The sequence below is a fragment of the Dromiciops gliroides genome, chromosome 3 (genome assembly GCF_019393635.1).
Source record: "Dromiciops gliroides isolate mDroGli1 chromosome 3, mDroGli1.pri, whole genome shotgun sequence".
In the NCBI taxonomy this organism is placed as follows: Eukaryota; Metazoa; Chordata; class Mammalia; order Microbiotheria; family Microbiotheriidae; genus Dromiciops; species Dromiciops gliroides.
This window is the reverse complement of record NC_057863.1, coordinates 418,274,276-418,418,454: the sequence shown is the minus strand read 5'-3', so window position 1 is coordinate 418,418,454 and position 144,179 is coordinate 418,274,276. Positions and strand designations below refer to the sequence as shown.

The 144,179-nt window shown below is 38.8% G+C and overlaps 1 protein-coding gene and 1 pseudogene across 4 annotated transcripts; one reads left to right on the top strand and one right to left on the bottom strand.

Annotated features, from left to right (window-relative positions):
* Positions 1-24,971: 24,971 nt before the first annotated feature.
* LOC122750088 lies at positions 24,972-25,392 on the bottom strand (annotated as a pseudogene).
* A 39,877-nt stretch (positions 25,393-65,269) lies between these two features.
* NAB1 (NGFI-A binding protein 1) lies at positions 65,270-140,709 on the top strand. 4 transcript variants are annotated; one of them, XR_006355649.1, is made up of 10 exons: positions 65,270-65,690; positions 88,030-88,864; positions 95,419-95,552; positions 99,421-99,472; positions 110,382-110,498; positions 113,897-114,059; positions 117,589-117,711; positions 121,061-122,163; positions 135,277-135,373; positions 140,459-140,709. XR_006355649.1 is itself a non-coding variant. In XM_043994871.1 (8 exons), exons 2-8 carry the CDS (start codon positions 88,046-88,048, stop codon positions 121,147-121,149), a joined length of 1,494 nt encoding a protein of 497 aa, XP_043850806.1. In that variant the 5' UTR covers positions 65,270-65,690; positions 88,030-88,045; the 3' UTR covers positions 121,150-123,669. The 4 variants fall into 4 exon arrangements, 2 of the variants coding, with proteins under 2 accessions (XP_043850806.1, XP_043850805.1); XR_006355650.1 differs by lacking the exons at positions 135,277-135,373; positions 140,459-140,709 and having other exon boundaries at positions 121,061-121,283; positions 122,036-123,669; XM_043994871.1 differs by lacking the exons at positions 135,277-135,373; positions 140,459-140,709 and having other exon boundaries at positions 113,900-114,059; positions 121,061-123,669.
* The last annotated feature ends 3,470 nt before the right edge of the window (positions 140,710-144,179 follow it).

Below are 144,179 nucleotides of genomic sequence, written 5' to 3'. Positions count from 1 at the left end.
ATCTTCCTAAAGAGATGACATGACCATTTCGCCCCCACCCTCTTGCATTCAATAAATCCCAATGTCTCCCTATCACCTTCATGATCAAATATAAAATCATCTGTTATTTAAAGTCTTTCACAACATGGTCCCCTCCTCCCTTTCTATTTCCTTAGACCTTATTCCCTGACACATACTCTGTCATGCAATGACACTGGATTCTTGCTGTTTGTCTTCACAAGACACTCCATCTCCTGACTTTGGGCATTTTTGCTTGCTGTCCCCATGCCTGAACTTTTCTCCCTCCTCATGTCTGCCCCATGGCCGCTCAGGTTTTGTTTCTTTGCTTCTTCCTCCCTCCCTCCTTTCTTCTTTCTTTCTTTCTTTCATTCTTGTTGTTTGGGTTTTGGGGGTTTTTTTGCAGGGTAATGAGGGTTAAGTGACTTGTCCAGGGTCACACAGCTAGTGTCAAGTGTCTGAGGCCAGATTTGAACTTAGGTCCTCCTGAATCCAGGGCTGGTGCTTTATCCACTGCACCACCTATCTGCCCCTCTTTCTTTTTAAAAATTTCTTTTATTTTTATTTATGGAATAAAACAAATATTTCCATAGCACAGTATAATGAAAAAGATGGTTGTACATGAAACAGGTTTCTTCTCTAAGAATTCTTTCTTAGTCTCCCTTAAGGCTAGTGGTTTTACTGTGTTTATTATCTCCAACTTACCCTATACCGTACATAGCTTGTTTGTATGTGTGTAGTTTTCTTGTTGTCTTCCCCATTTGATTGGGAGCTTTTTAAGAGCAGGGGCTGTTTTTTGCTTTTCTTTTCTTTTTTTTTTTGCGGGCAATGGGTGTTAAGTGACTTGCCCAGGGTCACACAGCTAGTAAGTGTCAAGTGTCAGAGGTCGGATTTGAACTCAGGTACTCTTGAATCCAGGGCCGGGGCTTTATCTATTGCACCACCTAGCTGCCCTTTTTGCTTTTCTTTGTATTCCCAGCACTTAGCACAGTGCCTGGGTTAGAGCAGGCCCTTAATAGCTTGTTGGCTGACCGACAGACTTTGTTTTTACATTATCCTTACTTTCAGATGAACTTGTTGTGTGTGCTGATTTTTATTTATTTGAATAGTAAATTTCATACAAGTATTCTCAGTCTTCATAGTTTGTCACTTATATAGCATGGGGATTTGCTTACCACTTAAAAAGTTAGTGGGAAGGGGGTAGCTAGGTGGCGCAGTGGATAAAGCACTGGCCCTGGATTCAGGAGGACCTGAGTTCAAATCCGACCTCAGACACTTGACATTTAACTAGCTGTGTGACCCTGGGCAAGTCACTTAATCCCCATTGCCCCGCAAAAAAAAAAAAAAAAAAAGTTAGTGGGATTGAAATTCAGCCTCTTCTTAATAGTGGTATTATTATATTGTTAGATGCCCCCCCCCTCGCCCCCATAAATCTTGCAGATTCAAAACTCTATTTTTTTTGGTAGATCCACCACATTCTAGCCAAAATGACCTACTAAGAGTTCCTCTAAGGCATTCTATCTTACTGTCTTTACACACACTTGAAAATCTCACTTCATCTCTGCCTCTTGGAATCTCTAGCTCTATTCCAGGCCAAGGAAGGCTTTCCTGACCCCATCAGTTATTAGCATTTTCCCTCCACACATTAACAAACAACCAATTAATAAACATTTTTTATTATTAAGTGCCCATTAGTAGGCTAAGTACAAAGAACAAAACAATTCCTATTTGGCATGAGCTTACATACTAAAGGGGGAGAAACAAGTACATCTAAAAATATACACAGAATTATATAAAGTTAAAAAAAGATAAATATATGTATATATACACATACATAACACACATAGTATGTATGTATACAAGTTGTCATATGTGTATGTGTGTATCTATATCTATGTCAATGTCTATGTTGATGTCGACGTCTATATCAAATCTGTATATCTATATCAACATCTATATCTATATCTATGTCTAATCTATCTCTATCTCTATCTCTACATCTAATTTTCAGCCCTGACAGCTTGTGTACTATACCTCACTCCTTCCCCAACACTTTCTACTCTTGTTCAGAGAATTGTAATCAAATCAACATGGCTTTGGAAAGGGCATCACCACACAGTTTTATGACTCCCCAAAACAAAATACCCTTCCCACGTCACCACTTCCTTTTATGTGTTATCAAATCCATTCAAATATAGGCTCCTTGAGCATAGGGACTCTCTCCTTTGCATCTGTATCCTTAGCAATTAGCACAGTGTTTGGCACATAGTCAATACATAGTAATTGCTCTTCATTCATTTTTGGCTTCATATTTTTAGCACTCAGCACAGTACCTGACACATAATTTTTTTTTAAATTAATGCTTGCTCTTGAAATGAATTTGTTTACTTTTCCATAAAGTTAGTATTTTATGCATTTAAATGTTTAATTTTGTGACATTTTCTTTGGCATATGTAATAATAATTCGAATTTATGTAGTGCTTTTAAATTTGCAAAGGGATTTAGAGAAATTATCTCATTTGATCCTAACAACTGCCTTGGAAGGCAGGATCTATGGGAATTATTATCCCCATTTTAAAGATGAAGAAACTAAGGCTTCAAAAGGTTAAATGATTTACTCGTAGTCACATTGCTAGCAGGTGTCAGAAGTGGGACATAAATCCAGATATTTTTATTCCAATTTAAATACTTTGTCCACTACATAGGACTGCCTTCATTTATTTTTGCATGTATATGTATATGTGTCTATGTATGTAGGATATTTTCTCATATCTCTTCTTTGGGGTCAAACTTAGTCATTGTAATTTCACAAAATTCAGTTAGTTTCAATTGTTTTGTTGTTGCTGTTGCTGCTACTGCTGTTCTTTCCATTTCCAATGTTGAGGTCATTGAGCATATTGTTTTCCTGATTTTGCTGACTTTTCATCATTTCATATAAGCCTTTTCAAGTTTCTTGTATTAATCAAATCATTGTTGTTGTTTTGCAGTATCATAATATTCCATTATATTCATGTATCCAAACTTATTTGGCCATTCCCCAATTAATGGACATCTGCTTTGTTTCTAGGTCTTTGCTATTACAGAAAAGTGTTTCTATAAATGATTTTTTTAATGGGGGGGAGGGAGAAGAATGTCTTTCTTTTTGTCATTGACTTCCTTGGGATATATGCCTATGAGTGCCTACAGTTCATTTTAACTGATCTCTTAGTGTCCACTGGGTACTGACTATCCCATTGAAGTTAAGATTCTGTAGGTATGGAAACTTATATTGAAATAAGTCTGGGAGCATTGCCTTTGCATCATGCTGTTTTTCACTAGTAACTAGACTTCAGGCCACATTTGGTAGAGGGAAACTAGGGGATGATCCTGTGATTTTATGATGGGTGAAAGCCAACTTTTCACATCTACCCCCTTTTCAGTACTCATAAAGCCACTCCATTAGTTTGGACCCTTAATCATTTCCTACCTGGATTTTTTCTTTTTCTTTTTCTTTTTTTTTTTAGTGAGGCAATTGGGGTTAAGTGACTTGCCCAGGGTCACACAGCTAGTAAGTGTTAAGTGTCTGAGGCCGGATTTCAACTCAGGTACTCCTGACTCCAGGGCTGGTGCTCTATCCACTGCGCCATCTAGCTGCCCCTTGGATTTTTTCAATAGCCTGTTAATAGGTCTCCCTCCTTTACCTCAAGTCTGTCTCCCCTCTAGTCCATCCTACACACGGCTAAAAAAAACCACCCCCAAAACAAAAAAACTTCCCTTCAATTCTGGTTTGACCAATGTTTCTCCCCTACATAAACTCCTGTGTTTCCCTATTGCCTCTATGGAAAAATATAAACAACTCTATATGACCTTTATATCCCTTTGTACTTTCCAGCTTTATTATACAGCTTTGGTTCTCTCATTCTAGAGTTCAGCTAAACTGATCTTCTTGCTGTTCCTCTCACAAGACACTCCATCCTCCACCTCTATAACTTTGCGAGGACTGTCCATCATGCTTCAAATGCCCTCTCTTCTCACTTCTGCTTCTGAGACACACCTGTTTCCTTTAAGACTCAGCTCAGGCACCACCTTCCACCAAATGAAGCCTTTTCAGGCAGTCAACTCCCCCAACTCCCCCAACTGCTGATACCCGCCTTTTCGATATGACCTTTAATTTATTTTATATATAATTTTCATACATACATACACACATACATATACATGTAAATACATATACACACATATATACAAATACACACATATATACAAATACACACATATATACAAATACACACACATATATACATATATGTGTGTGTAGAAAGCAGATAGATAGATAGATAGATAGATAGATAGATAGATAGATAGATAGATAGATAGATAGATAGATAGATAGATAGATAGATAGATAGATAGATAGATAATCTCCTCCAATAGGACAGGAGCTCTTTGGGCGTAGGAATTGTTTTATTTGTCTTTGTATTCCCAGTGTTTTCATACTGCCTTGCCCTTCATAAATGCTTATGCATTGACTAGTTGGTTGGTGCAGGATTTGAACTAAAAACAACTACGATTATCATAACAAACAATGGAGAGATGTGATGGCAGAGGAAACAGAGAGCCAACATTAGAGTCAGGAACTCTCAGGTTCAAGTCTTCTCTGTGGCCCATACCAGCTGAGTGACTGTGGACCCGTCACTTAATCTCTCAGCGGTCACAGGCAATTTTATGCCTTTAAATTACAGAAGAATTGCACATCTGCTATATCTGTCGAAGTTGTTTCCACATGGGGTATTCCGTATATAAATTAATCAACCAGTAGAGACTCTGTCTCTCCTTGTAAAGAATAAAGAAAATATGAGATCCAATATGCTAGATTGAAAATTATTTTGCTTAATAAAGCTCACATACATATCGAGTGTTATAGTTTGCAAAGCCCTTTAAATATATTATTAAATGTGATCCTCACAACAACCCTGTGAGGTAGGTGCTATTATTATCCCCATTTTATGGAGCAGAGGCTAAGGGATTTGCCTGGAGTCCCACAGCTGGTAAGACTAAGGCAAGACTTGAAACTAGGCTTTCTTGGGTACAGGTTGTGGGCTCTGTCCCCCTAAACTGCTTACCTTCTCTTGCATGGGTGGATGGGGAAGGGGAGCAAGCATTTATTAAGTGCTTACTATATGCCAAGTATGGTTCCAAGTACTTTAGAAATATTATCTGATGCACTTGTCTAAAATAGAATTCATTATCTTTTTCCCTAAACCCTCCCCATTTCCCATCTTCCCTTTTACTACAGAGGGTGAACTCATCCTTCAGTCCGTTAGACTCACAAGCTAGGAGTCATCTTAAATTCCTCACTATCTCTCACCCCCCTTCCCCCATATCCAATCTGTTGCCAAGGTCTACTGATTTCACCTTTACAGCATCTTCCAAATATGCACCCTTCTCTCCTCTGACACTGCCACCACCCTTGTGCAAGTTTGCATCACCTCAGGCCCCGATGACTGCAATAACTGCTGATAGTTCTCTTGCCTTTAGTCTCTCCCCATTCCAACTGATCCTTTATTCAGCCATCAGACTCATTTTCCTAAATCACAGGTCTGTCTACATCACTCCCCTACTCATTAACTCCAGTGGCTCCCAATCGCTTCCAGGATCAAATACAAAAGGCTGACATTCAGAGTCCTTTATAACCTTGTCCCCTCCTACCTTTCCAAGTCTTCTTATACCCAACTCCCCACCTGGCTCTCTGATCTAGTGACCTGGCCTCCTGGCTGTTCTATGAAGAAGACACTCTATCTCTTGGTTCCAGACATTCTCTCTGGCTGTCCCCCATGTCTGGAATGCTCTCCCCCATCAATTCCACCTACTGACTTCCCTGGCTTCCTTTAAATCCCAACCAAAAATCTTATCTTTTCTAGGAAGCTTTTTCCAACACCCTCTCCTTAACTCTAGTGCCTTCCTTCTGTTATTTATTTCCCATTTTGTATATGACTTGCATTGTATATATTTGTTTTGCATGCTGTCATCTTCATTAGAGTGTAAACTCCTTGAGGGGAGGAACCTCTTTTTGTTATTCCCAGCATTTAGCACAGTGCCTGGCACATAGTGGGAGCTTAATAAATATCAATTCATGATTAGTTAACTGAAGGTGATAGGCTATGGAGGTGAAGAACAAGGCTAATGTTGCCAGATATGACCAATAGATCAAAAAATTTTGCTTAAATGTACTTTGTTGTGGAGCAACTAAGTGGCAGAGTGGATAGAGCACTGGGCCTAAAGTCAGGAAGACTCATCTTCCTATGATTAAATCTGGCCTCCGACACTTATTAGCTGTGTGACCCTGGCAAGTCACTTAACCCTGTTTGCCTCAGTTTCCTCATTTGTAAAAATGAGCTAGAGCAGGAAGTGGTAAATCACTCCAGTATCTTTGCCAAGAAAACCCCAAATGGGGTCATGAAGAGTTGGACACTACTAAAGAATGACTGAACAACAACAACAACAAACTTTCTTATAAGAGAGGGTTCTCTTGCGTGTGGGAAATTAAATGGAAAGTAACACAAAGGTAAAAATAAAAAAAACCAATGAAATATTTATTTTTTAAAAAAGGTTTTGGCTATACATAAAATTAATTTTATCCTAGTTCCCTTTACAATCATTATACTCTAATTAATCTCTGTATCAACAGGTCAAAAGCTTATACCTTTGTCTGGGAAAATTTACTCAGACTGTACCCACAGATGCAAATCCTTGAACTATATAATAAAATTGTAACTGAAAAGAAAGAAGACACTTTCAATATTTCCTTTGTGTCATCTCTCTCAGTTCTTTTATGTCTTGCATGTGGAAATGTGGTGGTTTACATAGCTGTAATACAATTTTTTTTTCATTTTCATCAGCTCGATTCTTACTGTTAAACATTTAACCTACATTTTTTGCTTTGATTTTCAAATAGTTTTCTGCATTAAGACCATTTCCTTAATTGTTGTCAAGCCTGACTTATTTAGTATGGCTATTTCAGCTACCATCCTTTTCATTTATGTTCCCTGAGAACCTCAACATTAATTTTCTTATTGAGCATTTAAGTGAAATAGGCTGGTGTCTGGTGTGATGAGGTGACATGTTCTATCAGACTGTACATCCAGGCCACAGGACTGATATGGAGGAACATGTTTCTGACTTTGCTCAAAACTTTCCTATGTTAAAGATCTTAATCGAATCTAGGTCGATTATGGTCCTTTGCATCCCTCAATGTAACTTCTTACTCATCTCTTCTACAGAGTTCTTATGTGATTCAGGGCTAATTTATTTACCTTCATAGGATTTATAGCTGGAATTGACTTTAGAGGTCATCTAGCTGAATCTGCTCGTTTCATGCACACAGAACCTGAGATCCAGAGATGATAAATGACTTTCCCAAGGTCATAAACAAGCAGTTAGTGGCAGAGCCAGGTGTTTCAGACCATTTGTCCCCACCAGTTCTTTAACCCTAATGCTAATTACAGATACCGGAGAGCTGATAAAGTGAAAAGGAAAAAAAAATGATTTTGCCCGTGTGAAAGAAATGAAAAGTACAGCCATTTAAGTGACACACTTTCAATTTATTATCACAGAATCACAATGTTCAAGGGACCTTGGAGGCCAAGCAGTCCAACTCTTATCTGAAAAAAAGAATCCTTTCTATATCCTACCTAAGAAGTCATCCTTCAGCCTCTGCCTGCAGATCTCCAGCATGGAGGGACTTGCTCCCCCCCCAAGAAGAAGCCCAGGGGCAGCTAGGTGGTACAGTAGATAGAGTACCGGCCCTGGAGTCAGGAGGACCTGAGTTCAAATCCGACCTCAGACACTTAATGCTAGCTGTGTGACCCTGGGCAAGTCACTTAACCCCAACTGTCTCTCCAAAAAAGAAGAAGAAGAAGAAGAAGAAGCCCATTCTACTTTGGGGTGGCTCTAATTGTTAACAAGGTTTTTTCCTTAGACCAGGGCTTCTTAAACTTTTTCCACTCACGACCCCTTTTTGCTCAACAAATTTTTACATGGCCATGGGTATATAGGTATATAAAATTTTAAAAAAACATGACCTTTTACTGTTGTCAAATTTTTCTTGACCCTCACATTCAGTTATTCAACTTCACAGTTCAAGAAGCCTCGTCTTAGATCAAGCCTAAATTTGTTTCTTTGCAACTACCCTCCCATTGCTTCCAGTTCTGCCCTCTGTGGCCAAGTAGAGCAAATTTACTCCTTTTGCCATGTGACAGGTCTTCCAATGCTTGGAGACAACCCTCGTACCTACATTTCTCTTCTCTAGACAAAACATCCCTATTTCTCTCAACTAAATAATTTTTGATGTCAGTTTTCTCAGATAGATAACTTGTTACTTCTATGCAGATAGGTGGTGAAGAGGTAGAGAGGTGGGCCTAGAATCTGGAAAACCTGATCAGGTTCAAATTTGACCACAGACACCAGCTCTGTGACCCTGGACAAGTCACTTAGCCTTGTTTTCCTCAACTGTAAAATGGATATAATACTAGCACCTACCTTGTAAAGTTTGAGAGAAAGGATTATTTCTCTTTTATATTTATAACCAATTATTGAATTAGGACTAAGGTTTTTCCCCTTCTCTACTTCCTCGTTCAGAAATTAGCCCCTTCAGGTTATGCAGGCACTTTGAAGTGCAGGGCTGATAATGAAAGGGAAAACTTAGCTCTGTTCAAAAGGTAAAGAGATTTTTAGTTAAGGTGAATTGATGGATTCCAGCCCATTGTGGTTTACTCACACAGTTCTGGGAAGGTGTTCCTTGCACCCATGACATCCGAGACCAGAATTAAATTAAATTAAATTCTCCACTAATTTAGTGGAGAAATTGTATGACAGTCAAATTCACAAATACAGAATGGTGTATTTTATCAATTAGGAAGACCAGGAATGTTTAGAGGATGGTAAAACAACAATTGTTATTCAACATATTTAACAATGACATAGACATTGAAACTTTGCGGTTCAATTGAAAAAGCACTGGATATAGAATTAGATGTTCTGGATTCAAATTCTGACCCTTCCATTTACCACTTTGTATAAATTATTTTGCTTCTCTAAGACCTCAGTTTTCTCATCCAGAAAATGAAGAAATTGAACTAGATAACTTCAAAAATTCCTTTCAATTCTAAACCCCCACAAAGATCCAATTTTAATCTCACAATTGACAAAGATACTGGAGTACTTTGCCATTTCCTTCTCCAGTTCATTTTATGGATGAGGGAAATGAGTCCCACAGTGTTAAATGACTTGCCTAGGGTCACGATGCTAGTAAAGATGTCAGAGGTCAGACTCACAAAGATGAGTCTTCCTGACTGCAAGTCCAACACTCTATCCACTGTACCACCTAGCTGCCCTTCCTGATATATAGTGTTTGCCAGTTTCCAAGATATAAATGCTCATACTGAAAATTTAACAATCACCTCTCAAGAACAGGTACCAGTTGGGGGCAGCTAGGTGACACAGTGGATAAAGCACCAGCCCTGGATTCAGGAGGACCTGAGTTCAAATCTGGCCTCAGACACTTGATACTTGCTAGCTGTGTGACCCTGGGCAAGTCACTTAACCTTCATTGCCCTGCCAAAAAAAAAAAAAAAGAACAGGTACCAGCTGACTCCAGTATACCCCTGGTTGTAGCTCACATCAGGGAAACTATGGATACTTTAAGTATTCTTGATAACAATGTTATTGTTATCAAGGAGATGTAATATAATTGGGGATATTTTCATCTCCAAGCAGTGTGCCTGGTATATCACAGGCACCTAATACATACTGATTGGTTAGTTGGTTGAGCTTTGAGAATTAACCAAAGTTGCATAGAAAGTAGGTAGCAGAGCTAGGGTTCAAACCTCTCCCAGTAACAAGAAAAGCTGGAGGAGCAGCTATGTGGCACCAGGCATGGAGTCAGTAAGACCTGAGTTCAAATCTGAAGAAAGAAAGAAGTAAGTGAATAGGGAAGGGGAGAAGAGAGGGGAAAGGAGGGCAGAGGAGGAATGGTGGCACCTTGGGGGACACAGGTGCACTGGTGACAGTGGGTGCCTTGGTGACACCTGTGACTCAGGTGACAATGACACCTTGGTGACACATAGGTGACATGCCTTTCCCATCCATATTCCTCACTTCCCAAAGACAACTACTTTGCTATGTTTCTTTTACTTAATTCTGCTTCCATCCTGCCTGAGGGCAGCTTTTGGGCTATGGCTGTTGTTGCTGGTTATAACCCCTAGCTGCTAATGGCACCCTTGTCAAATGTCCTCAGTGTCTTTTATTTCATCTAGCTGCCAATGGGACCTCTGTCACCTATCTGCCAATGTCACCCATATGATCTATCTGCCAATCTCACTTATGTCAACAATCTGCCAATGCCACTTGTGACACCAATCTCCAAATGCCATTTATGACATATGCTTGCCAATGCCTCTTTTGGGACCTATCTGCTAATCTTACCCATCACCCATCTACCAATGCCACCTGTGACAGCAATCTTCACATGCCACCCATGTAATATAACTGCAAATGCCACCTCTGTCACTTATGTGTAAAAGCCACCTATGTCCTTAAAATGTAAATGTCACTTTTTGTCACCTATCTGTAGAGTCACTTATCTGCAAAGTCACCAATGTGCTAATGTCACCCATGTCATCTGTGTGCGAATGTCACCCATTGCTAAATGCTACCTATACCATCTATACCTATCAGCCAGTGCCAACCATGTCACCTAAATGCTAATGTCAATTCTTTCACCTATCTGTACATGTCACCTACTGACAAATGTCACCAATTTCACCAATATGCCAATGTTCCTTATGTCACCTATAGCCAAATACCACCTGTGTTTCCTAAACCATTGCCACTTTTGTCACCTATCTGCTTATGCCACCTCTATCACCCATCTGTCAATGTCACCTGTGATACTAATCTCTAAATGGAAGGAGGAGGAAATTTAGGACAAGTACCTCACTGGCAGGGAACCAGCCTACAGAAAGCCACAGGAAAAGCTGTTTTCTCTGGGATGATCTTAAAAGTTCAGAAGGAAATCTAATCCAAGGATTCCTTGTCCTCATCTGCTGTTCTGATTATTCCAGGTAGAGCATGGGGAATAAAGTTGGGGAGTCTGGGATAGGGAAACCAGGAACCAGCGTAGGAGGAGCTGGGGGCGGGGGTGGGGACAAACCTTTTCAGGAAAAATGACAAGAGTTCTTGGGAAAGAGCCTGCCTGCCTGTCTCCCCAGGTCCCATCTCTGCATTTCTAAGGGGGTAATAGAGACCAGGTGGATTGGGGAATCAGGCTAAAGAGAGCTGCACTGAAGGGGGTCTTCTCAGTAATGAAGGTCACAGCAGACACCTAGGTCAAGGACTCCTGTTTCCTGGCTTGCCGTTCTAAGCTGAGCACATCAGACAGGGAAGTAAACCCCAGCGTCTAAAGGAGGAAAAGCATGAAAGCAAACACAGTAGGAATGCCAGGAAAGGAGCATCACCCTGGGAAATGATAGAGCCAATTAAATTGGTGCCTTTGTATGTCTGTGCCCTGAATATGGGATGCTAACTCTGATCAATTCTAACTCTGATCAATTCTCTGATCATTTCCCTGGTGGACCCACTTAAGGCAATAATAGAAGTCACCCTGAACAGAAGTTGTGGGCAATATCCCTTTTCTCTCCCCATCTCTGGCTTTTTACTCATTTAGTTCTGGGCTTCTTCCTCATCTAGGTTCTGGCCAGAACAGAAGAGATTCCAGCATCCCAGAGGAATTTCTCTTTTTAGGTCCATTTTTATATCTCCAGTTTTAAACACAGCAAATATTATATCTGGTCCTTGGTGCTGCTTGTAGGGATTGGGAGCTACTTTATAGCTCTTGGTTTTTATTGTGAAAGATATTTTTCTTACAAAAGCACAAAACATTTTAAAACAAATAATGATGGTGATGGCATGGGATATGGGAAAGAAATGGATATGAAAAGGTTTGAATGGATATGGATGGATAATGTACTTCAGTCTGGATAATATGTTTCATCATTAGTTCTTTTGGATTGTCTAGGATCACTGTATTGCTGAAAATAGTGGTCATTCACAGTTCCTCATTTCATAATGTTGCTGTTCCTTTGTACATTGTTCTCCTGGTTATGCTCACTTCATTCTGCATCAGTTCATATAAGTCTTTTCAGGTTTTTCTGAAGTCATCCTGCTTGCCATTTCTTATAGCACAATAATATTACATCACAATCATATACCACAACTTGTTCAGCCATCCCCTCAATTTCCAATTCTTAGCCACTACAAAAAGAGCTACATCTCACTGTCAAGTCTTCACATTTCTACCTACATATTTCTGACATCCGACCCCTTCTCTTTACTCATCTAACCATCACTTTAGTTCAGGACATTATCTCTTCTCCCCTAGGTTATTGCAAGGCTTCCTAACTGAGCTCCATGCTCTCTTTCCTACATATAGCTGTCAAAGTGATTTTCCTTAAATGTTGTAGCTCTGACCATATCATCCTCATTCAATCAACTCCAGTGGTTCTCTCTTGCCTCCAGGATAAAATACAAACTCCTCTTTTTGCCTTTGGAAGTGCTTCCTAGGGGCAGCTAGGTGGTGCAGTGGGTAAAGCGCCAGCCCTGTATTCAGGAGGACCTGAGTTCAAATCTGGCCTCTGACACTTGACACTAGCTGTGTGACCCTGGGCAAGTCACTTAACCCTCATTGGCCCACAAAAAAAAAATTTTAAATACTTGGAAGTGCTTCCTAGGCATCCCCAACCTTTTCCCCACTTCATTATATGTATTGTCCTTCACATATCCTACTTTTCTCTTAAATAGATCTTTTCTTTGTTCTTCACCAATGACACTCCATCTTTTGTCTCCATACTTTTGTCTGTAATTCACTCTCTTCTTACCTCTATTTCATAAAATTCTTTTCTTCCTTAAAGACGCACCTTTTCCATGAAGTCTTTTCTGATCACAACTGCTAGTGCCCTCCTTCCCTAACTATCTTGTACTTAACTATGCTCTATTTATATGTGTGTGTGTGTACACATACATCTCTCTGTCTCTTTGTGTGCACATATGTATACATGCACATGTATATACACAAATGTGTATACACTTATATCTCCCAGGATATAATGTCAGCTCCTTTGAAAGGAGATGTTTTTTTTCATTTTTTTGTATTAGCATCCCCAAAACCTATAGGGCATAGTGCTTGTAACATAATAGGTGTTTGATAAATTACTGTTGATATTGAAAAAGTAAAATAAAAACACAGATATTTAAATGTAACCCAAGTATTGCCCTTTTACATTACTATAATAAGAACACTCAAAAATGCATAACTGTGGGTGTATAATGCTTTGGGGCAGTGACATAGCACCCTTTCATCTTTGTAATGTTCAGTATGTATTATATCTGTTGCCTCAACAATTCTCACAAAACTCTTGTGGGTGGTAGGCATTATCTTAACTATACTTTAAAATGAAGGGTCAGACAAAACCAAGAGATGCGTTGTTATCATACAGACAGTCTGTGGTATGGGTAGGCGTGGAGCACAGATGGTCCCTCTAAGGAAGACAACCAAGCCAAAGTAGTGTCTTCTTAGACTGATGGTGTCTCTCTAACCAATGGTAGTTTTGAATTCCCATCATTGTGGATTTCCCAAGTGTCTGCAATATTTCAAACAGATGGTCAGCATCACACTATGTGACTGGTATTGATAGCAATGGGAATTACATAGCTAACGCTTCTTGGAGAGAAAAAAAATTGGTAGGATATTGAAATGTGCACCTTAATCTTTCTTGATTGTTTTCTTGTTTGCCAGGAAAGCAATGAAATAAAAACCTCTAAAGACTGAATGTTTAAAATATTATTTTTAGATGGATTAGAATATAAAACTTTGTTGAATGCCATATAGTATGAACATTATTAAAGGTTAAAAACAATCCTGATGAGTAAAATTCTACTGCTTTGTTTTATTGATAATAATAGCAAAATCTAAAGCAGGGGTCAACTATTCCTATGCATACTATTTCCTTTCAAGTTATATTGTCTTTGTATTGCTACTTTATTATTTTTCCTACAATGTAATAACCTTATTTTATAGGTTAATCCTTAATTGGATGTATTTTAATTTTGTAAGCTGAGTTTCTTACCATAGTCACAATTCCTTTAGAAAACTCATCCTAATTAATGTAAACACAGAAGTTCCAGACTTCTCCATTGAGTCAATCAAAGGTATCAACTAGGTACCAAAAAAGGCCTTAATCAATTTGAGAGGAATAAAGTGTTTTGATCATTGGGTAAAGACAAATGATGCCAAAAGGGAAAAATCTTGTGACTGGCAAAAAAAAAAAAAGTGGGCAGCTAGGTGGCACAGTGGATAGAGCACTGGCTCTGGATTCAGGAGTACCTGAGTTCAAATCCAGCCTCAGACACTTAACACTTACTAGCTTTGTGACCCTGGGCAAGTCACTTAACCCCAATTGCCTCACTAAAAAAAAAAAAAAAATCAGACACTCCTCTAGGCCCGAGTGCACAGCAAATCAATTCAGCATCACAAATTTCAGCAGCAGGATTATGGTGGTGGTGCTCCAGCCAAGCTGATGAGAGGAAATCAGTTGGAGAAACACTGTTATACCCCTACTCCATTTGAGTTCAGGAGATCCATCAGAGCCATCAGAGGTCCCACCATTGACCAGAAGTCCATGGCAGTGTCCACCAGAAGCAGTAGAAGAAATATTCCCAGAAAAACAGAGGCTAACAGCAGCTCTTGCATCATAAGCTCAGAAGCACACAAAGGAAAAACTAGACACATTAAGGAAAGGCAGTTTCAGAACTCTACAAATGTATTAACCCTAGGAAATCATCAGAGAGCTACATCAAAGGGGAAATTCATAAGGGCTCCATGATGGGAAAAAAGAACTACTAACAACTAGGGGTTATGGTTTACCTTCCAGACATATATCATCTTTTAATTTGAGCCCACTCTATGCAGGCACAGTGTACGTGCAAAAGAAAAGCATGTCCCTGGTTTGGGGAAACATTTCTGTAACAACTATCCTTGATTTACAATCAGTTCTCCTATATCATGACATATTCACCCTCAAAAAGCACAGAGCTATGCAAAATAAAGCAATAAAAATAGCAGAGCTAATTGGGAAAATGGGTTTGGGGTGCATCACTCAAAACTATTTTTTTTTAGCAACAAATATTTATTTTATTTTTTCCAGTTACATGTAAGGGTAGTTTTCAACATTCATTTTCATAAGATTTAGAGTTCCAAATTTTTCTCCCTACCTCCCTTTCCTCCTCCCTGCACAAGATCGAAACCAGGTTATATACGTACAATCCACAAGTGTTCTTTTTATCAGTTCTTTCAATGGGGGTGGATAGTAAGCTTTGTCATTAGTCCCTTGGGATTGTCTTGGATCATTGCTTTGCTGAGAGTAGTTAAGTCATTCACTATGCACAATGTCCTCCCAACTCTGCTCACTTCATTATACATCAGTTCATGAGTCTTTCCAGGTTTTTTCTGGGATCATCCTGTTTGTCATTTCCTATAGCACAACACCATTCCACCACAATCATATAGCACAGCTTCTTCCATCATTCCTCAATTGATGGACATTCCCTTGATTCTCAATACTTAGCCACCACAAAGAGTTGCTATAGATATTTTTTGTACAATTTTCCCCCCTTTTCTCTTTTTCATGATTACTATTGTTAAGTTTCCCTTCCATCCTATTCCCTTCTCCATGATATTTATTCTATTATCCATCTTCTTTCATCCTATCCCTCTTCAAAAGGGATTTGCTTCTATCTGTCCCCTCCCCCAATCCGCCCTTCCTTCTTTTGCCCTTTATCCCCTTCTCCTCCTATTTTCCTGCAGGGTTAGAGAGATTACTCCACCCAATTGAGTGTGCACTATTCCCTCCTTGAGCCAATTCTAATGAGATTGAGGTCTTTGAGCCAATTGTGAAGAGTGTTAGGTTCATTTACTGCCCAGATTAAATAGATTACTCCATTCAGTTGGGTGTGTGTATTAGTCTCTCCTTGAGGCAACTCTGATGAGTTTATGGTCTTTGAACCTTTTCTGATGAATGTAAAGTTCATTTACTGCCCTGTTCCTCTCCCATCTCTTCCCCCACTCCAAAAACCTTTTCCTGTTTCTTTCAGTAGGATTTCACCTCAGCCCTTCCCCCTCCCCTTTCCCCCAGTGCATTCTCCTCACCCCTCAATTTAACCCTAAAGATGTCATCATGGAGTAGCTAGGTGACACAGTGAACAAAGCATCACCCCTGTGCCCCTCCCGACCTGGGCCACTGCTACTGGAGCCTACCTCCTAGTTCTCAGCAGGGGTGAAAAACCCAAGTTCTGCCTTAGCACCAGCATAGATCCCTGTAGTCTCCCCCCTGCCAGGGGCTCAGCCCTCTCACCAGACTGTGAGCTTAGTTCCAGACGACACTGGCACTTCAGCTGATTCAGAGGCTCTGGGGGTCACTTTCTCTGCCAAGGCCTTCCTGGGACTGGATCTGTGCCAAGGTGACTGTGGGGTTGGGCTTGACTCCTGTATCAGCACAGCAGCTCCCTCCTTCTGACCTTCCAAGCCGTTCTTGGTTAGAAGATGATTTCAGCACATTCTTCTGTGGGTTTTGCTGCTCCAGGAATTGTCCTATGGCATTATTTGGATGTTTTTTAGAGCGGTTGTGTCATAAGTTTGAGAGCTCATTCTATTTTTTTTCTTGTAATAAACATTTTTATTTATAGTTTGGGGTTCCAATTTTTATCCTTCTTTCCCTCCCTCCCCTGTCCCCTCCCTGAGGCAGCAAACAATTAGATATGGGTTATACATGTACGATTATGTAAAACATTTTTGTCATTTTGTACAAGAAAACTTGACTAAGAAAAAAAATGAAAGAAAGTGAAAAATAGCATGCTTCAGTCTGTGTTCCATCAATATCAGTTCTTTCTTTGGAGGTGGAGAGTATGTTTCATCCATAGTCCTTTGGGATTGTCTTGGATCATTGTATTGTTGAGAATAGTCAAGTCATTCACAGTTCTTCAAACAATATTGCTGAAAACGATCTAATTTTTAAAAAGTGCTTTATAAATATTAAATGATTAAGAAATTCATAAATACAAAAAAGTGGCATCCACAGCCTCAGAGTACCCATGGCTTCAGGCTGCTGGTCAGCCTATGCCCCCAGTTTCCAGTGGGCTGAATTGACAAAGTCTAATGAAAGATGGCCAAGCCACAACTTCAAGACACAGGGCCTGAAGGGTGTGGCAGAAGATGTGTGTGTGTGTGTGTGTGTGTGTGTGTGTGTGTGTGTGTGTGGTGAGAACCACAATTCCTCTGCACTAGAAGATATACAATAAATACGGCACTTTACCTTGACAAAGACCAGACTTTGCTTGTTGATATGGTTTCAACTTGTGAATTATTGTGAAGTGGTAAAGTTTTCTGTATTCTTGCTGTTTCTTGAGGGAGAATTCGTGAATAAGCCAACTCAAAATTTGCACTATGCTCAAAATGTTCCCTAATATATCAATCATGTTGGAACAAATTTGCATTTTTGAAACAAACCTTATAGCAGCACTGACTATATGTTCTTGATGAATAAATAAATACCTTTTCAAAAAGAAATTTACTTGGACTGATAATTAATGAGGAGTATACCCCATGTGGGCTCATGTACAAAAGTACTAGAAATTCTAGTCTGCTTCTCAGGGTTATTATCCTTGAGTTAAGAAATTGTTACCTACTTCCTAGGGACTGACCTAGCAATACAAATGAGAAATGAAGAAATTGTCCAGAATGGGGTCTATCTATACTTTTTTTTTTTTTTTGGTGAGGCAGTTGGGGTTAAGTGACCTGTCCAGGGTTACACAGGTATTAAGTATCAAGGGTCTGAGGCCAGATTTGAACTCAGCTACTCCTGAATCCAAGGCCAGTGTTCTTTCCACTGTACCACCTAGCTGCCCCATCTATCTATACTTTTAAAGAACCAATTAGAGTTTGATAACTACAGTCACTTTATTTGGTAATAAATGAGGACTCAAAATACTCAGATGAGTCTGTAATCCATGAATATTGCCTCCAATAATGCAGATTGCAAACTGTTCTTCCCTGACTATCAGATGGGACTCTTGCCCATGTTCTCCCATATGTATAGTCCAGTCACTATTATGCAGGTCTTTCATGCTTCAGATAAGTGTAGAATCATTTGAGAATACAAAGATCCAATCCAAATGGAAATTAGATTCTTTCCAGTCCTGATAGGAATTCCTTAAACATAATGCAAATAATTTTTCCTCATCTTATCTTCTTTATTATTCTATAGAGCTGTTTGAAAAGCAAACACATTTTTCAGGCATGATTTGTTTATAAGTCTATGTCGGATTGCTCTCTGATCTCATTATCTTCTCAATATTTTGCTTTTTCATTTTCCATGATTGTACAGTATTAAATTTGAAGTTAAATATATTGGCTAACCACTCTTGGGAATGGATTGGTTATGCTATCTTTCTGGTATGACATTTGCATTTTTCCAGTTTTCTCATTTCTACTTTGTTCTTTTTGACTCTACATAAAATGATGTAAGTGACTTTAAAACTCCCCAACACCTTAGTAAAATTACTATCTGTATGTGTTCATCTGTTTCAAACTAATTTTGCAAGGTTATTCACTTCAACTGAATTTTTGGCATCCAATAGATGTTAAATAAGAACATATTTATAATATCAACACTTTGATTTTTTTCCCTATAAATGAAGGTGTTTATTTTATTCAAATCTCAACTTCTTCACTAGTTTAATTCCCCTTAACTTCTTTTCTTTACTACCGAAGCAGCCTAGTCGTTTTTGTCACCGTTATTTTCCCATCAAAAAGCTTAGTGGGTGTTGACATATCTTGCTTCATTTTCCTTCCAAAGATCCAGAACCAAAGAGTAAGAATTCTTATAAAATGCATACGCTTTGAGGCATCTGTCCCTGTTTTCAACTTTACCACAAAAAAAAAAAAGTTATGTGTTTCTTTCACAAGAGTTTAAGCCAGAAATAGGTTTAGACGTACATTTTTATATCCAAGTGCCAACCTAATCAGTAGAGAAAAACAGACGGTAGTGAGAAGGTCCACTGCCATGTCCTCCCTCATATTGGGCTCTTCCTCCTCCTCCTCTTCCTCCTCTTCCTCCTCCTCCATTGCAGTCAGAGGAGGCAAACTGTGAAAGACAGTCAGCCAGCAGTATCTCAGGGAGCTCCGCCAGCTGCTCGGTTGGCAGCTTCAGAATCGCCTCTGGGTCTGTCATCCTGCCTCCTATTCCTGAATATCATTAGAATCAGAGAATCACAGCATTTTGGAGCTGGGTTATTTACTTTATACTTAACCACTTCTTTGATTCCAGGGAATTTCTGCAGCTATTTACCTAGCACTGACTGTATTTGAAATTCTTCACCATGTACCAGCTTGAAGAATTTGAAGGAATAGGTAGAGCAAAAAGAATGTAGACAATGTTTATTATGAGGATATATGTAGGCAGCCAGGTGTCCTGATGGGTAGAGAACTGGACCTTGAATTAGGAAGACCTGGGTTCAAATCTAGCCTTGGACACTTACTAGCTATGTGATCATGGCAAATTAATTAAACTGGTTGTTTTATTTTCCTCATCTTTAAAACGAGGATAAAAATAACACTTACCTTGCAGAGTTGTTGCAATGCTAAAATGAGATACTTAAGAACATTTTGTAAACCTAAAATTGTTGTATAAATGCTAGCTATTGTTATTATTGGGACAGGTAAGTAGCTCAATGCATAGAATGCTGGGCTAGGGAAGTTAGATGGCATAGAGGATAGAATGCTGGGCATAGAGTCAGGAAGAGTCATCTTCCAGAGTTCAAAACTGGTCTCAGACACTTACTAGCTATGTGACCCTGGGCAAATCATTTAACTCTGTTTGCCTCAGTTTCCTCATCTGTTAAATGAGCTGGAGAAGGAAATGGCAAACCACTCCAGAATCTCTGCCAAGAAAACCCCAAAATGGGGTCATGAAGAGTTGAACACAACTGAAAATGTCTCAACAACAAGAAGTGTATTAGTTGTTCCAGAAACATTGCCTCACTTTCCTCATCTGTCAAATGAGTTGGAGAAGGAAATGGCAAACCAGTATCTTTGCCAAGAAAACCCTAAATGGGGTCACAAAGAATTGGACATGACTGAACAACAACAGTTATTATTGTTGTTGTTGTTGTTATTATTATTATTATTGTTATTATTCTACTTGAGGGGGGGAGTGAAGTGGTTTAGGGGCTCCTGAGAGACTATGCTACTTTCTGGACTGTGTTGGAGGTAACACATTTGTGACAGTTTCCTTACTCCCAAGAGAAGTATTCTTGAACCTGTAGTGCACACTGCAGACCAGAGCATGCCGCAATATGAAACTCTGATATGTAATATTAGATATGAGATGAAACATCCTATTCTCAGAAAGAAGGAGAGTATAGCATCAATTCTTCTAGCATGTAGTTCAGGAGCATTTGCTAGCAAAATACTGAGTAAAGATTCCTTAGGCTTTCAGACTGTAGTACGAATGGCTCTACTTAGTACAATGGAAAGAACACTAGATTTGAAGTCAGAGGTAGTTGTTGTTCAGTAGTTTTCAGTCATATCCAGCTCTCTGTGACCCCATTTGGAGTTTTCTTGGCAAAGATACTAGAGTGGTTCGCCATTTCCTTCTCCAACTCATTTGACAAATGAGGAAACTGAGGCAAGCAGGGTTAAGTGACTTGCCCAGGGTCACCGAGCTAATAAGTATCTGAGGCCAGATTGAACTCAGGAAGAAGAGTCTTTTTGGCAAGACTCCACACTCTATCCATTGTACCACCTGCCTGCCCACCAGAGGACCTGGGTTTAAAACGCAGTTCTACCACTTACCTGACCACAATGTGACCTTACACAAGTCACTTCCCTGCAGGCTTCAGTTTTCTCATCTGTAAAATAAAGAGTTGGCCTAAATGACCTCCAAGGTCCCTCCTAGCCCTAAAGCTATAATATAATCACATATCAAGACAATTCTTATCTAGGACTCATTTACCTAGAAACTTCAGCTATCTAGAACACAGTCAGGAATCTGAAAAGAAACAAATGCAAGCTCTGGACACCATATTAAATATAACAATATAAATATAACACTCTACTAAATTAAATATAACACTCTACTAAAGCTCAGGAGAATTGACTGAGAGGAGAGTATACCTCTCAGGTCCCTTTTCAGGAGTAGGAGCAGAGGAATTGAAAGGACATTTGGAGGCAGATTTATTGATAATAGCTAGAGATGACAACTTGACAGGGGAGGAAGGTACAACTGTAGAAAACAGACACAGGAAATGAAGTACAGTAACCTGGGGCTATTTAGTATAGGGGCAAATTGCCTTATATACTTCAATACATTGAAGGCATCACTGAATCCCCTCAGAGTATAACAAGGCATATTCATAATGATTACTTTGAGTCATGAAGAGAAGTTTAAATTATATCCAGAGAGGGGCACCTAGGTGGCACAGTGGATAAAGGACCAGCCCTGGATTCAGGAGGACCTGCGTTCAAATCCGGCCTCAGACACTTGACACTTACTAGCTGTGTGACCCTGGGAAAGTCACTTAACCCTCATTGCCCCACAAAAAAAAAAAAGAAAAAGAAAAAAAATTATATCTAGAACATTATGTTTAAGAAGGAAGTATGGATGAGTTATTATTAGTAACATATTTATGAAGTTCTTGAAGAGCTTTCATACCCATTAGCACCCTTGATTCTAACAACATGGTGAAGTAGCTAGTGCAAGTAATGTTTTCCTCAGATGAAGGATGAAGAAACTGAGGCTCAGAAAGTTTAGGTGATTTGTTCAAAGTCATAGAGCTGTGTGATTTAAAATAGGATTGAAAGCAAGTCTTTTCATTCAAATTTCAACAGTTTTTCTACTATATTTCTTGCAAAAATGGTTACTTTTTTTAAAAAGTTGGATATTTACAGAAGACAGCTTTATTCATCTGGAAAATTCATCTATTATGGAACAGCAGATAGGGTCATAGTGTACCAGTTCTTGAAATCTTTTTCAAATGGCATCTTCAGGTCAGTCTCATTCTGTCTGGTTATTAATAGTAGAGCATCAATACATTCTTGTCAACTGACTTGCCCAATTGATTAGCAGTCTCAAAATGAACCTAAGAGTTGTTCCTAAAAAAACATAGATAAGCAGCATAATAGGATTCCTTGTGCGATATAGTAAAAAGTATATGAAATGCTGATCACAGAATCATTGGATTTTAGAGAAGGAAGGGACTTAAATAGGCATCTGATCTTAGTTGTTGTTGGTTGCTGTTTAGTTGTTTTCAGTCATGCCTGAATCTTTGTGACTGCATCTAGGATTTTCTTTCTTTCTTTCTTTCTTTCTTTCTTTCTTTCTTTCTTTCTTTCTTTCTTTCTTTCTTTCTTTCTTTCTTTCTTTGTTTCTTTTTTGAGGGGCAGTGAGGATTAAGTAACTTTCCCAGGGTCACACAGCTAGTAAGTGTCAAGTGTCTGAGGTTGGATTTGAACTCAGGTCCTCCTGAATCCAGGGTTGGTGCTTTATCCACTATGCCACCTAGCTGCTCCCACATTTGGGATTTTCTTGGCAAAGATGCTGGAGCAGTTTGCCATTTTCTTCTCTAGCTCATTTGACAGATGAGGAAACGGAGGCAAACAGGGTTAAGTGACTTGCCTAGGGTCACATAGCTAGTGTCTGAGACCAGTTGTACACTCAGGTCTTCTTGACTCTAGGCCTGGCACTTTATTCAGTGTGTCAACTAGCTACCCATGCAATCCTAGCCATACCCTCAAAAAAGAATCCTTCTAACAACACACCCAAGTCATCCATTCTTTGTCTGAAGACTGCCAATGAAGGAAAAGTGATTCTCTCTTGAAGTATCCCATTCCACTTTAAGATGGCTTAAATTTGTCTCTTTTCAACTTCTGCCTCTTGCTCCTATTTCTGCTCCCTGGGCCCAACAAGAGCAAGACTAATACCAGATGATAACCATTTGAATACTTGAATATGAGTATCATGACCAATTTCCTCTACCCAGACTCCCCACTTCCTTCTATTATTAATCTTCATATGCCATGGATCCGTGGTCCTTTGACATTTTTTTTTTTTTGCTCTCCTCTGGACTTTTTCCTATTGTATCCATGTCCTTTTCAAGTAGTGGTACCCAGAACTTAACCCAATAGTCCAGAAGAGGTCTGAACAGGACAGTATACAGAGGTCTATTACCATCTTATTCCAGGAAGTTATATTTCTCTGGATGTAGTCCAAAAATTTATTAGCTTTTTAGCCACTATATAACACTGTTGATTCTTATTGAACTTCTAATTTACTAAAACCCTAGATCCATTTCAGGCAAATTGTTATCTCACCATGACTTCTTTACCTTATACTTCTAAGACTTAATGTGTATAACATTTCTCTTTATTTGATTCAGCCTGATATTCCAGCTTGTCAAGATTTGGGTGGGGGGTGGGGGGTGGAAAGAGGTCTTGGCTCTGTCTTCTAATAGGTCAGCTTTCCCACCCTGCTTTTTGACCCCTGCAAATTGCTCAGGATACCATCTACACCTTTACTGATAAAAATGTTAAGGACTGCAGGTTCAAGCCTGGATTCCCTGGGACACTCCACCAGATACCTCTTTCCAAGAAGACATCAAAGCAATAAAGACTTTTAATACAATCATGCAGACCCTTTTGAATCCAGCTAACTGTACTATCATGTAGTCTACATCTCTTCATCTTTTTTTTTTTACAAGAACAGCATGAGATAATTTACCGAATTACTTACTACCATCTAGATAAACTATATCTATAGCATTCCTCTAATATATTCCTGTCAAAACCAAAAAGTAAATAATGCTCTTACTAAAATCATACTGGTTCTTTGTGATCACAAAATATAGACAGGCTGCTTTGTTCTGTCATTTCAGACTCTTTGGGACCCCGTTTAGGGTTTTCTTGGTAAAGGTTCTAGAGTGGCTTGCTCTTGTCTTCTCCGAATCATTTAACAGATGGGAAACCTGATACTGGATCAAAAAGAAGCTCCGTTTCACCCTCCTTCGGATAGGTAGATTTGAGTGCAATGAAATTTGGTCTTCATGAGGTTCTTAGGGTCATAGATTGAGAGCTGGAAGAGACCTCAGAGGTTAGGGGTAACCTTTGCTCTACAGAGATTAAGTGATTTGCTCAATGTCACACAGCTGAGGAAGAATGTCTGAGGAAGAATCTGAACTCAAATCTTCTTGACGATGAACTCACTCTGCCAGCTTTTATAGTGAAAATTGCTTAGCTAAGCCAGAGTTGTTTTAATTTTAAAAAATACGTAATACATCCACAAATACGCAATACAACATGCATACGTACACACATGCACACATACATGCATACGCATGCATATACACACAGGTTGTTTGTGGCTACAATGGCTTTTCTACCAAACAACTTTGCCCCTAAAAGTTCTTCCTGAAGAGAGAGAAAATGAAGTGTAGTTAATGGATGAAAATAGTTTCCACTCTTAGGATTATGAAGATGGTTCCTATTCCTTCTAAACTAATCATGTCTGTTTCATCTATTTAAGCATAGTTAATAGATACTATTTTAAAAACAATAATAAGTCATTCTTTTTTTTTACAAGTCCCCAAGCCCCCCCAAAAAGATACCTGGGGAAATAAACTTTAATTTATCATCCACATAAGACAAAGACAGCACAAGATCAACCAGGAGAAGGAAGAGGAAACGGAAGAAGAGGGATACATTTATGGAGCTGGGCTTTATATTTTTCAGTCTTCATTCTGTCTTAGCTTTACTCCAGGGCCCAATAAATAGCAAATACCATGAACCCTCCCCCCTTTCATTTCAGTAGTGGAATGTGGCATGTGTAGGGAAGAGTGATATGGGGTGTCCCTTAGCGAAGATCTTCAGCAGTGAACATGCCTCGGGCACGACGCAGGATGGAGTCCTTGGCTGCATCATAGGGATGTTACTTAGAAGGGATCTCCAGAACTGCAGGTATTGAGAGTGTATGGGCATCCAATGCATGCCGTACCATTTCAGCAATATACTGGTTGATAAGGATGATACCAATGTCATCCCGATTTAGAAACTGCCGGAAGGTGTCCTCGATTTCATTGATGGTCGTGTCCTTCTCCACCACCAGGAAGTTCGGGTGGCGGTGCTTGTTGAGCTCTCCGATGCCACCCAGCAGGAAACCGGTGACGGTGTCCTCGTCTCCGATCACCGCGATCAGCTTCCCTCGCCCCGCCATTGTGGACGCTGCTAGGCTGCTGTCTCACACAGCGCCGGAGAGCGACGAAAAGCATAAGTCATTCTTTATGCAAAAATCTGATATTACTGGACCCACGATTTTCTTGATTTGTGTTTGGAGTTATTTGTTGTTTTTTTAATAAAAAATGTCCAAATCCCATTTTTTTCCTTAATTGTGATCCCTCAGATCACAGAATTTAAGAGTTGGGCAGAACTTCAGCAGCCGGCCAAGCCAAATCCGATCTCAAAAAGGAATCCCCCTAAAACATATCAGACAAGCCTATTCTTGAAGATGTCTATGGAAGGAGAAACCACCACCTTTTGAGGAAGTGTCTTTCACTTTTGGCTACCTCTAATTGCTAGAAAGTTTTTTTCTTGAGGTTAAGCCTAAATTTATCCCTATGGAACATTCATTGCCCCTGGTTTTGCCCTCTGGGTTCAAATAGAATAAGTCTAATTGCTGTTTTATATGATGGGTCTTCAGATATTTGAGGGCAGCTATCATCTCCCCTTTTCATTCTCTTAGTTACATTTGCCATAGGGAACCATATTCTTCTCAAAGCAATTTCTTTCTTTAATTTCCATTATATTATATTCTGGTTTTCTCCTTTTATCTCTCATACTTTCTCTGGTTTCTTGCTTCTACCCTTTAACTACCTCCTCCACAATTTACTCCTTTCCTTCTGTTCTTTCTCCATTGTCTCACAGGAAAGAGTTTGATCCTCCAATTTTTATTTCTAGACCTGATCTGGGATGTTTTTTTCCCAGCACAATTCTTAGCACATCTTAAGTGCTTATAAATTCTTGTTGACATAACCATTTTGATTTGACTTGTCATTTTCTCTTTGTTTGAATTCTTTTATGACATTTAATGTCAAAGATCAAACTCACCAATGGAGGAATGTGAAGGACAGTTTCATAGTAGAATGAATTCAAGAAAGATGGAAAATATACAGGTTCTTCTCAACCAGTGCAGAAAGCCCTTTTGGAGAGGCTATTGACAGCTGATTCTAGAGGGGAGGAGAGGAAAGCTTCCCTGAGGTATAGCTCTGAGTATAGCATGTGGTCAATCAGCAGCTGCTCCCAGGATTCTTGTCCTCTAGAGTCCTGTCTTCAGCTGTGCAGTGGCTATGTGTTTCAGCTCCAACTCACTGTCAACTGCTGGGTAAATGTTAGCTGACAAAAAAGTTGATTGCTTGTTTTCAATGAATTATCCATAGGAGTGCAATACCTTGCTGTCGAGTGAATTTCTGAATTCTTGAATTTGTTTCCTGAAACTTCTTTCTCTGGAATATTTCAAGTAATTAAAATCTCCAATTTGAGAAACAAATCTACTTCTTTCTGCTTTTTAAAGTGGGTAGGAGTTTGCTTTCTGAATTTCTCCAGTAGAATTTAAGGTTCCTTGAGCACAAAAACGGTTTTGTTTGGTCTATGGGGAAAGTATGTTTGTGTTTGCATGTAAGTTTTGCATGTCTTCATTGGTTTGTATAGATGTGGTTTGCAGGGAGGTACAGATGGAGAACTCTACCCAACTCTGTCCACTATTCTCCAAGGAAAACTTTGATTTCTACCAGGAGATGAGAGATTGAGGCCACAAGGCTGATCACTGTTTTCCTCAGAGAGTGAGTACTAACCAGGCTAGAATTAAACCTATCTGCCCCATTAATGCCCTTTGGTTCTTGTTTTGTTTAGTCATTTTTCAATTGTATACAACTCTTCGTGACCCCATTTGGAGTCTTCTTGGCAAAGATATTGGAGTGATTTGACATATCCTTTTCCGTTCATTTTACAGATGAGGCAATAGGCAAACAGGGTTAAGTGACTTGCCCAGGATCACACAGGTATTAAGTGTCTGAGGCAGGAATTTGAACTTAGGAGGATGCCTTTCTTACTGGAGGCCCAGAGCTCTTTCCACCACACCACTTACCTGCCCTTAATATTGTTAGTCTAAAGTTCAGGCCACTCTTGATTACTATCCCTTAACACAGAAAGTATTCCCTAAGCTATATTCAAAGACAACTCTCTTCCCACCAAATGCCAGTTATATAAAGGCCATCACACATAGTGAATAGGAAATTAATTCATCCAAGCCAATGACAAACAGAAATAAGAGAAGTTATACAGATGAAAAATCCAAGACAATAAGCAAAGTGAATGAGTTCACCCCTGGGAGAAAGAGAGCTGAACCATAAGAAAGAGGGAGTAACAATTTCACCCAAGGGGAAATTCCTTGAAGTCACTAGTGTGGTGAGCTGGAAATAAGGACAGGACTCCACTACCTCTTGGCTTCTTCCTAAAATCTTTCTCTCCCTCCAAAGATCTCTTCTGAAAGAGAATTTAGAATCATGCATGTCCTTTCTCAAAGTCAAAAGCCAGAAAAGAAAAAAAAGAGGTTCTCTTCTCCCTAAGTTCCTACCAGCTCTGCCCCTTGCAAAGTCACTGAGCATCTAAGGAATCACACCAAGTAATAATTCTTTCCACCAATGAGGGGAGTTCCATACTGTAACAATTGGAATGACGCCACCTGCTGGAGACTTACTGTAGAAAAGCTCTGCCATGAGGTGAAGGTCTCTGAGGGCAAGACCATGCATCTTTTCTTTGGCGTCAGGAAGTGATGTTTGCTTGTGGGAGGAAGAAGGGGGAGCCTGGCGCTCTGACTCACTCTCTTTCCTGAGGACTCCTGTGGAGAAGGGAGCTACAAATGCCCTCTCCCTTTAATAGATAGATGAATGTAGGCCTTTCTCTCTTTACCAAATTCTTATTCTCCTTAATAAATGATTAAAAGTCTAATTCTTGCTAAAGCTTCTAATTTATTGGTGACCACTCATTAGATATTTTAGACAGTATAGCTAGAATTTTAGCCTTAACAATACAAATGCCAGTTTTGAGCCCAGGGTTATACTCCTGCATCCTTATCACTTAATATTGGTGACTCACATTTAGCAAGAGCTTACCAAATATAGTAAGGATGAATCGAATTGGTTTGCAAACATGAAAGGGGAAGTTTCAGATAAGTAAGGTGTTATCCCCTTTGAGATTCTAAGATCTCAAGGAGAAGAACCCCAGCTTCTAACATGTGAAACAGAACATGCCAGGATCCCCAAAAGGAAACTTAAGGTAGGGTACTGTGTCCATTAATGTTATTTTTCACATCCTAGTTTCCCAAAGGAATCACCAGCTTCCTTGATTTTATTTTCTATTTCTTTATCAATTAGTATATTTCCTACCTAGTAAAATTCTGTTATTTATTTTTAAATTTATTTAAATTTATATTCCCTTTCAAGTATTTATATTCATTTATTTGTTTGTTTATTTAAAATTCTGTCTTGCTGATGAGAGTTCTTTGCTGTGTATAGAATTTTCTTAAGATAGGCTGGCCCATAAACTCAATCATCTTAAATTTTATTCTCCATCTACACAACTCTATTTCTTTAACATCTCAAGGATCTACAATTTCATTCATGTGGTTTCTTCCTCTATTGGCACAAACAAATTCCTCTGTGACTTAATGAGTTACTATGGCAAAAAAAAAAAAAAATCAATACTGAAAACCAGCCTCCTGGGAATGAGTCCCTTTATATTTAGCTGGGCCAGTCCTTGAACAAAAGACAGTATTTGCTTAACCTGCCCTCAAAATCTTTCTAATTTGAAAAGATCTGCTGTGATTGTCATCTTCTAAAAACCCATTGAGAGGTCAGGTCCACCCCATTTCATGATGGAGTAGGAGTTTAGTGGAGTTACCATCTCTGAATCTCTGATTTTTTTAATGACTAGTAACCTATTTCTAGTCTTTTTTTATTTTTTTTTTCTTTTGGACCAGGAATATTTTAAGTCTCCTTAGAGGCAGCTAGGTGGTGCTGTGCATAGGGTACAGGAGTTGGAGTCATAAAGCCTTGCGTTCAAATCTAGCCTCAGACACTTACTAGCTAGGCAAGTCATTCGAACCTATTTGCCTCTGTTTCCTCAATTGTGAAATGGAAATAATAGCAGCACCCACTTCACAGGATTGTTGTAAGAATCAAATGAAATACTATTTATAAAGCATAGGGGGCACTTATAAATTTCTATTTTCTTCACCTTTCTTGCCAGTACGCTGCTGTTTCATCCACTCTTTGGGTCCCCAGTTTGATGCTGATGACGCATGGAGCACAGAGATATTAAAGGTGGGACGATGCTCTGATGATTTTGAAAGGGAACAGGAACATGGTGGTCTAGAGAGAGCCCACCTACACCTTCCCTTAGGCTATTTACCTGTGCAAGGTCTTTAGTAGTTCACATGGTCTTTAGCTTTTGGACCATTCTGATTTCCCTTTTTCCATCCTCCTACTTTCCATCCCTCCTACTTTCCCTGAGTCCTGCCATTCCAATGCTGGCATTACATGGATAGATCAAGCAGAACAAAGTTCTAGACGTAGGATGGTATTGTTCCTTGGATTCCAGAACTGGCATACTGTTTTCTTGTTCCAAACTGCTGGGACCATGAGAATCTCTGAAGCCTCCATATCCTTCTCAGAGTTTGGTATAGACAGTGGTATAGACACGTGAGCTGTCTTTGCCCAGCTCCAGTTTTACTGACAGTTTCAGTGTTTATAACTAGATAGATTCCTAAAGTCCAGGGGCCCAGATCTTAGGAGAGGAAACTGCAGCTTGTGGGTGAACGTATGCTAACTTGCACAAGATTGCATTTCTTCTTTTCTTTTCCTTTGGAATATACAGGTTATGTGATATGCAAACAATACTCTCAAAATGTATTAAATTAGTCTAATTAATGCATTATTATTAACATAATGATGTTGATAATGGGGCAGTTAATTAACAACCATGAAGGAAGGGAAGGAATTTGGGGGCATGAATCCAGAGATTTGATTGGTGGTTATATACACACCCCTAGATTGATGTCAAGCCTTGCATTCCTTAAAGTGGGGAGAGGGGACAGCTAGGTGGCTAAGTGGATAAAGCACCAGCCCTGGATTCAGGAGGACCTGAGTTCAAATCCTGTCTCAGACACTTGACACTTACTAGCTGTGTGACCCTGGGCAAGTCAATTAACCCTCATTTGCCCTGCCAAAAAAACCCCAAAAACATAAAGTGGGGAGAGTCAATGAATGAATGACAACTACCTTCCTTTTAGGGTTCTGACTGAGAGGAAGATGTGCTGTGAGTATTAATACCCACAACACCATGGGTGGCTACACTTTGATATATTAAGAGGTAAACAAGAGCCTAAAGTAACTACAAAAGCTTCCAAATTTTAAAGATATAACTTATTCAAGGACATTTGTGTGAGGGCATTACACTGTATTGTTTTAGTGTGACTGTTGGTCACTATGTTAGACATGTCTAATGGGACAGATTTTAAAATGGGTTGAGTCCATAGTAACTCTGCATTTGGAAGTCTAGTTCTGAAGTGGTTTATGTTTATGCCCCTATTTAGAAAGCAGTGGGCTGGGGGGGTTGAGATCCCACCCTGTGCTAGGAAAGATCATTTTCTACTCTGTTGTTCCCAGAGCTATCTCAGCCCTCATGCCAAAAACAGAGAGCCCCCAGGCAACTTTAAAACAGGGTCAGTTATAATATGAAAAATCATATTAAATCAGCCAAATGCAGTCTTTGACAGAAAAAAAAAGTACAATTAAGTAGAAATAAGTCAGTGGACAAGGTAAGAAACTGCCAGTTCCTTACGTCTGTTTTCCCCCATTCTAGTTATTGGAGCAAGAGCCTAGTATGGAAACAAAAGAAAATAAAAACAAATATAGTCATGTATTTTTCTGTTTGTGTGTTTAGAAGTCACCCCTAATGGTCTTGAAGAAGAGAAATGCAGATATTATGGATATCAGTGGCCATAGCCCTGCTGCTGTCTTGGCACATCTGCCAACTCCCTCTTCTCTTCTCCTTGTTGTTCAAGAGCCCTTCAAACTGATTACTGTCCCATGCACCTGAAAAACCTGCTCCTTCCTGTCTTGATCTCACATTAGCTTCCTTTCTTCCCAAGATAGGAAGAACTACAACTTCCAGAGACTTTTTGGCAAGTCAAAACCTTTCCAGAGGTGGTTATCCTAGGCACAAAGGCCAATGAATAGATTTTTTAAAGTAAAGATCTAGATGTTATTTAATTGACTCTGACACTAGATGAAAATTGTCTTTCATTTCTCAAATTTCTTATCTTACTGTACTTTTTATGATAATTATTTACGTACTTATTCTTCCCTATGTTAGATTGCTGTTCTTGTTAGCAAGGGAAGTGTCATTTTGTAGTTTCCTTTAGCTACAAATAGAAATGACCTAGAAAGTAGAGCTTACACACAGAAAGGACTTAGAAAATATTTGTTGAATTAAGTATATTACCAAGGTGTGTCTCTTTCATGTTAGTATACAAGATGTCTCAAGGTCTTAGTGCTATGATACCTTTTTAGGACACTGTAAAATAGCATCTGGTCATATGGTTCCTTATGTGAGAACTGATACTGTAATTCTCTGACTCATTCTCTATCATAAATGGAATAAAGTTGAATTACATAAAAGGCAGTACTATTTAATCTCTTTTAGCTGAAGATGTAAGAGTCTGGAATATACTGTGGTACTTGTCTTGTGCTGCAGAAGTAGAGATAAAAAGACTGGTGGGCAACTCCATAGCATTAGAATTTATTGAGGCCCCACACAGAGACCATGGATCCATTCATAGCTGTCTTGGCAATATATTGTCATAATCCCTATAAAATTCAGCATCAGATACCTTTGGTAACAAGGTTTTGTTTGTTTGGTTTTTTGGTGAGTCAATTGGGATTAAATGACTTGCCCAGGGTCACACAGCTAGTGTCAAGTGCCTGAGGCTGGATTTGAACTCAGGTCCTCCTGAATCCAGGGCCGGTGCTCTATCTACTATGCCACCTAGCTGCCCCTGGTAACAAGTTTTTTGATACCTAGCCCTATCTCTCCTCTTCCTTGAGGAGGGTTATTATTGCAGTTGCCTCTCTGAGTGCTCAATCTGTAGTGAAGTTTGTATTTGAACCAATTCACTGCAGAGCTCCACCCTAAATTTGCTGGTGACTGGGCCCAATTCCCCCTCGTCCTACAGGTTCTTGTCTGTGGGTTAAGGGTCTTTAGGAGAAGAGAACTTTTTGCATATTTTTGTTTGCTGCATGTATTTGTGTGGATCTGGGTGAAACCAAAAATGAGTTCTGTGTTAGCCCATTTACCAGGAGTTGGTGACTGCTTGGAGAGCTTGCGCCTTAATGTGCATGAAATAGGTTTGGAGACTCCCTAGATGTCTGAGAAGAATCTCAGGAGGAGGCACCAATTTTTACTTGGGCTTTGAAGGAAGGAAAGGATTTGAACAGATAAATGTGGGGGAAAGGAACTCTATTCTCAGCATGAGGTATGGCATGCACATAGGCAAAGAGATAGACAAGAACAGGGGACAGTCTAGCTGGGACAAGGAATTGGAGTCAGACTGCAGTGGGTCTTAAATGTCAAATTAAGACTTTTGGCTTTGGTTGCTGGGTAATAGGGAGCTATAGAAGACTTTTAGTAGAGGAGTGACATAATCATAGTGTATGTTTGGAAGATCACTCTGGAAGCAATGTGGCAGAGGGGTTGGAGAGGGGATCTAAAGGAAACAGGAACACCAATTAGGAAGCCATAACAACAATGGCATGAGAAGATGAGAAGAAATGAGAGACTGAACTATGGCTAATCACGGATTAGTGAACTCCTCAAAAGCAGCCCAACTTGCTTGGCAATTGGCAGAGACTAGTTCTACTCAAGAGTTTAAGAGGCTCTTTATGAGTTCAATAAAAAGCAGAAGTCTGGGTGTTGCTTCCTTCACTCATTCTATATTGATTGGGCAAGATCATGCCTATGTCATGACCTAAAGCTCGGGCAGTTCTAGTCCAGAAGAACTCCAGCTGATATTTTTTTTTTAAGCCTGGTTCTCCTTATATGGTGGGAGGAGAGGAAGCGATCAATACAGAAACTTTAACTTGCTTTGTTTTTCCAAACTGGGCCTATTTACCTATCCCTAGGCAGCCTAGTAGCCCTCTGTTTCACATAGTCCGCTATGTTGGTGCTGGACTTAGTGTAAACATCCAATTGGCTTTAGACCTGCAGCATTTCACAATGCCTGAACTCCAGCCGTCCACTAGCCTCAGCTTCCCCCAGGATCAAGGATTACAACTATGTGGCTCAGTAGATAGAGTACCAGGCCGGAAATCAGGAAGATTCATCTCCCTGAATTCAAATCTGGATTCTGACTTTTACGGGCTGTGTGACCCTGGGCAAGTGACTTAGCCTTGTCTTCTTCAGTTTCCTCGTCTGTCAAATGAGCTGGAGAAGGAGATAGCAAACCACTCTATCATCTCTGACAAGAAAACCCCAAATGGGATCACAAAGAGTTGGACACAAGTGAAACAACTCAACACCACCACCACTACTACCCCAGGCCCTAGCTGACAGCTTACCAGCTACAGAGTGCTGAAGAGAAGCTCCCTATTTATTGTTTTCTAGACATTTCAGTCATGTCTAAATCGGACGTCATTTGGGATTTTCTTGGCAGAGATACTGGTGTGGTTTGCCATTTCTTTCTCCAGCTCATTTGACAGATGAGGAAATTGAGGCAGAGTTAAGTGACCTGAGCAGGGTTACACAGCTAGTAAGTGTCTGAGGCCAGATTTGAACTCTGGAAGATGACTCTTCCTGACTCTATCCACTGTGCCACCTAGCTGTCCCTACCCCCACCTCACTAGGGAGCAACAACAAGCTCCCTATTACCAACCAACTAAGGACACTAAGACACTACTAGTGATAGCAATCGTTCTTCTTTTTAGTTTAAATTAAATCAACAACTATTTTAAGTGCCTGCTATGTCTAGGGCACTAGGCATTTTATTCTCAAAGAATGTAATTTCTTCATCATTCCAAATATAAAGAAAAAATGCTTTTTTGAAACTCTTCCATTCCTGCTTAAAAATTTCCACCCCATTAGGTTCCAATGCTCAGCACAGTGAATGCACGTGGTAGATGCTAAATATGTGCTTCTTGACTTCAGGGTCTTTCTAGTTTGTCTTTTCAAGCCATGAAAAGCATACCTTCTTTTTCTCCCCAAATGATCTGGGCTAAAGGAGTTAAACCAGTTTTATAATCCAATTTGTCATTAGCACGGATGAACGCCAGGACAGTTGTTTCATGTTTCAAAACTGTGTCATTGATCACAAAGGGGGCTGGGAAGAAAAAAGAGTGTGTTTGTATCAGTTCAACTATTACCAGATCTTACATGTCTTCTTGATGTTGGATTAGCAACAGAGATGGTAGGATTAGTAACAGACTGATTAGGCTTATACAAAGCCAAAATTATATTAGAGATTTATTTCTTTGGGTTATCTGCATCTTTAAGAAACCTCATTAAATTTCTAACATTTGTGACATACAAAAAGCTCAAGAAACATAGTTTCTGGGTAATTAATCATTTTATTAATGATTGCTATCAGATAATTAATAAAAGGTGTCAGTGGCACTCTCAAATGCCAAAGACAGATCATGGAGGCTTCTTTATACTTTTATGCAGTTGGAAGAGAGGCAAGCAATTCTGATTGGTTAACAATTAATGAGAATAATGAATATTATAATTAGAGGTGATCCTATTCCAATGGGCTGGGGACCTTTGATTACTCTTGCTCCTAGACTACCCTCATCCTCAGGTAATCTAGAGAAAGGATCTACCCCTCTACAGGAGCCTGCCTGAGTGGAACAGAAGGGACCAGAATTCACCTTAGATTAAATTCTTTGTAAGGTTTTCTAGTTGGGTAGGGTCTCCCACCCAGGATAGAAAAGCATGAACCCCTGAGATTTGGGCAATCTCATCCATCAACAATGTCCTTCAGAGACTGAACAACCTACAGGTTTCTGAAATAAGAAGGGAAAACCTTAATCCTAATTTAATATTTGATTATTAATAGGAGAGAAATGATCATTTCTCTCACATTCCTGAAGAGATAATTTTATTAATTATTAACAATAATGAATAAATTTTGCACACCTGATCTTTTCAGCTCTCCCTACCAGCTCTACTACTCATGTGACCTTGGGTCAATCATTTAGCCTCTCTGACTCTCAGTTTCTTCATCTGTAAAATGAAGCAGTTCAAATGAATTCAGAGATTCCTTTTACTCTACATCCTATGATATTTTGAACTTCATAGACAGCGGGTCACAGGTAATTTTGTTCGGGAAGCAGGAGAAAGGAAATGCTGAAAAGCCTTCAAATAAAGGCAACTAAGATGGCGATGGGTCTGAAGTTTATGCTATCCAAGAATCAGCAGAAGGAACTGGTCATTTTTAGCCTGGAGAAGAAAAATCTAAGGGAAGTGATAGTTTAATTCAATTTCTATAAAGGGTTATCCCTGAGAAGAGGGATTAGACTTTTGCTTAGCACCAAGGAACCAAACTGGGAGCAATAGGTGGGAGCTGCAGAGATGTCAATTTTGGCCCAATATAAGAAAAATCTCTTTAACAATTAGATCTGTACAAAAATGAAATGAGATGCCTGGAGAGCTGGTGAGTTCTCCCTCACTAAAAGGTCTTCAAGCAACAGTTGACAGCAAGTGTGGGGTTATTTTAAAGAATAATTTTGATAGGATACTGGTTGAATGAGAGTTCCAACCTGTATATTCTACGATTCTGAGATGCTGAGATTCTGTTGAATCATGGAGCTTCTGCTCTGTCTCTTATTAGCCTGCTGGCCTTGGACAAGTTATATAACCTCTCACAAGCTCACTTTTGTCTTCTGGAAAATGGAGATAATAATGTTTGAACTGCCAACTTCACAAGAAGTTGATTTGAGGCTCAAATGAGATGAAATCAATTTATAAAGTGTAGAATACTGCAAATGACTTGATGTTTATTATATTATGAAATTATATATTGTATAATTATAACATTGTGTAATGTGTTATACTGTAATATACCATTGTTATTGTTGTTGGCAATGAGGGTTAAGTGACTTGCCCAGGGTCACACAGCTAGTAAGCGTCATGTGTCTGAGGCCAGATTTGAACTCAGGTCCTCCTGAATCCAGGGTCAGTGCTTTATCCACTATACCACCTAGCTGCTCCCTGTAATATACTGTTAAATTATGTTCTTATGTATCACACATTATGTATTTTATATTATAATGCAAATGTATTATTAATAATCAATTACTATTAGTACATTGTTGTTGTTTAGTTGTTTCGGTTGTATCTAACTCTTTATGACCCTATTTGAAGTTTTCTTGGCAGAGATACTGGAGTGGTTTGCCATTTCCTTCTCTAATTCATTTTACTGAGGAGGCAAACAGGGTTAGGTTAAGTGACTTGCCCAGCATCTCGCAGCTATAAGTGTCTGAGCCCAAATTTGAACTCTGGAAGATGAGTCTTCCTGACTCCAGGCCCAGCACTCTATTCCTCTATCCACTGGGTCACCTAGTTGCCCCTAACTATTGTCATGGGGCGCAGAGCACCCCAGAATTTCTCTGGGGCACACCGAGGAATCTTCTCCTTGAGAAACTAAACCAGAGGACAGATAACGCCTAGAGGAACCAAATCGGACTGAGCTAGCTTGGGATTCCTACCCTTCATTCTGGTCTCCCTTATCCTGGGGAGATAAGTTTGGGTGTGGCTTCGGCCTTTGTGTCCTGAAGAGGGATCCATAGCCATCCCTCACCCAATTCCTTTAGTCACTACCAGTGGGGGATGGTCCTCCACTGCTCACCCAATTCCCCCAGCTACCACCAGTAGGGGATGGTCCTTTCTCACTAAAGGAATTTTTCACGGGCAGATGGTCCACCCCCATCAGTCATCTATAAAAGTACCTTCCGGTCTCCTGTTCGAGGAGATTTGGTACCTCTGAGCCATGTGCTTTATGCCAAATCTCCCCATGAAAAGTCTAAGGATTTCTTTCATGGTTTCCCTCCCCCCACCCTTCCCTTCCCTTGCTCCTAAATAAACTATCACCTTGTTCTAACTAAGTTTTGTGTGCAAGAGGGTGTAATTCTTTAAAGAGGAATTCCCAAGAACCCCAACCCCAACCCGTACCCCATTTTCCCACTATATCATCTGGCGCCCGAACGTTGTAGGGACGTGGGATTTTCCTCTTTCCTCTTAACAGACTTAAACTGGGGGGTGGGAACCTCCCTTCTGGGTTTCCTTTCTCCCTCTCCCTCCTGACTCAACCTCCCGTTTGAGTCACAGAGAGGTAGAGAGAGGGTCAGCTTTCGCATGCGACAGTGGAGGGCAGCCTGAGTCTCCCTCCCTCGCTGAAAGCTCAAACAGACGTCTGGACCACGCTTGGCACACAACCTGGAGGTAAGACCCTACCTTCTGGGTTTCTCTTCTCCCTCTCCCACTGGACTCAACCTCCCGTTTGAGTCACAGAGAGGTAGAGACGGTCGGCGTCTGCACGACAGCAGAGAGCAGCCTGGGACTCCTAGATGTCCGAACCACGCTAGGACCCTCAGACTACACGTTTCTGGGTAAGAACATTTATGCTTATGTGTCTATCCCTTACCAGCTCTCTGCTCTTGGTTCAGACTATTCTCCTTAGACAGTAGTTATGGGACAGAAAGGGAGTGTTCCGAAAAATTCACCTCTGGGGTGCATCCTAAGAGATTGGACTAGACTGGAACTTAAAAACCTAAGAAAGAGATGTATGATACATTTTTGTAACAATTTATGGCCACATTATCCTCTAGGAAGTGAAGGAAATTGGCCTGTACACGGCACCCTTAATTATAATACCATCTTGCAATTGGACAAGTTTTGCAAGCGTGAAGGGAGATGGACAGAGATTCCATACATATCGGCTTTTATGAGTTTGAGCCAGAAGTCAAAGGGAAAGGATGAGGTCCCCTTGCCGGTTGAGAATCACCAAAAGCCCAAGCAATTAGCTAACCCTTCAGGCACCTACTCTGAGACCTCAGCCTCCCCTCCTCCTCAAACTCATCTCCTACCTGTTTCTCGTTCCACTCCTTCTCCGCCTGCTTCCGTACCTATGGGTCAACCACAGTCATATCACTCTATGACTGAGACCTCTCCTTGCCCACCGGCTGATCTCAGAACCAATTCCCTGTGCCACACGGGGAGTGGATATCAGTCTCCTTCTATCCTGCTCTACCCCATTTACAATCGGGGGGAACTCCAATATGTTCCCATTTCTCCTGTTTTTTCCATTCAGCCGACCCCATCTGCTTTACTTAATCTGCAGTCACCTACGGCTATCTCCCTTTCCCCATCTCCACCCATGCTGCAGCCAAAGATTGTTTCCCCTCCCCCACCTACTCCACAGCCAAAGGCTGTCACCCCTCCCCCACTAGGCCCTGCGCCCAATCCTCTGTCTCCACCTGAGCTATCTCCCCAACCCAGGTCCTTACCAGCCTCTCCCACTACTTCCCTGCTTCCATTAAGGGAATTTCCCATTGGGAAGGGCACAACAGTAAGGCATGCCCCTTTTTCTATAAGCAGGTTATCTCAGATTAAAGAGAAATTGGGGAGCTACTCAGAGAACCCCACAAAGTTCATAGATGGCTTTAAGTCTGTGACACTGGAGTTTGACCTTTCCTGGACTGATTTGCAAATTATTCTTGCCAGCTGTTGTACCCCTGATGAGAAAAAACAGATTTGGGACCTGGCTGTACAAGTTGGGGATGAACACTCGCAGGTTGGAAATTGGGTTGGGGTCCCTGGTTTTACAGCTGTCCCGGTCATAGAACCGAGATGGAACTATGATAACAGGGAAGATAGGGCTCGTAGAAATCACATGGTCACCTGCCTAGTTGAGGGAATGAGAAGGGGGGTTAAGAAACAAGTCAATTATGAAAAGGTGAGGGAGATAACACAGGGGTCTGATGAAAATCCTGCTGTCTTCATGAGCCGCTTAGCAGACTCTCTGAAGAAATATACTAACCTAGACCCCCAAAGAGATGTAGGAATTACTGTTCTCAATATTCATTTTATCAGCCAGTCTGCTCCTGACATTAGGAGAGAGCTCCAGAAGTTAGACTGGAGTCCCCAGATCCCATCCTCACAACTCCTTGACATTGCTTTTAAGATTTTTAATAACAGGGACCTTGCAGTAGCCAAAGAGAGAGAAAAGATGGCTCGTGCCCGCTCCATAGACCAAGCTCATATAATAGCAGCAGCCATCACCACATCTGCTACCAGCAGAACTCTGGCTGGCCGAGATTCTGGCAGCTGCAGTAAACCGGAACACAGAAGTGGGGGACGCCGCACGAAGGTGAGGTCAGCTCTCCTACCTCTTTGTCCCCAGGGCAGCACCCGAGAGATCGGCTTAGCAAAAATCCAGGGCTCTGCAGCTTGCTCTCCTGACCAGCATCGTGTCAGGCCTATGGCCAAGCTGGATATAGGAGGCAAGCCTAGGAATGGTTTTGGGGCGACCTCTGTCTTACTCTCTGGTTCAGGTCCTAGCATACAATCAAGGCACAAAGTGGGGATGGGATAAAAGGACCCTTAATGTAGACAGACACTGCCTATCACAGAATTAGGCTTGAACTCCCTCCTGTAAAGCAGGCCACACCCTGTCCTGCAAAAAAAAAAGGTCCCACTTGACTCCTGATCTGATAAAGTCCCTTTTCCCTTTTGCTCTGGTCAGTTTTAATTTTTTTGTTTAAGTCTGTTCCATCTAGGCTCAAGGATTCATGACACTGTGCCTACGTGTTGCCTCTGGACTCTCTGGGCCCCTCACAACTCCGAGCATTCCAGGCCTTCTCCACTTCTCTCCCCTCCCCCTCCCTTGCGCCGTGATTTCTTCGACCCCCGGTCAGCATGAAGCAGTTTCAGAAGAATCTTCGTCCCCTTTCCTTATATATAGAGAAGTGGGGAATGTCATGGGGCGCAGAGCACCCCAGAATTTCTCTGGGGCACACCGAGGAATCTTCTCCTTGAGAAACTAAACCAGAGGACAGATAACGCCTAGAGGAACCAAATCGGACTGAGCTAGCTTGGGATTCCTACCCTTCATTCTGGTCTCCCTTATCCTGGGGAGATAAGTTTGGGTGTGGCTTCGGCCTTTGTGTCCTGAAGAGGGATCCATAGCCATCCCTCACCCAATTCCTTTAGTCACTACCAGTGGGGGATGGTCCTCCACTGCTCACCCAATTCCCCCAGCTACCACCAGTAGGGGATGGTCCTTTCTCACTAAAGGAATTTTTCACGGGCAGATGGTCCACCCCCATCAGTCATCTATAAAAGTACCTTCCGGTCTCCTGTTCGAGGAGATTTGGTACCTCTGAGCCATGTGCTTTATGCCAAATCTCCCCATGAAAAGTCTAAGGATTTCTTTCATGGTTTCCCTCCCCCCACCCTTCCCTTCCCTTGCTCCTAAATAAACTATCACCTTGTTCTAACTAAGTTTTGTGTGCAAGAGGGTGTAATTCTTTAAAGAGGAATTCCCAAGAACCCCAACCCCAACCCGTACCCCATTTCCCACTATATCACTATTAACATTATAATGATTAATTTATCTCTCTCTTCTCATCTTTTTTGATGGAGTTCAGATAGAGGGGGACCTAGGAGAAATACCTGTCATGTTATCATTGTTTTGTTGGGGTTTTTTTGGGGGGGAGGGAAGGTATATTTTCTATTTTATTATAAATTTCACAAACATAAAAAAATGAATTATTTCCATATATAAATATAGCTCATCCCTGTCAGCTTGCTTGGCTGATGCAACTTCTATGTGGAGGATGTTCTAAGAGGTTGTTTGGCTGCTGGGCTCTTCTCAGGGGTATAGTATCTCTGCTGGACTCATTCCCTGGTATTGTTCTTCAATAGCTCTTTTCAATAGCTGCCTTCCTGTGCTCTAGGTTTGGCAAGAGCTTCTTGATATCCCCATATTCTTCAGTCTGAGTTGTGTCAGACAATCCTTCCAGGTGCAAAATAAATTCCCTCAGGAGGTACCCTCTACCTTAATGTATCAGAGATCTGTCCTATTAACAAAGATAGGAATGCAGCCAGTGCCCTAGAAGCAAGTTTGTTTGTTGACATTTTCATATGCAATTGAACTTATTCAAGTCTCTGATCCTTCTTAAGGTTTAGAATTGTCTGTTTTTCTACTGAAGATCTTATTTTATAGATTACCAAAAAAAAAAGTCTATCTTTTCTGGAATTTCAGGCCTTTCAGCTTTATGTTAGTCTCTCAAATAGTGAAATTGCTTTTCATTATCTGAAGAGTTCTAGCCTTCTACCTCACTGAGGGTTACCTTAGGCAAAATTGTGAAGTTTGTCTGAACAATTCCCTTTTGTTTTTCCTTATTGGAAGGACTTCTTTCCTACTCCCACTTACTATTATTATTATCTGACCTATGTCTACTTACCTCAAGGGCCCTTCCTGTGACTAGGAGCTTCTATTTTGAATTGTGTCCAAAATGGATCTGTGATTTTACATGAATATTCCCATGCACACCACAACCCATTCATGCCTTCTAGTCCAGTTATGTGTTGTTGTTTTTTTCTTTTTACCGGATCTATGATTCATTAAGAGAGTACTTACTCCAGTGGGACAGTTCACCAAGGTGATGTTTCTGGCCATATTACCCTCTCCTAATAAATCTCTTTTTATTTTACAAGATTTGTGATGCACCACCAGTTCTTTGGGTGAGCTACCCCCCTGATATGGTGGGAAATGGGGTACAGGTTGAGGTAGGAGTTGGGGTTCTTAGGAATTCCTCTTTAAAGAATTACACCCTCTTGCACACAAAAAGTAGCTAGAATAAGGTGATAGTTTATTTAGGAGCAAGGGAAGGGAAGGGTGGAGGGGAGGGAAACCATGAAAGAAATCCTTGGACTTTTCATGGGAAGACAGGCACAAAGCACATGGCTCAGAGGTACCAAATCTCCCCGGAACAGGAGACTGGAAGGTACTTTTATAGAGTGGTAGCTGGGGGAATTGGGTGAGGGGTGGCTACGGATCCCTCTTCAGAACACAAAGGCCAAAGCCACACCCAAATTTATCTCCCCAGGGTAAGGGAGACCAGAATGAAGGGTAGGAATCCCAAGCTAGCTCAGTTCAATTTGGTTCAGCTTATCTCTCTAGGCGTTATCGGTCCTCTGGTTTAGTTTCTCAAGGAGAAGCTTCCTTGATGTGCCCCCAGAGAACTTCTGGGGTGCTCTGCACCCCATGACACCCCCATCCAGGTTGCAAGTCCCCCCCCCCAAAAAAAACCTTTTCAAGCAGTCTCTGATAAAAGAATGGCTTGGTCATTACAATATTACAATAGTTCCTGGGAGAGAAAAGAAGCTATAAGTAAAACCAATTCCAACTTTGGAGAGTGGATTGTGAAGGACAGATTAAAAATAGAAAATAAAGGTAAAGCCATATGATTGGGGTCCGGGTGAGGGGGATAAGAGAGGGACAGTAGAGTGAAAACAATGTTTCAAATATAGATCACTGGTATTTAACACTCATTTTCTTATACTGACTTCTTTATAGAGAATGCAGCACAGGGGGAAAGAAAGGAAAAGGCATAAAAAGATAGGATGGAGGCAAATGCCTAAATAACAATTATCACTATGAATATGAATAGGGTGACTTTACTCATAAAGTAAAAGAGGAAAGCAAAATAGATTAAAAAGTATAACCCAACAATATATCATTTATATTAGAAATTCACTTGAAACGTAAGATTTGCAGTTAAAATAAGGGAGCAAAATCTATTTTGCTTCCTGTAAACTTTAAAAAGCTGGGGTAGTAATAATATTTAAACAACTGATATGGGGGGAAAATAGACATGATTAAAAGAGAAAAACTGGGAAATCATACTTAAAGAAACCACAGACAAGGAATCAATATCAATACTTAATATATAGGCACTGTATACTATAGCATCTAAATATTTAAAGGAAAATTTAATCAAATTGTCATGGGGCGCAGAGCACCCCAGAAGTTCTCTGGGGCACATCAAGGAACCTTCTCCTAGAGAAACTAAACTAGAGGACATAACGCCTAGAGAGATAAGCTGAACCAAATGGGACTGAGCTAGGGGATGGGGTTCTTAGGAATTCCTCTTTTAAAGAATTACACCCTCTTGCACACAAAAGTAGTTAGAATAAGGTGGTAGTTTATTTAGGAGCAAGGGAAGGGAAGGGGGGGGGAGGGAAACCATGAAAGAAATCCTTGGACTTTTCATGGGGAGATTGGCACAAAGCACATGGCTCAGAGGTACCAAATCTCCTCAAACAGGAGACTGGAAGGTACTTTTATAGAGGACTGATGGGGGTGGACCATCTGCCCGTGAAAAGTTCCTTTAGTGAGAGAGGACCATCCCCCACTGGTAGATCCCTCTTCAGAACACAAAGGCCGCAGCCACACCCAAATTTATCTCCCCAGGGTAAGGGAGACCAGAATGAAGGGTAGGATTCCCAAGCTAGCTCAATTCGTTTTGGTTCAGCTTATCTCTAGGCGTTATCTGTCCACTGGTTTAGTTTCTCAAGGAGAAGCTTCCTTGATGTGCCCCCAGAGAACTTCTGGGGTGCTCTGCACCCCATGACAATGGGACTATTAAAGTTTAGATTGACCAACTACATATCTAGACAGACATACTTAAGAAGGAAGAGGAGATAAAATTCTATAGCAGGAAAGTCAATTAGACATGGCTACTATCTGACCAGAGCTAGGATACAGAGATAACCCCAAAGGTCAGGACCATCATTTAAAAAAGATCCCCCTCAACTCTCAGGAATTATGATAAGCATTCAGGCTTTGTCTACCCCACCCCAGAAAGAAACTTTCCATTTTCTAGTGGACACTCCATCTATCTTCTATAAAAGCTTTTGCCTTCCTTCTGTCTTTGGGAGAAGGATGTTTCTAAGCCACCTTCTCCCTGGTGGGGGGTGGGGGGGGGTGAAGTCTGACTTCGCACTTGGTAAATTTTCTTTAGTGCCAAATAAAAGACCACTTTAATTCTAATTGGACTGTGTATAAGAGTGTAATTATTTATTGAGGAATACCTGAGGACTCCCACCTTCTCCCACACACACAATATGAAATTAGATAGGTAACCCATGAAGCTTCTAGTGCAGATATCTTGAACAGACATTATAAATAAGCAATGAACTTAGTCCTTAATTAAACAGGAAGAAGAGAGTGAGTGGGTTGGATTGTCGTTGGGAAATTGTCAATGTGTTAAGGGTGCTATGGTCTTCAGGAACAGGAAACACATAAGTCCCTAGTCCTTTCCCTGGAAAGTAACTATTGTTTGTTATTTAATCGTTTCAGTATTGTTTGACTCTTCCTGACCCAATCTAGGGTTTTCTTGGCAAAGATACTGGAGTAGTTTTCCATTTCCTTCTCCACCTCATTTCATAGATGTGGAAACTGAGGTAACAGGGTTAAGTGACTTGCCCAGGGGAATACAAGTATACAGGGAAGTATAATAAGTATTGTAGCCTTCTATAGACAGACAATGTCCCCTACTTTTCACCTAACCTATTCATATGGGAATTTCTGTCCCAGCCTTGGTGGGCTGGTGAAAAAGATCGGCAAGTAACTTGCTCAAGGTCCTCATCCACTAGCCTACCCTGACCTCCCTTACACTTGCTAGCTATGTGACCCTGAGTCATTAATTTGTCTGTCTCAGTTTCCTCATCTATAAAATAGGTATTATAATCCCCCCTCCCCCAGGGTTGTTGTGAAAATAAAACAAGATATTTGTAAAGCATTTTGCAAACCTTAAAGCTTGATATAAGTCCTTGCTGTCGTTACTATTATTATAATATGCTGTTAGAGAACAATACAAGACAGACTAGAATTACATGCTTAAATGTATGTTGCTGATGAGAAGTGCTATGAGAAAGGGAGAAATCAATGTGTATTAAGGGTGGAGGCTTCATCTAGGAAGAGGGGTTTGTTATATATCTTCAAGAACTAATAAAATTTGGATAGATTTGAGAGATATGGAGACAATCCCCCCTCCCCCAACATATTTCCTCAGCTCAGATGCTTTCAATTTCACCAACAGAGAATAGAGCTTTTATTTAAGTATTGCCCTCTCTAGAACATCGTCCCCTTCAGGAGGAATGATATGCTAACACCTTAGTGTAAATTAATTTATCAAGTCACTTTCCTCTTTGACCTAAGGAACTCGCAGAAGCAAGGGGATAGGACACTCAAATAGGGGTAATGGGAAAGAAGGACAGGAGAAATGATGATGGGGATACCAAAGCCAAACTTCTTTTATGCCCTGAGTTTGCCCATGGCCAATTCGGGCAGGGGAGGTGATCAGAGCACATCTGACTGCACTATTGGGATCTTCACAGTACTACCCCTCCTTGGATGCTGTCACTAATCTACCTCTTATACCTTGGAGAATATCTAGCTGTCAGATGAATTCTTCCCTTTAAGTGGCTTGGATTTTTTGTTGCACTTGATATGACATCTTTTGACCCTGCATTTCCTATCCACTTCTTGCAGTGTGCATCCCCGATATCTGGAGAAATATTTCCTTAAGAATAACCTGCTCATTGTTTGACCTTGGAAAAACAGAAGGAAAGTGGACTTTAAGTACTTGCAAACTCCTACTCATTCATAGTATGTACATGTAGGAGTGCAGAGAGACAATGAGGAAAACAGAGGAGTCTTGTGTAACTAACTACTCTGGCCCCCAGAGGATATATATCCGAAGCACTAGGGCAGCCTGTCACCAGAACCTTTGCAGCAATGTGAACAGTCATGCAAATCAAGGCAGACAACAAAGCAAACTGAGAAGTTAGGAGAGCTGGGATGAGAAGAATAGAACAGTGGAAGGAAAAGCAAAGAAAGCCATTATAAAATAAAACTTAAATTGATTGGATTTAGGTGGTTTTATCTTCTTCTAACATATTTCATGTCCCTGAATGGATATAGATATATGCAACATGGATTTGTTATCATAATAATTTTTTTTTTGTTAAGTAGCAAATATTTTTGCCTTTTGGGACCAAAGCTGAGATTTCACTGTTGCAGAGGAAATCCCACTATGAGCAGATCAACAACCAACTGTTTTGCAAATTACAATCTTAGAGAGTTGCCTGGGAGCATAGAGAAAAATGACTTTGACCAGGATAACCAACCAGCAAAAGTCAGAGTCATGGCTTGGAACCCAAATCTTCCTGACTCCGAGCCAGCTCTCTATTGGCTTCATCATTGGTTCTCAAGTTAAGGTAAAGAATGATTAAACTAAATCACATCCCTTCCCTACAATACCCTCCCCTCCAGCAAAGAAAGGGGAAGGAAAAAAAAAGAACCTAAAATGGCAAGAATGCTTAATTTAGGGTTAGAACCTTGATCAGAATCCTAGCCTTATTGTTTACTACCTGTGTGGCTCTGGTGAGTTTTTCAATGTCTTTGGGACTCAGTATCCTTATGTATAAAAAATCAAGGGGGAGGGGGTTGGAACAGATGACCTTTGAAAGCCCTTAACAGCTCAAAATCTAAAACCCAGAATCCCCTTGGACTCCATTTCTAATGCCTCCTATTTTAACCGAATACCCTCTGTTATTTTATGCACAACTTTCAGAACAAAACTATATCTAGTTATTTACATGTTCTCTTCCTAGTTAAAATGTATATTCCTTGAGGGCAGGAATTATTTTTTGGTTTGTTTTGCCTTTCTTTGTATCCTCTAGCTCTTAGAAGGAAGCTTGGTGCATAGATTAACCCCTCTTCATTCTAGTGCCTTCCCTCTCTTATTTATTTCCTATTTATCCTGTATGTAGCTCATTTGTTTGTATTTGTTTGCTTGTTGTCTCCCCATTAGATTGTGGGCCCCTTGAGGGCAGCGATTGTCTTTTGCCTCTTTTCACACTACCTGACATATACTAGGCACTTAATAAATGTTTATTGACTGACTCAGGCATTTTAAAATTCTCGTTACAGTAGAGGGAAAGGAAAAAAAAGTGTGTATATACATACACACATATGTGTAGGTATCTACATAAATAGATACACATATATACACATACACACATACATGTATGTGTGTATGTATATCACACTAAAGTTAAGAAATAAGTTTTTTTAACTTTTTCCTTAGCATACATTATTATTGATCCTGGGTAAGTTGATGAGTCATTCTTTTTAACTATGGAATGGATACTTTGATCTATCCAGTAGCCATCCAGATTTAAAAGATATGACTCATCGAGTTATTCAGGACTTATAATAATGCAGCTCATGAAACAAAATCTTGATAAAAATAAAAATAGAATCCAAATTGTAAAGCATATAACTATAATGAAAGATATGCTGTATTAGGTTTTATTTCAATTGTTTAAAATGTACTCATGCAATGTATGTATCTATCATATCCTTTTTAAAAAAAATCTACCCTTTAGGATTCAGGAATAATATTTTATCAGTTATCTGGTATAACACTTAACACGACTCCTTTTTTTGCTATTGGCATAGCTGAGACAAACCAGGATTTTATTTATAACCAGTTTGCTGGTGGAGTAGCAAAAGCATTGTGAAGGGATGGAAATTCCTTGCATCTGTTCACTATAATGGGAACACTCTACAAGTTATGAATTAGCCTAATATGTAAGTGGCTTATGAACATTCTGAATTAAGCAGAAGCTGGTTTTATACCTTTCTGCTCTCTCTATTCCTCCTGCTTATTCCCCATACCCTATTCCCTACCTTTTTGCTCTTGGTACCTATTAAGCTGTCCTGGGCTTGGGGCACTGTTTGATTGGTTATTCCTTCACTACCTCCTGCTCACTTTTCTCCCAGAAGGATTGTACACATGCCAGGGTTTTCCTTTTCTACTCTCTCACTATTCACAGTGCAGGAGTTTTTTGGTTCTTTCTTTCTTTCTTGATCAAGACAAATTGCTTTCCCTTTTTGTTTTCTGACTCTTAGTTACTCAAAAAAAGTCTCTCTTCTTTTGCTTTCTCTCTCTTTGTTATATTTGGTGAACTTCTCTTCTCAGTAAAGATCTAAGTAATGACTGATTAACTACTGATATACCTGTATTAAGGGACATAGCCTGAAAGTGTGATTTCACTGGGATAAGGAAATCCTGGATGAGGCAATTCCCTCTAACAGTGCAGATTAGTCCTTCCTCTGCAACTAAGAGTCTTAGTGACTTAGAGCACTGAGGTTTTGACTTGCCAGGGTCATGCAGCCATCATGGGTAAGAGGGAGGACTTGAACTTGGATTTTCTTGTCTTTGAAACCACTATATCATGCTACCTTTAGACCTGTGATAAGAAAAGAAAATCCATACATTTCTTTCCTTTTTGAGATATTTAGGTTTAAGTGATTTGCCCAGGGTCACACAGCTAATAGATATCTAAGGCTGGATTTGAACTCAGGTCCTCCTGACTCTAAGGCTGATGCTCTATATCCACTTTGCCACCTAGCTGCCCCCATAAATTTCAAAGTAAAATCATATATCATAACACTAGTTCGATTTAGCAAGTATTTATTAAGTGCTTGCTATGTGCAAGGCACAGTACTTTTAATTGGAGATATAAAGACAAAAAATCAAAAACATCTCCTGCCTTCAAGGAGCATACAATGCAATCATTCAATAATAACTGAAATTTACATAGCATTTTAACATTTGCAAAGAGTTTTACAGAAGTTATCTCATTTGAGCCTGACAACACCACAATGATAAGAAAATACTATCACCTACAGCTTTTTAACAAACAGGCTCAGAGAGAGAAAGCGATTTGTCTAAGGTAATACAACTAAAATTTAGGCAGACATTGAAGATGTCATCATCATCTACTACATCCTGAGCCATCACCAGTTGTCCTAACTTTTGTCTTTGCCACTGGACTTGATAACTTTGGAAGAAAGAGTGAGGCTCATGATTTTGTGTCACTGCCTCACTTAAATCCAATTCATGGGCAAGTCAAGAAATCACCTGTGATGTCATTGGTCTTCTTTAGAAATGAAGGATGGGGGCAGCTAGGTGGCACAGTGGATAAAGCACTGGCCCTGGAGTCAGGAGGACCTGAGTTCAAATCCGGCCTCAGACACTTGACATTTACTAGCTGTGTGACCCTGGGCAAGTCACTTAACCCCAACTGCCTCACTAAAAAAAAAAAAAAAAAAAAAGAAATGAAGGACGGGGGCAGCTAGGTGGCGCAGTGGATAAAGCACTGGCCCTGGATTCAGGAGGACCTGAGTTCAAATCTGGCCTCAGACACTTGACATTTACTAGCTGTGTGACCCTGGGCAAGTCACTTAACCCTCATTGTCTCCCCCCCCCAAAAAAAAAGAAATTAAGGACAAACAACAACAACAACTAGTACACATCAGAGGCAGCATTTGAAGCCAGGTCTTCTACCTCTACCAGATATTTCCCTTTGAATCTTCATACATGTTTCCATTTCCCTTATCTTATTCAGTAATTATTTATTAAACACCTATTATTTGTTAAACATTTATTAAACACCTACTATGTGCCAAGTACTGTACTAAGCTAAGGATACAAAAAAAATGGCAAAAAAACAGTCCCTGCTCTCAAGGAGCTCGCAGTCTAATGGAGAAGACAACAGGCAAACATGTTTGTACAAACGCGGGATAAATTAGAGATAGACTCATAGGGAAGATTAAAGAGGACCAGGAAAGGTTTCTTGCAGAAGGTGGGATTTTGGCTGAGACTTGAATGAATGGAGGGAAGCTTATGTTCAGTAATCCATAGAAAAATTCATTTGACCCAATCCTTAAGTGGAAAATTTTAGCAGCTATGACACCATATACTACAAGAAAGGAAGGAATTTGGCAGTTAGCTATGCTCCAATCAGAAGTGAACTTGGTAGGAGCTCCTCAAAGGGAGAAAAGGACTCTCCAAAAGTCCGAAATTATTCCACCGCTAGATTGGGTATGTGGGGAGGCTTTTTTCCCTGAACAACCACTTTATGTTTAAGTCTATTCTCCCTAGGGACCAAGGTGTGTGTGTGTGTGTGTGTGTGTGTGTGTGTGTGTGTGTATTGGAGTGTGTGTGTGTGTGGGGGGTTGCTCTTAGTTTAGGATGTTGCACTTCAGTACTTGCTATACTTTCTCAGTAAAAGTTAATTGATATTGGGGCAGCTAGGTGGCGCAGTGGATAGAGCACCGGCCCTGGAGTCAGGAGTACCTGAGTTCAAATCCGGCCTCAGACACTTAACACTTACTAGCTGTGTGACCCTGGGCAAGTCACTTAACCCCAATTGCCTCACTAAAAAAAAAAAAAAGTTAATTGATATTAATTGGTTGTAACTGATATTAGGGAGATATAACCTGGCAATTTATATTGGTAGAAGAAACACATCAAATGTTCCAGCATCTCAGGGTTATCCTTAGAATCCTAAGTAGAATAGCTAGCAGGGTTCTGGGGAATCCAACCTACTAATCCAAGTTCAGATAGTAGTAGTAGATTTAGAACCTGTGCTACATTTAGTAATTGCTATTATAATAGTATTATTTTCTACTGTTTTTCTAATCTATGTTTATCTGGGGCTAGGCCTAGCTCAGTCCATTCTAATGATTCAGTTTTAGGATTAGAATGCAATGAGGCCCTGTGAACTATGAAATGCAATTAAAACAACTTTACTTGTGACAAGATTAAAAAGGATAAAATCCCTAATTAAAATCAAATAAAGGCTACTTCTCTATGCTCCTTCCTTTACTATAGTACTGTGAAGCTGACCTTCCAGTGGGGCAATAGGACATCTGCTAGATCTTCCAGAGAATCAATTAATCTAGGCAGAACCTTTTATGTTGCAGGGAGCAAGGTAGCCAAACCAACAATTCAAGCTCTGGTCCCTTTGGCCAACCAACAACCCAGGACAGCCTCTCCTTAAAGAGAAATTTAGTTCAATAGACATAAAATTGATGCTATCTTTATCCTCAGGAAACTTACATTCTAATAGGATGATACAACACACATAAGGAAGTGTTCATATGTCCTTTGTTCTTGAAGAGAAGCAATGATATCAAGTCTTGACTTGCAAGTGAATCAGATTTAAGTGAGGCAGGGCTGTGCAAAGTCATCAACCTCACTCTTTCCTCTAGAGTTATCCAAGTCCAGTGGCAAGATATGGGTCAGAACGACTAGTGATGGCCCTGGATACAATGGGAGACCTTGGCCTTTTCAAGATAAGGTCTTTCATCTTCCAGAGTGCCCCAAGAAAAGTGGTTCCAGAGACCAGACCTTTATAGGGGACATCTGAGATCCAAGATGAAATTGCTAACTGAATGGACACTGGGAGTATGTTACTAAAATTACAAAGAGACTTGATATTAGCTAATGCTTTTAACCATGTTTGATGTTGTAGTCTTCATAGTCATTAAGATTTGTTCCTTGTGTTATACCTGGGGGTTGTTACCAAAAATACGATAAGGTTAGAATTTTCCAAAGTAACAAAACCAGTCTTGAAGGGATGCTGTACATGGTATTTTTGAACAACTGGCTTTAACTAGCAAAATGACTTGGGGAAACAGGATGGCCCTTGATATGATGTTAGCAGAAAAAGGGGGAGTGTGTGTCATGCTGGGCACCCAATGTTGCACCTTTATCCCAAATAATACTGTCCCTGATGGTTCAATAACTAGAGCCCTGAAGGGCTTAAGTACACTAGCTGAGGAATTAGCAGAAAACTCAGGGGTTGATACTACCTGGATGGGATGGATGGAATCCTGGTTTGGGAAATGGAAAGGTTTTGTTGCCTCTATCCTTATCGCTCTCATCATAGTGGCAGGGGTTTTGACAGTGATAGGACACTGTATTATCCCCTTCCTTCCAAGGCTAATTCAGAGGCTAATAGAGAATTCCCTCACAAAGATTACTCCATTTGGGAAGGTAGAAGCAAACACTCAAATGCTAATATTCACGGATTTAGACCAAGAGGCAGAGGATGTATTCAATAAATGGAATGAGAAGAGCCCAATAGTTCGAAATAAAGAAGAGGGATTCTGAGGAAATGGGAATGGTCTCCTCTCAATAAGAATATAATAGTCACCATTCAAATTACACTCCTCTAGACCTGTTTGAAGAAAAAGGTCTCAGTCCCCCTTCTTCCCCTCCATCAAACAAAATCACATGGTTCAAGGAGCCCTGAGTTGGTCTCAATTAGGTCCTCTCCTGGGCTGTGTCCATATAAGGGAAGATTGAAGAAATGTCTCTGTGTCACCTCCCCCATTGGCTAAGAACCCAAAGAATAATTATGGAAATTATGGTTAGGAATACTATGTTCTGGTTGAGTAGTTTTTGCACATAGATTGTAACCCTTGAGTAATTGGACCAATGATGAAAAAGGGGAGGGTCCATTCCCATCAGTGGCTAGGGTTTAAAATGGGGCTTGTGAGCCCCCATTCTTTGCACCCACCAGCTGCACACTGGGTTGCCCATTCTCCCAAGAATGACAATAAATGAGCTTTTGACACATCACTGCAACTGAGTTCCAGAGAATTATTGAGCAGGAGTCGTTTTCCTCACATTGTGGAATATTGTTGTGCTGTTAAGAAAAAATATGAAAGAGATGATTTCAGAGAAACCTGGAAAGATTGTATGAACTGATTCAGAATGAAATGAACACAACCAGGAAAACAATTTATAGTATAATAACAACAGTGTATAAATGAACAATTTTTAAAGACTTTGGAAAACAAGAACTCTGAGTGATGCCATGTTCAGCCATGACTCCAAAGGACTGATGATGAAGAATGCTACTTATCCCCTGACTGACAGACAAGTGAGGAACTAACTATGCATAATGAGACACATGTTTGGACATGGCCAGTATAAGAATTTGTTCTGCTTAACTATGTAAGGGCCAAATTTATTATGGGGAGAGTTAATTGGGTGGCTTGCCATAATATTGGGGTTTAGAAAATAATGAGGGACCTCTAGGTCCAAAATTTCCTCTCTTCCAAATTACCTTTTTTAGTTATTCCTCCCAGGCTAATAAGAAAGGAGATTAACAGCCTCTTTTCCACCAACAAACCAGATTTTATTAATGGGGATAAAATATACAACAAAGGTGAAGTTAATAAAGCCAGTGACAAGGGAATAGGGGAAGAGAAAAATGGATAAGCTCCCTGGCGCCAACAAAGACTGACTCAATCCCCAAACTTGCTTCCAGCTCAGCTAATTCGAAGATCTGGCCTCATTTCTATTAACTTACCACCTGGGGTCCATAGTTTCTAAGGGAGTCAGTTGTATAGTCCCTCTCCAGTCCACTCTTGGAAGCTCACCAACAGGAAAGAGAGCTCCTCTCATCGAGTATTCCCTTTTTCTACTTTTTCTCTCCCTCCTCCAAAGGGGAGGTCCTTCAAGTTGCATGGCTGAGAGTGGTCCCCTAGTGATGTCAGTAGTATACTAACATGTCAGTCAGGGCAGGCCAGGTGTGGCCTATATCTAATCATCCCCCAAGTAGGTACTTAGTCGGTTTCTCATTCTCACCCAATTCAAATAATACTAAATCAATCAGGTGGGGCCCCTGGGCATCTGCCAAATTCCATTATTTTACCACAACTATTTATATTTATAGCAAGAATTTTGGTTTTTTGCTTTATTGTGGAGATGAGCAGGTAGAAAGGAGAAAAATAAATGCTTGATAATTTAAAAAAAGAACAAAACAACAAGAACAAGCTAAGGTCTTTCCCAGGTCCCAGTTTATCTGAAGCACCGTCCATTCAGCCATTAAAGGCTAGATTAGAATAGAGGCAAAACATGGCCTAGTTTACCTTCACAAAAGAATCAGTCTGGCAAGGGAAGACCCCCCCAGAGTTTCTGGCCAGAACAGAAACAGCTGCCATCTACATTCATCTACACATCAAAACACAATGACCAAGTGAGGCTTGGGCTGGGCCCTATTATTGGCCAATAAGTGAGAGCCAGAGTGATTTGGGTACAAAGGCATAGGCATAATACAGGAAGTTCTAGCCAGGGAAAGGACTTTTGTTTTAGATAGTCCCAGGGATTGTGAGAAGATTGCCATGCCCTTTTTAGTTGCAATGATAGTACTGATATTAATTATTGTCCCCGGAGCAAAAGCAAGAGGAGGGAAAGGTGGGGCAGTACACCCACAGAGGGCAAATAGCACAATACTTACATCAGGTAGGCCCCCATGCTGACATAGGGATGTTTAATCTGAGGAGAGAAGATTTAGCAAGACTATGACAACTATCTTTAAAAATATTTGCAGGATTGTTGTGGGGAAGCCAGAAGTGCCTATCAGGTAACAGGTAATATTCTAGGACCTGGAATTACAAATTCAAAACTAAGATAATCTCTGTCCTCAGGGAGTATACATTCTCCTGGAGAGATGAATATGACATGTTCACAGATGAGTAAACACAAGATACCAATGTGAATACAGTATCATGACTGGAGGTGGGGAGGTGCATTAGCAACTTGGAGGATCAGGAAAGTTTTCTTAATGGGCAGTGGTACCTGAGCTGAGCCTTGAAGAGAACTGGGGCTTCCAGGAGGAGGATGTGAGAAGGGAGGAATTTCCAGGCATGGAGAACAGCTTGGCAAAGTCAGGGATTTGAGAAGAATGTCATGAACAGGGACACAACTGCAAACAGGTCAGTTTGACTGGAACACAGAGTGCTAGAGAGGGAGTAATGTGTACTCAGCCTGGAAAGAAAGGCTTTAAATGCCAAAGAGAGCAGTTCATGTCCTGTTGGAAATAGGGAACCATCAAAGCTCTTTGAGTACGGTATTGACAAGGTCACATCTATACTTTAAGAATAGTCAGTTTGGCTGATGGGTTAGAGAAGGAAGACATTGAATGGCAGAAAAACCAATGAGGTAGTTGTGAGTAGAGAGATGGAGACCAACAGGGAAGGTGTGGAGGTGGGGAAAGGCTGACATCTGATTGGAAACAGAGGGATGAATGTGATGGAAGAATCCTTCTGAAGGACTCTTCTGTTGCACCCACGAGTAACTCAAAAAATAGTACAATCCTAGACAAAAGTAGTTGGGAGGAGGGGTGGGAGAACTGGGTAGAAATTGAAGAGAAGTAGATTTGGGCAGGCAGGGAGGAAGGAAGGAAACACATACATACATACATACATACATACATACATACATACATACATACACATGCATATGAACATTTCTGTTATATATATACCACACATACACAGAGGACAGATATATGTGTAGAGAAGTAAAATATATGACATCTAATGATTGTCTAGGATTTTAAAATACGACTATATTATGACTTAGATTTCATATATGATGTCATATATAATACATTACATATTGTGTAATATATGGCTACCTAAAGATGAAATAGAGTACTTTAAGAGACTGTGAGTTCCTTTTCACTGAAACTCATGTAGGAGAGGATAGATGAAGATTTTCACTGAATGTTAGAGGAGATTCCTGTTCAGATATGGGTTGGATTAGATGACCTCTGAAATCTCTTCCAACTTTGAGATTCTGTGAACTTTTGAAACATACCCTTTTAACAGTTGATTACTTCTCCTAATGTGTGTATATCTGCATTTATATATATAAACACATATGTGAGTGTTTTAGACATATATATATAAAACTATGTATAGCTGTGTTATACATAAATAGACATGCATTAGATAGATACATTATATGTATTATATACACAATTACATTAATATACATAAAGTATATACTCAGGCACATTATATACACATATATTTTGTATTATATATACATATATTATACAGACATTATATATCTCTCTCTATATAATTATAATGTAATACAGTATAAATGTATTTATAATATATAATATATCTGTATATATTTGTGTATATATATTAAAATGGAAGACAGTCAATTAGCATCATATATTTTATTTCTCCACACAGATATCTGTCCTCTGTGTATATGCGTGGTATATATATATATATATATATATATATACACACACACAAGTTTATGTATGTATATGCATATATATTTATATGTGTTATTATATAGATAAATAGTATATATAATGTAACTGTTTATATATAACACAGATCTGTTATATATTTATATAAAAAGCAGACATATACACATACATTTATATATATATAACATACATACTCACATATGTACATACATATAAACACATAGATATATACCACATAGATATACACAGAGGACAAATATCTGTGTGAAGAAATAAATTTTAATATATGTGAATGCATTATTGCTTATATTTTATATATTATATATAACATTATATATTGAATGTAATATAGTATGAATATACTATGTTTTAAAGAAGAATCAGATTTTTTTTTAATGTAATGAAGGACCAGTCAGTTGGAGGCAATCCTTTGTTACATTTAAACCAAAGCTTTTGAAATCCTAAATTTGCCCATGAACACAGATTTATAGAAGTATCATCTTTTATGTCCTGATAAGACATTTTAATCCTCCCTCCAATTGTCCTAAATGCTATAATCTTCTGATCCTGTGTTTTCCAAAAGTTTGTTTGGAGATCCAGACTTGAAAAATATGATGAGAAAAATATAGTGCTATTCAGACCAGTAGAGACAGTGTAATAGTTCAGAGTAGCAAGGGCTGCAGTTAGAGCAGCCAAGACTGTCTTCTTAGAGTAGGATAAGAGTGGAAACAGGTTAACTAGATGCTTATGGACTTTTTCCTCAGCTGGGGTTTTAGAAATATACAAAGGATTTCTCTAGCATTGCCTTTTGGAGGCGGGTGGCATTGTTTGTTTATTATTGATTAGCCTTTTCCTACAAAAATAAAATTTCATATGAATGGATTTCATATTAAAAATATAAATGTAGCCAGTAGAGAGATTGTTTCTTTTTCTGACCCAAGGAATTATGTGCCCTGATGGAATACACACCCTGCTTCTTCCACCTATGCTCTCTACCTTAGGCATGGCTGGTCACAGTATTGGCTGATTTGAATAATCCTACTAAGTTGACTCAGTTAAATTCTTTGGAATTTAAGGGAAATAATTAGGGGAAAATCAGATTGCTTTGTCAAATCCTGAAAAAATACACAAAATACATGAATAAGAATATACATAAAATACACACAAAATATATAATTCATGTGTATATGAGGGGGAAAGGGTCAATTAGATTTTGGTTAGTACATATGATCTTTATCAACATGTATTTATTGTTATGGTTTGCTCTTTGTCTTTGAAGAGGACCAGTGACATCACTGTGTGATGTCTTGCATTTCCTGTGAATTGGATTTAAGTAAGGCAGAGTTTTACAGTCTTCAGCCTCTCTCTCTTATGGAGTCATCAAAGTCTAGTGACAAGACAAAAGTCAGGATGATTGTCAATGGCTTGGGATGCAGTGGATGACCTTGGCATCTTTGATGTCTGACCAAGCTCTAAGTGCTTAAAAGAACCTGTTTGAGCCACCTTCTCATCTAGCCATTCTGCTGGGGAAAATCTTCACATTCTTAAGGTAGACATCCCCCTAACTTACCAATATTTGAGGCCTGTCATCTACCCTCAGTTTGGTTTTGTCATCTGTCAAGATGACTTACTGGGGTCTGGTCACTGCCCATGCTACATCTTCTCAGAGCCACAGGTGAGAGTTAGATGGCAGGTAGACACCAAAAGTAGATGAGCAGCCCTGAAAAGAGATTTGCAAGTCTTCACACCTGAGGTCCTGGTCCTCCCTGAATACCCCATATACCCCCAAAATTTATTAAGTGCTTACTGAGTGACAGGCACTGTGTTAAGTGTTGCAAGTAGAAATATGAGCATAATTAAAGGCAGTCCCTGTCCTTAAGGAGTTTATATAACCAATGGTGGAAAATAATACAGAAAGGGAAGCAAAAAGGGGGATGATAGTAAAAGTTACCTGCTCTGCCTAGAGCAGGTAGAGAATGTCCTGTGGAGGTCAATTAGCAGTATAGACTGGAGAGGAATGAAGGCAGACATGATTGAGCTGAGCCTCTTCTTTGAAATGGAGGTTTTAGGAAGGCCAAATTATGGTGGGCTCCATGTTTTCTGGGTAGGTTTTTGTGCCATCGGAGGTTGGCAGGAAATGTAGAAATGAAAAATAGATTGAGAGGAGGTTCCTTGCACTGTATTCATAAAGCTATCATACAGGAGGGAATGTATCCTTTGTCAGATGGGGACATCCTTGAAGTCTTCCCTTTGAAAATGGGTGAATTGCACTCATCACATAAAGACAGATTGCACCTGTGAGTTTGTTAATGAGCTCCCAGTGAAGAATTTTCTTTATCAATGAAGATCATTACTTAAAAAAAAAACAAAACCCAACAATTTGGGGGCAGCTAGGTGGCACAGTGGATAAAACACCGGCTCTGGATTCAGGAGGACCTGAGTTCAAATCTGGCCTCAGACACTTAACACCTACTGACCTGTGTGACCTTGGGCAAGTCACTTAACTCTCATGGCCCCACCAAAAACAAACGAACAAACAACAACAAAAACAACAAAAATTTATAGTCTTAGGGTGTTCCCTGGAGAGGTCAAATGATTATCCAGACACAAACACAGCCAGTGAGTTAGGTCTACCCGACTTAGGCCAGCCAGCTTTCTATTGGACATTCTATGCCTTGTAGCAGAGAACAATATTATTCACAGTTTATTCCCAAAGAGGTTTTGAATTTTTGTTTTTGTGAAGCCTGATGAGGATGCAGATACCATCTAGAACTATCAGAGGAGTCATGATGGAGAAACATTTGACTGTTGGAATGAGACCTGCATCTGTTATAGCAGTTGAGGAACTCCAGGAAATAGTGTTTCTTGCCTGAAAGTGACTCAAACCTTATCTAGATCTTTGGTAGAGGACTGCTGAACGGAGAGTATCTTTATTTTCCAAGAGCTCATTCAAAGATTTGTGTTCCTGAAGTTAATAACATTTTATTTTATGATGTGGATCGTTTACTTCAAGTGTGGACTTGGTTTCAGTATTTACTAGTGGTGAACAGATGGGGCTTGTACTTTGGCTATTTCCCCTTGGTTTTCTGGGTAGGCAAAGAGAGTGTTAAACTCCTAAAGTGTTGCTAGTTATGTTCTTTGGTCACAAGAATCTTTGGTACAAGGGTGAAATGCATTTTATCCCTTATTCTGTGTAGATTCTGAAACAAAACAATTCTATTTTGTATCTAGGACTTGCTACAGAATAGAGAGGGGATACAGTTTCTTATGGCAATACAAAAGGGAACTGTCAAGATCCACATCAGACTTGGTAACATACTTTTCATGAAGTCATCCAGAGGACCACTTACAAATATGACTATAAATACAAAACGGAGTTTGTGGGCTTATGTGTGTCTCTGTGTATATTTATGTGAACACTTACCAGCTGTGAGTTGCCTCTCCCACACACACCAAGGGAAGAAGAAACAAATTCCACCCCTAAATCCTAAAAATTAGTTTGCCAATTAGGCTGAGACACAGTAAGTCAAGTAAACTAGGGTAATTTTTCATAGGAAAATCAAATCTTGTTGGTTCCACTTCTTAGCTTTTTTCTGGTCGTCAGTTGGGATAGTTTGCATAGGATAGCCCAGATTTCTTGTCTTTTTGTCTTTTTAACACCCCTTCATTCCCTATCAAGAATTCTGTCTAAAACCTCAGGTAGACATGTGTTAGAAACTTTAACTTGGAAGCCTTTTGGAAGTAATGAGGCTTAGGTGACTGAAAAACATAGCTAATTCTGTTCCTCATCAACAACTAATTTTTATGTGTGGTTTTTAAATTTTTTTTTTTTTTTAGTGAGGCAATTGGGGTTAAGTGACTTGCCCAGGGTCACACAGCTAGTAAGTGTTAAGTGTCTGAGGCCGGATTTGAACCCAGGTACTCCAGACTCTAGGGCTGGTGCTCTATCCACTGAGCCACCTAGCTGCCCCTTTTATGTTCTTAAGACCATCACTTACAAATATCATTTATTAGTCTAGGATCATAGGTTGAGGTTGGAAAGGGGCTACAGAGGACCAATATTACATATGTGGAAACAGCCTTAGAGAGGTTGAGATTTGTCCAAAAATGTATGAGTGTCTGAAGCAGTATCTAAACTCAGGTCTTCCTGCCTCCAAATTTAGTTCTCTAACTATCTGGGAAAACAAGGGCAATACAGATCCATGGCTTTACAAATTAAATAAATTTGCAGTTTCTTCAGAATACAAAATGATTCTTTCAGTCCAGTTCAACAGATATTTATTTAGGAAGCAACCAGGAGTAGCAAAGAGGTGGTCTTATATGCAAGAAGATCTGGGTCTAAATTACATTTTTGAAACATACTGTGTGATCCTCATCAAATCACTTAACTTATTGGTATATCAAGCAACTCTCTAAGACAATGTAAGTTGTAGAGGTGGGGCTGACCTGCATTGGTTCAGTTTCCTTATTGGGAATTCCATATAACAATGAACTCACAGATCATGTCCCAAAGGAATTAATCACCTGCTGTATACACAGTATTGTATTAGGTGCTAGGAGAGAGAAAAATATGAGTCTGTCATTGAGCATTCAGTCTAGTAGGTAGATATGCAGGCTAAACACATAATTATGATGTAAAAAATCACATTAAGTTTATTTAGAGACATGCAAAATAATGTTCAGTGTGAGGTATAAGGCAGAGAAAGGTCATGGGAAAATGTCAAGCAGGGAATTAGCAAACTTGAAGCATTCTTATCTGCCATTGACTTCCCATGGTTATTATTTCATTCACACAGAAAGATATTTACCAATAAATTCTTATTCTTCTAATGTCTGGAAGCAGTTAGATAGATAGTGGATAGCATGCTAGGCCTGGTGTCAGGAGGACCTGAATTCAAATACCACCTCAGAAACTTATTGGTTCTGTGAACTTGGGTAAGTCACCTAATCTCTATTTGCCTCAGTTTCTTCAACTGTAAAATGGTAGTAATAATAGCACCTATCTCCCAGGGTTGTCATGAGGATGAAATGAGATATATAATGCTTAGCACACTGCCTGGCATATAGCAGGCACTTAATAAATAATTATTCCTCTCCATCATTTGATTTCCTTTGTGTAAGTAGTAAGGTTGAAATCTTTAAAGCGATTATGATGGGTGTTATTTAGGACACTGAGATATTCTGTGATGCAATCAGCACAAAGTCATCTACAAACAAGTATTAGGAAGTCTTCACTATAAAATGGGTCAAGAAAAACGGAAAAGGTTTCCATCAGTGATGTTGGAGCTACCATGTTTGGACTTTAATTTCATAGACCTTAAGGTGCTGTACAAGAAAATAGAAATGGCACTATAGAAGATCCACAGGACTAGAATAAATGTTTACAGGATGTTTGTGCTGGAATTAAAGCAATTTTGAATGTGTTGAGGGATTCAAGATATTTGTAAAAGGGAAGGATACTAAATGCTTAGGGGAAAAAATAGGTCCTATTACTATTTTTAAAAAGAGGCAATCCCTTCCTTCATTCTTTGCAAAGCTGTCAGGGGTTATGAGTGTAGAACACTTTGTAAAATGTCAAACTTGATTCATGTGTTGCTTAGCTTTGTTAAACAGCTTTATTCTCCTTTTTGGTTTTTTATTCTATTATAAGGATGGCTCTCTGTGAAAAAGAGAAGAAAAGATGTATAGGAAATAAAAGTGATGAGAAACAAAAGAAATAAAAACTTTTCAAACAAGGAAAATCAATAACTGCCAACACATATGTCTACTTTCTCATTGCTGTAAAATCCTTACAAGAATAATCCACACTCTTGTTGAGGACATTCTTGAGGAAGGTATGACAAGAGGAGGCAGGCTTTTGCTAATGGTATTCTATAGCAAATTGCATATTTACTATCATACAACTTACTGAAAGGTGTAGAGAATAGAAGATCCCATTGCACACACTGTTTGTTGACTAGAAAAAAAGCAAAATACTACCTTAAAAGCTCTTCTCTGACAAGGAGTTTCCTTTCCATGTTAATATTATCTGAAATTGCTTGAAAGATGTAACCATGGAAATAAATTTGTTCAGGGAGTCTTTGATTATTAATATCAAGTTAGCCATTATACAATAATGATAGCTCATATTTATATAGCACTTTAAAGTGTATAACATATCTTATATATTATATATGAAACATAATTATAGGTATAATAATTATATATAACATGTATAAGTATGTATTATACATGTTATCTTATTTGATGATCACCAAAATTGCGTGCCACCATCATGGAGGGAGTTCAGCATAAAATCCCAAAGGAAAAGGCATTCTTTACAAATGGTGAGGTCTTCCAAATGCTTCATGAATAAGAGGAAATAAAGATTCTTTATCTAAGCAACAGCCTCACTCTCTGGTTGAGAGACCACATTGGCCACTGAATACTAGATGCCATATCAATATGTTCTTATTCTCTAGAGTTTACATTTTAAAATTCTTTGACTTTAGGAGAAAACCTTTTTTTTTCTTGGAAGATATATTTTAAGGGAAGTAGGATTGATAAATAGAACTTTAAGGTTTATCATCATTCCTTCAAAACAATGTTACTTCCATTTGTGTCCATTAATGTATGAATCCCAAGGAGGAACTACTACAGATTATACCATTTACCTTTAGAAGCAAATTATAACACATCATTAAAAAACAAAAAGAAGAGAAAGAACCTGCCCAGACACATTTGTGCTCAAGGATAATGTATACAGTGCTGACCAGGCATATTCATACCTAGAAAGAAAAATTCATGTAGCTTCCTCCAAATCTGGCAAGTAATCCTTCAACGTGGAAGACTAGAACAGTCTAGGTAAAACTATTAAGGTTTTGATTCATGAATCCTTGGTTGAACATTCTTGATAGAAAAGAAAGTTATTTTTTCCTTAGTGATCTGAACTAACCATCAGACTTCCAGGGACCTGGAAGAATGAAACCACATATCCATTTCTTTGTAATTCTTCTGGTAAGAGAGATGTTAACCTATAACTTTCCAATCCATCCAAGAAATTGTCGGTCTTCTTTATTTTAAAATAAACCTGAACAGTAGAGTATACCGAATGAAAAGGTGACAAAAATAGATTTCCTTCTTAGCAAGAAGATGACCATAGCTGTAATTAAGTACCTAATTAGGGAAGTCAAAGGAAACCAAGGAGATTGGGTCCTAGAGTCTGGCTTGCTCTTAAACTCTAGGAGGGGTTTCTGGAGCTGAAGAGTGTCAGGAAATAAGCAATCTTGTCCTCTGTGCAGTACCAACCCAGTTACTCCAGACAAAAGATTCCATTCCTGGAACCTCCCACAAACATTGGAAAAAGAAGCTAAAATCTAGTTATGGTTACTCCATTGTTGCATTATCCAATCCTACAGTCAGCTTTTCCCCCCCCAGAAAAACAGTTTTTAATGATGGCTTTTTCTTACAACGGTATCAAGGCAATCACTTCAACATTAAGATTTCTTATGCAGAATTTCTCTTTCAAAAGAATTCCTTTTATCCACATCAACAAAGCAGGTTTAGTATGGGCTGTCAGCCAGGATGTGGAAATGGCCTCATATAAAAATGGATGTTTTAATGGTATTTGTTAAAACAGGATTCTACCTGCAAGTACAGTGGTTTCATATTCAAACAATGCTTTTTTAGCTTAAGGAGCACTTATAACCATGGAGTTCAGAAACTTATTTCATTTTCCTATTTTGTCAGAGGAGGAAAATATCATAGACATTGTCTTCAATCTTTTTTTTTTTTTAAGAACCAGAAATATGCAGTCAGTGGTATTTTAATCTTGTCTTTGGTTAGAAAGTTTACAAAAATCAAATCAAAACAAAAAATTCTGCGGAGGGGCATAGGAAATTCTATCTTTAACACTTCCCACATACCTTGCTGGTGCCATCAGATTCTAAACTATGAATGCAGAAACATTAACAAGTAAAGTGAAAGGCAGGATTTTCATTAAGGTTAAGAACGCTGAAATTCTATACAGAGTTAGCTTCGGCTCCAAACAAGATTTTGTCTTTCTCCTAAAGGGTGTATGTCACTTTTGGAGTCAAAGGGCGATTCGGACTTCTAACAGGAGGATCAGATGGGCTGTTTGCTCTTTCTCCAGCACTGATTCCCAACCTTCACCAACCTCACTGCCCTCCACCTGCCACTCCATTCCATCCACTCCTTCTCCCCCTCCTTTATCATCAAAGCTTATTTCCTGGCCGGAAGGGTTCACTCTGACAGCTTGCAAAGAGAGCGCGGTTTTGTCCAAGAACTTGGCACAGCTCCCTTTGTAAAAGCTCACCTCTCGACTTGGAAGGAAGGGAGATTCCATCCCAGAGGATTAGTGATGTGTGTGGGTTTTTGTGTTTCTATGTATGGGGGTGGTGGTGGTTAAATACACCCCTCCCTTCACCTCTGGGAAGGAGGATTTGACAGGGCGTGCTCTTTGAAATGTCATTGCAAACCTCAAGAGTTTAAGACAATTAAAAAAATGCAGTGTAAATTTTCCCTCTTAATCTCAGCAGCTGCAGATCCAGGCCTGAGGCAACAACTCTTTCTCTCTACTCCTTGTTTCTTTCTTTCTCCTTTTTCCCCTCTTTTCCCTTTTCAGCAGCAGCGGGAGTCAGATCGGGAGTGGGTGTGGGAGTGGGAGCGGGAGCCCTTCCCTTCCCAGGGCGTCTCACTTGGTCCTTCCCTTCTGTGGTGCGAATAGGTGGTACTCTGTATTCCGGGGAGGGGAGGGGAGGGGAGAAGGCAAGGGAGAGATGATGGGGGGGTGGGGGGGGGGGAGAGAAGAAAGTGGTGGGAAGAGGGCAGCAGCTTCAGCCTCAGCGGCAGCCACCCCCGCCCCTGCGGCTGCCCACGCCAGGATCTGCGTCACACGGGCCGTGTGTGGGAGGAAGACGGAGCAGCAGCAAATGTAGCAAGAGCGGAATCTCCCAATGTGACAGCTAGAGAGGGGGGTGGAGGAGGAGGAGGCGGAGGGGAGCGAGAGAGCGGGAGGGAGGGAGCGGGGTGGGGGAGGGGGGTAGCGGGGCGTGGGGGAGGGGGTGGGTTGTGGCTGGCAGGCTGGGAGGGAGGCGCTGCTGCCTCTGCTGCCGCTGCTGCCGCCGCTGCCGCTGCTGCCGCCCGCCCCGCTCCGCTCCTCCGTGCTCTCCGCCGCCAGCCCAGCGCCAGCGGTCCCCCAGAGCCGTCGGGGCGCGCGCGGAGAGCCGGGGAGCTTCTGCGCTCAGGGCACGGAGAAGAGAGCGCGCGCCCCGGGCCAGAGGGAGAGGCGGAGGAGGAGGAGGAGGAGATTATGGGGGTGCATTAAAGAGGGGGGGAGGAGAGAGGCTCCCACCACCTTCCCCCCCTCGATGGGAGAGGAGGAGTCTCCGTTGCTGCCGCTGCCCGGAGAGCGCTCGGGGGAAAGCGATTGGCACTAACTTCGGAGTTGGGGCAAGCTCGGGGAGAGAGAAAAGAGACAGCTGCATCCTCTTGCAAAGTATGTATCTAACCCTCCTCTGCAGAGCATGTGTGTGCAAGCCATGGCTCCCCCCCCCCCCATCCTTCTCCAAGAGAAAAGATTCCCTAACACGCCCCCCCCCCCCCCAGGTTCTAAGCTACTTGGTTGCAAAGTGTCTGCAGTATGAGCCACTTGTTTGGCCTGGGAGGGGTTGCGGAGGGGGTGGGGGTGGGGGGACTGACTTGACCTGCGCCGGAGTTGAGTTCGGGGCTGCTCTGGGAAGAGAGTGGTTGTGGGGATCGGAAGGGAAGGAGGAGAAAGTGGACTTTTGAGGAAAGATGGTCTCCCCAAACTCCCCCCCCCTCCCCAAGTTTGCTGCCTGGGCTGAGTTGATTTGTGCTGCTGCTGCAGATTGCCGGAAGGAGAGGGCGGAATCCTGCCTGTGTGGGTGATTCCCAGAGAAAATCCAGTGCAAAAAGGGACTGGGGAAGAGGCGGCAAGTACCGAGAGGTCCCCGCATTGTCTCTTTCTGCTCTCCGAGAGCCGGGAATGTGGAGCTCTGAACTCCTTACGCGGTTTCTAGTCATGGAGAATCCCGTGTAAATGTGTATGTCTCTGTGTGTATCTGCCCCAGAGCGCTGCATTGTTAATGATTAGCAATTCTAGCAATATCCTGACAGTGCTTTTTAAAACCCCTAAACTTTGTTCAAGTGCGATAAAGCCTTACCTTTTTTTAAAATTAAATTTCCAAAACTTGTTTTGGATTTTTTCCCCTCTACTTACTCTTTGAGAAAAATTATAGTTTTGGTTGAAAGTGCCATTAAGAAAATCCTAAACTCATCTGCACTTGCTAAAGCCAGGCATATACAGGCAAACGCAAGTAGGACTTTAAGGACACGAAATCAAGTGTATGTATGATTTTATGTATCTTTAGAAACATACATGCAATGTCCTGTTGCACTCTTATCATGCAAGTCTTTAGATGTGAGGCACATTAGGTTGCATTTTAATGAACCAGTTTGGAAAAAAAGGCACAGACTGCCTAACTTTTAGCTATTTTAAAACGCTAACATAGAGGAGGTTTTGAAGCAGGTGATGACAATGTAGTGTTGACTCGGGGACCCTCCTATCACCCCACGAAATAGGAGGGTCTTAGAAAAATTTTGGATAGCTGCCAATTTAAATTTCAATACCTCAAAACTCATTTTAGGGTAGCCTGTCACTGTCAACATTCTTGCCCAGTTTACAGTCTGCAAACTTATGAAAGACAAAGATCAGATACGTTGTTAGGACCTTGTTCTGAAATATTTTGGCAGCCCCTCAAGAGATAGTATTAGATTACATAGGAACTGAGGAGTGAATTACAAATGGTTCACTGGTAGTAAATGGTTAATTGCTTTGTTGGTTAGAGAAGTGTACATATACCAAATTACTCCATTAGATCTTAAGTCTCTTGACAATTTATAGATTTTTTTTCCTCCTGCAGCATACTGATTTTTAAAATCTGCTGATTTACCTACCTGTCAACTTTCCCCTTTGTGCCTATGCATTTTTAAATAGATGTATTTGAAGAAAGGGATTCGATTCTACTATTTTTGGGTGGAGGCTATTGTCTTCACCGAGACTAAGGGAACTGCCTCTGATACAATATAAGGGCTAGTAGAAGTAGATTTTGTATTCCAGGTCATCTCTTTTTCTGTACTTTAGAAACAGAATTGTGCCTCAACTCCTAGGTGTTTTGTGTGTTAAGTGTAAGAGTATATTGTTACTTTGTTCCTTCAGGTTCTTTACCATGTAAAATAAATAGATTTCTTCTATGCATTTACAGTTTGCTATCAAGGTCAGCATTCTTTCCTTTTGTATTTGTAGTTAAAGTACAGGATTCTAAAAGGAAATAATTTCAAAGAACTTTTGGAAGATTTCCTGTTTGATTTTTTTTATTCTACCACCTTCCAGGTAAAGATAACAGTTATCTTTGTTAAATGTCATCATTCAGACTTGGTGACCTTTTGTTGTATGTGAATGTATCAAAAACAATAAATTAAATTCAAAACCAATATATTTGAAGCATTATTGATTTCTCCAGACCTCTTATTATGTCTACTAACTGCAGAAGAGATTCAGATACCAAAAATCCTTTGCAATGCTACTACTGGGGTGAATGAAAAAATGAGTATTGCAATCTAAACATATTTGTTTTTAGTTTTATTTCAGAATGCTGAAAATTATTAGAATAATTGAGCAATCGCCTGCTAAATTAGTTTTTAAATTCTCCTCTTCTATATGAAGTAAATAAAAGCCATTACCCTTTAGATAAGCCTTGTATTTTTTTTAAAGAATGAAACCCTCACTAAATGTTATTCTATGCTATTTAAAGAATACTAGTGGAGCATTTTTTAAAACTATGCTTTAGCCATGAACACATTGGTTTATTATTAGAGACTTTCTGGGTTTATACTGTGAATGTTTTAGAGGAAGAAGTTATTTATCTGTACTAAGGAAAAGAACAGCTTGAAGAATTTGTTGCATGAACTCTAAATATGTAAAGAGAGAATATGGAGGGAGGGAAAGAGAAAGTAGGTCGGATTTTTCTGCCTGCTGACCCAGACAGTGTCCTAAGGCATAGGCCTTTTATCTTCTATTTAAGTGATCCTTATGGCTACTGCATTCATATATTTAAAATGAAGACTTTTTAAAGACATTTAAATGTAAAGAATTACTATATATACTCTAGTAGTGTGACATACTTTGGATCGCTTATTTTTATGAAAATTAACATACTGAATAAATCTTAGAAAGATTTTAGGCCTTTCTTATGTACCTTGAACTTGTATATTTTCTGGGCCAAGTTTATATATACATGTATATGTTATATAATAAATACTCAATCAGCACCCACTCAAGCATATAAGGAATGCTAGTCTATTTGCTTTGGATTTATTTTTATCTTAACTACTTCTTTCATTCTCTTGAGTAGTAGAGTTAGGAATAGTACAAGTATTGTATTAAATGCAAATTCCCTTCTTGATCTGACTTATTAAGTTCCTCCTACCCTTAGTGAAGTACTAGAATTTAATATGAATATAATAACAGAGCAAATAGGAAAGTTGAAAAATTGGTGTGTGTAAAAAAAGGGAGTAGAAATCCTTATTCTTCAGTTCATTTTCACTTAATACTATTTTGTGGCTGTCGAATTTTTGTAGTTAATCAGAAACCCCTAAATTGCTTGCTATCTTTTCGGTGCGTTTTCTCGTTCTTTATTTGGACAAAATTTGCATAGTGCCTTTGCAGAGTGATTTGGATTTTCTTTAAGTATTTAATTGCATAGGACTCATAAACTTGAAATCTGAAGTAGATAAAACATACTTTTAAAGAGGATGTCAGTGTTCAGTACAGTAGAAGCGTTTTTAGCCATGCCATAAGAAAATGGCCATATATAGATGTGTATGTGTATAAAATCAGACCTGTTATTTCATTGGTATGAAGTGTTTGCATTGAGGGGATTTCCTCTATTAATGGAGGTTGGCACCTGTTCTTCAATTTATACTCTGAGAGAATTGCATATGAACATTGATAGGTTAAATGACTTGCCCAAGGACACACCAGCAGTTTTTAGAGGTGGGACTTAAACCTAGCCCTTTCTTACTACTAGGAGGCTGGATCTCCATCCACTTTGCAATGCTGCCTCTGAGTATATTATTATGGAAATAATAATTAGTCTGTGCAAATTAATTGTGTTAATCTAGTTAAACTGTGTTATTTTCCCTGTTTTAGGTAACAATTTAACATCTCATTGTACACATGAATGTTTTTTAAAGGGGTCTGTAAGAAGTAATTTTAAAATTTGACCCTTTATTTTAAAACCATCAGAAAATAAGAGTTTCTTCTACAGAATGTTACCACTTATTTCATGAGAGATGCATGTTTAATTTTTCCTGGAATGTTAAACATTATACTTACTTCTATAATGAATATTAACAGTACCTGAACCCCTCCCTTTATCAGTCTTTTCCTGATAACTATTTATTTCTTGAATAGTTAAAATAATAATGAACCTTGAAAATTTGAGGGCTACTTTTCTATTTCATAGATACCTGTCAAATAATAAATACAGCTAGCCTCCAGGGAATAACAAGTTCAGTTTGTAAATAGGCTGCTTGAACCATGGAACCAGTTATAGAAACAATGCTATAAAGTAGGTGGTTTGGTCGTCTTACTCATCCACAAAAATTTATTTTACCCATAATGTAGTAGAAGGAATAGTACTCACCTAGACCTGGGAATACAGGATGTAGAGTAAAGGAAGGACCTTTTAGGCCAAATTTCAAATTAGATGATGCTTATCTTTATACTTCCAAGTCTCTTTTTGCACCCATTTCTTTAGTCTTTCTAGGTGCCCACTGATCTTATGCTTCCCTCTGAAAAAGTCCATTCACATCTGCCTTACTCCCTCCTCTCACTTCCCCAGTGTGATTTTCTTGACCTGCTCTGAAATTGCTCCTTTGATCTTTGAAGAAGTCCAGAGAAGCTATAAGTAAACTAGGGATTAGCAAAATTTGATCAAATTTATACTAGCATGTAATTGAGTCCCTGTTTATATACTCTAGTTACATTTAAAACAAAAGATGCTCATTAACCCAAATTAATCTATAATTGGTAGAATTTTGAATAGTGTTACTAGGGGAGTTATTTTTGGTAACTGGAGAGTTCAGTTAGCTCCACTTGTAAGTCTGTCTTCAGGGTCAGCTCCTGATATTGTTTTTGAGTTTTTACAATTTCTCCCCTTCCCCCACTTTTAGAAAATTCCATCTATTCAGCAAAACCTCCAATTGTATTGTGTTTGTTTTTCCAGTCACTAAAGAAGCAGCAGCCACAGGGGCTCTGACCACAGGGTCTGGTTTGTATATATGGGCCATTTTTAAACTGGGTATTTGTAAATTGTGAATGCCTGTACTGGATGTCAAATCTATAGCTACAAAATGAAGAAGAACCAGGATCACTTGTGATTACTTTAGCTCTCTTTTATAATTTGTATTCTGAGACATTATTACCACCTTAATTTGAGGGTAACATTTTTTATCAGATTTTAACTATATGAAATTGTTATATTTAGAGGAGCATGATTTGATCATGCTTGTGGTATACCATATTATGAGGGCTTATGGAATATTCTTTTGGAGGAGAGGATGTGTTGAATGTAGAAGGATGCAAAGGGTACAAAGAAGAAAAAAATCTTCGTCTACTGTAAGCTAATGATTTATTGAAACTCCAACAAAAGACAACACCTTCCTAGAACTTTATTGATTTCTGTCCCAGTCATGATGGGGAGAGGGGGTGGGGTCATTCAACCATCTTTCACTCAATAAATATTTTTATCTCCTACTGTGTCGAAGGTACATTGGGAATACAAACATGAGTAAGGTTCATTGGCCCTATGCAACTTATAAACTAATAAGGGAGCTAGGATATGTATCCAAATAACTGTAGTGCAAGAGCATGGTAAGTGCCTTAAGAAGAGTACCAAGTGAAATGGAAGTTAAGAAAAGGGAGAAATCCTTTTTTCTTGGATGGGAGGATCTGAGAAGGCATTATGAAAGAAGTAGAATTTAAGTTGGACCTTGAAAGATAGGTGAATTTGACAGGTAGAAGTTGACAGGGAGGTGAATGGCATAGTAGATACAGTACCAGACTTGGAGTTAGGAAGATCTGGATTCAGATCTTGCCTTGGTCACTTACTAGCTCTGTCACCCTGGACAAGTCACTTAGAGTCTTAAAGAACTCATCTGTAAAATTAGAATAATAGCACCTGAAAGCTCCTACTTTGGATCATAGATTTAGAGCTAGAAGGAGCCTAATACTCCATAAGATTTGAGCCAAACCCCACCCCCACCCCCATTTTGTAGATGGTAATACTGAGACAAAGTAAGGTCAAGTGACTCATCCAGGGTCATACAGTTAGTTCAAATTCTGCAGGAGAATTTAAACCCAGATCTGCTGTACAGGGCAGTTATTTCTTTTTAGATTTTTTTTTTTTTTAGTGAGGCAATTGGGGTTAAGTGACTTGCCTGGGGTCACACAGCTAGTAACTGTCAAGTGTCTGAGGTCGTATTTGAACTCAGGTACTCCTGACTCCAGGGTGCTCTATCCACTGTGCCATCTAGCTGTCCCAAGGGCAGTTATTTCTGAAGCTCAAGTGAGAGAAGGGATGTAGAATACTTGGCCAACTTTAAAGTATACATTTCAGCTATTTTTATTTTAGACCGAGGGAGCACTGTGAGCAAAAGTGAACTGAAAGGAAGGCACATAACATATTTGGGGAATGGCAGGCCATTTAGTTTGATTGGAACTTAAGATACCTCTAAGGTATTGGGAGATAAGGTAGGTTGTGGTCAGATCACAGAAGATCTCCAATGCCACGATACAGAATTTGGATTGTATATGGTAGACCACATATGTGGGAAGGGCACTATTGAAGATGTTTTGTTGTTTTCCAGTAGTAGAATTGTATGATTAGAGCTTTGCTTTCAGAGGATTCATCTGACAGGTGTGTAGGGGTAGATTAGAGGCTACAAGTGGGGAGACTAGTTAGGAGATTTTTACACAGTAGTCCAGGTAAGTAGAAGTAATTATGATCTGAACAAGAGTGGTAGCCTATGGGATTGGAGAGGATAGACCTGATTTAAATGGCATTTCAGGAATAGAATTGACAAAACTTAATGATTGTTTGGATGTTGGCGAGAAGAATGAAGAAGTCAAAAATAACTCCCAAGACTTTGTATCTCATTGAGAGAATAGTGGTGCCATTAACAGAAAAAGGGGGGAGCAGCTAGGTGGCACAGTGGATAGAGCACTGGCCCTGGATTCAGGAGTACCTGAGTTCAAATTCGGCCTCGGACACTTGGCACTTACTAGCTGTGTGACCCTGGGCAAGTCACTTAACCCCCATTGCCCCGCAAAAAAAAACAAAAAAAAAAACAGAAAAAGGGAAGCCAGGAGTCCTATTCTGAGAGTTTGGTGGTGGGATAAGGTGGAGTGAGTGGCTGGGAGGGAAGGGAGATGCTAGGTTTGTTCTTGTGTACAAAGAGTTTGAAAGGTTGACAAGGTGTCCAGGTTGAGATTACCATCAGGAAGGTTTGAAATGAGAGACTGTAGCTCAGGTAAGTTGAGCAGAGATGATGGATGAAAGGATGTGAACAGGTTAGAATGTAGAGAGAGAAGATAGCTAGGTGGAGAGGGTGGTAGAGCAAGGAGCCAGAGAACCAAGCAATGAGGAAGAGAGAAAGAGAAAGAGAAAGAGAGGAAGGAACAAAGCTGTATTTATTATTTAATATTTATTACAGAGGTCAAGATAAGAGTGTTTCAAGGAGGATGAGGGTAACTGACAAGGAAGAAGACAGAAAGGATTTGGTAAATAAGAGGTCATTGGTGACTTCTTTTTTTTTTTATTTTAAGTGAGGCAATTGGGGTTAAGTGACTTGCCCAGGGCCACACAGCTAGTAAGTGGTAACTTTCTGAGGTTGAATTTGAACTCAGGTACTCCTGACTCCAGGGCCGGTGCTCTATCCACTGCGCCATCTAGCTGCCCGCATTGGTGACTTCTTAAAGAACTGTTTTAATAGAATAGTAGGGACAGAAAGCCAGATTGCAAGGAATTTCATACCTATTGAGAATGGATTGGAAGAACCTTTTGAAGTAGATAGGCTTCTCCAGTCCAGTCCCTTATCACCTCAAGTCTGAAGAAGTTTCGGAAGTTTGCTTGATCCTGGGCTATATTTATCATGGCCCTAGGATCAAGCCAGGATTGGCCCCTGGGGGGTTTTGTGGACTAAAATGGACTTTTCCTTCCTCTGGGATTTGGCAAATGTCTTATGGTCCCTCGGGTTTCTTAATCCAAATAACCAAAGTATAATTCATTAGCATTTAAGAGTTATTCATTAGCATTTTGAGGAGAGAAAGAATAGGTTTTAACCAGTTCTTAGTGGGTAGGGCTTTTTTATTTGAGCCAACAATATTCTTTCTCCAGGAAAGACCAAATTGGAGAGTAATAATAAATAGAAGGTAACAAAAGGTTTTGGTGTATAGTTGCTCCAATAAGGGTCTGGTTTAGCTTTTGAATACAACTTATCTTGGTGAATGGTTTCTCTTAAACTCATGGAATTCATGAAAAGGTTGCACAGCATGCTTGTTCTTGGATACCCTTAAAAAGCAAAGTACAAGGTAGCAGTTAGCAGTCAGTTACAGTAGAAGCATAAACTTCAGAGGTGATGAAAAGGACCTTTTGATGCTGGCTTTATTCAGGAGGAAGGCCAAATCTATGCTTTCTCTCGGCCTAATTGGCTCCTCATTAGAAAATGATTGTACCATAGTCTTCTTGAATATGGGAAATATTGGGGCAGCTAGATGGCGCAGTGGATAGAGCACCGGCCCTGGAGTCAGGAGTACCTGAGTTCAAATCCGGCCTCGGACACTTAATACTTAACTAGCTGTGTGACCCTGGGCAAGTCACTTAACCCCAATTGCCTCACTAAAAAAAAAAAAGAATATGGGAAATATTGTCCCAAAGAATTTTGTTTTAAATGATCTATAAATCAATATATGTGGTGGGTATATATAAGTGGTCACAATGGTCTTTGTGGAACTGAAGTATTCCTACAAGCTCAAGAGAGGAGAGAGCTGGAGAGGTGGTTTAGGGAAGTAAGAGGAGCATGTATACAAATGGTGTTGAGTCATTCTACTTTCTTCTGTATGAAATCCATTAACCTTTACTTCTTTATCTTTCTGTTACTATATTTACTTTGAAATTGAAAGCCAGGTTCTGATAGTATGAGAGTAGTATATTCACTTCCTTTTTCCAAGTCATAAATGTTTTCTCCTAGGTGAATGCTCTTCTCTTTGAGTAAATATTCCTTACTGTAGGAAGGAAGGAAGTCTTTTGAATAGCAAAAATAAGAAAATTTTGAAGCTGTAGAAACTGAGATCTTTAGTGGGGTTTTTTGCCTTCCTGATTATATTAGTATTAATTTTATTCACTATTTTCTCTCAAAGGAAGATTTAGAAGCTGTATTCTGATAGGCAATCCAGCATCATCATTCTCTTAGTTGTTTATCAGAATCTGCATAGGAGACATGCTACAATTTCCCTACATAATCTAATTTTTTTAAAATAGCATTTTATTTTTTCCAATTACATGTAAAGACAATTTTCAACATTGATTTTTTAAATAAGATTTTGAATGACAAATTTTTCTCTGTCCCTTCCCTCCTCCCTCCCCAGGATGGCAAGCAATTTGATATAGGTTATACATGTGTAATCATATAAAACATACTTCCACATTAATCTAATTTTATAAATCAAATTTCATTTTTAGTAATATAGCAAAGGTGATCATTAAGGTAGAATTTTTTTCTTTATAGATTTAAATAGAAGGTTCAGAAAGCATTTAATAATTTCCATGTTACTTAATGATATTTAGTTTGTTAGTCTTAAATTGTTTTTATCCAATTGGGCATTTTATTCTCTTGTTCTGAAAAACATCTACCCTAGGGTTTTGTTTTGTTTTTAACTTTTGACTATTCTTTTTTCTAGGCCTACACTGTGAAACATCTTTATAAGTAGCAATAGGACTAGGAATACAGTTAACCAGGTAGACCTACCTGGAAGATGTGGAATAGGAAGTCAAATGCCAGCTCCTAGCCCATAACTATCTGTTTGTGCTGCCATGGGCTAATCATCTGCTTTGTAGAGATGCTAATACCTGTACTATCTATGTCACAGGTTTCAGAGGAAAGCGTTGTTATAATTGGCTTCTGTGAGTATAGGCAGGACAAGAATTCAAGGGAATGGAAGTCATCTGGGGTAGGTACTAAAGGTTTATCCAGGAGAGATCCAGAATCTAGGTGACTAGAGAGAGTTGATAAGTCAACACCACACTCTGACTTCCAGATTCTCCCTCTACCACCATCATTCAGTCATTTTCTTCTCCTTTAAAGTTCAGGATATTCAAGGTTATCATCCTATAACTAGGACAGGATCTGTCCTGGTGGTTATTATCTCTTGACCCTCCACAGGGCATTCTCTTTCTCTCTTGTTCAGTGCCTGGCTCATAAGATTCCCCTCCCGCTCAGCTTCTGCCCTCATACTAGGGGACTTTAACATACATATTGATACTCCAAAAATATCCTGATTTCCCAGTTTCTTTACATCGGTTTCTGTGACCTACTCTTTACTGTAGCTACACACAGAAATGGTCATACTCTTGATCTTGTGATCACCTACAAGTGTTCCATTTCCATGTTAATGAATTATGAAATTTCTTTATCTGATCATAGTATTTTCATTCTGTCTTTTCCCAATGCCTTATGACTTCCAAACCACATTCTCCATTTTAACTTTGATCTTTAGTCCCCTCACCTCCCAGTTCTTTCATAGGCCATCACCCCCTGTACTGGATACACTCTCTGCTCTAACCACATCTTGACCCCTGGGTGGACCAATTCAACATTCTCCTCTACATCTGAATCCCTTGCCTCCTTGTCCTATTACTTATCATCCCATAACAAATCCCAACTCTGGTTACCATCTACCTCCTTTATTCCTATTCACTTGCACCTGAGTAGAGCTGGAGAAAGGCCCATAACTATGTTGACTAGGTGTACTACAAACTGATGTTACATAATCTCAACTGGGCCCTCCCTGCAACAAGGGAATCCTTTTATACCTCTATAATTCTTTCACAACCACATTCACCACAGCAGCTATTCCCAACCCTTTCATCCCTCCTTAAACATCTCACACTCTTCCACCCTCTCTTCTGAGGACCTCACTTCATACTTTCCTGAAAAATTTGAGGCTATTCATTGAGAGTGTCCTTGTCTTCCCATTTCTTATCTTACTATCACTCAGATGTCTTCTGCCACCATGTCCTCCTTCTCCCTTGTCTCTCATGAAGAGGTAACCCTCCTTAACAAGGCAAACCCCTCTACTAGGCAATGAGGTGGCCAAGTGCTTAGAGATTCAAGTTTAGAATTGGGAAGACCTGAGTTCAAATCCAGTCTTAGATACTTACTAGCTGTGTGACCTTGAGCAAGTCACTCAACCTTTGTTTACCTCCATTTTCTCTTCTATAAAACAGGGATCAGAGTAGCACCTAGTTTCCAAGGTTATTCTGAAGATCAAATGAGATAATAGTTGTAAAGGGCACAGCACAATGCCTGGCATAGTGAGTGCGATATAGATCTTAGCAATTGTTATTTTTTATTATTGTTATTACATTCATCTGTGATTCTATTATATTCTGTCTTCTTTTGCAGATTGACCCTCTGCAATCCCCATTGATATTTCCCTATCTATGGTCTCCTTCTTTGCTGGTCACAAATACCCATGTATCCCCCATCCTTAAAAAAAAAGAAAACAAAAACAAACCACTCTTGATCTTCTCATCCTATTATCTCTCTTCCCATTTGTGCTAGATTCCTTCAAAAGGATGTCAAAGTCAAGAGCCTCTATCTCTGCTCCTTTCATTTGTTTCAAAGCCCTGGTTTTCAATCCACTATTTAACAAAAACTGCTCCCTCTGAAATTACCAGCAGTGTGGCTTCCAACATTGCTATTTAAATGAAATGGCCCTCTCCCAAATTTATCTATTTAGTCATCTATCTATCTATCTATCTATCTATCTATCTATCTATCTATCTATCTATCTATCTATCTATCTATCTATCTAGATTTGTGGGGCAATAAGGGTTAAGCAACTTGCCCAGGGTAATACAGCTAGTACGTGTCAAGTATCTGAGGTTAGATTTGAACTCAGGTTCTCCTGAATCCAGGGCTAGTGCTTTATCCACTGAGCCACCTAGCTGCCCCCTAGATTTACAGCCTATTTTTCTTTTTCTTTCTTTCTTTCTTTCTTTCTTTCTTTCTTTCTTTCTTTCTTTCTTTCTTTCTTTCTTTCTTTCTTTCTTTCTTTTTTCTTTCTTTCCTTCTTTCTTTCCTTCTTTCTTTCCTTCTTTCTTTCTTTTTTCTTTCTTTTCCTTCCTTCCTTCCTTCCTTCCTTCCTTCCTTCCTTCCTTCCTTCCTTCCTTCCTTCCTTCCTTCCTTCTTTCTTTTGCAGGGCAATGAGGGTTAAGTGACTTGCCCAGGGTCACACAGCTAGTAAGTGTCAAGTGTCTGAGGATGGATTTGAACTCAGGTTCTCCTGAATCCAGGGCCCGTGCTTTATCCACTGCACCACCTAGCTGCCCTCTGACCCTCTCCCAAATTACCAATGATTCATTGCCAAATCTAACGGCCTTCTTTCCTTTTTTACCTCTCTGTATAGCCTTTGTTGCTATTGATGACACAGTCATCCTGAATAGCCTCTTTACTTTAGGCTTTTGTTATGCTTCTCTCTCCTAGATCTCCTTGTTTGACAGCTCCTCAGTCACCTTTGCACATTCTTCATCCATGTCATGCCCACTAACTGTGGGTGCCCCCCCAGGCCCTCTTTTTTTCCCTCTGCTACTCCATCTCATTTGGTGATCTTGTCAACTTCCATGGATTCAATGATCGTCTCTCTACAGAGGATTTCCAGATTTATATATCCAATCCCCATCTTTTCCCTGCCCTCCCGCCCCACATCACCATCTGACTTTTAGATATGTTGAATTGGATGTCGTCTTGTAGGCATGTCACACTCAGCATGTCTCAGACAGAACTTACTCTCTTTCCCCACAAACCCCTCTCTCTTCTGAGCACTGTTACAAGTTACTGTTGTGGGCATTACTGTCCTTCCAGTGATCCCGGCTTGCAACCTTGTTTCCATCCTCAACTCCTCACTAGAACTCATCTCTCGTAACCAACCTGTTGACAAGTTATATTGTTTGTACCTTCACAGCATCTTCATTATATAGCTCTTTTGAAGTCTCTCCCCTTACAAATCCACCATCTTGGTAAAGGCTCTCATCACTCTTATGCCTGGGCTATTGCAACAGCCTGTGGTCAGGTCAGCCAGCTCCAGGCCTCTTCCTCAGTCCAGTCTATCCTCCGCTCTGCTGCCAAAGTGATTTTCCTAAATCTCTGGTCTGACTATGTCATTCTCCCACTCAATAACTGTTCCCCATGTTCTCCAGAATCAAATATAAATCTAAGTAAACTTGGCATTTAAAACCTTTCCGTTCCAATCATCTTATACTGGTACTTCCATCCATGTAGCGGCTAGGGGGCGCAATACATAAAGCCTGGAGTCAGGAAGACCTTAGTTCAAAGAGGGCTTCAAACAATTCTTTTTTTTTTTTTTTTTTTAGTGAGGCAATTGGGGTTAAGTGACTTGCCCAGGGTCACACAGCTAGTAAGTGTTAAGTGTCTGAGGCCGGATTTGAACTCAGGTACTCCTGACTCCAGGGCCGGTGCTCTATTCACTGCACCATCTAGCTGCCCCGCTTCAAACAATTCTTAGCTGTGTGACCTTGAACAAGTCACTTAACCTCTATTTGCCTCAGCTTTCTCATCTGCAAAATGGGGTTAACAATAATATCTACGTTCCAGGGTTGTCATGAAGATCAAATGAAATAATTATTGTAAAGTGCTTAGCAGAGTACATGGCATGTACATCCATCTATCCATCCATACATCTACTGTATATCTATCTATAGATATGTTCACATACGTGCATATGCATGTGTGAATATATGGGCACGTGTGTAATGTATTATGTATGTATACTATACACACACACACACACAGAGTCTACAGTAAAACTATACAGATCCACTTGCTGTTTCTTACACACAATGCTACATCTCTGAATCCCATGCCTTTTTACTGGCTGCCCCTCCATGCCTGAAATGTTCTCCTGCCTCACTTTGGCTTCCTTCAAGACTCAGCTTATGGGGCAGCTAGGTGGCACAGTGGATAGAGCACCAGCCCTGGATTCAGAAGGACCCGAGTTCAAATCTGGCCTCAGACACTTGATACTAGCTGTGTGACCCTGGGCAAGTCACTTAACCCCATTTGCCTCACCAAAAAGAAAAAAAGAAAGAAAAGAAAAGACTCAGCTTATATCCCACCTTCTGCAGGACGGTTTTCCTAGTCTCTGCCACTACTAGTTCCTTCCTTCTGCCATTTCCACATGAGATTGTGAGCTTCCTGAGAGCAGGAGCTGTTTTTGCCTGTCTTTGTCTCCACAGCCACTTAGCACAGTGTTTAGTGCATTGTTAATTGCTTGTTGACTGACTGACTTGACTGATTGTCTGGCAGGTAATGTGCTAGATACCGGAGATGCAAATACAAAATTGGAAAAAACAAAACAAAAAAACCCAATCCCTGCCCTGAAAGTACTTACAGTCTAATAATGTAGCTCAGATTTGTATAGCCCTCTATAGAACAGCTGGCTGCCCTGTGACACGGTGCTGCTCTCGCCCTTATTTTGTGGATGAAGTGACAGTCTTAAAAAGATGCTCACTCATGCCTTCCTCATCCAATCCTGATGCTCTTTCCAGTACTCAGTGCTAGGTTTTAGGACCCGAGCTGATGAGCAGGCAACACAAAAGGCATATTTTCACAGAAGTTCACATTGGCCAAGCAAGTTCATGGTTTTCTCAGTCACGGCCAGAGTAAGGACCTTAAAATCATGTTGCTACATAGTCAGCCAGTGGGACCCATCTGCTCCCTTCCTCCAAATCTTTGTACAGGAGTCCAGCTAGACAGGAAGTTGGCAGGTATACTATAGGCCCAGTCTGGCAAAAAGAGGTCAGGTTTTTGGAAGTTAGCTAAGGCAGGGAAGAAGAGTGTATCAATTGTTGATTTATTGGTGGAAAAGTAGGTCAGATCCAGAGTCCAGAAATTCCTTGGAGTTCCTAGCTTTTCAGCTGATACCAGAAATAAGATAATTACGGCAAGATACCAGATACCTTCTGTCCTGTTTTATATTACCTGAAGATATTGGTGTACTTTGACTCACAGGCACTGTTTTATATTACCTGGAAATACTGGTGTACTTTGGAACACAGGCATTATTTGCAACTGAAAGGGTGTGGGATGACTGATAGTGAGATGCCTGGGAGATATTAAATATATGTGTGTGTGTGTGTGTGTGTGTGTGTGTATGCATGCATGCATGCATGTGTGTATGTATATAAAATATGTGACATATAATATATATTCTACATATTGACAAGTTTTGGAAGATATCATTCAAATTGTCCTACTGTCTTTGGGTAAAGTTAGAAAAAAAAGTTCAGAATAAAAATTTTAAAATCCTAAAATATAATGAAAAGTTCTAGATTACTCCTCTACATATTGGAAGTTTCTGGTGATTTGTATACTTAATTTCTGATGACCCTTTGTCAGCCACTCTTCAACAAGCTTTAATTTTTTAAAAAATAATTTATTTAGTATTTTATTTTACTCAATTACATATAAAAACAATTTTTAACATTTGTTTAAAATTTTTTTTAGTTCCAACACATGTATAACATATTCAATTGCTTGAGTTCTTAAGGGGGGGTGGGGAGGGAAGGAGGAAGAGAATTTGGAATACAAAGTTTTAAAAATTGATGTTAAAATTTGTTTTTGCATGTAATTTGGGAAAAAATAAAATTCTAAATAAAGCTAAAATTTTGAGTTCTAAATTCTCTCCCTTCCTCACTTCCCACTTCCCTCATTGAGAAAGCAAGCAATTTGATATGTTATACATGTGTAGTCATGCAAAACATTTCCGTATTAATCATGTTGTAAAAGAAAACATAGACTCAAAAAAATCCCAAGAAAAATAAAGAAAGTTTTAAAAATATGCTTCAAACTGTATTCAGCCAGCATCATTTCTTTCTCTGGGAATGGATAGCATTTTTCATCATAATCTACAAGCTTTTATTAAGTTCCTTCCTCATTCATGCCAAACACTGTGTTAAATACTTGGGATACAAAGAAAAGTAAAAATATTCCCTACCTTCAAGGAGCTCAAATTCTAATAGGGGTGACAGCAGTGTTTTGACTAATATTAGTATTGTCAAAGTCTGTAAATTGTGGTTTTGATGTTTAAGGCTGTCTTCTGTTGGCATTCAGACCTTCTAGAATCTAGATACATATTTTAATTTTTTTCTCTTCTAAGCTTTGTTTGTAGAATATAGAATCAAGCTTTTATAGAATTAAGATTTTATAGAATTTATTTCCTAAAATAATGTTTCTCAACTTCCAGTCCACGGATAGTTTTCAGTGAGCCATAAATTTTTTAAAAATTAAAGATTTTATTAAATATTTGACACTGAATATCAATGCAGCTAACTAAATTTATTTAGTAATGATTTGTTAACTTAATTTTGATACATAAAATATAACAATTTTTTCAGTCACTCTATCCATTAGGAATCTTTGTCCATTTGTTCATGTTCATTTTTTCCCCTCTTTCCTGGTTTTAATGTATATTCCATTCTTCTGGCTCTACCTTTTATTTTATGTTATTTTTTGCTTTGGACTATTTCATGCAAATCTTTTTTTTTAGTGAGGCAAATGGGGTTAAGTGACTTGCCCAGGGTCACATAGCTAGTATCAAGTGTCTGAGGCCAGATTTGAACTCAGGTACCCCTGACTCCAGGGCCGGTGCTCTATCCACTGTGCCACCTAGCTGCCCCGTTATGCAAATCTTAAAATCTCAAATTTTTTTGCTATGATTTCATTGTAGTATTCTATTACATTAAAAAATTACACTGTTAGATATTTATGTTGTTTCTAATTTTTGGTACATGAGTCTGTCATGGAAATCCTTGAAAAAATAGTATTTTCAGGGCAGCTAGGTGGCACAGTGGATAAAGCACTAGCCCTGGATTCAGGAGGACCCGAGTTCAAATCCAACCTCAGGCACTTGACACTTATTATCTGTGTAACTGTGGGCAAGTCACTTAACCTTCATTGCCCCCCCCCAAAAAAAAGGAGTACAAAAAAGGAGTGAAAAATAGTATTTTCAAGTTATATTCCAGCAATGGAATTTTTGGGTAAAAGGGTATGATTATTTTTATAACTTTTACTGAATAATGCCAGATTGCTCTACAAAGAGATTTTGCAAATTTTTAATTCTATGGGCAATATGTACTTGTTTCTCCACAACCTTGTTATTTGCGTTTCATTGTTTTTTATTATTTTTGCCAGTTTCATGGGTGTGAGGTAGGACTTCAAAATTGTTTTAAATGTCTTCTCTTTGATTATTATTGAGACCATTCATTTTTTCCAAATGATTATTAGTTATTTGTGCTTCCTTTTCAAATAATTTTTATACTCATATCCTTTAGCCATTATCCACTGTAGTTAGGAGTTGCCCTTTTAATTATTAATTTATTTTATTTTATTTTATATTTTTGCAGGGCAATGAGGGTTAAGTGACTTGCCAAGGGTCACACAGCTAGTAAGTGTCAAAAGTGTCTGAGGTCACATTTGAACTCAGGTACTCCTGAATCCAGAACCAGTGCTTTATCCACTGAGCCACTTAGCTTCCCCTGCCCATATGATTTTTTTTTTAAAGTTTCTTGCATATTTTAAGTAGCAAGTTTTTATCTCATCTTTGCCGTAAAGATTTTTTCATAACATGTGGTTCATAAAACTTTGACTAGCAAATGTCTTTATTGCTTCAATCACATACTCTTCCTTTTCCCTGTTTTCTGCTCTTCCCAACTTGGATTTCTTTTCCCTGGTTCCAGTGGGTCCCTCTCAGCATTGGGTGGACAGGTGTTAGATGGACCAGTGGACAGGTGTTCGGTGGACCAGTGGACAGGTGTTCGGTGTACTGGTGGACAGTTAGAGAATTAGTTATGTTAGTGGTCTGTTGTACAGTTTGGGATGAGAAACTTCATTCTTAGCATTTTGACTACAAATTTTCATAGAGATGTTGAAAATTTTTTTAATGGTTTTTATTCTATTAAATTATAAGAGTCACAAATAACAGCATTTTTTAGCAACACAAACCCCTGGAATTTATCTAGGCCTGTTCAGTAGAATGTAAACTTTAAAGCAGGGAATCTTTTTCAGTTTTGCCTTTATATCCCCAGTATGTAGAACAGTTCCTTGCATGTAGCCGATGCTTAATAAATGTTTGTTGACTTGCCTTGTGCCTCTTATTTTATAGATGATAGAAAATGAAATGCAAAGATCAGGATAGTATTTGCTGGTCTTTTAATATGAGCTCTCTATTCCGACTCAGCCTTTAACGAATTCTTATCTCAATTATAGGATATAGTTAAGGGCAACTAATTTTGACTAAAGTTTGGCATAACCCCAAAACGTATCAAGATCTGACTTGTGTTCCTACCATTCTATTAAAACAGCTCCTTTGAAAAGTTACCAGTAGCCCTTTCTCTGTCCTTATGTTCCTAGACCAGTCTATAACTTTTGACCTAGGCCACCCACATCTTGAGACTAAAGTTTTTTTCTCTCACCTATCCTGGGTGACTGATCTTTGTCATTTTGCTCCTTAATTAAGCTGCTTCTCTCATACTTCTAGTCTCAACCCCCTACTCTTTTCTCTGTACTCTCATGACTTCACCTCTCACTTCTGTTCAGATGACATCTGAATGTGTGACTCCAGCTCCAGTATTTCCAATTATCTATCTGACGTTTCCACTTTAGATGCCCCACTGTTTTCTAAAATTGAGGGTGTGTTTGAAACAGAAATCTGACTGCATTAAATCTAGCATTCATTTGCATATCATTTACATGTGGTTGATTTAACATGAATGACATGGCAGAGAGTTCCTCTTTCTTCCCCTTCCCCTTCCCCTCATGATCCTCTGAGGTTCATTCCAACTCTTAACATTCTGACTTCTAAGATTCCTTTCAGCTTTTATGTTCTACGTATTTCCTATGTTCTAGGAATGTCTCAGCTTTAACTGCTATGATTAATATTATTTGAATTTGTATGCATTCTAAAGCTAGCAGAGTGCTTTACTTATTGGAAGAGACTTTGAGAGAAATGAAGTTGGGGTGTCCTAGTAAATGCTTAATAAAGGACTGGAAAAAATGTTCACAGGACCCACTTAAAAGTTTAATTAGCTTTATTAACATTTTCTCCATTGCTTTCTTAAGTCCAGACAATCAACAGAACAATAAATCAATCCCAGATTTGTAGTGTTTGCCACTTTCTGAGGTGTAACTGCTCTTGGCGGGAGCTAACTCTAGCACACCCCTGAATGAAAGGAAGTGGGGGAAGGAGGAGAAGGTGGAGAATAGGAATGGAAGGGAAAAGTGACTAAAGGATACCGAAAGAGCTGGAAGGGAACTTGGAGGTCATCTGCTTATTCTGGTCCAATCTATTCAAGTCCACTTCCCTCATTTTACAAATGAGGAAACTTAGGGTCAGACAGTGAGTTGACTAAGGTTACACGCTAAAGTGACACAGAACCAGCACTCAAACACCGACTTTCTGTCTTTTTGGCCAGGACTTGCACTAAAACCATTATGTCTTTCACATGTGTGTGTTTGTGTGTAAGTGTGTGTTGGGGAACTTGGGTATGTATGTGTTTATGGAGAGGACTATAACACTGTTTCCCTTGGCCTGATATAATCTTTTTACTTTTTTTTTTTTTTTTGGTGAGGCAATTGGGGTTAAGTGACTTGCCCAGCTAGTAAGTGTCAAGTGTCTGAGGTCGGATTTGAACTCAGGTCCTCCTGAATCCAGGGCCGGTGCTCTATCCACTGGGCCACCTAGCTGCCCCGGCCTGATATAATCTTAAAAGGCAGAGGGAAGGGGTGCACATTAGGCTAGACTTGTCTGTCCCCTTCTGTCCTTCCCTTTCCCCAGCTCCTGAACTGTTCCTGAGATGTCAACGGAGGCCAGGTAGGTGGGGCTAAAGAAGAAAGGAGTTTCTGCTAATCCAAAAGGCAGGGGAGGCTAGGATACATGGGAACCAATCTCAGTGACCACTCTTGGCTCATGTACCTTGTCAGGGTCTTACCCTGCAGCATGAACTATCCCCAAGATAGAGCCCCAGGGAAAAGAGAGGTAGAGGAAAACTGGGCTCCCTTTTATATTCCTGATACCTAAGGGCAGAAAAACCTTGCAAGGGCTGGAGCCAGCTTATCTTCTTTCTCACTAGGACAGGTTCTGGTCCTCCCTGTATTTCACTGACTCCTGAGTTCAAATTCAGCCTCAGAAACTTGACACTTACTAGCTGTGTGACCCTGGGCAAGTCACTTAACTTCCATTGCCTCACCAAAAAAAAGTAAGCTCTTTTGGGGCAAGAAGTGTTTTATTTTTCTCTTCTTACCCCAGAACATAATTCCTTGCTTCTTAAATACTTATTGGATGGCTCTTACTGCATCAAGGACAAAATTCCTTTGCCTAGATTTCAAGGTCCCTCCTAATGTGATCATATCTTACTCAGAACTGCTTTCTAACATAAACACTTTTTAGTCTCATGTTCTCATTGCCCACAAAAAAGCATGCTTAACTTTTATTCCAGGTCTATGCTAATAGTGTCTACACATAAGACACTAACTGGGTGGCCTTGACAAATCACTTTACTATCTGCCTCAGTTTCCTCATCTGTAAAATGGAGATAATAATTAGCACCTACCTCTCAGGGTTGTTGTGTGAATCATATGAAATAATCATCATAAAGCACTTAGCACAGTATCTGACACATCAATAAGTGCTGAATAAATGTTAGTTATTATTATCTGGAATGAAAGTCACTTTATTTCTCTGGGATTCATTTTCCTCACTTATAAAATAAGGAGATTGGACTAGTTGAGCCCCTGAGGTCCTTTCCAGTTCCAGGTCTTATGATCTTAAGCTGAAGAGCAAAAAAAAAATAATAATAATAGTCATATTTTCTACAGCATTTAATGGAATTCAGTGAATTTTGGCATGTGCCTAGATAGATGAATGTCTTAGGAGGAAAAAATGGCTTACTCCACATAAAAATTACCATCTGGACATATCTGCCTTAACATTCATTAGGAAAAAATAATTCCCTTTTCTGTTCTGATGGATAGTGTGCATCACTTTGTGATTTTACTGAGGGAGGTCTACAGATCCCAGAAGCACTGGTTGAGTGATTTTTGAAGGCAGGTTTTTTAAAAATTAAATTTTAAAATATTTTAAAATTTTATTTTTAGGTTTGTATTCTCTCCCTTCTACTTTCTCCTAACCCTGTTACCCTTAACATTTAGAAAGCAAGAAAAACAAAATCAACTACAAATGTGTAGTCAGGCAAAACAAATTCCCACATTGGTCATTTCAAATATAGAATCCCTTATCTTTCTGTGATTTGGGTAGCGTGTTTCATTTAAGAGTTCTTTGGAATTGTGATTGGTCATTGTGCAGGTGAGAGTACCTGAGTTTTTCAAAGTTGTTTCTCTTTACAGTATTTTGTTATTGTATAAACTGTTCTCCTGATCCTGTTCACTTCACTCTGCATTAATTCATACAGTTTTTTCCCCCAGGTTTCTACAATCCCCTTCATAATTTTTTACAGCACAAGAGTATTCCATCTCATTCACATACCATAACTTGTTAAACCATTCCCCAAATGATGGGCATCCCCTTAGTTTCTAAATCTTTGCCACCACAAAAATAACTAATATAAATATTTTTGTACATATGTGTCCTTTTTTTCTTCTTTGATCTCTTGGAGCTATAAACCTAATAGCAATATTGCTGGGGCAAAGGGCATGCAAAGTTTAATAGCTTTTGGAGCATAGTTTCAAATTACTTTCAAGAATGCCTAGACCAGTTCACAGTTCCACCCATAGTGCATTAATGTACAAGTTTTTACACAACCCCTCCACCATTTGTCATTTTCCTTTTTTTTTCTTTTGCCAATTTGATTGGTATGAGGTTGATCCTCAGAGTTGCTTTAATTTCAATTTCTTTAATAATTAGTGATTTGGAGCATATTTTCATATATATGACTGTTGATAGCTTAAATTTCTTCCTCTGATTTATTCATATCCTTTGACCATTTATCATTTGGGGAATGGCTTTTGTTCTTATACATTTGAAACAGTTCTCTGTGTATCTTAGAAATAATAATCTTATCAAAGAATTTCACTGCAAAGATTTTTTTCCCTATTTCTTGTGAAGGAGGCTTTTAAAAGAGGACTTTTGGGCATGTTGCATTTTTGTCAACTTAGTTCAGATTTAATTTTACATTTAAAAACTTTAATTTAAAACTTTTTATATGATGTTTTTGTACCAGGGCTTATAAAAACATAATGATGTCTATCATAAAATCTTCTTTCCAAATTTAGATTACTCCCTTCTTTGTTAGTACTATATTTGATTTTTAAAACCTTTGAGGTCTAGTTTGTTGAAGGAACAAATGGCAGATGGGCCTAAAGTGCTATATAATAAAATAGTTCTTTTTGAATAGTAATGAATAATCTGATGAATTATTCCTCTGCTTTGCTCTTTGCAGGTTGGACTTCTCAGTAATGGCATCAGCTCTACCTAGGACCCTGGGGGAATTGCAGTTGTACCGAATATTACAAAAAGCCAACCTTCTTTCTTATTTTGATGCCTTCATCCAACAAGGTGGTGATGATGTCCAGCAGCTCTGTGAAGCCGGTGAAGAGGAGTTTTTGGAAATCATGGCCCTAGTCGGCATGGCTAGCAAGCCCCTTCATGTCAGAAGGTTACAGAAGGCTTTAAGGGACTGGGTTACAAACCCTGGCCTTTTTAATCAGCCTCTGACTTCCTTGCCAGTCAGTAGCATCCCCATTTATAAATTACCAGAAGGTTCTCCTACGTGGTTGGGAATGTCCTGCAGTTCTTACGAGAGGAGCAGCAATGCTCGGGAGCCTCATTTAAAGATTCCAAAATGTGCTGCTACCACCTGTGTGCAGAGCCTGGGGCCAGGTAAGTCGGATGTTGTGGGGACCTTAGCGCTGCAGAGTGCCAGCGACTCCAGACTTTGGCAAGGTCACCACACGACAGAAAGTGAACACAGCCTCTCCCCAGCAGATCTTGGCTCCCCAGCCTCACCAAAGGAAAGCACAGAGACTCTAGATGCCGCTGCTGCTCTGTCCGTGGCTGAGTGTGTGGAACGAATGGTCCCCACGCTCCCCAAAAGTGACTTGAATGAAGTGAAAGAATTGCTGAAAACCAACAAGAAGCTGGCTAAAATGATTGGCCACATCTTTGAGATGAATGATGATGATCCACATAAAGAGGAAGAGATTCGGAAATACAGTGCAATATATGGGAGATTCGACTCAAAAAGAAAAGATGGCAAACATCTCACGCTTCATGAGGTAAAAACAGAACAGAAGTGAATTAGGTGCTTTTCCTTCCTTTTTTACTCTTTTCCCCTTTCTCTTCCATATTTAAGAAATGCTACCTTTCCTAGGCAATAAGTTTAGAAACATTTTAGAGCAAAATATATTTATGACATTTAAAATGCACACTGGAAATGCCCTCAAAGGATATGCTCTTTTAAGGGTTTAGACTTTTAATAATAGGGGCAACTAGGTGGTACCATGGACAGAGTGCCAGGCCTGAAGTCAGTAAATTGTTGTATAGTGATTTTTTTAGTTGTGTCTGAATCTTCATGATCAATTTGGGCTTTTCTTGGCAGAAATACTGGAGTGGTTTGCTATTTCCTTCTCCTGCTTATTTTATAGAAGAGGAAACTGAGGCAAACATGATTAAGTGACTTGCCCAGGGCCACATAGCTAGTAAATGTCTGAATCTGGATTTGAACTCAGGAAGATGAGTCTTCCTGACACCAGCCTCAGACACTACCTTCAAAGGTTGTTGTGAGGATCAAATGAAATAATAATTGTAAATCACTTAAACAGTGCCTAGCACATAGTAAGTAGTATGTAAATGTTACCTATTTTTATTGACATTAATTATCATCTTTGGGGGAAGGGCTGGCAGAATATAAAAGATTTATAGTATGTTAAAGTACTTAACACTTTAATTATTTTTGTATTGAACTCAGATGACAGCTTTTGAGGTATAATGTTAAGTTACTTTTATAAGAAATCTTAGAGCTTAAGGGCTTATGAAAACATAAAACTATTATATTTATAATGTAGTTTATACCTGATTATTTTGGATAGATAGAAAATTCTTTTTTTTTTTTAAGATATAAATGGGGCGGGGGCAGCTAGATGGCACAGTGGATGGAGCACCGGCCCTGGAGTCAGGAGTGCCTGAGTTTAGATCCGGCCTCAGACACTTAACACTTAACTAGCTGTGTGACCCTGGGCAAGTCACTTAACCCCAATTGCCTCACTAAAAAAAAAAAAAAAAAAGATATAAATGGGGCAATGAGGGTTAAGTGACTTGCCCAGGGTCACAGAGCTAGTAAATGTCAAGTGTCTGAGGCTGGATTTGAACTCAGGTCCTCTTGAATCCAGGGCTGGTGCTTTATCTACTGTGCCACCTAGCTGCCCCCAGATATAAAATTTTTAATGACTTTTGTAACTTTTTTTTTATAACATTAAAAAAAAATTATGGGAAAATAAACAGAAGATAAAGCAGTTTCAGATTGTACTGATAAAAATTCATGTGAGATCACTGTTCCAAGGATTTTAATGGCTTTTTTAAAAAAATGGTTTTAGATTGACTTTGGCATAAAAATTCTTAGCTTTATACCCCTGCGGCTCTATATATCCAAAATTATTCTGATCAAGTAGAAAGAGTGCCAGTAAAATTTTTCTGGCTTGCATTTATATGGTTTTTTTTTCCAGAAGTTAAATTAAATGCTTCATTCTTTAAAAAAAATTACAGGTGATTAAGCTATTTCTCCATTTAGGAGTAGGAAACACGTTTGAATTCACTCTATATGAACTGACAGCTCACTATGTGTCTTTGAATTGATTTTTAAATTTGTAACAAAATTTGGTGCATAACAATTTAAAGTATAGTATTCTGAACTTTAAAATTTGTATAGGTTCTGTCAAGTCCTCACATATGTATGTGCTTTTCTCTCATAATAAATCCAGCCGCAACACATGTCTCATGGACTTGTGATGGTGTTTTTGGTTACCAGTTCTTAGAGACCAGCAGAGAGTTGGTTCCGTTGTAATGGCAGACAACTTCCTTTAGGGAAATGAAAGCATCTATCCACACTGTGAACTTCTTTAGCTGCTATCTTATGTATTCACAGCCTAGGGATGGGAAAGAGCTCTTAGCGATTCTGGAAAGCATATTCTGCAGTATAATCATATAACCCTTTAATACTTTTAAATATTGTATAAGAATCTTAAGAACAAGTATAATTTTTAACAAAAGACAACTGTGTTTTCAATAAGATCTAAAGTCTGCCATGTTTTAGCCCCATTTAAATCTATTTTTAAAATGTAAATAGAACACAAAGTCAAGACTGAAAGGCCTGTATTTTGGGAAATGTCAGAGGTGGGAATGAATTCCTTTCATTAACCCACTCTGCCTCTCAGTTTAAAAATCAAGAAAGCTCGGACAGGTGCCTTGATTGCAGAAAGGGGGATTTTCCTAACTGCTTGATTAGATCCTTTGCGAAACTGATGCCCAATCTCCTCCTACCTTTCTCACAGCATAAAAGAATATTCACAAGCTACAGGACTAAAAGACTGTAACAGGGTTCTTGAAAAAAAAAATTATAGAATCCTCTAAATTCAAACTCATACAATTGGTAGTTTTGACTTGAGTTCATGTGTCTCACTGTAATACTCAAGCCATGAAATTGAAGAGCTATTATTAATCTACTAGTTCTGGCTTCAAATCTATTGCCAGTAAAATTTCTTTAGTTCTTCATCGACAGAACTACTTGAAATTAGGGAATTATCACATCCTGGGCAGATTAAAGGGGGGGAAAGTAATTTACAATTTTCTTAGTACTCTATTTTTTTTTGGCTATGGCAGTATTTTGGGCCTTATTTCAAAATAATTGAATTTGTTGTAGGTTTACCTTTTAAATAAGGAAAACCTGAATTAGCCATAGCTGCCAGATGGAAGTACTTGAGTGACTTCTTAATGAGAACCCTTCAGAATGCCATTTTTGTCTTTCAAGACAGAGATATTGCAAGCTGGATTAAAACCCCTATTCTTTCTACACCTATCATTTTTCAGGTCTTGAAAGCTTGGAAAAAACTTTTGCCCCGTATATTTATTCTTGTGTATGTACACAGGAAACCAGATTTTATGGCACATAGGAAACCAGGTAAATGATTAAAGAACTAATCATGATTATAAACCCTTTTAGCTAAAGTACCAGTGATAGTTTTTAATTTTTTTTATCTCATCAATTAGCAGAGACATGTTATTTTGAGTTTTCTGCTGGAGCCAAGGAGCATTTTCAAAGCCCAGCAACTTAGAAGAGACATTGGATGGTAACAATTACTACCGATGACTACCTTACCTTTTTTTCCCCCTCCTTCCCATGATTTCAAATGATATTCTTGTATCAAATATTTAATAAAAAGCTGGAAAGGTAAACAAACCAGACTTCATTAGTTCAGATCAGCTTTTATTATTCATTTAACGAAAATTTATTGAGGTTTGCTATGTGCAAAGCAATATGAGGTACTAAAATAAATATTAAGACATGCTCTCTTCCCTGAAGGAGCTTCTAATCTAATAGAGAAGAAAAAACATTAGCATGTAAAATATTAATATAGCTTTCAAATGCTCTAAAGCCTCAGTTCTCATATTTGTGGTTATTGTTATTATCATTTCAGAATTCAAATGGGGATCTATCTACATGGCAGGAGTGTGTGAGTATAGATGCATACCAAATGATCATTGATGGTCCAAATCTTAAATATGATTTTCACTTCCCATCATGGAATCTTCCTAGTAGAATCAGTATCCATGCTAATTGATGCTAAAGAAGTTTCATTAGTTCAGCTTTAAGATTGCTGAGGAAGGAGAAAAAGCTGAATACTGACATTTTGGTCAATAAAGACCCAAAAAAGACTACAGTAAAGATGAGTAAAGAGAAGAAAGGAAATGGGGTTGAAGATGGAATAGTAAAATTTGTTTCCTTAATTATAAAGGTAAAATATGAGTATTTTGGAAATTAGGAAGAAAGGACTAGGGACTAGACTCATGAATTCATTTGTATAGAGAAAATGGTGAATAATGGAGAATACTCTCTCTGCCAATGACTGCAGTATTGTCTCTGCAATTTATTGTCTTTGAGGGTTGTCTAGAGAACTACTCAGCACAAGTTATGTGATTTGCCCAGGGTCCCACAGCCAATATGTATGTGTCAGAGGTAGGACTTTAATTTGGGTCTCCCTACACTCCAAAGTTATCTCTTTCCACTGTACCATATTGCTTCTACTTGTAGAAGTTAACAATTAGAAATTCTGCTTTCAGTGACGGAAGTGTTTGCTTTAGAGGATCTGTTTATTCATTTAGTGTATTTTAATTGAGGATAACTAGGGGGAGCACGGCCCTCAGTCAGAAAGACTCATCTTTCTGAGTTTGAGGATCTGACCTCAGATACTTATGAACTGTGTGACCCTGGACAAGTCACTTAACCCTGTTTGCATCAGTTTCCTCATCTGTGAAATAAGTTAGAGAAGGAAATGGCAAACCACTCCAGTATCTTTGCCAAGAAAATCCCAAATGGGGTCGCACAAAGAATCAGACATGACTTAAAAAAAAAAAACCTGCACAAAAAACAACAAGATTCTAAATGAATGTGTTTCTGTTGGTATTTATTGCATTAATTTCATTTTGGTGAATTGGGGCATAGGCATGGGTTTCAAATAATACTCATTGGTGTCAGAAGACCTGAGTTCAAATTCCAGTTTTGCTACTTAGCAATCTATGTGACCATAACCTCTCAGGAACTTAATTTCCTCATGTATGAAATGAGGAGTTTGACCTACGGGATGACTTTCCTAGCTCTACATCTAAAATAGAATATTTTAGTTTTTCTTATTTAGATTTTACCCATTAAAAGCCTTCAGAGTCATATTCAGGGCACCAGCAACAGATGATCCTGGAGAACCTTTAGAATTCAATAAAATTTTTTGGTCTTTTAGAGTCTAAATCTAGAATCAGAATCTGTGGCATGTTTTGTTTGTCTGTTTGTTTTGATTTTGTTTTTTGGCTTGTGGTGTGATGATAGAAACCCATTGTTTTCAGTTCATGTATGAGTTATTTTTCCATGGCTCCATAGCAAACTAATTTCTTCTCAATTCTTTAATTTTTTTTCCTTCTCAATTCTTTAAAATTTTAATTGATCAATCAGATTTCATTATAGTAATTTAGACTTGTGAGCTCACATAAAGAATAACTAAATAAAATATAAAAGGGGATCTTGGAAAGGTTAGTGGTTAATGCAGTAGCCCAATTGAAGTTGAAAATAGTTTTAAAAATTAGTCTTTTGCTTCAGATCCACAGGGTATAGTTGTATACCCAACAAAAACACTTAAGAGAAAATGCTTTTTACTGGTTTTCTTTTAGGGCGAGATGAGTTTGAAGCCAAATTTTCCCACCTCCTTTTTTTTTTTTCTTTTTTTTTGGCGGGGCAATGAGGATTAAGTGACTTACCCAAGGTCACACAGCTAGTAAGTATCAAGTGTCTGAGACCATATTTGAACTCAAGTCCTCCTGAATTCAGGGCCAGTGCTTTTTCCACTGCGCCACCTAGCTGCACCCCCCCCCACTACCTTTATGGTATCTAGCTTTTGGCCCCAAGATAGCAGAATTAGGCTCTTTATAATTGCAAGAGTCAATAGCTGATTACTTGGCTCAAAACAAAATTGTTTAACAATTAGGAGGTCTCCATGGTATTCTGAATAAAAGGCTTACCAACTTGCCTAATGGGCTGTTGCCTATTGAGCATATGCTGAAGGCTTTTCAAATACTATAAAGTATCAAGCCCAATTTCTATTGACTCTGTTATCTAGCAACAACAACAACAAAAATGTATCTTGGTTCAATAAGCAACCTGTATGTTTCTGGCTTGGAATGTCATTTTGACACATTGCATTTCATAATGAAGTGTTTCAGCCAAACTGCCACGCTTTTGAGATGGCAAAAACAATTCAGCAAATAATTCATAGGATCTGTGAAATTTAGAACCAGAAAGCCTCTCAGGAGAGCATTTGATTTAACCCTTTCCTTTTAGAAACGAGGAAAACAAAGTCCATTTACTTCTTGCCCACATACTTGCTGTTCTTATGATTCTCCCCCAAAATAAAGTAATAAAATTGTGATTCTGATTTTGCTTGGTTCATCTGAGAAAGATTCCAAGAATATAAATTGGAGAGGATGTTAGGACTACGGGCAGCTAGGTGGTACAGTGGATAGAGTGCTGGGCCTGAACTCAGGAAGGTGGATCTTCCTGAGTTCAAATGTGGACTCAGATACTTAATAGCAGTGTGACCATGGGCAATCACTTAACTTTGTTTGCTTCAGTTAAGTATAATGAACTGGAGAAGAAAATGGCAAACCACTCCAGTTTCTTTGCCAAGAACACCCCAAATGGGGTCACAAAGAGTCGGACACAGTTGAATAACGACAACACTGTAGGACTGGTGACATCATGGTACAGTGAAAAGAGAACCAGATCTGCAATCAGAAGACCTGAGTTCAAATTCTAGCTCCCACTTATTTCAAGTGTGACCTTAATCTGCATGCATGCTATATATCCCTTGGGCCTCTGCTAAGGTAAGGTCTCTTTCAGCTCCCAATCTGTGACCTGACTGTGTTTTCTTGTTAATTAGGACATTAGGAATACATAAAGACCATAGGAAGATAAGACCTCTTTGTTTTTAAGTGAAATGCTATTTAAATTTATTGACCATTTGATGTGATGGAGTGGAAAAGTCTGAAAATCATTTCTGTGTTTAATTTTTAGCTGACTGTTAATGAAGCAGCCGCTCAGCTCTGTGTAAAAGATAATGCCCTTTTGACAAGAAGAGATGAACTCTTTGCCCTTTCTCGGCAGATTTCTCGGGAGGTCACCTACAAGTACACTTACCGAACAACCAAGTAAGCTTTGAAGGGACTTCAGTAACCGAGTGGTGAAATTAGGATGTTTAGGGACAATCCCTAGATGCTGCGCGCCTTCCTTCCCCTTTTTAATTCAGTGATCATGATGGAGTAAATGGATGACTATGTGGTAAACACAGGAAATAAAACTTAGCTTTGAGTTTTCAAAGCATTACTAACATGATTTCTGCTCTTGAATGCTGCTCTTCAAAATATTATGACTATCCAATATAAATAATATCGGGAGCATCTCAAAGGATTCCTCTCCTTTTTCAGAAGCTTTTGTTGCATGTGGGATCATTGAATTGAACAGATATTCTTAAAGCATCTAAGAGGGAGCATGGCTTAATGGAGAGAGCTGGCCTCAGGACCAGGGTTCAGATCCTGTCTCTCTGACACATATTGTGAGTTGCATTTGTAAGAAAATGCAGCTTAGTCCCTGTCTCTGTCCTATTCTGGCATGCCTACCATAGACAGTGATAAGACTTAATTAACATTTATTAAACACTCATTGACTGTAAGAAACTGTGCTAAGTACCTCTGGGGTCTCAAAAGAAGAACAGGTATTGCCTATTGACAAGGAGCTTATAAGCAGATATGTTTAGGTATTTACAAAGACCTTGCTGCCTGGTATTTGAGGGGAAAGATGGCTCTACTATCAAGAAGTATATGACAGGGGCAGCTAGGTGGCACAGTGGATGGAGCACCGGCCCTGGAGTCAGGAGTACCTGAGTTCGGGTCTGGCCTCAGACACTTAACACTTACTGGCTGTGTGACCCTGGGCAAGTCACTTAACCCCACTTGCCTCACTAAAAAAAAAAAAAAAAAAAAAAAAAAGAAGTATATGACAAGGGGGGCGGCTAGGTGGCGCAGTAGATAAAGCACCAGCCCTGGATTCAGGAGTACCTGAGTTCAAATGCGGCCTCAGACACTTGACACTTACTAGCTGTGTGACCCTGGGCAAGTCACTTAACCCCCATTGCCCCACAAAAAAAACAAAAAAAAAGAAGTATATGACAAGGGGCAGCTAGGTGGCACAGTGGATAGAGCACCGGCCTTGGATTCAGGAGGACCTGAGTTCAAATCCAGCCTCAGACACATAACATTTACTAGCTGTGTGACCCTAGGCAAGTCACTTAAACCCAATTGCCTCACCAAAAAAAAAAAAAAAAAAAGAAGTATATGATAGTTCTTTTAAGAAGCCAGAGAAGCTTGTAATACTGAAAGCCTCAGTGATGGTGGTTCATTTCATAGTTTTACCTGTAAATATTTCACACTTTAAAATATGTGTACCAGCTATGTGATGTAATGAGAACAGTCCTAGGTTGGCAGGCAGGGGACACCTGGGTTTGAGTCCCAGCTCTGACACTCACTTAGTAGCTGTGTGACTTGGAGCAAATCACTTCAGCTTCTTCCTCATTTTTAAAGTGGAGACAATAATATTTGTACTAATAATCTCAGGCTTGTGAAGAAAATGCTGTTTCAATCTCTTTATAAATATAAAGTCTTGTTATTTTTCATCCACAGCTCATCCCCATTAGATCCCTAATCTGGTTCCAAAGGTCTAGGTTCACTTTGCTTTTATTCTTTTATTCACCAGTAGCCCTAACTAGACCCTCATTTCTTTTTTAAAAAAATTTTTTTAATTTTTAAATTAAAAAAAAATTTTTTTTATGGGGGCAATGAGGGTTAAGTGACTTGCCCAAGGTCACACAGCTAGTAAGTGTCAAGTGTCTGAGGTCGGATTTGAACTCAGGTCCTCTTGAATCCAGGGCCGGTGCTCTATCTACTGCACCACCTAGCTGCCCCCCAAATTTAAAATTTTAATTCAAACCCCCCCCCAGGGGGAATAAGGGTTAAGTGACTTGCCCAGGGTTACCCAGCTTGTAAGTGTCTGAGGTAAGATTTGAACTCAGGGCTTCCTGAATCCAGGGTCAGTGCTTTATCCATTGCGCCACCTAGCTGCCCCTCAACCCTCATTTCTTAACCCCCTCCCCTCACCTGCAAGACTCCTCACACTGGTTGCTACAAGGTGGGCCAAAAGACACGATATTTTAATAACTTTTTGAAAATTATTTTTTCTTTATTTTTTACCATTTAAGAGATTTGATCTTCCACATGTAATATAAATTCGTTATATATACTCTGTATGAAGGTAGGGTATTGGATTATTAAGTATTGAACCCCTTTGTGACTTTTGACCCACCCTGTACCTAGTGCTACCTCTCTTGCTCTTACTGTTTCAGTGTTGTTGTTGTTTGTTTTTTTTAAAGTACCTACCATTCAGTAGCCAAGGTATTTAAAAGGTCGCTGCAGGGGAAAGGACCTTGGATTAAATGGGCAGGAACCTAGGCTTATCTAGGTTATTTTGCATTTGGGATTGTACAAACTGTCCCTTCTGAGCATGGATAATCAGAAGGCACTGTATCTACTGAGACTCTATTTTCTCTACATTAAGTTTAACCTAAAGTAGTCTGTATTACTTTATATTATATTTCTGTAGAGCTCCTAGAACTCATGTAAAAAATGCTAATTTTATCATCCCATCACAAATTATTCTTGATCTGCTACTTATTTTTTTAAGTTTTAGTATTTTATTTTCCCCCAATTATAAATAAAAACCATTTCCAACATTCGTTTTTCAAATTGAGTTCCAAATTCACTCCTTCCCTCCCCACCAACCTCATTGAGAATTTGATATAGGTTATACATATGTGGTCATGCAAAAAATTTTTCCAAATTCGTCATGTTGTAGAAGAATACATAGACCAAAATAAAAAACCCAAGAAAAATAGGGTTGTTGTTTTTTTTTAAGTGCTTCCATCTGTATTCTGACTACATCAATTTTCTCTGGGGATGGATAGCATTTTTCATTATAAGTCCTTCAGGGTGATCTTGGATCATTGTATTGCTGAGAGTAGCTAAGTCTTTCACAGTTGATAATCTTATAATATTGCTGTTCCTGTGCACAATTTTCTCCCGGTTCTACTTGTTTCACTTTGCATCAGTTCATGTTTTCCCAGGTTTTTCTGAGAGCATCTAGATCATTTCTTATAGCATAATAGTATTCCGTCACAATCATATAACACAATTTGTTTAGCCTTTCCCCAGTTGATGAGCTTCCCCTCAGTTTCCAATTCTTTGCCGCCATTAATCTGCTACTTATAAAGGGAAGAATTGCAGCTCTGTTTAATTTCTTATTATTTTCATGTTAAGATGTAAAGCAGCCAATCAACAAGTATTATTGAATGCTTTCTATTTGGGGGCTACAAATAGGTAGTCATCATCTCCTCTCTATATAAGTAAATGGTTGGGGGGGCAGCTAGGTGGTGCAGTATATAAAGCACTGGCCCTGAATTCAGGAAGACCTGAGTTCAAATCCAGCCTCAGACACTTGACACTTACTAGGTGTGACCCTGGGCAAGTCACTTAACCCTCATTGCCACAGGGGGGAAAAATTAAATGGTGGCTACTATTTACCCATTTCTTGATCTAATTAACCTCCTTGTATGTAAACTTGAAAATAGCAATGTTATGCTTTTCATTATCCTAATGTTTATCATTTGTGCACTTTAAAGAACTCTCAGAAAGCTAAATTTCAACTGTGCAATCTGTTTTCATTTCTTTTTTTTTTTTTTAAGTGAGGCAATTGGGGTTAAGTGACTTGCCCAGGGTCACACAGCTAGTAAGTGTTAAGTGTCTGAGGTCACATTTGAACTCAAGTCCTCCTGAATCCAGGGCAGGTGCTTTATCCACTGAGCCACCTAGCTGCCCCTGTGCAATCTGTTTTAATGAAATATTATAGAGTGAGATGAATTTAAAAAGAAAAAATTATAACCTTAATTTATTGTTTATTGTTTTTTTCTAGGTCCAAATGTGGAGAAAGAGATGAATTATCCCCCAAGAGAATTAAAATAGAGGTATTATATTTTTTATATATTTCTTAAGCCAAAAATCAGTTATTTTTTGGTATCAGTAAGGAAATATGAGAGAAGTTATGGAATTATCTTTGTTTATAAAATAGATTGTAGATATTTCATCCTAAAAAAAGGTACAGTAAAAAAAAAAGGTACAGTAAGGCTTAACTAGACTATAAGAATTTTAGAACTAAAAGTGTCTTTTGTAGTGCCTTTTGCCCAACTTTCTTCTTAGAGATGAAACTAAAGGTCAAGAGATATGAAATGGTCAATACTATTTTTTGGTAGCTATGTGGTACAGTGGATAGAGCACCAAGAAAGACTGTTCTTCCCGAATTCAAATCTGGGCTCAGACCTACTAGTTGTGTGACTCTGGGCAAGTCATTTAACCCTGTTTACCTCAGTTTCTTCATCTGTAAAATGAGTTGGAGAAGGAAATGGCAAACCACTCCAATATCTTTGCCAAGAAAACCCAAAGTGGGGTCATGAAGAGTCAGACATGGCTAAAAAAAATGACTAAATAACAAATTGTTACAGATTTTGTTACAGTCTAAATTAGTGAGTCTGAATTGTAGACTACTTAAAAAAAATAAAATTACTTTGAGCACGTAGGGTAACCGACAAGGGCTAATAAAATATCACCTACCAGAAGTCCATAAAGAAGAATGACTTATAGTCAGCAGATAAATGACCAGATGCTTCTTAGTTTTACTTTTCCCCCTAAATTTTATCTAAATAGTTAGTTGGTTTAGCACATATTTAATAGGCAATACAGGGGGCAGCTAGATGACGCAGTCGATAGAGCACTGGCCTTGGAGTCAGGAGTACCTGAGTTCAAATCCGGCCTTAGACACTTAACACTTACTAGCTGTGTGACCCTGGGCAAGTCACTTAACCCCAATTGCCTCACTAAAAAAACAAAACAAAACAAAAATAGGTAATACAAAAATAAATAACTGTAGCCCTTGTTTAAGTGCGCAAATTCCAATTCTTAGACCCAAATATGTGAGACTAAGACCTGCATTGGGGGTGAGTGTAACTGAAATAACAGAGTATACTTCTGGTTTTTGTCTTGCAGGTGGTCAGGTGGGGGATTAGAAAGAGGAATGTATTTCCCTCTCTTAGGGGCCCTCAGAACTAAAGAATGGTTTCAAGATCACTCTTTTTTAAAATTAAGTATTGAGTAAGCTGCCTGTTTTAAGGCTAACGCAACCTGCTGTACAAAGAAGTTAGTGTCAGCACCTGGCCAGGGGTGCTATTTTTTGAGGTCTTTTCTATGTTGTCCCTTGTAGGAGAAAAGATGCTTAGATATGATAGAATACTAGATCTGGAGGTCAAATCAACATAATCACCTTTAGGATGCAGAGATCTGTGGCAGCTGCTGGGTTAGATACAAGTTTTAGATAAGGCTTTACTAAAGTATGAAAAGATCTTTTTATGAGGTTGGTCCTGCTGCATGGGACAACAGTGTTGTGAGTCTCTTTGTTGTACTACTTGTATGAAGAGCTTTTTTTTTTTTTTTTTGCAGGGCAGTGAGAGTTAAGTCACTTGCCCAGGGTCACACAGCTAGTAAGTGTCAAGTGTCTGAGGCCGGATTTGAACTCAGGTCCTCCTGAATCCAGGGCCGGTGCTTTATCCACTGTGCCAACCAGGTGCCCCTGTGTACTACTTGTATTAAGTTGGATTCTTATAGTACAGAGAGGGGACTGATGAGGCAGAGAGAGGACTGATGAGGCAGAAAGGGGAGACTAAACAGAGGAGGAGCTAAGGAACAGAATAATATATGTGACCCTACCAGTGTCTTTGCCATGCTGATGTCAATTGGACTTAGTCATTCTGTAGCCAGAACTATAGGTGCAGGATGAGGACAGCTCTCTGGGAGTCAGAGAGAACTTGATGGCTCCCTGTAGAACGCTCTCTGATTTTGGAGTGTGCATGACAGTGTAGAAAGAGCATTTGATTAGCAACACTGGACTAGGACTGGTGCTGGTACTGGTCACAGTTGCCCTTAACTGCTATGTGTAAAAGTAAAGGGTTGCAAACAGAAATTCCTTGTGAGGTCCGGACAGGGGATGGGGGAATGTCCTTTGCTGATGAGGAGTCGGGAAACGGAAGGCCTCCTTAAGTTGGTTGCATTTGAGTGATGGGTGGGAATTACATAGTCTCTGAGTGCAAGGAAAGGCATTCTAGGTATTCCAGTAGGTTATAAGCTTCTGACTGTGTTTTGTGCATAGTAATTGCATAATAAATATTAGTTGAATTGAATTGAATAGAATTTAAAAGTAGCTGGAACAACACCATGGAGACAGGAAAGTTACATTTTTGTGCTGTAAGAAAATTAGATCAGTTGGTCTAGAGTGTGGAATGAGATTAAGGGTAGAAAGGCAAATTGACCCTAAATTATGGGGAGTTTGAATGCCAGGCTAAGAAGTTTGAACTTTGCTAGTTGAGTAGTAGGTGACTATTGAAAGGTTTTGAGTGGAGAGGTGACCAGAGGAGTTTATGGGAATCAAAGGTTTAGGGAGAAGGATGGAGGAGGGTAGGTGATTAAGCAATGAAGTATGGGGGAATTATTGTTTGACCTTCATCTTTTCATTGATTTTATGAGGTTAAATTATCTCATATAAGTTCAGGAGGGTAGGATTGCTGTTGAAAGTTCCAGAGGAGAAAAATAGGTTTGGAACACTTTGTATAGGCAGTAATAGAAGGATGTAATAAGGGTAGAGTAGGAATATTATCAAGCTACAATGAGAACTCAGCTGAAGTTATGGAAGGGACCTTAGAATACATCTCTTTAGTCCAAATCCTTCATTTTACATGTGAAGAAACTGAGATTCAGAAAGGTGGATTGACGTTGTAATTTACTCGGTTAGTTATAAATCAGTAAGCAGAACTGGGATTAGAACCTAGTTCTATCTTCATTCCTGGTCCAGTGTTCTTTGTACCATGCAACTTGTCTGCTGATTTGTTATTAAATGCTTGATTATTTCTCTAAGGACTAATGGACATTAAAAACCAAACACTTAAGGGAATATTTTGAGTCAAGAAGACTTAAATATTGAATATATAGACTGTATCAAAAGATATCACTGTGACTAGATCTTTTCTCCATCTCTTTCTTGCTCTGTCTGACCCTCTGTCTCTCTCTTGACCTCTCTGTCTCTATCTCTTTCATTTCATTGGTGTAAGGAACTCCTAGTTAGGAACTTCCTATATCAGTGCAGACTGGCACCTTCTTGGAAATGTATAGTCTTAGAGAATGTTGCCGGGGGCATTGAGAGATTAAGTGATACACGGTTGCTTTGTGTCAGAGCTGTGTGACTTGGACCCAGGTCTTTTTTTATGCCAAGCCCTGCTCTCTTTGAACTGTACCAGTCTGACTCCCATCTTCTCATTAATTGTTGCTAGAAATTCATATATATGGCTATGTATTTTGCACTCATTTCCTACTAAAGATTTGCTTTAAAGTGTACAGACAAAATTTTAGGGAAATGATTGACACAGACACAGGGTGTGGAAAGTTTTATTTGTGTATTTTTAATTTGTTTGATGTTCTCAGTTCTATCTTGGGATTTTTACACACTTAGTTCTGCAGTGTAATTGGGTCAACTCTTAGGTGCCATCCAAGGATATACTTAGTGGTTACTCTGACCAAAAGGGCCTTTTTTAGAGAGATTTCTCACTAGAAAGTCCACTAAAGGATATATTTTCCTAATTCTTGAGGCTGAATCATGAGATTCCATGTTTATTAGTTGTAATTAATTGATTTCTTATAGTAAAAACTTGGAATTGGTGGTATATATAGAAAGGAAGGTCAATGAATAAAAGAAAAACTAGGAAAGTTTTGTCCCATTTGGTGAATTTAAAGAAGAAAGGGAACACTATGAGGCTCAAGTGATCAAAAATATGTCAGGTAATAAGAAAACAGAGTTCTAACCTTACTCATCATTAGCTCTACCATTGGCACAGCCATTACCATTCAGATTGGTTTCTGATTCTGCACAAGACCCATGTCATTTTTCATTATTGGTATTGCTTTAGTGCTCATTCTCTCTCTTTTTTCTTTTTTTGGCAGGGCAATGAGGGTTAAGTGATTTGTCCAGGGTCACATAGCTAGTAAATGTCAAGTGTCTGAGGCTGGATTTGAACTTAGGTACTCCTGAATCCAGGGCTGGTGCTTTATCCACTGCGCCACCTAGCTGCCCCGAGGTGGCTTCTAAGAGTAGGGTTTTCCTTTCTATTTAGCTTTGAGGGATTAAGGCAGAGAGAGAGAGAGAGAGAGAGAGAGAGAGAGAGAGAGAGAGAGAGAGAGAGAGAGAGAGAGAGAGAGAACAGAGAGAAGTGGGCTCCATAGGTCCCCTTCCCCAAGGAGTCTATATCAATTTCATTGGGTCCCTAAACTGGGATGGAGAAAAAAAATTACATATTTGTTTTACTAGTCTCTAATTGAAATTGAACATTTCCTTCAATTAATTATTCTGAGAATGTGTCCATAGGAATTGTCAGACTGCCAAAAAGGTTCATGACACAGGTTGATGATGAATGTGTTTCTTCTTATTGATGTTAAATTTTCATTTCTGAATAGACTTGGTAGCTGACATTGACAATTTACAGAGTTTATTCATCTTTAGTATTTTTTACAAATAAACATAAATAGAAATTTTCATGAATAAAATGGCAAAATAGAATGTCAGTATAGAATGGAAGTAATAAATGTGGAGAGGGAGAAGTATTTTAAATGATTAAAACATGCCTGGTAGTAATGTTTCCTGGTGAATGAATGATATGTTCCTAATTCTTGAGGCTGAATTAAAAGTACCTGTTGAGCTAGGGTAGACTTGAGTTACAAGTATTGGATCCACTTTTCTCTGTAAATGTAACCTTTCCTCTTTCTTTATAGCTAGGCATGTTTTTTCGTTGCTACTGTTTAGCTGTTTTTGCACATATTTGCATATTGACCTCAGTATAATAACAGAATGATTATAACCTACTGTAGTTGTATTCAGATCCATTGTGCAGTCATTAAAATTCACCAAAAAATTGTAAACTTCTGTCTCTAATCAAGGCCAAGAATTAGGGGAGGTTGCCATAGAAATATATAATCAACAGGCTGGGGGTGAGAAGTAACCATGATATTCTTTCTTCCCTTTCCTTACAACCTATTATGTAGACTTTTGAGTAAAGTCTCAAATCAGGTTAGTCATGTTTCTGACTTCAGTTCCTTTCCAACAATGTACTTTAGTAAGGCATGACTGTCCTGTCCTGTCTGGAAGAATAACCAACATAGGCACCACCCCTGGTATATTTGGCTGCCACTGAAAACCCAGACTTAAGTAAAGATGGTTATACCAGTTTCAAGAATTATGCTCTTTGTCCTTTTTTATTGGAGACTCAGAATCCATTTCTGTGGTAACTGAAAATAAGTGTGATAACTTGCTATTTAATAAGGATGTATTAAGGACTAATGTATGCAGAGCATCACCATCCTTGGCCCATATATTTCTTTTTTTTTCCCCCTCCACTGGCACACTTTGTCAAAACATACATACATATAGAATTTTGATGATGTCCATCCAACAGGGCTGGTGGGTTTAGAGGAAAAGAAAAAAAAAAGTCAGATGGTAGTTTATTATCTAGGGAAGCTTATCTCTTAGCTGACTGGAAGCCCCTTTATTTATGAGCACAAGTGAAAATAAATTACAAAATGTTGCTAAGTTTAGCAGGTTACCTTTTGAAATTCAAATATCTATTGTACCCCTTTGTCTAGAATAAGTAAGTAGGCAGTCTGAGAGGAAAATATATGTGAAACAAATCCAGAAAATAAGTTAAAGGAGAAGAAAAATCCAGAGGTAAGGCATTCAGATCTCTTTTTTGTTTGTTTGTTGGTTTGTTTTTCTTGTTTTTCTTTTCTTTTTAAAGGTAGTAGGTAGAAACAAATGACATCTGTCTGGTCTTTTCACTCAGAAGATACCTTGTTCCATTGAAAAACCTTGCTATTAGCTCCATTAGTAGTTGCTTAGACTAGAAAAAGATATGCATCAATAAATAGAATATGACTACTAATCCCAGGGTTGGAAAAAGTTCATGTTTAAATTTCATATTTTAAATTGTCTTCTTTCACGTAAATTACTGGTAGCTGGGATGAGAGAGGCAGGAGGTGCTAACACCCTTGCTTCCATGTGGGCTAGTAATGGAAAGCAGTTGGAGATAATTGGATAAAAAGAAGTAATGTTAGTTAATAGAGACCAGGGAGCCAGAGATTCAAAGACAAAGAAGTTTTAAAAGAACTTCAGTGGGTGCAGGGAGTGGTGATGGGGGGCACCCCCTGGGGAAATTGGGGCCTGAAGAAGAAAGACTCAGAGGAAACATCTGCAAGCAGTTCCAGTTGTGTGGGGGGAGGGAAGAGGGTGCAATGCATCCACCTACGCCGTTACTAAGCTGGTTGAAAAAGAAAGCCAGTATAATTTGATGTGGATCTTTCCCCCTCTGGATCAGAAGAACAGAAGCACTACAATCTGCTATTCATATAGAAAGTGTGAGTAGAAAAAAGGATAGAGCACATGTGGGACTGAGAACATCTGTTCTGAGAAGTCATTTTAGAGGCAACCAAGCAGCAGCCTAGAAGTAATGTAGGCTTTCTGGTAGTGTTTTGGGAAAAGACAGGAGGAGGAATGGGGTTGGAAACCAGTGGGATAAGAGTAATTAGGTCATGAACAGGCATCCCACCCCATAGCTTTTATTTTCCCAGGACTTAGGCCTAAAGTCTTTTTAGCAAGGGAACAGTATGATTAATTGCAGGAGCCAGGAATATGGCACCAAAACAAACTGCCTGCAGCTTGATATAGATGATTATTGGGGCCTAGCGCAAGGCGGGGGGAGGGAGGGTAGAGGGTATGGGGGAGTAGGGGGGATGGGGAGAAGCATGAAAAAAACAACTGATAAAATTAAAGAAATGCTCAACATTGGAGATGCAAACTGGAAAAGAGTCTAGATTCTTGTGGCATCTCCATCCCTTCATTTCTAAAGCCATATAGTTTTGGATATTTTAAAACTTTTATATTCCAGAGTGGCAGCTGCCCAACCCACGTAGCTCTTCTACCGATGTAGTCTTGAATAATATAGAAAGCTGGAGAAAACACGGTGACAGAAATATATGTGATAGTGGCCTTGGCAAACAGACCCATTACTATGTGTATATCATTTAACAAATAGTTGTTTTTTTTTTCTTTTGAGGCAGTAGTATGAGGCGATGTACTATTCATAAACTCTCTTTCCTAAAACATTTCACATGTGGATGCTGTAGTGGCATTTCCATTCCTCTGAAGTGGTTCTAGCTTCTAACAATAATACATTAAAAATATCAATTGCTCACTATGTAGTAGGTACTGTGATGGGTATCGGAAATACAAAAACAAATACAGAATAGTCCCTACCCTCAAGAAGCTTACATTCCATCAGGGAAAATAACACGTACACATATGTAAGTAAATATAAAATATATACAAGGTACTTCTGACATTCACCTTTGAAAGCATGTGGTGTGATGTGATGTGTAGAACATTGGACCGAGAGTCAGGAAGACCTGATTTCAAATCCTACTTTAGATACTTAATAACTACATGACCCTACACAAGTCATTTAACCTCTGTGGGCCTCCATTTCCTCATTTGTGAAAATTTGCTGTGGTTAGGGTGGGGGCGGGGAAGCGTTAACAAAAGGTAGCACTTAGGCTGAATTTTGAATGAGGAGACAGAATGCCTTGTATGTGGAACAGCAAGACATCCAGTTTAGCTAGAATATAGAGTGTGTGGCAGAAATTTAGAAAGGTAGACTAGAGGGGCAGCTAGGTGGCGCAGTGGATAGAGCACCGGCCCTGGAGTCAGGAGTACCTGAGTTCAAATCCGGCCTCAGACACTTAACACTTATTAGCTGTGTGACCCTGGGCAAGTCACTTAACCCCAATTGCCTCACTAAAAAAAAAAAAAAAAAAAAAAAAGGTAGACTAGAGCCAGATAATGAAGGACTTTGAATGCTGAAGAGAGGAGTTTGTATTTTATTCAAGTGGTAATAGAGATCCATTGGACCCTCTTTGCTGAAAAGAGTGATTAGATTTGTGCTTTGGAAATAGCACTTTGGCAGCAGAGTGGAGGAAAACTTAGAGAGGAGAAAAACTGGATGAAAGGAGACCACTTAAGAAGCTAGTGCAATAATCTAGGTAAGAAGGGATGAGGGCTGAACTAGGATGGTGACCACCTGAGTGGAGAGAAGGAGATAGATAAAAGAAATGTTGTAGAGACAGAATCTAGAATACTTGACAACCTATTGGATATAGGAGAAAGAATAAGGAGTTAAGAGTAACTGCTGCAAACTGGACTCATTGGATGGATGGTGCTATCTCCAAGAAGAACAGGGAATCTCGGGAAAGGGATGGTTCTGGGGACAGATTCTGAACTCTGTTTTGGACATGTTGAATTTGAAATACCTATTGGACATCCAGATGGAGCTGTCCATTAGGCAGCTAGAGAAGTGAGACCAGAAGTCATAAGAGATAGTAAGTCTGGACATAGAAGTTTTAGAGTCTTCTGCATAGAGATGATAGTTAAATCCATGGAAGCTGATGAGATCAATAAATGAAAGACTATAGAGAGAAGGGGCCTCAGAAAACATTGGGGCACACCCATAATTAAGAGGTGGGATATGGAGGATGATCCAGTAAAAAGGGGACTGAGGAGTGGGCAGATAGGTAGGAAGAGAACCATGAGACCATAGTCAGCACTATGAAATGTACAGAGAAGTCAAGAAAGATGTGAACTAAGAAAAGGACATTGGATTTGTCAGTTAAAAGAAATTGGTGTTGGGGGCAGCTAGATGGCTCAGTGGATAAAGTACTGGCCTTGGATTCAGGAGTACCTGAGTTCAAATCCAGCCTCAGACACTTGACACTAGCTGTGTGACCCTGGGCAAGTCACTTAACCCTCATTGCCCCACAAAAAAAAAAAAAAGAAATTGGTGATTTTGGAGAGAGTGGTCTCTAGCTGCCCCTAAGTGGGTTATTTTAGAGTCAGTCAGTTGATTAGTATTTATTAAGCACTTATTGTAGAGCAGCGAGGTGGCACAGTTTATAGAGTGCCAGGCCTAGAATCAGGAAGACCTGAGTTCAAATTTGACCTCAGACACTTACTAACTGTGTGACCCTAGGCAAGTCACTTAACCCCATTTGCCTCAGTTTCCTCATCTGTAAAATGAACTGGAGAAGGGAATGGCAAACCACTCCAGTATCTTTGCCAAGAAAACCCAGAGTCACAAAGAGTTAGACATTACTGAAAAGATATGCCAGCCTCTGGGGATAAAAAAGGAATGGGAAAGGCAACATGCAAACAATTGCATACATGCAATGCAAATGAGGATGATTTCAGAAGGCAGTGAAGTTGGGCATGGAAGGTATACCAGTAAAGGCCTTTTGCAGAAGGTGAGGTTTGACTTGAATCTTGAAAAAAGCTGGGGAAGCCAGGAGGTAGCAGTGAAGAGGGAGAGAATTCCAAACATGGAGGATAGCTAGTGAAAAGGCACTGACTAGGTGGTGCAGGGGATAGATAAAGCACCAGCCCTGGATTCAGGAGGACCTGAGTTCAAATCTAGCCTCAAATACTTGACACTTACTAGCTGTGTGACCCTGAGCAAGTCATTTAACCCTCATTGCCCTGCAAAAAAAAAAAAAAGAAAAAGGAAAGACAAGAAAAGAAAAGAAAGGCGCGGAGATGGGAAATAGTGTCATATCTGAAGAGCAGCAAGAAGGCTAGTATCATTGGATCTTACAGTTGTGAAAACCCAAATAGATTAAGTGTTTTACACATTTAATGTAATCATTAGTGATAGAGTTTGGACTAGAAACCAAGTGTCTAACCTCCTGGTGTTTTCATTTACAGTGTTGTTGTCATTGACCCATCTAATCTTGATATGTTTATATTAGTTCTTTCTCCATTGCTAATTCCTACTCATCCTGACTTGTCCATTCTTAGGGTGCCAGTATGTTTAGGAAATTTTCTTTATTGCTTCTTTTTTCTTAGCATTCTTAGTAATGATTGGTTCACTTGGGAACTTATTTTTCACCTAGAAGGGACCACAGAGGTCATCTAGGCCAGCCTCTTTTTGAAGATAATGAAATTTAGGATTTGAGAGGTTAACTGAGTTCTCCAGATACTGAGTGATAGAAGTGAGATTTGAACCCAAGTCCTCTCTACTGTTCATTTATTTACCACGATTATCTCAAGTAAATTCTTTCTTTGGCATCAATCACATTATATATTATTCTTACATTATAACCAAACTCCACTGTAACACCAAGAAGGCCAAGATAAATTAATTCATTATTCTTAAGTGGATTCTTTTTTTTTTTTTTTTGGTGGGGTAATGAGGGTTAAGTGACTCGCCTAGGGTCACAGAGCTAGTAAGTGTCATGTGTCTAAGGCTGGATTTGAACTCAGGTCCTCCTGAATCCAGGGCTGGTGCTTTATCCACTGCACCACCTAACTGCCCCCAATTCATTGTTCTTGTAGAACTATCCCGGATGGTGCTGTTTTACTTTACATGGAGTTACCACATTAATTATGGCTAATGTCTCACACCATTAGATAGAATATACCTAGGATGAAAGCTGAACACTAAATGAACTAAAATACCTTATTGATGCTTAAACTCTATTGTTATCTTACTTTGTTTTATTTCTTTACCACTGGATCTTTAAAACCTTAAGAAATCCACTTAAGCTCTGTACCCCATATATAGTACAATCTGTGAGCTAAGATGCAAAAACAGAAACAAGTTAATGAATGAATTCCTGTGAACAGCCCTTAGATATTTTCAGGGAAAAGTTGAAGCATGCTGTTAACTTTGTTTATTTTTTGCTTAATAGGATGGGTTCCCAGATTTCCAAGACACCGTGCAGACCCTTTTCCAGCAGGATGCTGTAAAAGTTCAGTTAGCACTGGCCAAAGCTAAAGGTGAAGAATTTGCAGCACTTAATTCACAGGTAATGGAAACCTCTAGTTTGGTAGCTAATCAACTTTTCATTCCCCAGAAATGATGATTAGTAAAAATTAATAATAATAGTAAGCAATGGCATCAGTTAATTTTTATCTTAAAGTTTTGATGACCGAAATGATTTCTGGTTGCTTCTACAGTTTACCCCGATCCACAGCTGTATAAACAAGATAGCAATCACATCCTTTTTAGTTTAGTCAGACTTCTGAGCTGAATCTAATCTAGTCCCACTTAAACATTCCTTGTAGTTTTGAAGACTCGAGCCTGAAGGAAGACTTCAGAGTCAAGCGACAGTTAGCTGCATCAAGGCAAAATAGTCACTTGCTTTCAATGACTGCATGTGCTAAAACAGTATTATTTAAAATATTGTAAACTATACAGTAAATACTATGACCATACTATTACATTTTAAACTGCTGTTCATTGATGAGCAGGTATAATAACACATGCACATATATGTACTGTGCTGGGTTTTTGTAGGCTGTGTGGCAAAGTAGATGGAGTATTGGGCTTGGAGTCAGGAGGACCTGGGTTCAAATTTTTACTCTGACTCTTGTTTGTTGTTTTTTTTTGTTTTTTGAGGAAATTGGGGTTAAGTGATTTGCCCAGGGTCACACAGCCAGTAAGTGTTAAGTGTCTGAGGCCGGATTTGAACTCAGGTACTCCTGACTCCAGGGCCAGTGCTCTATCCACTGCGCCACCTAGCTGCCCCTTTACTCTGACTCTTACAAGCTATGTGACCTAGGCAAAGTATTTAACTGCTTGTGCCTCAAACCATTTCCTAGGATCATAGAATAATGGATTTCGAACTGGAAGAAATCTTAGAAGAAATCTAATCTATCCTGCTCATTTTACAGATGAGGAAACTGAGGCCCAAAGAGGCAAAGTCACTTGCCCAGGGTCACCTAGGCGGTGAATGACAGGAGTAGGATTTGAACCCAGGGCCTCTAACTCTTTTTTTTTTTTGTGGGCCAATGAGGGTTAAGTGACTTGCCCAGAGTCACTCAGCTAGTAAGTGTCAAGTGTCTGAGGCCGGATTTGAACTCATGTACTCCTGAATCCAGGGCCAGTGCTTTAACCACTCCACCACCTAGCTGCCCCTTTCTTGGTTACATTGTAAGGAGGATTCTTTTTCAGGTTTGAGTTGAATTAGATGGCCTCTGCCCTCCCTTCCAGTTCTGAGATTCTGTGATTCTGATCAAAGGTTATGGGAAAATAAATGTATGAATAGGATGAGGAAAGGAACTTGAACCTGTAATTACAATGGTTAAAGGGAACTACCAGATGTGGAAATACCCTCTGCCAGTGCAGAAAGGTTCCTGCATAGCAATTTAGAGTCTTAGAAAGTTGTCTAGAATGAACAAGTTGTGGTGTATGATTGTGAGAAATACTATTAATAGTGAGAAATATTCACAAATACTATTAATTGTGAGAAATACTCACAAATAGTGAGTTCAAATCTGGTCTCAGACACTTGACACTTACTAGCTGTCTGACCCTGGGCAGGTCACTTAGCCCTCATTGCCTCACCAGAAAGGAAGGAAGGAAAGAAGGAAGGGAGGAAGGAAGGAGATGACAAATAGGATGATTTAAGAAAAACCTGGGAAGACTTATATGAACTGATGCAAAGTGAACAGACCCAGGAGAATGTTGTGCACAGTAACAGCAATATTGTAACAACGATCAACTGTGAATGACTTGGTTATTTTCAGTAATAGAATGATCCAAGAAAATCCTAAGGATTCATGATAAAAATGACTAACCACCTCCAAAAACAGAACTTATGGTACCTGAATACAGACTGAAGCATACTGTTTTCTTTCTTTCTTTCTTTCCTTCCTTTCTTCCTTCTTTCTTTCTTCCTTCCTTCCTTTTTTCCTTCCTCCTTTCTTTTTTGAGTTTTCTTCCACAAAATGACTAATATGGAAATGTTTTATATGGTTGTACATGTATAACCTATATCATATTGTTTACCATCTCAAGGAAGAGAGAGGGAAGGGTGGGAGGGATAGAATTCAGAAGTTTAAAAAAAAAGAATGTTAAAAATTGTTTTTATGTAACTTGGGGAAAAATATTACTTAAAAAAAAAAAGAAGTTGCCTAAAGCATTGAGAGGTAATTGATTTGCCCAGGGTCACACAGCCACCATATATCAGAGGAAGAACTTGACCCCCGGTCTTCTTGGCTCAAAGGACAGCTTTCTATCTATTGTGCTATACTATCTCCAGGTATATGGATACATATGTATTTGGAGAGTATGTTTTTCCCTTTGAATTACTCATTAGTTTCATATTTTTATACTTGTGGTCTTACACAATTAGAAGGTAATAAAGGCATGAAAATAAGTTATTACTTTCCATTTTTTGAAGGTTTCTTAGTACTTTGTATAAAGGCATTCAGTAATTTCCAAAGGAAAACTGCAAAACTGCAAGACTTTCAATTGTGTATTTTTCATTGAAAATTAAGACGTTTACTTCATGTTTTACCTTAATATAGGAAGCAGGGTGTTTTGGTAAGATTTGAAATCAAGGGTTTTAGGTTTGGGCCCCAGCTCTGTCATCTCAGGCTGTTTGACTTTGTGCAAATAATTTAACCTCTCTGAAAAATTCAATCCAATCAACATTCATTGAGTGCCTACTATGTGCCAGGGACTGTGCTAAACACTCACCCTTTTCATCTGCAGAAATTATATGCTGCCTACTTAACAGGGTTGTTGTGAGGATCCAACGAGATAGATATCAAGCACTTTGTAAATTGCAAAGTGCTCTTTAGATCAGAACTATTATTAGTTTTTAGGGAAATGTTTCAGTCCTGCTTTGCTCCATAAAGAAAGTTGAATATCCTCTTGGAGTGTGGAAGTAGTTCAGTGTCATTCTGTATTGTTTAATTTCTGTGAGAGGTAAATTGGGCTGATTTTCGTAGATGGAAGTTTTACACCTTTTCTCTCTATAGCCATAATGTCCTCCTCTATTTTCAGAATCCGTGTAGTATCCCAAAATAAAGATGCCAGGATATCGCCCTCTGTCTTGGAAGAAGCTTCTAACAGATGCTGCTGTTTCATTTAGATTTCTTAGGAAAAGAATCTTTAAAGGGGGCTAAATAGCTCATACCACAATCCCCAAGACCTTTTGCTTTTCAGTTGAAAGAGGAATCCTTTTTATAGACCTTAGAAGACAGCTTGATTTGCCAAAAATCCATTTGGTGTTGTAGCATGATAATATAGGCTTGCATGCATATTTATGGAGTGTGTGTATGATATATGAAAGTGTGAACTTATTTTAATGAATGCAAAATATATTTGCTTTGGAGTCTTAAATTGGCACCCTCAAACCTTTCAAGAGTCTGATCTAGACAGTTTTAGTCACTGATTTTATTTTTGCTTTATTAGCAGCCTGAAAAGGTGATGGCAAAACAGATGGAGTTCCTTTGCACCCAAGCTGGTTATGAGAGACTACAGCATGCGGAAAGGCGGTTGTCTGCAGGGCTTTACCGGCAGGGCTCCGAAGAGCACAGTCCAAATGGCTTAATAGCAGATAATTCCGACGGACAAGGTAGAGGTGCTACTCTGCCATGATAATACAGCCAGGAATAATTATGAATGTCAAAGACAAGCAGACAAGAATATTATTATGTTTGTCTTATTTTCCAAATGGTCTTTTAGAGGTTTTACTTAAAATTATTTTTCATAAATTGTTGCATTTTTACAAAGACAAAGAAAAAGCTGTTTTATAGAGGCTTGACATTTAGGTTTTTAGGATTCACTTATCTATTGATATGAACATTTTCTTTGTTTCCTTTGATATTCTCCAACTATATCTGACACATATGATTGACACAGATCTCCTAAAAGTGTGGATGGAAAAGGGAGACTTAATTAATGGAAGAAGAATAAATAAGAAGGCTTATTTTTCCCAAAGATCTGTTGACCAGAGTGAATGCCTATTCTTCTAAGAAGGACCAAAGGACAGTATATTACTTAGTCTTCTTTTAGAAAGTCAGCAGTGAAACTTGTACGGAGTTAGTATTTAGTTTCTTAGGAAATACGGTGGCTGTTGCCAAAGCAGCATGATCTGTTCATTAGAATGGACAAATGTAAAGGACAAATTAGGTTTTATTCAGTGGCACACATAAATTTACCAATCCTTTGGAAATATGATCTGGGTAGTTTATTACTGGTTTATTACTTCATATTTTAAAGATTCATGATTTCATCTGTGTGGACAGCTCTTCCAGTGATAGGATCATAATCCCATTAGACCTGGTAAATGGTCATCAGCAGTGGCTGTGTTTAGAAAAAATTATCACCCCCTGCCTAACCTGACCTTTAAGAATCTACAGTCTCTACACACTACCCTGAGGCATCAGAAGAGAAACTGGAAATGTTTTTCTTTTTCTCCAAAAGAACTAAAGTGTGGAATTTGGGGGGGACGGTGATGTAAAGTACAGGAGTTGGGAGAGGATTCCTAAGGGAGACGTGTCTCATGTCTATATTCATGTTTTTGTATTATATCCTTCTGTCCTTTCCCCCCAAAGATCTGGAGCCATTGTCATCTTTCTATGGGTCTATCAGTGCTCTACTTTCATCTACCATAGTTTAATCCAATAAGAAGCTTCTTCCAGGATAAGACCATCCTTCCTTCCTTCCTTCCTTCCTTCCTTCCTTCCTTCCTTCCTTCCTTCCGTCCGTCCGTCTGAGGCTGGATTTGAACCGAGGTCCTCCTGAATCCAGGGCCAGTGCTCTATCCACTGTGCCACCTAGCTGCCCCAAGACCATGCTTTCTTAACTACATTTCCAAACTAAGAAACAAAACACTACATATTATAGGAAGAGAGTTTGAGCATTAGAGGTGGAGGGAAAGAAATCCTTTTCTCTTTCTTGTATATTATAAAATAATTTTCATTGAAGTCTCACTGTACCTCTCTTCTGTCATGGATTTAATATTAACAAATACATAATTAAGTAGATTTATGAAGAATTCTAAATTTAGAAATTGGTATGAAGCCAGAGACCTGAATATCATAAATTTTTTTCCTGGGGAACTGTTAATTTTAGACATAACAGGTTTGCTTTTAAAATAAATGAGTAGACTTAAATCAACTACACTTACATATCTTCCAACAGTATATCCGTAGAGAGAATCCCAGAAGAAAGGGTAGCAACATGTGAAGGTCATGTGTAGCTAAATGAAAAGAATCCCTTTAGTAATGAGGTTAAGGAATAGTGTGGGAAAGAACTTTCATTGCTGATGTAAAGCATCTATTCAGAGGCTTTAAAAAAGCTTCAGTTTTCCTGGGTTAAACTGTTGGCACCTCTGGAAGAAGAAAAAATGTAGTATTATGAATTACAAATGTGTTTTTATTTATGGGATTGTATCATTTGGAATGTACCATTTTCCAATCATATCTCTGGACTCTCTTTCTCTTACACATATTCTTGTGGTCTCTCTCTATAACAAACTGGTATTTTTAAAAACTGCATTTGGCTTGAAGCCACTCACAGTACTTTGCAGTACGCTGTAAATTAGGACACCTTTCTAAGAAGAGCTGTAGCAAGAAAATGCCTTATGTAGGCAATCTATTTTTTTCTTTTAAGATGAACTGGGAAAAAGGATTGGGAATCACTATTTTTATCTCATTTGTTGTGAACTTTGTTAAAAATCTAATAATTTTTTAATCTAATAATTTATAGCACATGCAACAGAATCATATTTCTCAAAATTTAGTAAAATCATGCACAGGAGGCAGTTTGGTCAAGCAAAAAAAATCAGAGGACATGAGATTGAATTCTGGTTCTATTACTTACAGAGAAAATCAAGTCACTTAATTTCTGTGGGCCTGTTTCCTTACTTTTACATGGTGGTGGTGGTGGTGATGGTGATAATGTTGGACTATTGTTGTTCAGTCATTTAAGTTTCATCTGACTCTCTCTGACCCCATTTGTGTTCTTCTTGAGGAAGATAATGGAAAATTTTGTCATTTCCTTCTCCAACTCATTTTATAGAGGAGAAAACCGAGGCAAACAAGGTTAAGTGACTTGCCCAGGGTGACACAGCTAGTAGGTATCTGAGGTCAAATTTGAACTCTCATCCTCCTGACTCCAGGGTCAGTTCTCTATCCATTATGCCACCTATCTGCCCACATTGGACTAGAGGCCTCTAAATTTCCTTCTAGCTCTTAAGTTATCTGTGCTCTATGAACATGATTTTTTTCTCCTTTTTAAACAATTATACTTTTTTTCCCCCTCAACCATCATCAAAAAGTTCCTGGTGATATTTTTGTCCTTAAAAAAAAAAAATCTCTGAAGCTCTAAGCATTTTTTTTCCGCATACTCAAAACTTTTTTGTTTAATGTAAAGAACCCTGGTTTTTGCCTAATATATACAGATATGTATATGTATATGTATATATATATATATATATATATGTTTTACAGGACAATGAGGGTTAAGTGACTTGCCCAGGGTCACACAGCTAGTAAGTGTCCGGTGTCTAAAGCCGGATTTGAACTCAGGGACTCCTGAATCCATGGCCAGTGCTTTATCTACTGTGCCACCTAGCTGCCTAATATATTTTTTAACTTTTTTTTAAACTTCCTCTGCCCTAGAGGTGACTGTCATTAGACACGAATAGGTATATGTAAAATTATTCTCTACATACTTCTGTTTATCAGTTCTTTCTCTGGATGCAGATAGCATCTTTCTTCATATGTCCTTTATAGTTAATTTGGGGATTTATAATAGTCAAAATAATTTATTTGCTCAAAGTCATTCTTGAAACAATATTGTTATTACTATATATAGTATTCTCTTGGTTCTGCTCATTTTGCTCTTCATTATTTAGTGCAGGTCTTTCCATGTTTTTCTAAAATCTTTGAGCTCATCATTTCTTATAGCACAGTAGGATTCCATCACAATTATATACCACAACTTGTGAAGTCATTCTCCATTTGATGGCCATGCCTACAATTTCCAGTTCTTCACCAACCAGAAAGAGGGCTGCTATAAACATTCTCAAACATAGAGGTTCTTTTCCTTTTCCCCTAATCATCTTTTTAAAATATATTTTGTTTTCTTTTTTTCAGTAGGAGAAAGACCCTTGAATCTCCGTATGACCAGTTTACAAAATAGACAGCCTCCACATTTTGTGATGGATGGGGAACTGAGCAGACTTTATTCCAGTAATGAGGCCAAGTCTCAGTCGTCAGGTAAGAATACAGTGTATTATGAGAAAGAACTTCACTCATTTCTAAGTTCTTGCTTTAAAAAAAAAACCTAAAATGTAACCAGAATTGTGCCTCAAAATATCACTTGATTTTTTTGCTATTTTTTTTCCTGGAAGTCTGTCAAGTATAATAAAACATATCATTGCAAATTGGCATTTCCAAATTAAGGGCATATATATAGCAGAGACAGGATTTTGGACGTGACGGTTTATAATTTTTATGTGTCGGTGCAGCTGCTCTCTGGTGATGATTATACACATAGATAAGCTAACCGTTGATTTCATTATTTTTAATGTTACATCCTTAGAGGCAATAGAAGATAGAGAGCTGGTCTTAGAGTCTAGAAGCCTAGGGTTAAAGGCTTCTCTCGAAGGGCTGTTGGCTGTGTGACTCTGGGCAAATTATTTAAACTCTAAGAGCTCCTAGTGACTTTCTCTAATATGCTGAATTGCTGAAATGGTGCTGACTTGTATTGAGAAAAGGAATTTCTTTTTTCTTTTTTCTTTCATTTCTTTTCTTTTCTTTTTTTTTGTGGGGCAATGAGGGTTAAGTGACCTGCCATGGGTCACACGGCTAGTAAGTGTCAAGTGTCTAAAGCCAGATTTGAACTCAGGTCCTCCTGAATCCAGGACCGGTGGTGCTTTATCCACTGGGCCATCTAGCTGCCCCCGGGGGAAGGAATTTCTAACCTGGAGTTCCCTGTATTGATGAAATCCCAGAGGCAGTCAAAAATAAATTATTCTGGTTATATGGTTCATAACTTTTAAGTGATATGGAATTGGCTACACTTACATATGTGTCCCTGTGTTAAGAGCACTCACCATACAAGAATTTAAACTTCCCAAGCAGATTAATGAAAAGGGGATATTCATAATAACAAAATTATTTAATTAGCAACTGCTAATTAATGCTAGTACACTTCAGTGTTTGTTTACATATCAAAGTTTATTGACTATTTAGTGAGGGGAAACAGATACTTAAAATAGCTATTGAAACCACTGCTAACTGAAGATACATCAAAAAAAGAGAAAGTATCTAGTTAAATTGCAAACTGAATTTTAGGTTGACTATCTGACTCTAGCCCTGTAATATCACAGATGAGGAAACTGAGGACCAGAAAAGTCATGACATGCCAACTATAAAGTGACTTAATGAAGGGATGGGAATAGGCTTAAGATGATAAAAATTAAGAATTATGCCTAACTTATCAGGAAGATATGTATTCCTTAAAGTAAGTATACCTGTATAGTGTGCTGTTGATGGCCATTATTGAGGTTAGTCATTTACTTTCAGGTGTTGATAAGGCAAAAAGCCCTAATGAATTCTATATACTATGATTTTTGGTCATTTAAAAAAAATTGGGGGGGGGAGCAGGAAGCAAGCCACTTAATAAGAGTCTGGGGGCAGGGTAGCTAAGTGGCACAGTGGATAAAGCACCAGCCCTGGATTCAGGAGGACCTGAGTTCAAATCTGACCTCAGACACTTGACACTTACTAGCTGTGTGATCCTGGGCAAGTCACTTAACCCTCACTGCCCCACAAAAAAAAAAAAAAAGAAAAAAAAAAGAGTCTGGGAATGCCATAAGGAAGTTGGGGAGATTAAAACTCTGTCCTGGTTACCCTCATGGATTCTACCACATTTTTCTTTAACAAAATTAAAAAAAATATTTTGCCCTAATTCCCATTCTGTGAAAAGCTTTTTAAATAGAAACAGTTCACATATCTTTGGTTAGACATGTCTTGTATATGGATACATATTTTTTTTTTTTTTTGGTGAGGCAATTGGGGTTAAGTGACTTGCCTAGGGTCACACAGCTAGTAAGTGTCAAGTGTCTGAGGTCGAATTTGAACTCAGGTCCTCCTGACTCCAGGGCTGGTGCTCTATCCACTGCGCCACCTAGCTGCCCCTGGCTACATACTTCTGGATTTGTTGCATAGACATAATTGTACTAAGGGATTGATAGAGAACAAGGAAGGGGAATTACTGACTGGTCAGGGAGCAATTCTGTATTCCAAGAAACTATAAAGTGAGTTCTATGATTTTTGGATGACTACTAGTTCCTGCTAGGATTTCTAGGATACTTGCTAAGTCAAAACAAAAATAGCATCAAGTACTAAATTAAAGATTTAATTTTGTGTAGAATATGAAGTATATTATGCATATATTATTCCATGGGATGTTTCATTGTTGGGTTTACTTTTTAATTAGTAAAGGAATTAGGAAGTAGATGGGGCATCTAGGTGGCACAGTGGATAAAGCATTGACCCTGAATTCAGTAGGACCTGAGTTCAAATCCAGTCTCAGACACTTGACACATACTAGCTGTGTGACCCTGGGCAAGTCACTTAACCCTCATTGCCCTGCCCGCCCCCCAAAAAAACCCAAATAAATAAATAAAGGAAGGAAGCAGAGGTCTTCTTCTTTTGTACTAGTGCCCTCATCTTCATGTTATAGATTTAGGAAAATCTTTTAAATATCCTTTTATTTCATTGTGCAAAAGGTATCCTTCTCACATTATTCCCAACCTTTCCCATACATTTTTTTTACCAGAAACTTTTTGAAATTTTATATTACCATTCAGTTTTATTATATCTTGTATTTTATTTTATTTTTTTTTTGAGGGGCAACTGGGGTTAAGTGACTTGCCCAGGGTCACACAGCTAGTAAGTGTTAAGTGTCTGAGGCTGGATTTGAACTCAGGTACTCCTGAATCCAGGGCTGGTGCTCTATCCACTGAGCCATCTAGCTGCCCCTCTTGTATTTTATTTTAAGAAAATGTCCTGTTAGTGAAAGAGGTTATGGGTTAGAGAGACAGCATGATGGATTGTGTAGAATGTTGGAGTCAGGCTGACCTATATTCAAATGTCATCTCTCACACTTACCTTTGTCTCCTTAGACAAATTATTTAATTTTCTGAGCCTCAGTTTCTTCATCTGTAAAGTGAGGATACCTACCCCTACAGGGTAATGGTATAATGTGTATAAAATACAAGAGATCATATGGGAAGAGTGAGGCTGAATTTGAGATCAGAGGACTTTTAGTGAAATTCCACTTCTGTTCCTTTTTACCTTGATGCCCTTGGGCAAAGTCACTTATTCTTTTCTGGTCCTTATTTTCCACATCTGTTTCATGAGGGTGTTAGGCTTGACCTAAAACAACAATTCATTGAACTTTAAAGTGTCATATAAACAAGTGTTATTAAACTCTATTTTTTGTGATAATCATACTGTAAGCATTTGTATTCTTTCTTAAAATGTGTGTATATAGTTTTTATATAATTCACTGATCCCAATTCTTGTAACATTTTTCTTTGTTTCCATTTTGATGCAGAAAGCCTTGGGATTTTAAAAGATTTTCCTCACTCAGCTTTTAACTTGGAAAGGAAAGTCATAAAAACAGAGCCTGAAGATACAAGATAGCCATGATACTCCCACTGTACCTTGGAAAAATGGCGTCAGATCTGAGGATAAAGCTACAATACAAAAACAAGCCTTAATAACCAATGTTGCCTCATTCAAGTCAAACAGATTTCATAGCCAAAGCTTAAGGACTGGTATATTAGTCTGTGGAAACTGAGTGGGGAGGGTGGGGGGAGAAGGGATAAGAAAAACATCACAATCTAGAACAGTAATATCGGTAAATACACATTCCTGTATAAGTTGTTTCATTATGTGGGGAAGCTTACAAGTTAATATTGTAGGCATCCATTATTTAAGAATGTAAAATGTATTTGTATAACTTATAAAGTAAAATCTAGGTGTTGAGACATGTATTCAGTCCAGTAGATGTGGATACAGTTTATTTTACTTGAAATTTCAATGTCTACTTTAAATGTATCTAGCATAAATATGATTGGTATACATCAGAATTTAGAAATCTATGGGAGTACTGGAAAGAAAGCTAATTAAAGTGACAGGTAAACAACAAGTTTACTTTATTTGGGAACATAGAAAACAAGTACTTCATATTTTAACGAAGGATGTTTGAGTGGCTATTACCTTTGATAAAACTGAGGTTGTTTTAGAGGAGTTATATCTGTATATATATATATGACATTTATTAATGTAATGTCATTTTACTGGTTTCATCAGTGTACTTTTAAATATTAACCAAGTACTAGGGAAAAGCCAGAAACATCAATATGGTGGCTGTCATATGGACATGAGCTACAACATTGGCCTTTGCATAGCATAACCATTAAGGCTTTTAAAAAACAAAACACGATAGGATTATCTTCCTTGGACAGAAAACTTGAGACAAGTAGACTGACGTACAAATGACCTGGTTTTGATATGGATGTTTCAGAGGACTAATGTGGATCCCAGGAGGAGTTCATCCAGAAGGTGATAAAGGTGTGATGGATAATGGCCAGATCCATATACCATTTGTGAAACAACTTTTCTCTGCCTGCAGAGGTGGACGTGAGAGACCAGGTACCGATAGGAGGTACCCTCCTACCCAAATGATGCTATGTTTTTACCAATCACTGGAGACACTGTGCAGACATTCTTTTCTACATGTGCTTTTAGTTGATATTTGTTATTTATTTTGCAATTTATTTTTTGGTACATCTTTCATCTCTTCAAATGCTTTTCCCGCCCTGAAAGTAATAACAGCTTGAAGGCATTTCTGTTTTCAATTTCCACTGTTTAATGTGGGACTTTTGGTATATATATGTATATGTGGTAGACATGTTAAGAACTTATATCTGCCTATCTACTTATGAATAAAATTTCACATTTGAATCTCCCCATGATAAAATACAAATGGGGCTTTTATTAAAACATACCTTCCCTATTGGTTTAAGAGGCAGTAACAAGGATATGACTAGTAGACAGATCTCTATACCTGTTACAAAGTAACTCGACCCTTGGTTGAGAACATGACATGTGCCATAAAATGCACCTTTTCTGTCTCTATCTAGTTCAGTTCTGCATTGTAGATATGTAACAATATGTAACTCAGTCATCACGTATGTCATACTAAAATTTGTCAGCCCTGTGTTAAATGAGGTGTCTGCACTGTAGTCCCTGATCACTGTAAATGTGTATAATTGTTTTATCACTTTTGATTTGCAGAACAGCTTTTCATTGGAAACACCAGACAACAACTTTTCTATTATTAAAAGGTGGTTTTTCCTCTCTAAATGGTTCATTGTACTGTATGTAGTGTTTTGACTATTGGCCAAGCTTTTTATGTATGCTTCAACTTTGTTCCTAATGTGAGGCTGAAGATGTGGTTGTCTTTGTTCACCATTTGTGGAAATAATATGAGTAGGATTTAAATAGAATTTTTCTTCAGTTTTTTAATATTAGCCATAGCACTGGTTAGTATCTGAGTAGTTTCATGAAACGTTTCATGTATTCTAATATGTTTTGAGAGATTTTGTGAGGTTGCAAAAAAAAAAAACACCTGAATATTAATGTTCAAGTTTATAGACAGTAATCATCAGGTTTTTTTTAAAGATGCAGTAATCTTCCTTTTAATATCTGTCACAGTGCTTGTGACCAAAATATGTGCATGGACCAAAAGACTTCATTTTTGAATACATAAATATGTATGATTGATTAGCATCGTTTGCTGATCTTTCAAGTAATGATGAGGGGAACACCTCACAAAAACAATTTCAGTAAAATATAATTTTTATTTTGTAAACACTAATGTATTAAATTTGCTATACATTAAAGCATATAATATATATTTTTATTTGAATGTAAATATGATTCAGTTGTCTTAGCAAGTTCACTATGTTTTAGAATGTTTCCTCCAAACAAATTCCATTGGTTACTTTGGTATCACAACTCAAGAGAGTTAGTAGCCCAATATATGAAGCTTTACCATATGAAGTTTGTAGCTCTGTGATGTATTGAGCCTGTCCACTGACGAAAAAAACAAGGATGCTCGGGAGCACATTTGCTTCCTGTGGTCATTTTTTAAAAGTTTGGCATTTCATTTATTTCTGTCTTTTAAGACAAACTGAATACTTTTCACCAAATGGCCTTTTCAACTTCTGGTTATCTATTTAATATTTATTATTCCAAGCAGTAAGTTTCCTAGTATCTAGAGATTGATTCATTAAAAAAAAAATTCAGTAGACTATATTTCCTAGTATACACCCTTGCTGACTATGGGTATTCAGTAAATTCTGTTGAGTATTATTGCTGCTAGACTGATTTTGGTCATGATTTCATTTAAACACTGCACCTAGGTCTTCAGAAGTGAATCATTAAGGCATTCCTGGAACAAACTAGCATCCCTGTTCTCTAAAGGATACAGATTCATTAAGTAGAAAATAGCTAAAGTTAGCAAGAATTTGGCAAACATTTGGTATTTACAACAGCTTGAAGCATATGACCAAAGATGGTAGCTGCTGCTTAACTAAAGATCAGGCTATGTCCCACCTGTGCATGTGAGAAATTTAGGAAATATGTTTCATTTAAACTTTATCAACTTATGGGCATCTGATTAAAACTATCTTTATTATTACTGAAATTTTTCAAAGTGTCAAAAAGTAAAATAGTGTATTCCAAATTTTTTTTTAATGTATTAATTTTTAAATCAAACCTTTTACCATTTCCTTATTTAGTGCATTTCTAAGATTGCCACCATTTCACAAGGGGGAAGGGGCAAAGCTAAGAACTTTTAAGGCCTTGCCTCTGCCAGAGGCTTTTCTTGGATGTACAAAACATTTAAACCCTCTCATCTTCCCTTAATCTTTTTGCTCACTAGCAAAAAGTGAATAAGTATTAATTAGTGTAGATGATTTACATTCAAAATGTTCACCCCAAAATGTTGAAGGTTGAACCTTCTAACATGCCAAATAAATACTTTCTTTAATCAAAAATTAAGACATTTTGTTGCATTTACATAAAAATTTTTCCCCTCTAGTTCAATTCATATGAATAATGCACATATTGAAGAGACTAGTGTGGTGCAGTGGAGAGAGTGCTGAATGTTAGAGGCCCTCTGTTTGAACTCTCATTCCTTGGACAGTTATTTCATCACCCTGGGCCTGTTTACTTATCTGTAAAGTAAAGTGGTTACACCTTCTGAAAAGTGAAGTTGGTTGCACCAGTGTGATTCTTAAGGCCCCTTCCAACTTACAGACGATGGTCCTATGAACCCTTCACTTTAATTTCATTATCCACTCATGAAGAATTTCTTGTTGCCATCCTGCTTATTTTTCCCCTAGGTATTGTTCTGTCAGGGAATACCTCTCCTAGCCTTTGCTGCCTTTGGACTTGATAAGTTTTCATGCTTCGGTAAGCATCTACAAGAAGTTTATTGCATGGTAGAGCAGATGATTTGTTTCTTTAAATTGGTACAATCTACCCAGAATAGGACATTCTGAAGTTCTGACTCATTCTTAAATGATCAAATAGTTTTTACTTCAAAACACAGTTGGCCCTTCAAGTTTTCTAATGATGCAGCTTTCTCATAAAAGCAACTGGAAACCCTGCATTGGGGAAATGATATTGGTTGTCCTAATGACAAAAATATTATAAAATTCCTCCCCAGGCCCATAAAACTGACATGCTAGTGCCATATTCACCAGTCTTTAAAATATGAACCCAGGAATTTTTCTCATCAGCAACTTAATTGTATTTCCTGGTAACCCAAACAATCTGATCATCTACCTAAGCTAATTTGATTGTGGGTGAACATCCAGTGACGTGGTGAGTTAGATTGTGCAGCGTATTTACACATTCTGAAACTTCTGAGTCATCTTTGCACCACTTAAAGTTTGCACTTCATAGATTTGTGTTTAAAGTGTCATGTTCAACACCCACACACAATCCTAAACAAGGTAGACCGTTCGTTGATTCTGTCATATGCACCCAATGTCGACAGGTCATTTAGGCATGAGTATGTAGGAAGATACTTAGCAGTACATGCGTAGGTGGAATCTTACTTTTAGCTGCCATGGATCAAATAAGCATCATGATGATACACACAAAACGTCTCTTGAACAAGCCTGTCAATGGTTAAATAAAACATTCACAGAATAGCCCTTGTGACCGATTGCTTTTTCTCATTACCAGAAGACTACTTGATTACTCTCCCGTTATGTTTGGTTATTACACTCTCCCAAGGACAACATAATCTCATCTCTTACCAGTTTGTCAGCTTCTCAGAAAATCGTTCCTTTCCCCCTCTGTTTTTCCATAAAAAGTGTTGAAGAATATTTTCTTGCCTGTTGAAAATTAAAATGGCCCATTTTCTACTTTCCCTTTTTTAAACTGAGTCTAATCTGTGTAGGCACTTTAGCTTACAGGTAAGGCAACATGCATTTATTAAGCATCTACTATGTACCAGGCACTGCGTATATTCATAAACTCATGAATTTCTTTTACATTCATATGCCAACTTACAAATTAGAGCCAAAGCTCTCTCCAAGGTTTTCTAATTTTTTGTAGATTATATGAAGAAGGTTACATGGCAGCTTCTACTGTATTTTGATTGCACCAGATCCCTACACTGGGATGTGGGAGGCATAGTCAGAATATTCTAGTAACCAAGATGTAACTTTTTTTTTTGGTGGTGGGAAGATGGAGATGTTTAACCTTCAACTTTCTTTTATCACTTTAAATAAAAGGAAAAAAATGAGTGGCCTAATTTCTTCTTAAGAAAGAAGTATGAAATGTTTTTTAAAAGTAATTTCTAAATAGAAAGTGATGCAAATTCTATTCTGAATATTTCAAAACCTTTTCAGATTTATACTTGATAGAGTATAATCAGGAAGATGATAGAAATCCTACTTATTAGAGCTTATCACTTGGGACTGAGGCAAAACTACCTTCTGTACTGTATTACTATTAGTATAAGTTCTTGTAAATCAGATGGCACATCAAATCTATTATTATGTTGTTATTGTATGTAGAATATTATAAATTCCAGCATGAGCATTTACTCAGAAATTGGCAATTGCTACAAATCAGGGCTTGATTTTAAAACAGAGGATTAGGGAGGCAGCTAGGTAGCACAGTGGATAGAGCACTGACCCTGGATTCAGGAGGACCTGAGTTCAAATCCGGCCTCAGACACTTGACACCTACTAGCTGTGTGACCCTGGGCAAGTCACTTAACCCTCATTGCCCCTCAAAAAAAAAAAAACCAGAACAAAAAAAAAAAAAAAACAACCCAGAGGATTTTATATTTGATCCTGGAGTTGATAGGAAGCCACTGGAGGTTAATTAAATGTGAGGGTAACATGATCAGACCCATGCTTCAGAAAGTTCACTTTGATAGCTAAGCATAGTATGGACTGGAGCAGGGAAAGACTTCAGGTAGGGAGAGAGCCACCAGAAGTCCCTAATAAATTAGGGATGAGGTGGTGAGGGTCTGCACTGGGCTGGTGGCAGTGTCAAAGGAAAGAGAGGGTGTATATGAAGGATGTTAAGGTAAAATGGACAGGACTTGGCAACATATTGGATATGGGGAAGGGGAGTGAAAGAATGATGCCATGGCCCCTTCCCAAGTAATAGGGAACTTAAAAAGAGAGGAGGTGGGGGCAGCTAGGTGGCACAGTGGATAAAGCACTGGCCCTGGATTCAGGAGGACCTGAGTTCAAATCCAGCCTCAGGTACTTGACATTAGCTGTGTGACTCTGGACAAGTCGTGCCCCCTCCCCATACACACACAAAGGAGTTCAGTTTTGGCCTTTCTCTCTCTCATCCTGAGTTTCTTACCCTACCAAATGAGGGGGTTGGATTATGTGGCTTCTGAAGTATTTTCCAACTTTAGATCTATGAACATGGGTACTCTCATTTGGTATTTATTAGTATGTCCATGTTAAGATGAAAAAAAACAGCGATGAGCAGTAATGGAGTAATGGAACTTATCCATTACTTGCCAGTCTAAATTTCAGCCCAGGATTTGAATCACTGGCTACCATCTTCTTCATCCCCACCCCCATCATTTGCATACCCTTCCAAGACCATCTCTTTAATATTTTCTCTGGCCAACAGCTTGCCTTCTGAATCCCAATAAATCCCTCAGTTTAAAGTTTGTTCTTGTAGTCATAATGTTATGCTTCACTAAAGGGCCCACAGGTGGTGCTTTGATTGCAGTTTTGACTGTGGGGTGTTTATCATGGCTCCAATTTAGCAAACTCCCAGGTAATTTCTTTGACCGGATAAAGATTTCATGCTAACTTCCACAATTTCTATGGAATGCCTTGTTGGGCAATATTCCCACTTACTACTTCACTCTAGTTTGTACTTGTCTGAAGCTGTTCTGACAAGATGTTTGAAAGGGTTCTCCTGAAGGTAGGTCCCATAGACAGTGCTGAAGAAACTGTAAGATGACTATTTATTTGAGGGTGTAGTTCCACCTTAAATTCAAAAGGCCCATGGTGCCACCTAGAACTAGAGTTCCTGATGCCTAACAAGCCACCCTTATTTCTACAGCAGCATCATACTTCTTTGACAATAACTTTCCTTGAGCCTTTTTCTTGGACTTCTCAAGAGAATGGTTAAAGGGTACCCTTACTTCTCTCAGGAAGCAGACACTGTTCTAGAAATGTTCTAGTCAACAAGCATTATTATAGAATACCAAGGGGCCTGGAATCTGAAAACCACTCAGCTCACTCTATCCTGAAGGTCAGGCTGACTTCACTAACCCAAAGTGGTGGAGTTCCAGGAGTGATGAGCTTAAATGGAGGTGCCAGACCTAAAAACCTTCAAGGTCTACCACTGCCAGCAGAGGGCACTAATGAAGTACCCACAGGTTTTTTTTCTTTTTTAAAAAAAGTTTTATGAATGTCTTTTGGTTTTACATTACATACATTTACGGATTTTTCCCACTTAGTGAGAGGTCTCTTCTAAGAAAGTAAAACATAAAACTAAGAACACAGTGACTTCATCTGAAAGTACATGTTTAATATTAGGTTCATATCTGTAGCTCTCTCCACCCTCAACTCTCTATTAAAAAAAATTAACAGAAATCTATTTTCTCTCCCTCCTTCCCCAACTACACTGGATAATAAAAACAAATTTCTTGTAATAAATATGCATAGTTAAACAAAATAAAGGGACAACTAAATGGTGCAGTGGATAGAGCACTGGGCTTGGAGTCAGAAGATTCATCTTGCTGATTTCAAATTTGGCTTCAGACACTTATTAGCTGTGTGACCCTGTGCAAGTCACTTAACTCTATTTGCTTCAGTTCCTCATCTGTCAAATGAGCTAGAGAAGAAAATGGCAAACCCAGTCTAGTATCTTTGCCAAGAAAATCCCAAGTGCGGTCATCAAGAGTTATACACAACTGAAATGACTTAACAACAAACAAAATAAATTTCCTCTGTGATCTTATAAAAAATATAGTTGTTTATTTCCCTCTGTTGTCTTTTCTTCTCCTTTTTCTTCTTTATCCTCCTCTATTCCTCTTTATTTCAAATTGTTGCCCACTTTTTTTTTTTTTTGTTCCTTTCAACATTTTGTTCACAGTCATTGAGAAAGGCTCAATAAAAAGGAAGAGAACATACAGTTCAGTGGTAGGATACAGAGCTGACCTGAGGCAGGCAGGAAAACAGGTGTCCAAAGTGACAAAACAAGCAAGGGATGAGAGAGCAAATTGGAGACATGAGTCACAGGAATCCAAGATCTGGGCTAAGGAGCAGAGTATGAGATCAAACCAAACTGAGCTGGCATATGCAAAAGAGGAGAAATGCAGAGATAGCCAGGATCCAGAGCCCCATATAGAAGTGACAAAGAAATAAGCAAACAAATGTAGAAATGATGCCTAAGAGGCTGATAGCTCTTGTGGGAATGAATGCCTTTTGTGTTTGGTGTTCCTTCCCCTTTGGGTTCTTAATGGGCCAGTGATCTTGTGGCCATTGGATTTTCTATCATAAAAGCGATTCTGGAATTTCCTGCACAGGCTAGCACTTAAGAGTTAGGCCAGGGGGCAGCTAGGTGGCGCAGTGGATAAAGCACTGACCCTGGATTCAGGAGAACCTGAGTTCAAATCTGGCCTCAGACCCTGGGCAGGTCACTTAACCCTCATTCCCTTGCCAAAAAAAAAAAAAAAAAAAAAAAAGAGGCCAGTTAGCTCTAACATCCCTTCATATACCCCTTAAAATATACTTAATCAAATAAGCACAGGATTATGGTTACCAAAATGTCTTCCATGCATATGTCAAAATAACAACAACAACAACAACAATAATAATGACTAGTATTTGTTTAGTGCCTTAATGTTTGTAAAGGACTTTACATCTATTATCTCAGTCTATCCTCATGATAATACTGGAAGGTAGGCACTACTATTTTTTTCATTTTACAAATTATGAAACTGAGGCATAGAGGTTAAGTGACTTGCTCAGGGTCAATAGTCAAACATTTATTAAATGCCTACTATGTGCCAGATAATGTGTTAAAAGCTGGAGATACAAATACATTGGGATAATCCTTGCCTTCAAGGGACTTAAAGTCTAATGGGGGAGTGCATAGCTAGCAAGTATCTGAGGCAAAATTTGATTTCAGGTTTTCCCATCTCTAAGTTCAGAACTCTATCTACTACATACCACTTAGCCATTCCTTCAGGCATAACTGATAACTCTATGGTTTTTAATATCAAACATGGGATAAAACTGGGAGAGATTGGCTCACCAAAGGTGTTTGCTACTCTAACAAAGGTTTGCTGTACTAACAAAGGGTACCCAACACACAGTATCCATATGAAAGAGGGATTCCCTGAAGATGGAGAGGTCTTCCATATGATTCTGTGTGCATATGAGAGTATGATTACATTTTAAGCTCTGAAATACTACAAAACCTCCTAAATGATATTCATAATCAGTCAAATTGATTGCCTTAACTGGCCACATTGAAAAAACCAAGTGGATGAAGAATGCCTAAAATCTAGACTATCATATAAAGCTTGGTAGGCAACAAAATAGAACAGGGGCATTGATACAATTATCTTGGGTGGACATTACAGATCAATTATGACCTGGGCACAGAGCTGAGGAGTAGAAAAACATATTAGATTGCCTTTGGAAAATTGTGCAATGTTCCTAATTTCCTCAAGTTTCTTCCTTAAACAGAGGCATATCTTTGCTTGTTTAAACAATGTTCTTCGGGTGATGCCGTATGACTAGAAGTCATGTGAAAACCACAATTTCTGAAGAATCAAAGTTATAGGTTGTCCAAAGGCAATGGAGAACTCATATTAGTACTAAGTAGGCAGCAATTCATTAGCAATCGAGAATTGCACAAGAGAAGTCAAATAAAGGATATCAGCAGAGACATATGATCAGACAAAATGGAGGTTCAGAAATGTGAGACTGAAAGATAAGCAGTAGATAACTCTCTTGCTCCAATGATATTTCACCAATGTCAAGAGAACTGGAAAAATACCCAGCCCCACCCCCAGAATTTGGGTAGATCTCTTGTGAAGGATTCACAAAAGGAAGTGGACAAGAGTCCTAGATGATGTGAACATGAATGAGATGAGATTTGTATGAATGGAAGGAGTAATCTCATCGATGGGGTCTCAGAACCATCTAATTGGATCCATGGTTATCAAAGCATTTTGCAAGGATATTTCTTCTTTGTTTCTGCTTTTTTAAAATAAGTTTAAAATTTTCTCTCTTTTTTTTGTTTTTAGGTGGGGCAATGAGGGTTAAGTGACTTGCCCAGGGTCACACAACTAGTAAGTGTCAAGTATCTGAGGCTGGATTTGAACTCAGGTCCTCCTGAATCCAGGGCCGGTGCTTTATCCACTGTGCTACCTAGCTGCCCCCTAAAAATTTTAAAGTAATAATAATCTATATTGTTAACCAACCCCATGGTTATTAATTGAGGTTCATCAGAAACAGAGTAGTGCTCAGTGAAACAACTAGCAGAATTTGAATTTTAGAAAATGAAAACCCCAAAGCAAGACAATCCCTCAAAACACAAGCCGATACAGAGAGTAGATATGATAGTGTGAATCATAATGCTAATGATACCCAGGAGCAAACCTGAGAGTCCTTTTTCTTTTTATATTAATTTAATTTTTAAAAATTAATTTAATTTATTAATTTTTTTTCTAATTACATGTAAATTTTTTTTAAGTTCCAAATTTTTCTCCCTCCTTCCCTTCCCTCCCCACTCCCAATGCCAGCAAGCAATCTGATATAGATTGTACATTACAATCATGTTAAACATATTTCCACATTAGTCATGTTGTAAGAGAAGAATCAGAACAAAAGGGGAAAAAATACAAGAAAGAATAAACAACCACCACCAAAAAAAAAAAAGCAACAACAAAAGTGAAAATAGTATGCTTCAATCTGCATTCAGATTTCATAGTTCTTTTTCTGAATGTGGAAAGCATTTTCCATCATGAGTCTTTTGGCATTGTCTTGGATCATTGTATTGCTGAGAAGAGTTAAATCTATCACAGTTGATCACTGAGAGTCTTTCTAAGATCATTTCTTAATTTAGCAGTTCTAGTACATAGTATGGTAGAAGGAATTCTAGACTTGAATTCAAATACCTGCTTGGGTACTTAGCGTGTTATATGAGGATCAAGCTTTGGCCTGAAAATGTCAAGTCTCTTCACTGCAATCCCCACAACACTCAGAAACCACTGACTATCCACAATTCTTGTTAAAAATTTCAAATCTCTTGTAAAAACTTTCCAAACACCACAGTTTTATTTGTTGTTGTTGTTGAGTCATTTCAGTTGTACACTGCTCTTCAAGATCCCATTTGGGGTTTTCTTGGCAAAGATACTGGAGTGATTTGCCATTTTCTTGTTTAGCTCCTTTTATAGATGAGGAACTGAGGCAAACAAGATTAAGTGACTTATCCAGGGTCACATAGCTAGTAAGTGTTTGAGGCCAGATTTGAACTTAGGAAGAGGATTCTTTCTGACTTCAGTTTTAGCCTCTTAGCTGCCCACTTATCAGAGACTCTCAATAAGTTGAGTCCACTTTCAGGGGTTTTCTCACTGTTCTTGGTTAGTGGCCCCTACCCAAGAAACCTGATAAAATGCATATATTGGTACTCCTCCTTATACTGAGACTGATTATATCCCAACTAATAAACAGACATTTTATAATATTGAATGTGAGATACAGTAACAACCTGTTAAAGTAGGGGACTCTTCTCAGTTAGGGAAAGGCATGCCCATATAAGGAACAGCAAGGCAATATTATCTAGTGAACTACATTAACTCAAGAATGTGAGAAAAGTAAGTTTTTCAGGGTTAGAGGGAAAACTGGTAAAAACCAGCTTGAGCTGACTCTCCATACCGTCTAGTAAAGGTAGGTAAAAGTTCAACCCTAGTCACTAATTTGCTTGCTTAATAGATTTATTAATATTAACTTCTCCTCCCATGCCTAAAATCTCCACCCCATTTTCAATCATGGGTTGCATGAAGGTGTATGTCGATGGGAGGGATGACCATATCAAAGGGAATTTAGTTAGAACTCTTCCAGGAAGATTGTAAACCTGAGCCTACCTACCAACCTATAGTGACTCGGGGAGGGACTTACCGAGTCAGGGCTTAGGATAAATATGGGCTGCATACTCTCAGCACTTGCACTCACTGATTGTTTTTACTGTGGGTGCCCATTCTCATGAGAATGCAGTAAAAATCTTTTATCATATCAAAGTTCCCTCTGAAAAAACTAATTTGGGAAGGTGGTCTGCACCTGTTTCTCACATTAAAGATGTATGTAGGGGGCAGCTAGGTGGCACAGTGGATAAAGCACCGGCCCTGGATTCAGGAGGACCTGAGTTCAAATCCGGCCTCAGACACTTGACACTTACTAGCTGTGTGACCCTGGGCAACCCTCATTGCTCCACCAAAAAAAAAAAAAAGATATATGTAAATTTCCTGAGTCACATGCAGTCTGAATAGGCTATCTACAAGAGATTTTTAAAACTTCTGCTCTTTTTTCTCCATTCTTTCAAGTAATATCTACCCCTTCTTTCTGATATACCACCCTCCCACACTTTGTCAGTTTAACTCAGAGTTCTTCTAGAAAGTTCTGACCCCACTGGCAGTGCTCCCCAGAAACTGAGTACTGCAGACTCTTTCGAGAGAGGACTTGGTTTTGTTTTTGTTTTTTAAACAGAAACAGATTCTTGTTCAGCTAAGATCACAGTGAGCAATCCTTACTCTCAACAAGCACTCAGATGGGCTCTACTAAAGACCTCTTTGCCCCAGGACCCAGGCATTACCCAGAACTTGTCTGCAGGTTTTGGGGGAAACACCATCTGGAAAAACATCTAAGATGAAGACTTGAGGCAGATACATCCTAGCTCAAACCCAGTGGCTTTTGGCTACAGTATATCAAATTGGAAACCATCTTAGGCAGTACATTTATCTGTATGTCAGAGCACTACTATACCTTTGCCAGTACAGATAGGACCCGAAGTTCTGAACTCAAATGCAAACATCACATGCAGACCATTTCTTCTCTGACCTTTCGGCAGTTGGCTTGTGATTTAATTATGTCCATTGGAAGAGGAAATGTATTAAGTGGACCTTAGGATTATAGAAATAATAATTTATTCTAATAGAGATCAAAACAATTAGAGGGGGGGAAGAGACAAATTATAAATTTTCTGAGATCCTTTGAGTACCAAAACATAATGGAGGCACAGGGGCATATAGAGTATGGGTCAAGTACACCCAGGTATGGCAGCATACACTAAAGGAAGCATTAAAATCAATCCCTCCCCTTTCTGCTTGGAAAGTCAGATCAAGGCTACCTCTTGGAGGACTCAGAGTATTTAAAAAATCAAAATAACAAGTAAGAGTGTTTAAAAATAAACTTTCTCTGACTCCCTTCTTCATGCATTTGGGGAAATGACCTGTGTAGCTTCTGCTATTAGTCATATTTTACTAGTGGGTCATGATTATGTATAGAGCTTTATTTATGTGACATCAAGCATATAGGTTGGACTAGAAAAATTCTAGATTGGGATAGAAAAATACTTAAGAGGGAAACCTGGGTCAGACAATTCCTAAATCAAACTCAAGGGCTTTAGGCTGCTGTATATCAGATTAGAAATCATCCTACTCGGTACATTTATCTTGGTGTCGATCACAACATAACTCTTCCTTCTCCAGCATGAGTTATAATTATGGCTCTCAACTCTAATTTAGACTTTACATCCAGTACATTTCTCACCTAATCCTACTTCATCATTTGGCTTGGGACTCTGAATTATACGATTTGGAAGATTATACTTCTCCTTCCTGGGAAAGGGAAGGGTCAGTAGTAATGATCACCTCAGGGCATTCTGGCACACCGGACCAGTTCCACTGTAGGCTTATGAAGAGACTTGAGTGATTCCTTTCTTACATCATAGGAGCAGCTGCTGCCCAAACAGCTCCAGGTTCAGGCATGCTTTAAGTTAGTACCCATTCAAAATTAGTTTATGAGCCCCCACCAATAATTCTTTTACCATATTAACCAAAGGACCAGTTGCTCCAAAGGAAAAGGTATTTACTTGAAATACAAGTCAAATTAAATAACAAAGTGTTAAATCAAGCAGAACATTCCTAGTATCCATTACCAAAATAGTTGCTTCTTCTCCCAGGTCTCTTGGAGCTGAGTGGAGGACAAAATAAAATTATATTGGCTGCCCATCTTAACATTTCAGCAAGAACAGATACTACAAGGGACAGCTGTGTTATGTAAGTATCTGTCTCTGCAACATTGGGTATGCTTTATTTCAGCTTTTCCCACCACCTATACACACATATAGTAGGAGAGAGATATAGGTAATTAATTTTTAGAGTAGTACTACAGCTTGGAGACTGTGCCGCTCTGTCTAGTCTCGTCTCCCTTCACCCTTGGCCAAAAAGAGTGAAGAGCACTGGTTGTTGAGGACTATGTGTCCTCAACTGCTTTCTTCTCTGCAGGCCCCAAGCCTCCATCACTAGTATCAGGGCTGGGCATAGCCAGGGGGTTCTAGTTTAACAACAGTTTAAAAAAAATAATAAAAAAAAACAACCAACAGTTTAAAACAAGCCAGGTTATCCAGGTTTAACAAACCAGTTTGTCTAACAGCAAAGATTTAACAACCAGCTCCCTGGGGGAAAAAATGGTACACACGACTTTTAAGTTTAATACGCATTAATAATACTTTCTCCATAGTGTTCTCATTTCCACACAATGAACCAAACAATAAATCAAGCCTTGGTTTGTAGTATTTGCCAGTTTCTGAGACATAAATACTTACACTGAAGATGTAACAACTGGCTATGTTGTTGAAGCTGGTGTCAGCATGCCCCTTGGCATAGCTCCGAGGGCTTGTGGAGTCTAGGGCTTCCCAGTACTGCTGCATGCCGGGAAATGCCAGATGCCTCTTCCTGCTGCTGTTATGTTACTGTCCCTTTTTCCTTCAGCCCTCTTGCTCTTGTGCTTGTTCTCTTTCTTCTTCTCCTTCTCCTTCTCCTTCTCTTCCTCCTCCTTCTTTGGTGAGGCAATTAGGGTCAAGTGACTTGCCCAGGGTCACACAGCTAGTAAGCGGCAAGTGTCTGAATCCGGATTTGAACTCAGGTACTCCTGACTCCAGGGCCGGTGCTCTATCCACTGTGCCACCTAGCTGCCTCGCTCTCTTTCTTCTTGTAGGAAATTTGTATGATTGGGGGAAAGGTTGTTACATTACCACAGACTTATTGAAAGTAGTTTCCAAAGGGATTATCTTCATCCTTCTTTTATATATAAAGATTTTGTAGCCCAAAAGGCTAGATAAAAATCACAGATCATTGAGGAAGCTAGGTGGCACAGTGGGTGGATAGAACTCTGGGTCTGAAGTCAGTAAGATCTGAGTACAAATTCAAACTTAAACACTGATTAGCTGTTAAACCCTGGGCAGGTCATTTTATTTTTATCTGCCTTAACTGTAAAGTTTTCTTAACTATAAAATGAAGACAAGAATAGCACCTACCTCCCAGAGCTATAGTGAGGATCAAATAAGATAATATTTTTAGGGGCAGCTAGGTGGTACAATAGATAAAGCACCAGTCCTGGATTCAGGAGGACCTGAGTTCAAATCCAGCTTCAGACACTTGACACTTACTAGCTGTGTGACCCTGGGCAAATCACTTAATCCTCATTGCCCCACTTTAAAAAAAAAAAAGATAATATTTTTAAAGCACTTAGCACAGTTCCTGGCACATTGTATGCCCTTAATAAATGCTTATTTCCTTCCTTCTAAATATCTGACTGTTGGACTTGCCTTATTTCAGCCTATATATTTGATATTACATATCTAAAGCTTGAAAATGGAACTTTGTCCTTTAGTAAAATATGAAATTAATATAAGAAACAGAAGGTTATCCCTTCAAATGTAAGTAAGAAATGTAAGAAATGTAAGTAAGAGAATAGAGAGGGTTAATTTTTTTCTCATTTTTTTTATCTTTGATTTATTTTTTAGTTTGGTTCCCTATCAGAGATAGCCTTAATTTAGTTTTCTAAGTATCCTGGGTAGCTTATTTAATTGTGCTGAGGACTAAATGAAAGTCATTTAATTTCTCTAAGAATAATATTTGATGGTTTTAGTAAAGCAGTGATGGAAACTATAGAAGAAATAAGGGATCAGGGCTCTGGTCAGGTCAAATCAAATGTCTTTATATTCCCCTTCATGTATCATGTTTATCTCCTACCTTTGTTCATACTGTTCTGCTTTGATTTATTATAAGAACATAGATTTAGAGCTTGAAGGGGCCTTTTGAAAGCATTTAGTCCAACCCCTTCACTTAATGGATGAAGAAAATGAGGCCCAGGGTGGTTAAGTGATTTGTCCAGGGTCATACGGGTAGTAAATGACAGAAGCAATGTTTGAACCCAGAAGTCAGAACTTGAAAGCCAGTGTTTTTCCTGCCCTATAATGCTGCAGTGTTTCTTCTTCCTTCATCAAAATCCTAGACACTCTTCTCTACCCAACTTAAATCACTCTATCTGCCTATAGCTTTGATGCATGGTTGTATGAAGTGGGGTAAAACCTTTTTATTATACCCAGATAAGCTAATGTTTATGTCCCAGGTGGAAAGAAATGACAATAACCATAAGTTTCAGAGGGGTTTCTGTCCTCTATTATTATCTTCTTGGTCTATGGCTAATCAATATCCATATCCTTGTAGAAGCTATTACTTGTTTTATGAACCAGTCAATGTTTCCAGAGCTCAGGTATATGAGTAACTCTGTTGCTTTATCTTGGTTCACCTTAAATAAAATTATAATCAGTGTCATAGAATGTTAGACCTGAAAGAGACCTAAGAGACTACATTACTCAACCTACTCATTTTAAAAGTGAGCCAACTGAGACTTTTCAAGTTAATGTGATTACTAAATAGTAAATGTGTCTATTAAATAGTAAAGGTGTGGCAAGAATATAGCTCTTTTGATCACAAAAAAAGGGAAAAGACCCACATGTACAAAAATATTTATAGCTGCTTTTTTTGTGGTGACAAAGAATTGGAAATTGAGGGGATGCCCATCAATTGGGGAATGGCTGAACAAATTGTGGTATGTGAATGTAATGGAATACTGTTGTTCTATAAGAAATGATGAGCAGGCAGATTTTTTAAAAAATTGGAAAGACTTACATAAACTGATGCTGAGTGAAGTGAGCAGAACCAGGAGAGGATTGTACACAGTAACAGCAACATTATTGTGAGAGTCAAAATTGGATATACAGAGCATTAATCTTCCCCTTTAAACTTTCCCCTTTATATATACCTCCCAGGCCAATAAGAAAAGGAGCCTCTGAGCTTTAATCTGTGAGGGATCAGGTTTTATTGCTTGGGAATTAATTAGGCGACAAAGGTGAAACCAATTAGGGAAATAAGGAAGTAGAAATACAGATGGACAGTCTTAGATCTAAACTTAGTCTATGTGATCCCAGAGATTAAGCTAGTTTAAAGGAATTTAGGATTTTCCTTTACAAAACTCGAACCAGCATACCCAAGACCAAATACCAAACACATGCTTCCGAACTCCTCTCACCAGGGTGCCGCACAGCTAAGTCAACAGTCAGAGATAGCAAACTTCCGTTCCCGCCATCACTTAAGAGCTGGCATCCCGGAAGTTCCTTGTGTTTTCCTCCTCAAAAGGGGAGGTTCTTCAAAAGCCACTTCAGTAGCATGCACAATCTCAAGGTGGCCCCTCTCAAATGATTCAGCTAAAACTTTCAATATTAATCTTTGCCACAAATAATTTTTTTAGTCCAATGCCCTTTATTTTTTTTAATTAATAAAGTATTTTATTTTTTTCCATTACATGTAAAGATAGTTCTCAACTTTTGTTTATACAAGCTTTACAATTTCAGATTTTTCTCCCTCCCTCCTCCCCTCCCTCCCCCCTCTCCTAGACAGCAGGTAATCTGATATAGGTTATATATATATATATATATATATATATATATATATATATATACACACACACACATATATGTATGTATGTATTATATATGCACATAATAACATTAATCCTATTTCTGCATTAGTCATGTTATAAGAGAAAAAATCAGAGCAATGATGAAAAACCTCAAAATAGAAAAAAACAACAGCACCAAAAACAAAAGAAATAGTATGGTTCATTCAGCATCTATACTCCACAGTTCTTTTTTTTTTTCTTGGATTTGGAGATCCTCTTCTATCATGAGTTCCCTGTAACTCTTCTGTACCATTGCATTGGTGAGAAAAATATAGTCCATCACAGTAGATCAACACTCAATGTTGATGATACTGTGTACAATGTTCTTCTGGTTCTGCTCATCTCATTCATCATCAGCCCATGCAAGACCCTCCAGGTTTCTCTGAACTCCTCCTGCTCATTGTTTCTTACAGCACAATAGTATTCCACACAAATAATTTTTACCACATTATATAGATGGAATAGATTTAGCTCTTCTCAACAATACAATGATCCAAGACAATTCTAAGACTTATGATTAAAAATGATCTCCACATCCAGAAAAAGAACTGTGGAAATTGAATGTATATTGAAGCATACTATTTTCACTTTTCTGTTGTTTTTTCTCTCTTGAGGTTTTTCCCTTTTGATGCTATTCTTCTTTCACAACATGACTACTGTGGAAGTATGTTTAACATTATTGTACATATATAACCTATCAGATTGGTTGCTGTCTTGGGGAGGGGGGAGGAAAGGGAGAAAGGGAGAAAAATTTGGAACTCAAAACCTTATGAAAACAAATGTTGAAAACTATCTTTACATGCAATTAGAAAAAAATAAAATACTATTAAGATTGGGGGAAAAATAATATAGCTCTTTTGACTTGAGATACACTCAGAGGTATTCGGCCCCAAAGAATATCTCCCTAAGCTCTTGAGACCCTTGACACAGTCTACTTGTCAAATGAAAATGTCACTGCAGAAAAAAGGAAGTCAAAAGCAAGAATGCTATAGAAGAATGGGCTGGACTAGAGTCGCCAGTTGGCCTAAAAACAAATAATTGCAAAGTGCTTTTTGTATGTGTTTCAGACAAATGGCATTTTGACTACAAGACTGGATTGCTTTCTCTTGATGGTGCCAGGCTTCTGGGGCAAGCAGATGGTGGCATTGTTAGGATGACTTTCTTGAGTGACTAGGTCACTTTATTTTAAAACATGTATATGTGATTGTTAGTTATTTATTATTATTCATCTGTAATATGTAGAGGTAAATTCAATTTACTTTTTAAAATGGGCAGAAGACAAGGAACAAAATGCTCTTATAAGAAAGCAGTATTCTTTATTTTCTTCTTGGTTTCAGATCCCTCATCTGTAAAGGAAGAGAGTTGGAATAAAACATTGCTGTCATCTCTAGCTGAAACATTTCTAGGATCTGAGGAATTGCTTGGAAGGCTGATGTCAGGAACTCAATTTTAAGGAAGAACAGAGAAAAAATTGAGTCATATTTCAGTTTTAACCTCTAAAATTCATTTTTTCCATTAAGTGAAGAGTGAAATTCTAAAAGCTGGAATAGTGACTGGCAAAAATAAATGAAGTTTAAAAGGCATCCTAACATAATTCAAATGCATGTTCATTAATTTCACACAAATGATTAATATGTTTATGAAATGATATGTCTGATGCTTGCCTCTGTTGTCACACTCCAACTTAACCCTATTTAAAACACTCAGGAGAATGGAAGTGACTTGCCCAGGGTCACACAAGTGTCACGTGTCTGAGGTCAGATTTGAACTCAGGTCCTCCTGAATCCAGGGCTGGTGCTTTATCTACTGCATCACCTAGCTGCCCCCCGAGTACCAATTCAAAATCACTTTTCTCCAAGAGGCCCTCTCTCACCTCCCCAGAAGTGATCACACTATCTTTGGGTTTCTAAATTGCCATCTATATAATTCCTCTTGCACTCATACTTGTCTTTGCTGTTGCTTTTTTTTTTTTTACATATATGTCTTCTCTTCCTAACTAAATTGTAAACTCTCAGAGGACAAGTGGCTGTGTTTATTCTTCTTTGTTTTCCCATAGAGCCTAGACTTGTCTACTGTAGAAAATAACAATGATGACAATAGTAGGTAACATTTTTTTTTCAGTGAGGCAATTGGGGTTAAGTGACTTGCCCAGGGTCACACAGCTAGTAAGTGTTTAAGTGTCTGAGGCTGGATTTGAACCCAGGTACTCATGACTCCAGGGCCGGTGCTCTATCCACTGCGCCACCTAGCTGCCCAGTAGGTAACATTTTGCTTCAAGGTTTGCAAAATACTTTGTATGTTATCTTATTTGATCCTAACGACAATGCTGTAAAGTAGATGCTGTTATTATCTTCATTTTACCAAGGACATTGAAGCTAAGAAAGAGTCACACAGCTAGTAAGTGTTTAAGGTACGATTAGAACTCAGATCTTGATCCTGAGCAAGTCACTTAACCCTCATTGCCTCACACACACACACACACACACACACACACACACACACACACACACACACACACCCCACAAAAAACAACTCAGATCTTCTTGACTCCAAGTCCAGTACTGTCACCTACCTGTACCAGACAATCAAGGAAATATTTGTTGATCCATGGATTAAAATGGAAAAAACCAATTAACTATGGAAGGGAGGTACATGCTTTGCTAATGTCTTCTAAATTTTTAAATTTACTGTTCTTATAAAGTTGCTATGCGTGTTTGATGATACATAAAAAATTATTTTCAACCCACTGGGGATTAAATGAGCTATTTAAAATCCAAGTCCCTCAAACAAATCCCCTGAGGGGCACAGAGAACATTCCCCTCCTGATACTTCCCTACAATTAGAACAGATTCTTAAGATAAAAAAACAATGCAAGTAAGATGGCTATAAATAGTACATTTCTCCCATATTTAATGAGCTATGTTATAAACTACAAGCCCCCACACAAATTAGCCTAATGCTGGCTGATGCTTGCAGGCAATGGTAAGATCCTGGTAGAGAATCATAGGTTGGGAAGAGACTTTGTGATCCCTATCTAGGTTGACCCTTTTCTTCCAAACAGAACCACATCTAATCTAACCTTGATAGATGGAGATCAGTCTAATTCTGATCCAGTTCACCGTTTAGTATACAGAACTGTGACAATATAGTAACTAGGCTGATTTCTGGGTGGATCTCCAGTCCTGTGGCTTTATTAGAGTCGCATCCCATAAATAATTATAGTAACTTACATAGTGCTTTATCATTTCATTTATTCAAAGCCACCATTGTGAGGCAGGTAGTGTAGGTCTTTCTATCCCTTATCTAAAGGTGAAGGAAAATGACAATGTCACAGCTCATAAGTAACAGAGAAGAGCACTGATCCTAGGATTTCTACACTCCTACTCTAAAATTTTCTTCTGCCTTGCAGGACCATTTCTGCATTCAGTGTAGCAAGTCTGGATAGGGGAAAAAAGCCCTATTGTCTGCCCTTTAAGACAGCATAATTTTTAGATGGGAGCCACTCATTAAATCATCTTCTTAGTATGTTAATTTTTAAACTCTTTTATAGAATCTTAAAATTTGAAGTAACATTGAAGTCTCACCTCTCTCCTAAGGCTTTCTTAGGAAAAATGACAGCCATGGAGAGAAATGGTGGTGTGATTAAGTCATAAGCTCCTGGCTTCAACTTTCTCTGAATACTTGGTTGCTGTGTGACTCTAGATTGCTAAATCTCTACTTTTCAGTTTCCTAATCTGCAAAAGAGATAAGAGTTGAATTCTCCACCACAGGGTTGATGAAGGAATAGCCTTCTAAATGATTATAAATACTAATAATTAGTGCAATGATGATAATAATAGCTAGAATTTGCATAGCACTTTACTAATAATTACTTTTTTCTACATGGCACAGTGGACAGAGTGCCAGGTCTGCAGTCAGGAAGATCTGAGTTCAAATCTAACCTCAGACACTTACAAGCTGTGAGACCCTGGGCAAGTCACTTAGTCCTTTGTTTGCCTTGGTTTCCTCATTTGTAAAATGGGGGGGGGTGATAATAGTACCTATCTCCCAAGGTTGTTGTGAGGATTAAATGAGATGAAATTTGTAAAGTGTTTAGCACAATGCCTGGCACATACAAGTGGTATATAAATGTTAACTATTATCATCATCATCATCATCACAATAACTCTGAGAAGTAGATACTCTTATTATCCCTGTTTTACAGATGAGGAAACTGAGGCAGGTAGGGGTTAAATGATTTGCCCAGGGTCATACAGCTAATACGCATCTGAGGTTGGATTTGAACTCAGGTCTTCTGATTCCAAGTCTATTGATCTATCTACTGCACTACCTGTATAAAGTTAATAAAGCTGACATTTCAGTATTAAACAGGAGTCATAGACATAGTGTGACCCTTAGCAAGTCACTTAATGATGTTTGCCCCAGTTTCTTCATCTGGAAAATGAGCTGAAGAAGGAAATGGCAAACCACTCCAGTATCTTTGCCAAGAAAACCCCCAAGGGGTCTCAAAGAATCGGACACAACTAAAAAACTACTGAGAAGCAGGTGTGTGTCATGTAGATTGTGATGCAAATAAGGGTGTGGGGCAGGAATATTGAAGAATATAATCCCAAAGTTTGTCATTCAGAAGAAGAGAGAAATCATTTCACAGTGCAATAACTACTTAAATAATAATACAATCATGATTCCTTACTAAGTAATTTTGTTTTCATCAACTTTGGTGTATAAAATCTTTTTTTTTTCCCCCTCAAAAAAGGTCATTTTTATTAGCCTAAATTGTTATACATTCCCCTGGAGAAATATCCTTCAATATGTGAAAGTTTTTTTCACTTTAATAATGATAAGGAAGCTAATAGGAAAGGAGTTACCAATAAAATTTTATTTCTCCAGGAATAATTAGATACTTATCTCAGAGACTCGAGTATAGCTATCTAAGCCCTCCCATGTCCTTATGTGGACAGAAGGAAAGAAGGGACAAGTTTCCATTTTTATTGTATCAGGACTGCTGCCCTGCAGCCCTCAGATACTTCCCTTCTGAGAGAAACACTTCCACCTTCT

Bases quoted from the DNA above. Each gene is read 5' to 3' on its own strand.
- NAB1 (XM_043994870.1), top strand. From the start codon at position 88,046: ATGGCATCAGCTCTACCTAGGACCCTGGGGGAATTGCAGTTGTACCGA. The intron at 88,865-95,418 runs GTAAAAACAGAA...TTTAATTTTTAG, and splicing joins AACATCTCACGCTTCATGAG to CTGACTGTTAATGAAGCAGC. The intron at 95,553-99,420 runs GTAAGCTTTGAA...GTTTTTTTCTAG, and splicing joins TACACTTACCGAACAACCAA to GTCCAAATGTGGAGAAAGAG.